The sequence below is a fragment of the Coffea arabica genome, chromosome 6e (genome assembly GCF_036785885.1).
Source record: "Coffea arabica cultivar ET-39 chromosome 6e, Coffea Arabica ET-39 HiFi, whole genome shotgun sequence".
NCBI lineage: Eukaryota > Viridiplantae > Streptophyta > Magnoliopsida > Gentianales > Rubiaceae > Coffea > Coffea arabica.
Window position 1 is genome coordinate 8,613,873 of NC_092321.1, and position 139,840 is coordinate 8,753,712.

The 139,840-nt window shown below is 36.9% G+C and overlaps 16 protein-coding genes, 1 long non-coding RNA gene and 1 pseudogene across 27 annotated transcripts; 11 read left to right on the top strand and 7 right to left on the bottom strand.

Annotated features, from left to right (window-relative positions):
• The first annotated feature begins 19,055 nt into the window (after positions 1-19,055).
• On the top strand, positions 19,056-21,346 carry LOC113695691 (protein DETOXIFICATION 51-like). The gene has a single exon (XM_027214825.2). It carries the CDS (start codon positions 19,336-19,338, stop codon positions 20,995-20,997), a length of 1,662 nt encoding a protein of 553 aa, XP_027070626.1. The 5' UTR covers positions 19,056-19,335; the 3' UTR covers positions 20,998-21,346.
• A 6,570-nt stretch (positions 21,347-27,916) lies between these two features.
• LOC113694714 (uncharacterized) lies at positions 27,917-29,263 on the bottom strand. Its single transcript, XR_003449463.2, has 2 exons — positions 29,123-29,263; positions 27,917-28,320 (listed from the first exon to the last, which is right to left on the bottom strand). It is a non-coding gene; the product is annotated as an uncharacterized lncRNA (long non-coding RNA).
• Positions 28,559-32,695, top strand: LOC113694200 (protein IQ-domain 26-like). 3 transcript variants are annotated; one of them, XM_027213065.2, is made up of 4 exons: positions 28,559-29,373; positions 30,777-31,314; positions 31,525-31,734; positions 31,813-32,695. In XM_027213065.2, exons 2-4 carry the CDS (start codon positions 30,886-30,888, stop codon positions 32,500-32,502), a joined length of 1,329 nt encoding a protein of 442 aa, XP_027068866.2. In that variant the 5' UTR covers positions 28,559-29,373; positions 30,777-30,885; the 3' UTR covers positions 32,503-32,695. The 3 variants fall into 3 exon arrangements, with proteins under 3 accessions (XP_027068866.2, XP_071911050.1, XP_027068867.2); XM_072054949.1 differs by lacking the exon at positions 28,559-29,373 and having other exon boundaries at positions 30,458-31,314; XM_027213066.2 differs by lacking the exon at positions 28,559-29,373 and having other exon boundaries at positions 30,463-31,314; positions 31,816-32,695.
• A 2,729-nt stretch (positions 32,696-35,424) lies between these two features.
• LOC113692356 (probable pectinesterase 53) lies at positions 35,425-39,543 on the bottom strand. Its single transcript, XM_027210751.2, has 5 exons — positions 38,819-39,543; positions 38,223-38,412; positions 37,915-38,121; positions 36,802-37,037; positions 35,425-35,691 (listed from the first exon to the last, which is right to left on the bottom strand). Exons 1-5 carry the CDS (start codon positions 39,181-39,183, stop codon positions 35,544-35,546), a joined length of 1,146 nt encoding a protein of 381 aa, XP_027066552.1. The 5' UTR covers positions 39,184-39,543; the 3' UTR covers positions 35,425-35,543.
• Positions 39,544-40,959: 1,416 nt separating this feature from the next.
• On the top strand, positions 40,960-49,093 carry LOC113695628 (probable glutamate carboxypeptidase LAMP1). Of its 5 annotated transcripts, XM_027214753.2 has the most exons (12): positions 40,968-42,274; positions 42,365-42,432; positions 42,683-42,764; positions 42,859-42,951; positions 43,109-43,261; positions 43,494-43,562; positions 43,898-43,985; positions 46,072-46,155; positions 48,001-48,089; positions 48,182-48,298; positions 48,383-48,526; positions 48,791-49,093. In XM_027214753.2, exons 1-12 carry the CDS (start codon positions 41,330-41,332, stop codon positions 48,971-48,973), a joined length of 2,115 nt encoding a protein of 704 aa, XP_027070554.1. In that variant the 5' UTR covers positions 40,968-41,329; the 3' UTR covers positions 48,974-49,093. The 5 variants fall into 5 exon arrangements, with proteins under 5 accessions (XP_071911055.1, XP_027070554.1, XP_071911054.1 ...); XM_072054954.1 differs by lacking the exon at positions 48,791-49,093 and having other exon boundaries at positions 40,960-42,274; positions 48,367-48,445; XM_072054952.1 differs by lacking the exon at positions 46,072-46,155 and having other exon boundaries at positions 40,969-42,274.
• A 598-nt stretch (positions 49,094-49,691) lies between these two features.
• Positions 49,692-61,759, bottom strand: LOC113695627 (serine/threonine-protein kinase VPS15-like). 2 transcript variants are annotated; one of them, XM_027214752.2, is made up of 11 exons: positions 61,218-61,759; positions 59,926-60,048; positions 59,804-59,849; positions 59,558-59,718; positions 57,377-57,456; positions 55,030-55,135; positions 54,632-54,808; positions 51,385-54,549; positions 50,693-50,940; positions 50,518-50,617; positions 49,692-50,074 (listed from the first exon to the last, which is right to left on the bottom strand). In XM_027214752.2, exons 1-11 carry the CDS (start codon positions 61,488-61,490, stop codon positions 49,898-49,900), a joined length of 4,656 nt encoding a protein of 1,551 aa, XP_027070553.1. In that variant the 5' UTR covers positions 61,491-61,759; the 3' UTR covers positions 49,692-49,897. The 2 variants fall into 2 exon arrangements, with proteins under 2 accessions (XP_027070553.1, XP_071911051.1); XM_072054950.1 differs by lacking the exons at positions 55,030-55,135; positions 59,558-59,718; positions 59,804-59,849; positions 59,926-60,048; positions 61,218-61,759 and having other exon boundaries at positions 57,377-57,454.
• A 5,439-nt stretch (positions 61,760-67,198) lies between these two features.
• Positions 67,199-76,214, top strand: LOC113696262 (arginine--tRNA ligase, cytoplasmic). 2 transcript variants are annotated; one of them, XM_027215690.2, is made up of 18 exons: positions 67,199-67,376; positions 68,152-68,223; positions 68,545-68,684; positions 68,875-68,950; positions 69,064-69,165; positions 69,336-69,551; positions 70,138-70,218; positions 70,573-70,656; positions 70,853-70,957; positions 71,714-71,892; positions 73,547-73,631; positions 73,741-73,927; positions 74,098-74,167; positions 74,268-74,337; positions 74,635-74,724; positions 75,509-75,577; positions 75,690-75,788; positions 75,946-76,214. In XM_027215690.2, exons 1-18 carry the CDS (start codon positions 67,266-67,268, stop codon positions 76,054-76,056), a joined length of 1,947 nt encoding a protein of 648 aa, XP_027071491.1. In that variant the 5' UTR covers positions 67,199-67,265; the 3' UTR covers positions 76,057-76,214. The 2 variants fall into 2 exon arrangements, with proteins under 2 accessions (XP_027071491.1, XP_027071490.1); XM_027215689.2 differs by having other exon boundaries at positions 67,230-67,376; positions 68,156-68,223.
• Positions 76,215-77,761: 1,547 nt separating this feature from the next.
• On the bottom strand, positions 77,762-78,660 carry LOC113695028 (uncharacterized). Its single transcript, XM_027213978.2, has 2 exons — positions 78,230-78,660; positions 77,762-78,113 (listed from the first exon to the last, which is right to left on the bottom strand). The coding sequence occupies exons 1-2, from the start codon at positions 78,508-78,510 to the stop codon at positions 77,828-77,830; spliced, it is 567 nt and encodes a 188-aa protein (XP_027069779.1). The 5' UTR covers positions 78,511-78,660; the 3' UTR covers positions 77,762-77,827.
• A 4,132-nt stretch (positions 78,661-82,792) lies between these two features.
• Positions 82,793-86,598, bottom strand: LOC113695392 (mitogen-activated protein kinase kinase 6). Its single transcript, XM_027214472.2, has 8 exons — positions 86,382-86,598; positions 86,140-86,230; positions 84,974-85,108; positions 84,281-84,505; positions 84,009-84,191; positions 83,608-83,831; positions 83,243-83,288; positions 82,793-83,149 (listed from the first exon to the last, which is right to left on the bottom strand). The coding sequence occupies exons 1-8, from the start codon at positions 86,453-86,455 to the stop codon at positions 83,057-83,059; spliced, it is 1,071 nt and encodes a 356-aa protein (XP_027070273.1). The 5' UTR covers positions 86,456-86,598; the 3' UTR covers positions 82,793-83,056.
• Positions 86,599-90,088: 3,490 nt separating this feature from the next.
• On the top strand, positions 90,089-95,304 carry LOC113697105 (glucan endo-1,3-beta-glucosidase 13). Its single transcript, XM_027216573.2, has 5 exons — positions 90,089-90,526; positions 90,710-91,003; positions 92,535-93,806; positions 94,755-94,785; positions 94,933-95,304. Exons 2-5 carry the CDS (start codon positions 90,949-90,951, stop codon positions 95,072-95,074), a joined length of 1,500 nt encoding a protein of 499 aa, XP_027072374.1. The 5' UTR covers positions 90,089-90,526; positions 90,710-90,948; the 3' UTR covers positions 95,075-95,304.
• A 910-nt stretch (positions 95,305-96,214) lies between these two features.
• On the bottom strand, positions 96,215-98,340 carry LOC113697199 (profilin-1). The gene is made up of 3 exons (XM_027216710.2): positions 98,082-98,340; positions 97,061-97,198; positions 96,215-96,732 (listed from the first exon to the last, which is right to left on the bottom strand). Exons 1-3 carry the CDS (start codon positions 98,205-98,207, stop codon positions 96,598-96,600), a joined length of 399 nt encoding a protein of 132 aa, XP_027072511.1. The 5' UTR covers positions 98,208-98,340; the 3' UTR covers positions 96,215-96,597.
• A 2,504-nt stretch (positions 98,341-100,844) lies between these two features.
• Positions 100,845-105,390, top strand: LOC113697587 (derlin-1-like). Its single transcript, XM_072054956.1, has 8 exons — positions 100,845-101,001; positions 101,825-101,960; positions 102,987-103,060; positions 103,545-103,638; positions 103,988-104,116; positions 104,248-104,408; positions 104,638-104,997; positions 105,082-105,390. Exons 1-7 carry the CDS (start codon positions 100,985-100,987, stop codon positions 104,744-104,746), a joined length of 720 nt encoding a protein of 239 aa, XP_071911057.1. The 5' UTR covers positions 100,845-100,984; the 3' UTR covers positions 104,747-104,997; positions 105,082-105,390.
• Positions 105,391-107,152: 1,762 nt separating this feature from the next.
• On the top strand, positions 107,153-109,084 carry LOC113695621 (profilin-2). Its single transcript, XM_027214747.2, has 3 exons — positions 107,153-107,615; positions 108,252-108,389; positions 108,639-109,084. The coding sequence occupies exons 1-3, from the start codon at positions 107,487-107,489 to the stop codon at positions 108,771-108,773; spliced, it is 402 nt and encodes a 133-aa protein (XP_027070548.2). The 5' UTR covers positions 107,153-107,486; the 3' UTR covers positions 108,774-109,084.
• Positions 109,085-116,828: 7,744 nt separating this feature from the next.
• LOC113695016 (uncharacterized) lies at positions 116,829-120,121 on the top strand. Its single transcript, XM_027213962.2, has 2 exons — positions 116,829-117,690; positions 118,979-120,121. Exons 1-2 carry the CDS (start codon positions 117,074-117,076, stop codon positions 119,637-119,639), a joined length of 1,278 nt encoding a protein of 425 aa, XP_027069763.1. The 5' UTR covers positions 116,829-117,073; the 3' UTR covers positions 119,640-120,121.
• A 1,674-nt stretch (positions 120,122-121,795) lies between these two features.
• LOC113694898 (heptahelical transmembrane protein 4-like) lies at positions 121,796-122,377 on the top strand (annotated as a pseudogene).
• A 267-nt stretch (positions 122,378-122,644) lies between these two features.
• LOC113695327 (acid phosphatase 1) lies at positions 122,645-125,683 on the top strand. 3 transcript variants are annotated; one of them, XM_027214371.2, is made up of 3 exons: positions 122,645-123,529; positions 124,733-124,954; positions 125,310-125,683. In XM_027214371.2, the coding sequence occupies exons 1-3, from the start codon at positions 123,108-123,110 to the stop codon at positions 125,485-125,487; spliced, it is 822 nt and encodes a 273-aa protein (XP_027070172.2). In that variant the 5' UTR covers positions 122,645-123,107; the 3' UTR covers positions 125,488-125,683. The 3 variants fall into 3 exon arrangements, with proteins under 3 accessions (XP_027070172.2, XP_027070173.2, XP_027070177.2); XM_027214372.2 differs by having other exon boundaries at positions 122,668-123,529; positions 124,745-124,954; XM_027214376.2 differs by having other exon boundaries at positions 123,093-123,529; positions 125,342-125,453.
• Positions 125,684-126,396: 713 nt separating this feature from the next.
• Positions 126,397-128,226, bottom strand: LOC113697593 (uncharacterized). Its single transcript, XM_027217274.2, has one exon. It carries the CDS (start codon positions 128,204-128,206, stop codon positions 126,668-126,670), a length of 1,539 nt encoding a protein of 512 aa, XP_027073075.2. The 5' UTR covers positions 128,207-128,226; the 3' UTR covers positions 126,397-126,667.
• A 4,648-nt stretch (positions 128,227-132,874) lies between these two features.
• On the top strand, positions 132,875-136,177 carry LOC113695726 (phosphatidylglycerophosphate phosphatase PTPMT2). The gene is made up of 6 exons (XM_027214861.2): positions 132,875-133,474; positions 133,974-134,096; positions 134,974-135,067; positions 135,156-135,238; positions 135,337-135,426; positions 135,589-136,177. Exons 1-6 carry the CDS (start codon positions 133,220-133,222, stop codon positions 135,841-135,843), a joined length of 900 nt encoding a protein of 299 aa, XP_027070662.1. The 5' UTR covers positions 132,875-133,219; the 3' UTR covers positions 135,844-136,177.
• The last annotated feature ends 3,663 nt before the right edge of the window (positions 136,178-139,840 follow it).

The following is a 139,840-nucleotide window of genomic DNA, read 5'->3' on the forward strand; positions in this document are numbered from 1 at the left end:
AAATTCTTCACCGTGCGCAAGCACGGTATATTTCTGCTAGTAATGCTTAATGGTTGAAATAGTTATCGCCAGCGAGTGTGAGGTTCATGGTCCTCTGTCCTCTGACTTCAGCATGGACGCGAGATTCGGCTGCAGTTGCAGCGGGGGAACTTCAACATTTAGGTTTGCGATGAGAGAAGAACGAAGGGAAAATACCGGTTTTCATCCCCAAACTTTGGGCACATGACACATTTCGTCCCTCATCTTTTGGGCATGACATATTTGGTGTCTGAATTAACAATTTTTGACCAAATGTCATCCTCAGACGGCAATTTAACCAACCTTTAACGGACCGTTAAGTAAATGTGGCTAACCGAAGCAAAATCAGGTGGAAAATGACGTTGTCTTCACTTCCTCTGCAAATTTCCAAGACTAAGCTCCTACTGCAAATTTCTCCAGAGTAAACCCCCTCTTCCAATTATAAATATATAATTATAATTATATAATACATATAAATATTACTTAAACTAATATTTTATATAATTATAATGTATATTAGATATTAAATTTAATTATTATATAACCTTATATTCATAATAATAAATATAATTATAATTATATAATTTATTGATATTATATACACATATATATTATAAGGGATAATTTCATAAACCTCCCCTAAATTAGCTTATGGAAAAATGGGAAAATGAATAATTTATGGAGAAAATCCATAAAGTGCTGGTGTTTTATTGGCGAACTGGTTTATTTTTATTTTATCCGATAAATAAATTTGTTTATGAAAAAATGGGTACTCTGTTCTTATAATAGAGGAAAGCCATAAAGAGCTGAAGTTTTATTGGAAAACGAGTTTATTTTATTTTATTCGATAAATAAATTTATTTATGAAAAAATGGGTACTCTGTTCTTATAATGGAGAAAAGCCCTAAAGAGCTAGTTTTTTATGGGAAAGCGATACTTTACAAAAAGTGACCGCGATTTGGTTTATGAAATTATCCAAAAAAATAATTTAGAATGAATTTGTTTATTTAATTAAATAATTATTATATATATTTATATAATGCATTATATAATTATACTAATATATTTTATGAGTATAAAGTATGTTATACATTAATTATAATTTTTAGTATATATTAGTATATTTATCATAATAAATATAAATATAATTATATAATATATTATTACTATATACACATATATATTAAAATATATGCACATATAATATATATTTATAAATATATATAAATATATTATTAGGGTATATACCCTAATAACTATAATATATTTAGGGTAATAACTATAATAACTATAATAACTATACCCTAATAACTCTAATATATTTAGGGTAATAACTATAATATATTTATATATATATATTTATAAATGTATATTATATGTGCATATATTTATAATATATATGTGCATATATTTATAATATATATGTGCATATAGTAATAATATATTATATAATTATAATTATATTTATATTTATTATTATAAATATACTAATATATACTAAAAATTATAATTAATATATAATATACTTTATAATCATATAATATATTAGTATAATTAATATTTATATATAATATAGTTATAATTATATATTTTATAATAATATTAGTATAATTATATAATGCATTATATAAATATATATATAATAATTATTTAATTAAATAAACAAATTCATTCTAATTTTTTTTTGGATAATTTCATAAACCAAATCGCGGTCACTTTTTATAAAGTATCACTTTTCTATAAAAGACTAGCTCTTTAGGATTTTCCTCCATTATAAGAACAGAGTACCCATTTTTCCATAAATATATTTATTTATCGAATAAAATAAAAATAAACTCGTTTTCCAATAAAACTTCAGCTCTTTATGGCTTTCCTCTATTATAAGAATAGGGTATCTATTTTTTCATAAACAAATTTATTTATCGGATAAAATAAAAATAAACCAGTTCTCCAATAAAACACCAGCTCGTTATGGCTTTTCTCCATAAATTATCCATTTTCCCATTTTTCCATAAGCTAATTTAGGGGAGGTTTCTGAAATTATCCCTTATAATATATATGTGTATATAATATTAATAAATTAGATAATTATAATTATATTTATTATTATGAATATAAGTTTATATAATGATTAGATTTAATATCTAATATACATTATAATTATATAAAATATTAGTATAAGTAATATTTATATGTATTATATATTTATAATTGGAAGAGGGGGTTTACTCTCAGAGAAATTTGCAGTAGGAGCTTAGTCTTGGAAATTTGCAGAGGAAGTTGTTGAAGTGAAAGAAAAAGGGAAAGTGAAGATAACGTCATTTTTCACCTGATTTTGCTTCAGATAGCCACATTTACTTAAAGGTTGGCTAAATTGCCGTCTGAGGATGACATTTGGTAAAAAATTGTTAATTCAGACACCAAATGTGTCATGCCCGAAAGATGAGGGACGAAATGTGTCTTGTGCCCAAAATTTGGGGATGAAAACCGGTATTTTTCCGAAGAAGGAAGGTCCCGACAAAAATGATTACCGAATGCCGCAGATGATCTCTCATGTGACGTATTTTTCCCTCCCGACCGGTTAACGGACCCGCCTTCGTCCTTTATTCTACAGTAAGCATTGCGATTGTACCATTTATGCCTTAAAAGTTGAATCCTTACCATTTCCACACACCAAAAAAAAAAAAAAAAAGGAAGTTGAATCCTTACATCTCCTCAATATTCCTAAATTTTGCACGTGGTATACGGGTGTGCTACAAGATTTTCAAGTGCGTGCAACGATTAGGCTAAGAAAAGCCTAATGTTGCATTATATGCAGAAAGATTCGTGATTAAAGAATTTACACACCAAAAGAAAAAAGGAATGTATCGCTTCGATATTCAGTTCCATGGTTCGTAGAATTAAGGATAATTATTGCTAAGTAGCTCGCTAATGTGTTATTAGTATGATTCCGAACACTCAAATCTAAATTCCACCAACAGTTCTGTATATCAGGAACGGAATAGAGTACATTCCATCAACAGCTTGTGAACTAGCAAGTGCCCAGAGATATTTTAACGACAAATTAGCCCATGAGATTTATCAGGTAAGGGATGCAGAAAAGAAAACACTCCTATAAGAGAATAAAGAGGGACACCTCATTGACAAAAAGACAACCCTCATCTCATCCTTTTCACCCTACTATGTAAGAACATTGCGTGGTGGTGTCCCTCATTTCAACCTCCAATTATATGTTACCATGATGACATTCTTACATCGCATTTGTCAAACATCACATATGTATTGGGCAGAAGTCACAACCTATACACATTTTCACACTGGCGACAAACTTCAATATGCAACTCCAATGGGGTCAATTTAGATGGCTTTGCTAATTTCTGTTTTCTTTGTTGATCATCAATAGATCGTTTTGCTGATTAATATATAATGTTCGACCTAATATCGGAAGTTTTGTTCCATCGAATCAACGTACTCGCCATCCATCTCTTTGATGCTACCTGTCCAAGCATTTCCGGTAAGGGTTTTTCCGAAAAAGTGGGAGGCAACTCTTTAGCACACGATTTTTTTGGTTCCGAGTAAAGCTACATCATGGTCGGGTTGAGAGAGAAAGCACTTGAGAGGGACTGATCAGTGCAATATATTCCTGCAGATGTATGGTGATTGACTCGTGAAACTTGACGGTCCAAGCTGCAGCCAAAGCCAATGCTCCCATCGGCTGCTTAGACAATACATCGACTTTACGCATGGAAGGACGGATAAGCACCAAGCAAAAAGAGGTCATTGAAAAGCTCAGGACATTGGAACAAACATGACCTAGCCAAACTTATCAGTGGCCTTTACGCATGGTTATGTAGATGATATGGGTCCGGTCATGGATAGGTGCCTAAAAAGCAATACCAAATTTCTGCAGGCAGTGATATCAAGCACGGAAATAGCTTTTACTGAGAACGGCATCAGTTGGCAAAACACTCCCACTCTAGATGAGGGTACCGCAGTTCCTTCACTTCGAATAAATTTACTGACATCCCCGACATTAGAGTTTCCGCCCAAACAATCAAGTGTCTGCAAATTTGCTTCACAAATTTAGGGAGCTTATAACAATAGTTAAAGAAAGACGAACAACAAAGCGTCTGCTATCCACTCAGTTCTGCACGAGTTGGGATTACAGGAACCAGGAAATTGCCAAATGGGGAATCAAAAATCCTGTAGTTGCCTGTGCAATGCTCTTGTTGTGCTTGGGCTACTGCAAAATTCTTAGCCTGTTGAATCTTCAGATTGTTTTTGCTAGTTTGAGCTATAGGGCCCTGCACATTAAGTGGAAATAACTGAATCTGGCTTAACACCCATAAAATAAGCATCAATGTGGATTTTATACAAAGTCCATACTGTCAATTTATCTATTAATGTCTTGGCAGAGTCATTGTCATCTTTTTGTGCAGAAGAAGTCCTGCAAGGGGAGAGCAAAGTTTTTGAATTTCCAAAACATGTTATACAAGAGTACAAGTTAGACAAGTCAGAGTAGCCATATCAAGCATGATCTACAAATAATACATCTAATCCAATCTTGCAGCGATTTAAACACGCTAGATTGTCTTAAAAACTATACGAGTGCTTCTGCTTCAGTAAAATAATCAAATCAACATACACTGGGGCCATTGATCGTTTCAGATATAGCTTTGTTTGAATTCAGCTCCCAAAATCAGATGACCCTATTGAGACACCGTCATTACCCACTAGAGACCATTTCATGATTCTATCATACTTTGCTTCCTAGACCCTTTCTACGTCCTCTAAAATGTTGGAAGATTTCAATGCCAACGAGTAGCATAGCACTCCTCGCCCTGATCATTAGCGTACATATGGATCCCGAAAGCAAAACCTGCAACAAGTCACTAATTTCTCGTCCTCCCAAAATTTTGAAATTATGAAGTTTAGAATTACTTTCTGTCCTGATTATAGACCATTTGTTGATCCTGAAAGTTACCCCAAAACCATCACCACCTCCCCGGCCTACATTGAACTGTTAAAATGATCAACTTTTAGGGAAGCAAGTTCAATCTCAGTAATAACTTTTCACAGAGCAGTTAGCATAAGCAGTCAAATTACTAGCTTAAAATCTGCAACAGCACTAATCAGATTCACGAATAACGAATTACATAAACCAGTCTAAGCAATTAAAAAAAAAAACAAACAAATGATTGAATCACACAAAACCCACCAACTTATGCCTACACCAAATTTTCAAACCCTCAACTACCTCTAAAACTATTTTAGTTTAGTTTACTACAGCAAGTTACAATCTCAACACGTTTATATAAGTACTGATTTTATCGTGCTCAGCTAGGCTTATTCCACCAAATTGAACGATTAATGGAGAATAAATTACCGGGGAGAAGGTGCAGCGTCTACTTTCCTCTTCTTCAATTCAGGCTGAGGTTTCATTTTTTGCAATGTTAACTTCTTCGTTTCTGAGAAAAGTATGTGCACCCCTTGTGCAGGAGAGGTTGATATTCCGGATTGAGGGCCCATAATAAATATACGCAGTTGGGTTATATCCAAATGGATTAGGCCCAAATACTTCTTTTGTAATTGGGTTCTTGGTTTTCCAAAGGTCTCATCATCCCATTCTTTTTGGATACATTGCTCGACCCCAAAAAAAATTGGATTGTACATTACATTATGGATCAAACATTTTGTCCTGCAGCCGAAGCACACATTTACGCAAGCCTCATGAGATTCACGAGCACGAGTTCTACGTACTCAAATCCACACACATTTTATATTCTTGGTCTGAATGCCTCGTTTGAGAGAGATGGTAATAACATAGAATTAATCTTTTATACATTAATCGTGTATATATTTTTCATTATTGAGTGCATGATACATAATTCGAATTTGAATTTAAAATTCAAATTTTGCACATGTGTCGTGCATTCAACTGTAATAATGTATACACTGTTAGTGTGTATAAGATTTACTCAATAAAATAAGTCATCTTAAGATTTCAGAATTCCTTCCAAAAAAAAAAAAAAAAAGTTTGAGAATAGCAGCAGCAACTAGTAGTGATATTCCCCACATCTTCATTTCCACATCTAGTACTAGACCCAACAACACTAAGGGAAAAATTGAAAAAGGTTTATTCCAAACAAGTGTGAAAAGAAAGGATAATTTATATTGACTACTTACACAAAGCAGGCCATTACGAATTCGATCGCACTGAGATTTGCATTTTATTTAGGTTGGAAAAAAAGGTAACATTGAAGATCAAAAGATGAACCACAAACTTAAGTTGGAAAAGTCCAAACAAAAATGGCATATCGTTCTATAAAGCATTGCTTCTAAAAACATTTTAACTCGAGCATAATGGATTTTTAAAATGTTATCCATAAAGAAGTTAGCACAACTTTCACTAACTCAAGGTTAAAAAAAGATGGGAAAAAACTAAAACAAAAATAAAAAGAAGCCACTTTGTTTGACAACTAACCAGTGCATGTTCGAAATTTTCTTCTTTTGCTTTTGGCCAAGCAAACTTTTGTTTTATAAAATTCTTTGGTCTCACCTAGTGAAACCCGTGCTGAAGAAAATTCTGGCCAAAGATATGAAATAGTAGTAGTATGTGATTGGGGATGTTATGTCCTTCCACGTTTCGTCTTTAGAAACGGTAACGAAATTATCAAGTCCTACAAAATCAATCACTACTTGTAGTTACTATTAAACTGATTGTGTAGATATAGAACAAGACCCCAAAATCTTATCCATCTTCTCAATCTCGATCGAGTATCTAGTTCGACCGGTCAATTCTTCCAGAGAGATCGAATTTGCAATCAATGACGGAGCCAAGGGGGCAGAGGGGGGCCATGGCCCCCCCTAAGTTTTGAGAATTTTAATTCATAATATGTAAATATGTGTGTAAAATAAAATTGGCCCCCCCTAAATTTTTTCAATTTTAGTTTATATTATGAGAGTTGATATATATATATATATATATATATATATATATATATATATATGAATTAGTCATCTTTGAATGGAATTTCAATTTTGGCCCCCCAAAAAAAAAATCCTGGCTCCGTCACTGTTTGCAATCATTGAATACAACCCAAGATCAACGTTTTAATTGTGTTCTTTGCAGTCATGTTTCTTTGTGGGAAACGGGCTATGGGGAGAAATTTTAATCACAACCTGCAATCAATCACGGAGGTGATTAAACTCGTTACTATTAGTAAGAGACTTTGACCTGGGGGGCAATGCAAAGACGATAATTGTAGCTTGACAAGGCGGACGTAGTGGAGACTTTTTCTTTTTTTTCGGTGGGATCTAATGTGTTCGATCGAATGATGTTGTACGGGACGTCGTAGCATTCTAAAAGCCAAGAAAATCCACCAACTTTTAGTACAATAAGATCCTTGAATCCAATATCCATATATCAATAATTTTCCTCCACATTAGCAGCTCTATTCTATGTAATCTGATCCCCAAATCCTCCCAAATCTAACACTAATCATTCTATAACTCTCTGATTTGATGGCAATAGTCAGAAAAATCACTTTCTAAATCACCACCATTTTGCTAACTGTCAACATAAGAATAAGTAATAGATTTCCAGCTAGCTTAATAGAGTAGTGGATGTTGTTGACTTGTTTCATTCTCAAGGGATAACTTCTCTATTTCACGATGCTCCTATATCCGCGGCCATCAACCCCAAAGCTAGCAATCTGCTAAGCTCAATGCCACCGCACAGGGTAAATTTTTTAGCTACATTTGGCTTAGAAGTGGGAAGGTTGGTAGGTTATCTTACCCTTCTTTTTGGGAGAAATGGAGTCTGCCCTTCATCCATCGCTCCGTGTACTTAACCATGGAATATTTTTTTTTCTGACATAAAAGAGTAAATATTTCATGAATTTTTTTTTTATTTTAAAGAGAGAGCGTTCTAGATACTCCCTCCGTCCCACTTTGATAGTCCTATTTTTCTTTTTCATCTGTCCCAAATTGTAGTCCACTTTCCAATTGAAGAAAGTAATTATCTTTTAATTTCTCTAAAATACCCTTATTTAATGTAAGTTGTTATTAATATAAACTACCTTATTTAATATAGATTATTAACCTACTCCATTTGATACATTTAGATTTTCCAAAATATATTGATACATGAAAAGCCAGCTTTGTTATTCTTTCAAGCCAAAATGTGAAATAATGTAAAATGAGGATTGATTCTTTTTTGATCGTCAATTCAAGTTTCCATGAATAATTAATATAAAGTTATACTCTATTTAATGTAAGGGTATTTAAAAAAAAATATCAACCTAAATTTATTGTTCCAATAAAATTAACTACTTTTTTTTTTAAACTTTGTGAAAAAAAACTAGAACTATCAAAATGGGACAGAGGGAGTACTTGTTAAGACGCGTGTTTCATTCTTACTAAAAAAATTAGCACTTGAAACAATCTTGTTAGCCAAACACATATTTCATTACACTTGTGTGTTTTGATATGAAAGTCAAAACTCTCAAAAAGTTTGTGCCAATCCTCATATGTCGATTAAACATCAATTGCATATCCTGTCATTGACACTTTGAATCCATCAACAAAATTTGACCAACAATAACTCTGTGGGCTAGCTACCAGAACGAATGAACTACAAATAAAGCGACTTTTACGAGAATGTGCATTAGATATCGAAAGCTGAAGAATTTGCTTCCAACTTTTCGATTCTGCATCAATTAAGGAATCATATCCCACCTGTCATATGTGTTTAACTTTGCGAAAGAACCATTTCAACTTTTTTGACCCGCATTAAATTACTACAAGATCAGCTGAACCGACCCCATGAACGCCTTTCTCATGTCACTGGAGAAATGGTGGGACAAGCAGGAGCACCTGGTGTGGTTTGGATGCCATATGATATTACAGTTTATGGGATCCCACAAATGTGCATTGCTGTCAAATTTTATTCTAACGACAAGAAAGGTTAACACCTTAATTTTAATTTCGTTGTGGGAATTACGTGCCGGAAATGCGAAGGAGAAGCCGACCGGACCAATTTAGTTGGCCATGTCGAAACCAGTCAGCAAACACTCAGAGGCGAACCTAGAAGGGCAAAAGGCTTTGGTGGTGGTGCTGTTTCTGAAATTGCCTAATTTGGTATCACAATTCCAACCATGTGCATAAAATGCCCCCCACGTCACGTGGAATATCTAATGCGTGTGGGTCTCATCTTCCAACTCTCCCAACTATTCATGTTTCTTCTCCTTTATTTCTTCTTTAATGGAGTCCATATTTTCCATCTCAGGACAAGGCAATTAAAGCCTAGCTAAAATGTTCCATCTAACCAAGTACTCCAATTAAGAAAGAAAGCGTCTGTGTGTGTGTGTGTGTGTATATATATATACTATAAAAAAGATTGGTCAGTCCCATACGTACACGAGGGAGACAGCATCAATCAATTTGAATCCTAGAAAATTGTAAATACACAAAATTTCAGGTGATGCCCTTTTTTTGGGAGTTTCTGCTTCTTGGTAAATGGCTGTAACATATGTAGACTGCTACAAGTAGTTTCCGTATCTTTCTTTGTTGTTATTGCGCTGGAGTCTGGAGCCGAGAAGCAGATGAGCTGTGCGTCAGGCAAGCAGCTGGACTTGGATAGGCATGCACATATGACATACCCTTCTGGCTTCTGCTACGCCTTCTCATCTTTCACATGCCTGATTTTTTATGCTATCATACTTCTGGTTGTGTTTGGACTGATATAGACCTTTGGTTTGCTTTAACATGGCACTTTTACCTCCCAAAATTGGAATACTTCCCTAATTTGGATTGGAAATGCTGCCTACTAAAGGTGCACTAGCACTCGGAAGATTCTTTGGCCTTTTTTTGATAATTACAACACAACTTTTACGCGACATGTAGTGTAAGATTCACAAATGTGTATCCTGGAGGCGATAAAGTTTTTAGGTTATCGATCGATTTGGGCCGTTGAGACCAAATTCTGCTCTTTTCTCTTATGGCTTTGCTTTTCTTTTCTTTTCTTTTTTGTGTTTAGTAGAGTCTCTTTTAGGCTCTTCAAAATTTACTCTCATAGGGTTTTCTATCTTTTCATAGGGTTATCTAGTGAGAAATTTCTGAAATTTTTAGTGAGAGTTTTTTTTTTTAGATTCTCTATTTCTTTTGTTAGGACGATTTTTATTTTTTTTTTAAATTTTGATTGTCCCTTAGGTCTATTTCATCAGATTTTACCGTAATATTTGAGATAGAAAAAGCGATTTGCAGATCTTGCGGTTAGAAATGTACACAAATGCCCTTGAGGAGGCTATAAGTGCTTTATCAATGTGACTCTTTATTACTCTCTCCTTCCCATCCTGATAGTTCTGTTTTTCTTTTTCGTCTTTTCCAAATTATAGTCCACTTTTCAATTGAAAAATATAGTTATCTTTTAATTTTTCTAAAATGCCCTTATTCAATGTAGGTTGTTATTAGTATAAACTACCTTATTGAATATAGATTGTTAATCTACCCCATTTAAGACATTTAGATTTTCCAAAACATATTGATATATGAAAAGCCAGTTTTGTTATTCTTTCAAGCCAAAATGTAAAATGAGGATTGATTCTTTCTTGATCATCAATTCAAGTTCTTATAAACTATCAGTTCAAGTTTCCATGAATATAAAGTTGTACTTTATTTAATGTAAGGGTATTTTAGAAAAATAACAATCTAAATTTATTTTTCTAACAAAGTTAACTACTTTTTCTTAAACTGTGTAGAAAAAAAAAACTAGAACTATCAAAATGGGACGGAGGGAGTAATTTGCTAAATCGGTAGTTACTGTTTTCATATCGGTTTTATTTTATTGTATATATCGCATATAATGTATGTTATTACTGCATATTTAATGCAATTATGATGTTTACAAAAAATCAGACTTCATTAGACTATAGGTTAACAAATTTTTATGCTTTTATAATCAGGGGAAATTTTGACTGTACAGACGGCGGTATTTATACAGCAAGACATGAGAGGACTTTGCCTGTGTAGCGAAATTTTTAGAGTTCCTCAATCTTAATCGTTCTTCGACTTAAAACCAGCCGTTTTCGAACAGAACAAATTAAAACTACGGACCGCTTCAAAGTTCAAACTCACTCTACTGACTAGTCTACTCCTTCACTTGAAGAAGCCCAGAAGACGGTTAATCGTTGGTTATTTATTTCCTTGAAACGAAAAAAAAAATAAATAAACTTTGATTGGTTTGAGAAAGCACTACTGTTTCTTGGAAGTCAAGAAAAATCCGAGTTGTACTTTGTTCTCCTCTTCCTCATTGGCTTGCATGACAATACAATCTGGAGAGATCTTAAAAGAAATAAATAAAGAGATTAACAAAAAAAATTTTTTAAAAAAAGAATAATTAAGAAGAAGATGAAGAAGAAGAAAAGCCAGAGATCAGATCCATTCTTCAAATTTCCCTTCAGGTTGCAGCACAGAGAAAGAAAAAAAAAAAAAAGAAAGAAAATACTGGCCATCATCTATGTATGATGTTGTTTCCTGCTAGATGCTAAAAGCAGTGGCTATTCCATGTGAAGCTACAAGAACAAAGTGCAATTCCAGATGATATTTTTGATAAATTGGCCAAAAGTCAAATGGAAATTATTTTTTAAAAAAATTTATTTATGTTATCTAGTACTACATTATGTTCCTAATAATTCAAAATAGGACCCCATACCTTACGGTTGCGAAACTAGGTTTTAATTGAGCCACATTCCATATTCCATATTTATGATGTTGATCAACATCATATAAATTTACAACGATTTTGATTGGTTGAGAAAAAAAAACATCAGACAACGTGGTTTTATAAATTTTAATTGATTGGTTTGTGAATTGGGATCCACAAATTCTAGTACTAAAGTTAGCAGATAGCTTATGGATTTCAAAATCCGCAACTAGATGGACTATACCCTACCCATTAAATATTTGCAAGCAAAAAGAAAAAGCGTGAGAGGTACAACAACCTGTTTACAATTTTAATTTTATCTTCAATGAAATATTTCATTGTCTTTGCATCTTGGAATTTCCTAATATTCAAGCTAATCTTCAGCTGTCTTTTTTTTTTATCTTGAATTTTTTTTTCTCATTATCTATTCAGTCAATTTTCTTAAAGCAGTCGGTGCAAATGGAACTCCACGTCAAGATTGACTTGCATAGTTTTACGGTCAAGTTTGGTTAGTGGTAAAGGACATTTAACACAAAGTCCCCCCCCCCCCCCCTCTCCAACCTCCCACTAAAAAACAAAAAAATAATAATAATTCCATCCATTTTGGCCCATGAATTTAGAGCAACGGGCAATTTCTTTTCTAGTGATTTTCCTCGATCATGTTTGTATTATTCTTGGATGTAACACTCGTGAATCATGTGGTCAATGTGGGAACTGGGTATAACTGGAGCTGTAAATAGAAATTTTATTTTAACTTTAAAAAAAAAAAAATCACGTTTAGGCTGAAAGAAGATGCAGCATAGAGAACATGCAAACCAAGTTGAAGGCAGAACCGGGCGTTTTCTGCTAAAAAAATCAGTAGTACTCCCCAGCCTCAGGTAGAGATATTAATATTTACACGTTAAAATCTAGACTAAACATAATGTGCTGCCAAGTTACTCGATCATTCATGCAACAAAATTTGGGTCTGTATTAAACAAAGGGATTAGTATTTGACAAACTGGAGTGAAGAGAAAATCCTGAAGATATCGACAGAAGCAAGTCACCAGTGATCATGTGCTTAGGCTAATTTTTCTATGCCGAGGCCGGCACACATGAGTTAATCATTTGCCCATGCACGACTTTCAACATTTTTGTAAAATGTTCGAGTTACTTTTAGAGGGCAAGCAGCTATCGAAAACTTTGGAACTATTACATATTGTTTGGATAACAAATTATACCAAATAATATTTTGCTTGCATCATAAACACAATTTTTTCAATTCATCTTTTTATATTGCTAAGTATTTTTTTATCTCATATTTATCACATCACAAAAAGTGTTACAGTAATTATTCTGAATAATATTTCAAATAATACTCTACCCAAACAAAAAGTGTTACGCTACCCAAACTGTTATTTTGCTACGTAACCAAAGGATAATTGAATTTGGAAGTCCATTGACTGTTTTCTTCTTCGAAGGCTTTCAGGTTTTCTTCTTTACTGGAAGCGTTGTACGCATTAACGTCATATTGCTCCACAGGTTATTAGTTAAACAGAAGAAACTGTAGATTTAAACCTTGAATATAATAAGGTCCGTAACGGAACTCATGAAACAAAGTACCGCTAAATTGAAAAGGCCAAAAAAAAAAAAAAAAGAACAGTGATAATGCTTTTCCCGTATCTCTTACGAATAAAAAGGAAACCCCAAAAAGAAAAGGAAAAAAAGGAATGTAGCCCAAAACACTGCTGTGGAAACGGATTCAATGTACGGAATGGTTTTACGAGATGCACGCAGCCCTAACTTACAGGAGCAAGTGTGTATCCGTAAGTTTGTTGCCCATTTACGTTCATTCAGAGAATCAGACATTTCCAATTTGGTGCCTTTCTAATACTACATGAATACTTAGTGTGAATATCCGTGCTATTACACACGGTATTAACATTATTGAAAAAAATTAAAAGCTGGGATGAATAAAAAAATTAAAAAAGGATAACACTTGCTAGAAGTTTCCCCAGTTCCCCTTACTTGATTGATCATTTATCTACTTACTTTAAATGTTTGAAATTTAGAAAACAGTCCCATCCTCATTTATATTTTTTTTGACTGCGAAATCTTCTTTTTTTTTTTTTTTGGTTTTTGGGTGCTTGACTGAGAAATCTTAACATTTAATATATTTTATTTTTTATGATATCTCATATAAAATTTAGGTGATAGCTTGCTCACAAAGTGATGGCTGAAAACCTATACCAGAATAATTAATTAAGGCTAAAGCTGAATGTCGATATGCCATATTAAATGAATGGATTTAAAGCTAATCAATTTCGTTTAATACATTTTACCAATACTAGCTCGAACTCCAATATTGAACTGTAACATTTCAACAGCTAAAAATGCTGCTGGATGCGTCCTAATAGCTTCTCTTAAATAGTCAAGTTCTTTTTATCATACTATTGATATGCGTCCTAATTAAGGCTTTTCAGTTTGCCTTTTTAAATGCAAATAAAGAAGACATATAATGAAACCTAATTAAACTTATTCGATATTTGGAGATTATAATTATAGAATTCTAGCTTTAGTCCCTTGCTAATCCTTTTGTGTTGAGAAAAGAAAAATTAGATTAACGAGTTGGATAAAGGAAGGCAATGGTAATAAATCAACTTGCTCTTTAAGATAATAAAAAAAAAAATTCATCTAACTGATACATCTGCATCAGATCGCGAACCTCAAAAATTTCATATCAAACTAGTAAAGGATAGAATGGTCATTTTTTATTTTATTACTATTGTAAGCCTACTTGTTTATACTCTGTCTAGATTTATTTACACTGTACTTTTACTTCTTTACACTTCAGAAACAAAACTGATTGGAATTGGAACTTGTGTGGTCTTGATCCCATCTACATCTCTTACTATAGCTCAGCCGGTGTTCCTCTGTTTTTTTTTTTTTTTTTTTGTATCTTATTGCGGAAGATGGAATCGATTCAACTGAATTTCTAAGAATGCATCTGCTAAATATCAAATTTCAAATGCTATTCATTTATGTAGAGTAAATTCGTCCACTCGGGACTATTGCTATCTTATTTTGGAATACGGGATATTATCTTTAATTTGTGCATTTATAAGTGGTGCTCCTTCTATGTCTAGACGACGGGGGAAAAACGCTTTGTCGACAAGTTGTAGTGAAATGAAAATAGCGGTTCAGCTATTGGGTTGTCGCTGGGCACTTGTTAAGAAAGTTCTCACATGTTAGTTCTTTGGAAAAATGTAGTAATTAACTCAGAACAGTGTTACTATTCAGAAGGTATAATAAATATAAATGTGTGTATTTTTATAATAACATAGGTATAATTTAAGTATCTTAATGAATAGTATAAGAATATATCTTAAATTATAAAAATAATAAAAGATTTATTTAAATTAGTATTTCAACCGATGGTTCAATCAGTGATATATATTTATATTTTTTGTTTGGTTTCACCGATTGAACTGTCGATTCGTTGACTATTTAATGAATTTCTTGTTAGAACTATCTTCTAAAAATTAATTAGTGACTCAATCCGATTCTATAATGGTTGATCGGTTTAACCGTGGAATGGGACCAGTTTTAAAATTGTGGTTATGAGGAAGAAGATGCTTCCTAGGGATGACAACGGGGTGGGGGACCCCTCCCCCATCCCCCGCCCCGCTGCCTACAAACTCCCCCCGCCCTGTCCCCGCCCCGCCCTGCTTCCCCCGCGGGACTAATAAAAATTTGTTATATAATTTTATTATGGTTAAATTTTAGTAAATAATTAAGTACTAAAATATTAACACATCATCAAATTATTATTCATTATAATTTTACAATTGAAACTTATAAAAACAATCAAACAAAAAATATTTGAATACAATCCAATATGATGAAATAAATATAACTAAAGTAGGCAAGTTTTCACTTTTGGCGCAAAAACAATCACTAATTCATTATTGTGCTTGTGCTTTTTTTAAGAAAAAAATATTATTGTATTAAGTGTAATTAGGGATTTAGTATAAATGTATTAGTAAATTTAGTATAATCAATTAATAATTTGTATTAGTAAACATATATAATTATTAGTATAATTAATAATATCAATTATATTATATATACTAATAGACATTATATAATACATATAACTAATAATATCACTATTATAAGTTTGTAACTAATTAAATTATATATTATATATATAATTATATATATTTTTTATATATTTATTTTTTTTAAAGCGGGTGGCGGGACGGGCCTGCGGGGCGGGTGATTGCCGTCGCTACTCGCTAATGCTTCCGCTGCTGCTGCTGACAAGTAAGACGTATGACGTGGGAGTAGGCCCTACACTTCGGCTAAAATTTCAGAGACCAATCAGATTATCGGAAGTGCGAGCTGGAAGACTTGCCCCAGATCGAAAAACCCCAAAATCCGACCCACACCGTAGAAAAGGCAGCCCACCGTCACGTCCGCCTTACGCCCCTTACCCTTAGCTCGAAAGGAAACTTTTCCATCTTCAGATGCTCTGCCAGTGGACAGAAATCAGAAAACATACGTACAGTACAGAAGAAAAAAACACAGGCGAATAAAAGATCCAAAGATGGTTAAGGCATTGCACGTGTGCCTCTCACGTGTTTTTCTTTCCCTCTTGTGCATACTTTTTCCCTCAGAATTCTTTCATTTCAAGTTTCAACCCAACGAAGGAAAGAAATTTTTTTTTAAAAAAAAAGGAAGAAAGAAAACAGATTGAGAGCAGAAAAGTATAAGATTCTACTCACATCATACTCAATCATAATTGATTGAAGAAGTACCTCTCCGGGAGAATACTCGCATTCACGTGGTTTCCTTTTCCTTGTTCATCCATTCATGCATCCCAATTCTGAAACTTGCAAGAATTTCAATCGTTGAACAGTTCTCAGAACTGCGAAAGGCGCTAATGCGTGAAATGGTCAGAACTTGCAAGTCTTTTCTTTCTTTCTTTCTTATTTTTTTTTCAAAAGATATATAAATTAGTCCTTTTCTTTCTTCCAATTTTTTTTTTTTTGTCGTGAATTTGGTTAATTATGACGAGTTTGACAATACGACCAAAACTCTCATTGTCACCGACTGATTGGTAATTGGTATGGTAAGTTTGTCACTTCGGTTCGTGGTTGTCCCTGCTTCCTGTCAGCACGACATACTCTTGCGCCAGAAGTACACAAGCAGTGTTGCTGTTTGGGAAGAGACATCTGCCAACCCCAGAAAACTAAACAGCTCCGCAATGGTTTGTTTGGATAGAGTATTATTTGAAATAATTACTGTAGCATTTTTTGTGATGTGATGTATGTGAGATAAAAAAATAATTGAAAATATAAAAAGATGGATTGGAAAATGTGTTTATGATACAAGCGAAATATCATTTGAGATATTTGTGCTATCCAAACACTCTATAATTTGCAACTTTATTTTTTTTTTGGGATAATTTATTTTAACACTTTTTCAATTGTGATATAGTATATGATATTTAAAAACTAATAAAAAATCTTGTTTAGCAAATAATATGGAAAAAAAATTCTTTTTGAATAAATTTTCAATTACTAGTTCCTTTTTTTTTTCTTCTTTTTAAATAAAAAAAAGCACCTTTTTTTTTTTGGAAAAATTGAGGATTTTGTTCCAGACTTATACTCGCTGACTCCTAATCTAGCCTTTTTGAAGTGAATTTATCAATTCCCAAAATTTCTGTACTGTTTCGTTTGCTAGGACTGGTGGAAGATGTTATCTACATCTTATGGAATTTCCCACCCAACTTTATTAAGCAATTTCAACAATTTAGTCGAAAATATGTTCTTCTTATCAAAAAAAAAAAAAAAAAAAAAGGATTGGTGGAAGGAGATGCTACCTACATCATACGTAAAACCCGTCCATGCGAGAGTTTGGTTGGAATCGTGAGTTCTTAATGCATGTGTTTTCATGGGTACATACAATACAATAAATGACGTAGTGCCTAAAACGGATTCCTTCGAGGATGATTTACCCGCATACAGTAACTATTAGACTCATCAGCGCGATGCGCAAGTGCAGTTTTCAAAGTGTTGCGTAAAAAAATCCCGATCACCATAAAAAACAAGAAATAAAAAATTAGGCCATAAAAAGGTAACTGTCGAGTACATAATTTTTTTTTTTTTATTGTTTGTTTAGAGGGCACTACAATTCTTATAATAAAGAGAAAAAAAGGAGAAGGAAGGAATTGAGAGGTGAACCTCATTGTTATCTTCTTCTAATTAATAAATAAATACTCCTATGAACAGTAACTGTTTCGTTGCCATCGTTGCAAGAGGAGCTTTCTAATGGCAATGGACCGGTTGTTTTTCTATCCGACAGCATATACAAGGCTAATATCGTCATCTTTTTGTCAAAATCTATTCTTCAAATATATGCTATATATGCTAATGCAATTAAAGCTAAACTTGGCGACAGAGTCCACGAATTTATTCCTCTCCTCCTATATTTTGATGCTTAAATTAATTAAAAAAAAAAATTTATGCCTTCTGTTACGAGGCCAGGCTTGACATTAAAAACTCTCTCGAAACGAATAAATTCAACAAAGATATGCCACCAATGTTATAGGTTTGACCACACGCTGAGTTTTCAATTCATCACCGTCTTCTTCCTTGCTTGCTGGAGCAATGTTACTCAACTCTTTTGTCCTCCCATTTTCATGATTACCGGTGCGGGGGAGCGGGTGCAAGCATGAAATAGCCCACAAAGTACAATCCTCACAGCATATCGTACACCTGTATAGTACCTCCAAATTCAAGTTGGTGTAGCTTTCAATTCTCTTGTTGGAGCCTCTGCCGTCCCGGGAAAATGCGCCGTACCTTATAATGATCAGTTCCCAAAAGAAGGGGCGTTCCAATCGCTGCTACATTGCCTCGCCACCACAGCCTGCTGATGATGGAGAATTCATCAAGAAATGCACCAACAACCAAAGTCCTCCCTCGTAAAAACACCCAGTTTACAGAGTATTACTACCTAAACTGCGTAAGTATCTATGAGAAAATTGGCGCCCTGTAACTGACAGTCCTGACATCCCTAAAAACTACATGCCCATAAAGTAAAGAGCCCGAACCTCCCAAAAGCAAAATGACTACTGCTCAGTACTCACAAGGGGCAGGCAACCAAAAGAATAAAATAAATGAAAAGAAGAAGAAGAAAAAAAAAAAGAGGATATCATCCCCTCCCCCACCACCCCCGCCCCCCCCAACCCCACCCACCATAAAGGGCTGCTATGAACTAAAAATAAAATTGAAAAGTCCGTTAAAATAAAAGACAAAGCCACCTTAACCCTTCTATTAATACCAGGCAAAGCGGGCGGATGAGGCGAGACACATAGTAGAGAGTAGAGAGGGGAGTGCTCTTCATGAGAGGATCTCCAGGGATAATTTGTCTTCTTCACACTTCATAGTTGGCTTGGTTAAAACCCAAAAGTACAAAAAAAAAAAAAAAAAAAAAAAAAACATGAAGAAGTAACAGCTGCACAACTCTTTTAAGTCCTATTACTACTACTGAGTAACCATATCTGTATATTTTCTTTCTCTTCCATCATCATATCATCTTCCAAGCTAGAGTACTACAAAACTCCAACGATGTGCAATCCAAACACTACCCCCAAACTCACCACCATCTCCGTGATTGATCATCAAAAGATTACCTCCTCCTCCACCTCCACAAGATCACCACGGCCACCATCTCAAACCCACTTTTATTTCGATCTGTTATCCCTCCCCACCCCCTTAAAAGTCCAGGAAAACCCCAAAGAAAACCAACAAAATCCACCCAAATTTGCCCTACCTTCACCCTCGGAGATCGTTCAAGAAACCAAAGCCCTCTTCAAGCTATCCTTCCCCATAGCAATCGCAGCCCTCATCCTCTATGCCCGCTCCATTCTCTCCATGCTCTTTTTAGGCCAACTCGGCGACATCCAGCTTGCCGCTGGCTCTCTAGCTATGGCCTTCGCCAACATAACCGGTTATTCCGTTCTTTCCGGTTTAGCACTAGGAATGGAGCCGCTCTGTTCTCAGGCTTTCGGAGCACAGCTTCCCAGGCTTCTTTCCCTAACGCTGCAAAGGTCCGTTATATTTCTTCTGGCTTGCTCCATCCCAATCACATTTCTTTGGATCAACATTTCCCATATTCTTCTTTATTTGCACCAAGACCCCATTATCACCCGATTGGCCCGCACCTACCTTGTTTTTTCACTCCCTGATCTTGTCACAAATTCTTTTATTCACCCCATACGTATTTACCTTCGGGCTCAAGGTATTACTTATCCGCTCACCTTGGCTTCTCTGGCTGGCACGGCTTTGCACTTGCCCATCAACTATGTTTTGGTCATCCAGCTCCGGCTCGGCGTGGCAGGCGTTGCTGCTGCGGCTGCCATCTCCAACCTGGTGGTCCTGGTGACGCTCGTCTTGTACTTGTGGGCTACCGGCTTGCACGCCGCAACATGGACGAAGGTGAGCGGAGAGTGCTTGACCGGCTGGGGTCCGCTCATGCGGCTAGCCGCGCCGAGCTGCGTCTCGGTTTGTCTGGAATGGTGGTGGTACGAGATCATGATAGTGCTGTGTGGCCTCTTGGTGGACCCTAAGGCCACTGTTGCATCCATGGGCGTCTTGATTCAAACGACGTCGCTGCTGTACATATTCCCGTCCTCGCTCAGCTTCGCGGTGTCCACGCGGGTCGGTAATGAGCTCGGAGCAAACCGGCCCGAAAGGGCTCGGGTCTCATCCGTGGTGTCGATCTTCATAGCGGGCCTGATGGGCTTATCAGCTATGGGCTTCGCAACATCCTTGAGGGACTTGTGGGGTCGGATGTTCATTGATGATGGCAACATCCTACGGTTGACATCAGCGGCGCTGCCGATTCTGGGACTGTGTGAGCTAGGCAACTGCCCACAGACCGTTGGATGTGGGGTTGTACGTGGGACCGCCCGCCCGTCCACAGCAGCTAACGTGAACCTTGGGGCATTCTATCTTGTGGGTATGCCAGTGGCAATTGGTCTGGTGTTTGGGCTTGGGGTTGGATTCTGTGGGCTTTGGCTGGGGCTTCTGTCGGCCCAGGTTTGTTGCGCGGGGCTGATGTTGTATGTTGTAGCCATCACAGACTGGCAGTTCGAAGCCAACAGAGCGCAATTTCTCACGTGCGAAGGAGGATGCGGTGGTGACAGCAAGACGACTCCTCCTCCATTGCCTGGTGAATGCGACAACGAAATAGAGCCGTTGATTTGTGTGACGGTGACGTCGTCGTGATGAGAATTTAACAAAATTAAGTAGACCCCAGTGATGAAATCTTTGGTTTACAATTTCTAAAATTTTTTTTTTTTTTTGGGTGGGGTGCTCAGCTCGGAGCTTAGCTCAGTCGGATTAAGTGATCTTGATTTGTGAAGACACTTATCTTTCTTTCTTTTTCTTTTTCTTTTTTTCCAAAAACTCGGGGGTGGTGGGGTTTGACCCCTTCAAAGGATTCAGCGAGGGTTTTTCCTTGTATCTTTTTCCGTTATTAATTTCGGGTCCCTCCGCCTATTTTTTTTTTTTTTTTTTTGGCAAGGATGCTGGCACTTTTTTAGTCTGCGATGTGAATATCGTTTGAGCTTTGTTTCACCTTTTCTTCTGGTGATAAATGACAATTAATGGACTAGGACATGATTCTTATTTTTGTTTGTCACTTAGTAGTTAGTGTGCATGGAGGTGGAAGGTTGTACGTATGTTGACGCTCATGTTATGGAAGTTGTATGAGGGGTATCCTTTAGGTATTATTCATCTTTGTTCTCTTGTTCTGCATTCGATCTCTTCTTCACTGATAGGAGTTCTAAAAAAACTTTTAATTTATTTCTTGTTCTTTCAATTATCAATTGTAAACTGACTGTCACCACTCAAACATTGCCATCCAATTTAGTCCGTAAAAATGGTGATAATGACATGGAAATGCTACTCCTTAATTCCATGGGGAAGACATGGCCTAAACAGCCTATACCTCCGCAGGTTCAGCCTTGGACCCTTGCTGAAGAGTGTCCTCTTGACCTTCAAGACTACAGATGCATGTCTCTTGATATCGGTCTCTAGTATCACTAAGGTGCATTGTCATGTTATTGTGCATATCCGATTGAGAAGGATGGCACATTGCAGCATTGTTGTCACATGTATATATATATATATATATATAGCTATATCCATCACGGAAATGGGTAGCAATACTAATGGTAGGAAATGAGGAAGCTAGTGCTGATGTAGTGGAAGATGTATTTGGTACCTCTCTTATCATTGAAGTATAAGCTGCAAGTCTGCTTTAACCAAGTCAAACTCTCTCTCTCTCTCTAAAAAAAAAAAAAAAGGAGAATAAGTTAAACGTACTCCTTCCCTTCCTTTCCATACTTCTTGTTTATTTAAGAGTAAAGTTTTTGATCTACTTGTGAAATAGCAGAATGTGTGGACAATGGTGAAGCTTCTTGGTGTCTCAATTCCCTCCTCGTACTGTGGACAGAAACGATACGAGAGAGGAGGCAAGGAAAAATGCAGGTAAAGGAAGAAAACAGCACAATATTAATTGTTCAAGGTTGCAGAAGGGAGAGACTAGTTGCGGAAGTATATAGGCTGCTGTCTGCATTTCCAGTGGCATGAACCTTTAAGAGGGGGCAGCATCACTCTTTTAAGTCTTTTAACTTATCAGCCATCAGGCCATCCATCTCTTTCAAGTAAATATTGTACTCCCAAATTTATGTTGTTGCTATCTTCTCAGGAACAGTAGTGCACAGTCAATTATATATCTCCCTTTCATCAATTTCCATTTCTGGTTTCAACTTGACGAGTTGGTGCTCCTGATTTCCACACAATACACCTTCTATCCTTTTCATGTTTGCCTATGAATAGACTGACTGTTGGACCTACTGCTTTTCCGTGGGCCTTAGCCATCAAATTCATCAAATAATTGATCAAATTCCCACACAACCTATTTTTTGACTACTGAGTAAATCTTATATAGAGTGACAGTGTATATCTTATTACTGTTGTATTCATGATATATATGTAAAAGTTAAATTTTAAATTCAAAATTTACATATTTATCATTCATCTAACGCCTATCAATGTAAGAAAGATTAATCCTTCTCGATTTGCCATTTTAACGGAATAGACATAAATCCATTGGAGTTGCGAACAAATACCGTCCTAGCTCTTACTCGATACATATTTTCACATTGCAGTACTTACTACAAACACCCCCGACCCCAAACCTTCTTCTTCTCCTTCTCCTCCTCTGACCTATACTACACTATTATCTACTTACTAAATTACAGTTACTTTTCTTTTTCTTTTTGGGTTCTTGCAGCAGACATGCAAGCCGCCTTTTCGGCAACGTAGAGGACCTGTTTGCCCACTCGACGAGGACTTCCCCTAAAAGTAAAACCAAGCCACATACGTCAAAGTATAAGGAACCTTCCCCATATGAAACGATCTTAATATAAGGAACTCCTGCATTTTGATACATATGAAACCATCTTAAGAGCTCTCCTGGTAAAACATTCCCCTCCCCGTAGGATAAGCACATACTTAGTTTCCTTTCTCATACATGTAGATCCAAGTGTCTGGGATAATCTAATTAAATGAGATAATAACTAACAAAAGACCTCTTTAAAAATGTGGTATCACTGACTTCAGAAGCCGTTCATATTTTCCTGATTCTGCATTCAACAATATTAATATTTACTATTTAGCTATTTTACAAGTTTCACTAATTATTTCTCATTTGCTCCTTCGATTTCGAATTCCTATCCTACTTATCAACAGATTTATATATAATCTGTGAAAGACTCTAATGAGGACACTTTTATCCTGCATTCCGGATCCTATTCGTGTTCTGAAGATTTTCAAAGGAATAACTAATTTGAAACATAGCTTCAGCATGAGTAGCATTGAGAATTTGAAATTACGGGTCCTCAGCAATTCCTAACTTGAGGCTAGCTGCAATCCTTTCACTCATCATTCGCTTATCAAGGACGTGAAATTACTTGTAGAAGGTTCGGTTTGAGATTATCCATAAATTTAAAGTTCTTGAAATCTATCCTCTTTCTACCCTAACCACTTCAGTCCATACGCACCATTTATTGAAACTTCCACTCTTCTAACCAAGTTAATAATCATCTAGTATTGAAGAACAGGGGCAGAGCTAAGTGTAGTTCCCCCACCCCCAACCCCAACAGAAAAAAAAAAAATCATTTTGAAAAAAATCATTTTGTAAGCCAAGAAAGTTTGAAAACTTTGCAAGTTACTCTCTGTCCCCCCCCCCCCCCCCAAAAAAAATTGAAATTCTTTTTTCTATTTACATTCTCCACCTGCTAAACAATGAAGAGACCCATAATTGTTACGCCTAAGAAGGGTCTTGATTTAAGGTTTAATATGGATGTTAGTACAAGAATAAAATCTTTTAACGTTTTTAAGCTCTTTACTGCCACATTATTGCACAATCAAGACTTAGAGTATAATAACATAGAAAAAAAAGATGCATGCTTAACTTTTGTGTCCTTTGAACTCTACTGATACTACTATTTATGTGGTGTCAGGGATTTACCCTGATCTTAGGATCCTGGCACCACTGAAAATGTATGTACTATAACTCTAATGAATTCATGCACGAGCCTGTTGCTCATCAGCAGGAAACCTTCCAGAAGTTGCTTATCAAAATTAGCAGAACACATGGAACTCTGATTACAAGAACTTCGCGGAAGATCCCGAAGTACAATAAATTCTGATTTTTGTCATTAGTAGGACTAGCATTTGACAGATAAGTTATAGTGCTCATTCACTTTAGTTTGCCAGGCCTAGCAGCAGCAGCAGCAGCAGCTAGCTGTTACAAATCCTACATATACAACAATGCATAATGGAGAGAGCCTTGGGAATAGATCTAGGCTCATAGTCCCCAGTCCCCACTCCACCCTCATTGGTTCGTTTCCAAGGAGATGACTGATGAGGAGGTCATGGCGGCCATCCTCTTCCAAATAAACTAGAAAGAATAAGAAGAAGATGATGAAAAAGAAAACTATAGCGACGTCATCCTAGGCCATCATGCTTTTCACATGGTCGCCCTAATATTATACTAGGCAGCAAATTTTGCATTAATCCCAGTTCTCTGTTTCCCTTTCTTGTCCCCTTACCTCAATATTCTTCTCCTCTTTTCATGACTAGTGAGTGGTTTCTCCATATCATTCGTTCCCATCTCTGATCTCCCGCTACCTTCCAAGTTCCAACACCACCACCATCATCCAAACCCACTCCATCATGCCTGTCTATACAACAAAAGAGCAGCAGCAGTACCTAGCTAGAATTTTCAATATCTGTTATGTCATCGATCAAACATTGGAAGTACTTAATTTGTCTATATCTATTCAAAAGCTTAGGAGAGTAGTATAACGATATAGCCCCTTGCTTTTGTCCACCTTATGAGCAACATTTTAGGCAATGGGGCTATAGACCTGCATGAGCAGTGTTTTGATGAGTTCCCATGATTTGCTCAACTTAGTATTTCTTTATTTCACCAATTGAATTAGCATGACATGTCTCCGCTGGAGGAGCTGATCTTTCTTACACATGACTCTGTATGGTACCATAGCATGTTATACAGGCTTCATTCATTTGACTCTAATCTCCCCTTCTGTATTACTACAATTGTATATTTTCCCTCTGGGCTCGACATATGGGGACCCACATCAGGAATGTGTGATGATGAATGATTGATGCCACAAGCATATTGTACGTTTGAAGGAATAAAAATATAAGAATATTGCATGCAGGCATGCCTTCTTGTTAGCTCTGTCTTCATGTACTTTCATATTGGCAACTTGTACTAAAAAGATCGGAAATGGGGCAGGAACGGTTGTCTCTGACAACCGTTCCTGCGAGTTCACGGCTGTGATTTTGGCCCAAAAATTTGTGCGGCTCAGATCACATGTGATAACTCGATTTTCACACCATGTATGGATCCCACAAAAAAGTGTTCTAAAATTACGCTATGTATAAAGAAAGTTACACCGTGTGCTATCGATGTTACGCGCAGTGCAAAATGCACACAATTGGTACAAACGGTTGCACTGCAACCGTTTGTACCCCTTGTCCAGAAAGATCTATTTTTAGATGGGGCAGTAGTTAATGATCAATTAATCCAGGGTTGTCTTCGCATGTATCATGGTCACAATGTCGTGACGACTGAGCCAGGGATTTGAGTGTTTGGTAACAGGCAAACTCACATGCAGGTTACAGATCTAGGGTTACACTGCTAAATTTTCAAAAAAGTTTATGTTCCGGGGAAGTAATTCTATTCTAACTGGTTTACCAGCGTGATCGTGCCCAACTTGTCGTGGCTCGATTAATAAGATCTTGACTTTGTATTACGAGCGATTACATTCAAATTCAGTAGTTAATCATGTATCTATCACTGTCTAATTTGTTGATCACACGTTTTCATCTCGAAATGGGATGAGCCTTCTCCCTCTAAATTGTTTTCTATTTCATCCAAAAAATCACCACCATATTTGTGGATATCCATGATGCCTGGAGAAAAAGGAAAAAAAAAAAGAAAGGGATGAATCATTAAAGCTTTCAACGAGGCCATTTGTCCATCCCTAGGGGCATCAGCCGCTAATGGATTGTGGGAAAAAGTAGTACTATTCTGGTTTGTTGCTTCATCAAGCTTTGGCAAATGTTCATCTCAAGTCTTTGAAGACTCTATACGATCAGGTTATGCAGCGTGGACCTTTGTCTCCAGGTCCTCTGCAGGTAGTTATTTTTCTAGTATAGTATGAACTATGAATTAGTAGTAGTAGGTGTTCATCAGCTTAAATCTTACAGCTTTTATGAGTATCAGTTTGAAGATCAAGCCACTCATAGACTTCCAAATAATTACGTACGGATCATCGCGGTGTTTTTTGGGTCTTAAAAGGCGGATTCATTATTGAGGACGGGAACAGAAAACGGGGTGATTTCCAGTTTCTCTGCGCTATATGAATCACTTTTACTGGTATTACTCTCGATTTTGTTAACATCTTAGACGCTAAGAAAATTATAATATCTGTGATGCAACTATTGTTATTTTCTAAGAAAACACCATTTGGGCGCAGTTGGCAAATTTCAAGTTTTAACCATAACTGGAGGGATGAAATATTTGAATGCTAAAAATGAGGGTCTAAAATGAATCAGAATGGTCCAAGATATCTAGGAACTAAAATGAATTAAAATTGCCAGTTAGAATTCCACATCCATGTGATGGATTGGACGATCCATTTGTGTTTTTGCAGGGATGTGGCTGACGACCAAGTTCTCTACGTAACGGGGCCCATTTCAGGAGGTCAGGATGAATTACGGCAGACCTATTTCAGTAGCTTCTTCCCCAATAATCCAAGAAGCCTGCCTAAGGGAATCTTTAAATGGGCCGTGCCTCGTGAACGATCAAAGCAGCACCATTGCAGAAGTAAAGTCGGCCTTTTAAGTTTTGCCAAACTCGGGGTCCTTAGGACTAGAGAGAAGCCCAAAGGTATAAGAAGCCGAATGGCACCAAACAACACAATGTATTTATTACTTGCCTCCCTATATCTCCTTCGAAAAAATTTTTTTTTTTTGCATGCCAAGATCTTGTTAATTCATGATAAAAACTTAACTCTATCTAAGGGGAAAAAAAAGGGGGGGAAGAGCAAACGTCGTAAACAGTCACCAAGCTATTTTTAATTGTATATTTTAGTCACCAAACTTTTTATTTACCCAAAATGGTCACTAAACTAATGAGTAAATAAGTACATTTTGGATTACTAAACTAACAAAAGTGCATTTTTTCGTCACTCATGTAAAGAAAATGCGTGCTTATCGGTCGCAAAATGCATGCTTTAAATAGTTAAATAAACTACTTTGGCTAAATAAAAAAAAGTTTAATGACCAAAATAAAGAAGGTTCAATAATCACTTTTATCATTTGGTCTTGAGAACCAAACTTGAAACTACCAACTCCTAGTCCTAACCTTTTTTCATAGGCCTTACCAGCAATAAAAAAAAAATTTTTTTGCCCTTTTTTGCGTAAGTCGCAGTAAGTTACTCAAAGTGTATTGCTTTGTTTTGAATGCGTGATTACTGATTAATTAGGCCAAATATCAAAAACTAAACACACTCATTCAGGTTAAAGATAGAAACCGGAATTCATGCACAACGGATCTTGTGTCCCACACTCTGTGCCACTCTCTGTCCCATTTTTTATTTTATTGTTATTTCTTCTATATAAACATCATGTTTTAGTTCTCATGTGATGTAGTAGTTGATCAACGATGAATGATCAATCTCAAGTCTCAACACCCCAAAAAAATAAATAAAAAATCTGTGAGTGCAGGCAAGTGGTCACCCACCCACCATAATGCCATATTCATATTTTGGATTCGACTTGGGCAAATAATTGTGCAACAAAAGCCCGGGCAAATAGGCAAGTAACAGTCGAGAGGACGATATTTTTTCAGAGTTGTTGGCATCATCTGATTCTTGAACAGCGACAGGAGCCTCCAAGCTCTTGTGGTACCGTCAAAATACTACTGCTCCGAAAGCACTGCATCTACCCAAAGATAAACGAGAGACAAAGTTACAACAGTCATGGGTCATTATCTCAGGCGACAGTGAGAAGAGAATTAAAACACAAGTTATCTAATGGATACGAACAAATGATGACACAAAGCGAATTTTAATACTTCATCCTCCTCGTTAATTGGTACAGGACAGGAGCCAGCAATACTATTATTATTATTGTCATCTACCCGTAGGCTTTGAAGCCTTCAGTGCATCGTACGTACTCAAGCTCAGTATATACTGTGCTAGTACCATTTCTGCACTAGAGGGGAAAGCGATCTCGATGTACTACTATCCATCATCCGTGCTCCTTGCACTAAACGCCGAGGGATGCTAATGCTAGAAAACTTGACTGGTGGTGAAAATCAGACTGCTGTTGTTTGCTTTTTCTTCTTCAAGAAAATAAATGATAATGGGTGATTTTTGCAAGCACTAAAAATGACAAAGAATATCTTTTTGCAAACTGTTATGCTACTACTACATCTATGGCGTATAGATAGAACAGTTGGAAAGAAAAAAGAGAGTAGTGTTAGGTGCAAAATTCTTGACTTTTCAGCACTTCACCAATTAATCATACAATTATATATTACGGAGTGCACAGGAGAATTCGAATTTCGAAATCTGGTAGTGGGTAATCTGCTTCCTTCCCCCCCCCGGTTTTCCCCATAAAATTCCCTTGCACTATTTAAGTCTCTGTTCATATATATAACAACTCGAGAACGAAGCGATGAAATTGCAGAATTTTGCCAAAGTGAAGTGAATGGAACAAGTTGACGACTGAAGAAGATTACCACCGATCGATGAAAAGAGAGACGAAGAGGAGAGAATATGGTTGACTGAAGCAGGGATTTTGCAAAGAAGGAAAGCTTGGATTCCTAAGAGATTTGCATATGTGCGTAAGCGGTCACGAGATTGTCAGAGATGCCTGCTGTGCTGTGCTGAGGAAGGAGATGGACTCTGGGTCTGGTCTGCTTCTGGTTGGTTGTGGAGGGACTTTGGACGCGCTCTAATGAATAGTAACGCCTTCCATTCCAAGCCTCAGGTCTCAGGCATCAATTCTATTCTATTCTATCTTACGTACGTTGTTGCATTGCATCTCTCTCTCTTTCTTTCTTCAATTCCTTCTTTAAGGACACGTCGCTCCACAAAGTAATCTTTTTTCTTCACCTTTTGCTTTTCTCTTTTTCCATTTTTACATCTTTTCAGAAAAGAGCCCCAAGTTGGACGAATCAAAATTCGAGGCCCCTTCCTCCCTCCGCCCTTTTTTTTTAGTATATACATATATATATGTATATCTTTGTTAGTTACTACTTTTGTATACACTATTGGCTATGTACATTACTTGTATGCTTTTTATACTAAAACTTTATAGTCATTCGAATATCTTATTTTAAGTGACTAGATTTTAAAGTTAAGGATTGGTCTTGTCTTTTGGGTTTGCGTGTCTACATACATACATACATACGCAATCCTCAGCCGCACCTTCTTGTCTGCTATGCTTCTTCTACGTAGTTTTCTGGGGGATCCTGTGTGGATATTTTCCATTTCTAGTAATTGGTCAATGTTCTACTAATAACTAATTAATAATGCTTGTCCATTACAACAATATATTCTTAAGCATAGGCTACAACAAACTCTACCATCTTTACTTTATTTCCCAAGCTTGATTAGTATGGTGAAAAGCAAGGGAAGAGCTAGCTCAGCTTCGTTAATTTGGACTACATTAGCCTGTAATGAAACAACGGACAAATTAATCTTAGGTTCCACTTTAATTTTTTGCTTGAAAATATTTGTTACCTAATACCCATGAAAAGATTATTGTCTTGTCTACGACACTTACAAGTTTTAGTTTAGAATCATAGATCAATGTATATGCAGAGGGGATCGGCTTGTGTAACATGATACGAGCATTGAACAAACAAATTTTATGATACATGAAAGAGTTCAAGGCTCCAAGCTCACATTTTTTCAACCTCGGAATTTCGTCTAGTACAAGATTTTCTCAGCCAGGGCAAAAAAAAAAAAAAAAAAAACAGTAAAAGAATGGCAGCAGTTAACCAAGAATTAGAGATTTCCCTCTTGTCTTTGTAACCAAGAATTTTGATTACAAATCAGCAGACTTCCTTCCAAATTTCCCTTTCATTTTCCATGTTCGTATGCACGATTTAGAGATGTTACTGTTGGACAACTTTCACAAAAAAGGAAGCACACCAGCTTTTTAGCTGTAAATTCTCAATAGTCCCTTAGCTTTTGACACCCCGTTTTCAAGTTCCCTTAATCTCTCCTTCCTTCACATCATCACATGTGCCTTCTTAACCCCATCTCTAAAGTAGCAGTAGTAACTTCTCAGAAGCCTAGGCCCTTCTTGAGCCCCCCCTTTCTCCCCCACCATCTTCTTTAGAGCGTTTTTACTTACCTTTTTCTCTTTGAAAATTATCATCCCAGATAATGAGCTGCGAAGATGGTGCTATTTTCAGTTACAACTTCAGGCCTAAGGTTTCTCCAGACTTAATTCTTTTGAAGTCTTGACAAGCTAAGCCACATTTTCAAGAAAATGGGCAGAGCAACAAGGTGGTTGAAGAGTTTGTTTGGGATAAAGAGGGATAAGGGCCAGAAGGAGATTAATCCAAATTCCGGTAGCCAGAGAGAAAACAAATGGACGGGAATGGGCCATTCGGGAAGAGACACTGCTGATGGGCTGTGTTCAAATCCAAACACCATTCCACCCAATATTACCCCGGCTGAGGCTGCATGGTTGAGATCTTTCTACGCTGACTCTGGTGACAAGGAGCAAAGCAAGCATGCCATAGCAGTTGCTGCAGCCACCGCCGCTGCCGCTGACGCCGCCGTTGCCGCTGCACAGGCTGCGGTGGCCGTGGTTAGGCTCACCAGTCAAGGCAGAGGAGGGACCATGTTTGGTGGTGGTGGTAGTCGTGAAAAGTGGGCCGTTACAAAAATTCAAAGTGTTTTCCGCGGATTCTTGGTAATTAATTACTACTACTACTACTTTTGCTTCGAAGGTGTATAACGTATATTTGACTGACAGACACGGTTTCTTAGTATCGTAGTCACATCCGTTTCCTTGTCTTCTTTCTTTTTTTTTGGTTGTCCCTTTTACCATTATGCATTAATTTTGGTTCGTTCTTACTAGAAAAATGGAAATTGCTAAACGGGTATGGTGTGAATTAATCAGGCAAGGAAGGCACTGAGGGCTTTGAAAGGACTTGTGAAACTACAAGCACTAGTGAGAGGTTATTTGGTGCGTAAACAGGCGTTCGCTACATTTCACAGCATGCAAGCTCTTATAAGAGCACAGGCCAATGTTCGTGCCCAAAAAGCTCGAGGCCTCCTCGATTCTACTGCTGCAAGTTCAAACCGGCAGTTTCATGCTGCAAATTCCGCGGTAAGAACTTGTCTCTGTGCATCTATTTTTGCAAGGAATTACATCTTAATTTAATTTGTATCCATCTTGGTTAATTAGCAGGAAAAGTTTGATGAGGGTAGAAGTAGGCAGAATTCATTTCATAACAGAAGGCTCTCTGCATCGTTTGATAGCATTAACTCAAATGCAATCGATGAAATCCCAAAGATTGTGGAGATAGATACTGGAAGGCCTAAATCAAGATCCAGAAGAAGCAGCGCCTGGGTATCAGATTCCATTTCCGGGGATGCCCAGACTCTATCCTCTTCGTGTCAATGCCGACATCCTCCGCCCCACCTATCGATCCCTGATTGCAGAAACTCTCAAGACTCCGACTGGGGACTGACTGGGGACGAATGCCGCTTCTCCACCCCTCAAAGCACTCCCAGATTCTCCAATTCTTGTGGGACAAATCCACCTGTCACGCCAGCCAAGAGTGTTTGCGTGGAAAGCTTATTCAGGAATTGCCCAAATTATATGGCTAATACGCAGTCATTTAAGGCCAAACTGAGGTCTTACAGCGCACCGAAGCAAAGGCCTGAACCGGGGTCCAAGAGGAGGCTATCGCTCAATGAAATGATGGAGTCCAGAAGTAGTCTAAGTGGGGTCCGAATGCAGAGGTCATGCTCTCAAGTCCAAGAAGTTTTGAGTTTCAGGAATGCTGTTGTCGGTAGGCTTGCAAGGTCTTCAGAATTCTCAAAAGAGCAATTATACAACAGGGATTCTTACTCGGAAGAATATTTTGAGTAGCGATCGAAAGAATGTGCTGCAACTATCAATTCGCAAGCGCAAACAGAGCATGTAATTGTCTAGAATCTAGATCATCCTAGAGACATAGGGCAAGATGTAATCTTTACTCCCGTTTTCATTGAAGAAGTGATCAAGGTCGGTTATACCAGTACTGACGAGGTTAATAATAATTGTGTGTCTAATTTTTCGTGTTGCTTAGGTGTGCCGTTATTACAACATTAACTCGACCTCTGCACAAAAATGTACCGTACATCCAGTACCACAAATGCTGAGAGCCAACAATTCCTTTCCTGGAATCATTTGAAATGACAGGGCTTAGCTAGTTTGGACGGCAATGCTATGATTCATTATTGCCTCCGTCCCCCTCTCTGTGTGGTTGCATTCTAAGTATTCAAATTTTTTTTTTCTTTCACCTTTAGGGGCAGTACCGTCATAATTTGTTACGAGTGCTACAATGTCAATAGGATGATGACTTCTGTTGTCATGTGCGGGTGTGAGGTTGATGTGCTGCTGTATCTAATTTGAAATGGAAGAGCTATCTGGTTTTCTAATCTGAAGAAATAATGGGAATCTCATATGTGACCCACTTCTCCATTATGTAAACAAAAGATCACCATAACTTGGGCTAGTAGCATCTGTAGTCTGGGACCTCTCTGATTCATTCCATTGGCACATTACTTGGGCACTCTCAACAAGCTTTGCAGCCTTTTCTTGTTTCTTGTTTTGGCAGATAGAAAACAACTTGGCAGCCGAAGCTTTTAGGGTCGCTGGCTCATTTCTGCTGCAGCAACAACAACAAACAGCTACTACGACTGGGTTTCTTGTTTCATCAGCAGGATGGTGGGTGGTTAAGCAGCAACATTATTGCTTCCTATGGCTCCTCCCTAACACCAACAGCAATAGGCCTTTTATTGGGCGCAAGATAGTACAATTTTCCATTCCGCCTACGTGCCGAATTGTCAATTGTTGTTTTCTTTTGAGTTTTAGTTTTGACAATGGGCGTCGCAGAAGGCTTGATTCCAGCCTTCCATTTTTTGCGTCTTTATCTTCTTCTTGTCTTGTTGGATTATAATATCTAGACTATAGATGCCAGGTAGACTGGTAGGCTTGGTCAAGGACTCGAGATTCAGGAAGAAGGGGAAAAAGAGTAGGAAAAACTTTGTGCAACTTTAAGGTGTCGTAATTGTATAGCTAAATTACACCCCCTTCATCTAACGTGAAGGTTTGGATTCATGATAAAGGAGTATGAATTTAGCCCTCACTTAAAAAGTATAATGTGTGTTTCTACATTTAAATTAATTTATATGGTGATTCGATCATATTCTCAAGTCACGTTCATCATCGTTGGACGGGGAAATAAGTGTTTCTTAGATTATTATTGAAAGAAATAATTTCCTAAAAAGACCACAGAATTTTGTTTATCTTATATTCCCATTATATATCAGTAGCACGTGCTCTGCTGGTGAGTTAAATTATGGGGTGTTACTATAACGTAATGTTGTTACAGAAGTTGGTGGAAAGATAGCTAGCAAGAAATATGCTATAAGGAGAAATCTTGTTTTTATATAATCTTGTTTCACACTCATGTGATGTGAAACTTTGGGCCAATTTGAGTGCATATTGGACACATTTATTTGTCGCCTCCGCCCATGGACCCAATTTAAGACTGATGAGTGAATGAGGGCAGGATGTTTTCCACGCCAAACCTTTGACATCTTGAACTCACGATTTTTCTCTTGGATAAATAGAGCCCAACCCAAAGATCTGAGCAACAATGAATGCAATATATAGATTTCGGATTGGGACCTAAAATGAGTTGTGTCCCTTCCAGCCGAAGATTGTGCTGTTGTTGAAATTGTGACTTTCTAGACTGTAATTGTTCAGTGCGTGCGTTAGCAAAGAGCAACAGATGTAAATACCAAAATAGTAAACTAGACACTAAAAGTAATAGAGTAAATCTTATATACACACTATCACTGACTGACAGTATACACACTATCACCGTTGGATTCATGACACATGTGTAAAAATTGAATTTCAAATTCAAATTTTGCATAGTTATCATTCATTCAACGCTGACAGTGTATACAATGTCAGTGTAGGAAATATTAATTCAAAGTAATAATATGAAAAATATAGCAAATTAAGTTTTATAGACGAGATTGATTGGGGTACACCACGAAAAATTTAACGAGCAATGTTTAAAATTTTTGTGCCACAATCAATCTCATCTATCCAAATTCAATTTTCTACAAATGCAGGCTATAAACTTCATCATTCAATTGCTCCGCTATTTGCATAATAATTGCAGTCCAGAACGTGAACTGCAACATAACAAAGATAACGTTTAATTTCGCGAAATGTTATTTGACCTTCCATTTTTGTTAATCACATTTCTACTATCATTTTAATTATATAATTTTTTATTTAGTAGACTATATGATAAAATAAACGATGAAAGTGCAAATAACAAAAAAATAGAGTGCAGACAACATTTCCCTTTAATTTCAGATAAATTTTCCTTTTTCCTGTGTGGGCCGGGTGGATGCGCAATTTTCAAGCAGGATGGACAACAAGTGGGTTTGGTGCTTTGGATTGTGGGCTTAGAATAGAGGGAACGCTCGAGAGAGATTGGACCGTCTTACTACTGCTTAAGCCTAGCTGTCCTCTTAATCTTGGGTACACACAATTATAGGATTTGCCAGATAATTATCCCCTAAAATAATGGGATTCATTCAACCATCTGAATTAGAATCAAATTGTAAATCTCAATCTGAACTATTGTTAATCGTGTCTTGATCACAAGATTTCGAAATGATGCTTACCTTCCTTAAAACACCCTGATTCTTTTTATATTGTGCCAAAATTCTTTCTTAGACGCCGGGGCCCAAAAATTTGCGAAAACTGAAGAAGCATCTGCGGTGCAAGAATGTCGAATTCATTTACTCAGTACTTATTACTGATTTACAATGTCGGCCCAAAAAGGGAACAAAAAAAGAAAAGCAGAAAAAAAAGAAGCTCGTGTATGTTTGTTATCTTGATCATATTTTGATCCATTCAGAACCATCGATGAAGGCAAGCGAAATAAAAGGCTTTGCTTCCTCATCTGTAAGTTCTCTGGACCATGAAACTCTTCCTGCAAAACTTGCCCCTGCTCCGCTGCACTTGTATTGTCCATAAAACACCGTCCTGTGCAGATATAAGAAAGAGAAAAACAGCGTGAAATTTTAATGGCCTCAAAATAGCTATATGACCCCCGCAGGTAGTCCGACGGGTTTTGTAGTCTGGTAGTTATTAGCACGTTCTGTGATTGACCCTTGTATGCTATCTCATTGTGTATTATTGGAGTAAGATTTTATACAGGCTTAAGAGATTAGTCTGGTTGAAAGGTTGGAATACCTCCAAATGAAAAAAAAAATGGGCTCATGGGCCGACTATCATATGATTTTGTTAATTGGGCAAGCTACTATAATTAAAATGGGTGAGCTATTACAATCTTTTTTTGTGGTAAATAAATGTACCGAGTTAAATGTACACTATCCCCAAATTAACCATTTGTACAGATTTCTTAATGACTGATATCCAGTATAGTGCAATACTTGTGGTTGTACACGTGCATTAGAGACTTGTACATTGTAATCAGGTGCAATAAACAGTAGCCACAAACTAAAATTGTGTTCACATCCAGGGCATTCAATAATTTGGACTCTTCTACTTCTAGGACGTATCCAAGTCTTCTAGTACATGGCGCTTTCTGAAAGTTGAATATTCCTCCATATAGGAGCCTTGTGAAAGTTAGGTAAAGTTTGTTTAGGACACTTTAATGGTTGATTATAAGTGGATTATAGTAGACAAGAAGAATAGACACAAACTAAATAAGGAGTGAGAGTAAGTCAAGGTTATTGTCCTTGCTAGCTAGCTCTATATATATAGTGGCAAACAAACAACTGTCGCTGTGGAGATGCTTGTAAAGTGGTTGTGAGTTGTGACTGAATACTTTAAACAAAGTTGATAATCATGGTGGAAGAACAGTGTGATGCATGCTGGTGCTATAATAAGGAAAAGATAAGTTTGGATATACATATATAGTTCGAAATTGGGGTGGCACCGTCCCAATACCACCATCAAATGCAATGCTTTTGATGTGATACAAACTGACCTATAATTGGGCACCAAATAGATAGGCTATAATTGAGCACCATATAGATACGGATGGCCATATGTTATGTATAGTGGAGGAAGATGATAAAGATTTTGTAATTTTGCAGGGAGGTGATGATGAGGAAGAGCACTACTTACATTTCTCGACTAGGGTCACCCCAGTTATGCCAGCCTTTTGGAATGATAATGTTGTCCATATATGTGTAAGCGAAGATTACCCTGGAAAAGGGTCCCCATGCCCGTCCTAGGTACAGGGCTCCTGAACCCGTGACCTTACAGTTTACAAAGGAGAACCCTGTGTCCTCCAACAGGCTGCTTCTCCCTTGTGCTGTGACTGCCCCCGTTAACTGTGCTATTGCATGCACGTGACAACCCTGCGTTTACATTTTAACCATTATGTATTCTGCCATCATCATTTCATGATTTGAGCATAACTAGGTGCATGCAGATGCAGTACATAATTGGTTATGTAATGTACATTCTTAATAGTGTTTCTGTTTCACTAACATACAATAGTACCCAGAGGATTCTTGATTAGGATCAATGTACTTTCTCTAAATGCATATATAATGGTAGAAATTAGTGTTTCTATTCTAAGTTTAAGTTCTAGAGTAATATATATAGTTCTCTGGATCGAAGCATAAATTGATATATACAGAATGCTCCCTCCTAATTAATTTGGTTGCCAATATAAAAGCCATATGTTTCTTGCAACAATTCTCTTGAACTATCAGCTATAACAGGCGAGCTCTATGTTTAGTGCAGTAGGATCATTAGCTGGCAAATTGAAAAAGGAAAACCAAACTGTAAATAGAACGGAAACCGAACAAACTCTCCTGATGTAAGTGAAGCATGTCCACTTTCATGTAACACAGTGTTGCTTTTAGAAAAGACACGACTTGTATCTACCTCCACATTTCACGTCATCCCACAATGAATTCAAGAACATACAATTTTCATAAAAGGACATGCGATCCAAATTTCATCAAGTTTTAGTACTTTTTTCTTTTTTAAGTTTTAGTACTTTGTTTGTCCAATGTATGTTTTTAGTCCACACAAAAGTGTTCAATTGAACGAATTCAATTTCAACAGGTGAGACCAAAACCATATGAACATGCTAACGTGGCTTTATTAAGAACGAGGAACATGAAACAAGATGCAAGCACTGTAAAGTTTTAACTAACCACTGATATGCAAAGACAATAATATTATTGTTTGTCGATTTCTCAAGGGATCAGTGGAGATAGTTACCTCAAACAAAGAGAGCCCGTTACCAAAGATGAAATCCACAGAGCCTTCGATGTAACAATCTTTGTAATAATGCCTGCCTACGTGGTCATACAGCGTATCCTGTGCACCCAAGAATCTGCAACCCACAAAAACTGCTGTATCTGCCGATATCCTAAATGCAACAGCTTGCTTTCCAATGGCTCCTGGGGGTGGTACTGGAGTTGTATTCTGCATGCATTTTTTTTTTTTTTGGCAAATATTACGTGATCATGAGATTAAAATGTTAATTATGACTAGCCAATAACAAAAGAAGGGGAAAATGATATTACCTTGAATGTGATGTTCTTGGCTATGAAATATGGAGAATTCACAGCAAATGTTGCAGAAGCAAATGTGCCAAGAGGCTGGCCTTTTGCTCCGGGTGTTTGTGCTGTATCTCCCCATTGAACTATAGTTTTATCTGCTCCCGCTCCCTGTATGGTTATGTATGACTTCAGCTGAGGTATTGTAACCTTTTCCCTGGAAAACTCGCATTTTTGGGGGGGTCAAAAAGAAATGATCATTTGATGGAGAGAGAGCAACATGAAAATAATACCAACTGTGAAAAATGAGGAAGGATGAAAGAAAAGACGCATTTCAAAAACCACATGCAAAGTAGGTACCTGTAGTCAGGAAACCAGTTTGTAGCATATTGATCAGAAGCTAAAGGACAACGTGCAACAAACCGACATATTTCTTTTTCAATGGTGGCGAAATATAACAAAAACTTGAGCATGACTACCTCTTAAATGTACCATATTATATAGTAATGCACTATTTTCTCTCTTTCTCTCTTCTTGGTGGTAAAATTATGCATTTACCAAGCCTTGACAGAAAATACCACAAAGAACAGAGAAATGTATTGAGTATATCCTAAAACACTTACGTGTAAACACCCGCATGAACCTTGATCAACACTCTAACTAGATTAACAGTAGGGAGAGAATCAATAGCCTGCTGAATTGTAGTAAAGTCACCGTAGTTTGGATTTTTGTCGACCGTAAGAGTGTAAGAAGGGAAGAGCTTATTCTTGGCGGTCTTGAACACAGAGTGATTGAGGCTGCCAACAAAGTTTACCCACTTCATGAATTGTTGTTCAGAGTATTGGACTTGGGTCATATTCACTGCAAATAGCTTCCCTGAAGCTGTTCTTTTTGGCCTAATGCCTTTGGTGTGGCATACTACTGTATTGCTTCCATAGCTCAGAAGAATGAAAATGATAGAATGTACAAGAAGTTTAGAAGTGGGCATATCGATTGATCTCTACAGAATGAGAATGAGATCGAGAAGAGGAGAAAAGAAAAAGAAGGAAAAAAGCCGTACTAAGGAATGTTGTTTTGGGGTTAGGAAGTGCATTAAGCTGGCTCGTAAATTGGTTGTGTATATATATATATATATCAGTACTACTTGGGAATTAGTGCTTAGTAGTAACTGCTGCTGCCTTTTCATTTTAGGTGGAAAAAGCGATGCTATATTTAGATGATCTTGACATGGAGTGAGAGGTCACGGGTGCCTCTAATTGAATCATTGTGGAATGTTGGGGAAGAACTAAGAAGGGGGAATGGTTGGGTTGGGGAGGGGGATCACAGGAAAACGATCTCAGACCACAAAGCGAGTCCTAGGGAGGCATGCACTTTTCGGCCTAACAAAAACGTTTCTTTCCGAGTTTTTAAAGCTCATTCAGAGTTGGTGGTGCCCGTGACTATCTCTATGTTTCCGTATGAAGCTGAACATATTCTGCTTTCAGAAATGACGTGTTTTTTGTGCAGCAGGGGAAATGTTTTTGGTACTCTATTTTTTTTTTTTTGTTATTTGCGCTCTTACCATTTGTTTTATCATATAATCTAATAAATAAAAAATTATATTATTAAAATGATAATGAGAGTGTGATAAGCAAAAAAAAGAAGTGTAAATAACATTTTTTGCACAGTAATTTCTAATTAGTTCTATTCAACATATAGTACAGGGAAGGGTGCTTGCTACTGTAGTTGCCAAACACTCGAGGAAATGTGGGTTTCTATCTTTGGTTTATATGCGTCACATGAATCACATATATTTGCTAACAAGTTCCAAAAGCCAATATCGTTGTAGAAGTTTGTCAGAGAAGAGGACTAGAAAGAAAGCTATTAGAACAAAAATTTTCTTTTACAGGAGGGATTTTAGATTCATGTAACATATACAAAAATCAAATTTTATATTTGAATAGAAATCATGCGTCATGTATCAACAAATGCTACTTTTGGAAATTTTTTTTAGATGGTGCAGAAAAAATTAATCTTAGAAATCTTTTTTCTTCTTCTAACCTTATTTGACACCCAATTGTTGTTCTTTTGGGCCAGGTTGATTTCACATTGTGCAAATTTATATCTCACCTTGTTGGCCCATGGACCCAATTCTAAAACCGTTGTGGCAATAGCAGGGTGTAGAAATACCTAATTCACTCTCTCCCACCCTCTCTCTCTCTTCTGGGTTTTTGAGTTTAGAGCCCAGAGGAAGGAAACCTTACATGTACACCTAATAGTGTGCCAAGTACATATTGTATTACAAATGATTATACACTCGTGCGTATAAATACATATAGGATGCGTATAAAGATGCATAAGTTAAGTATTATTTTCAGGAGTCACGGTCCTCGTCACCACGTTCTATTAACATTTGATAAGAATACACTTATCAATGCAACGTTGGGTTTTACACTCCAAATATTTCTTTTTTCGCTCACCCCTAAAATCATATTTCTTTGCACGGAAAAGACATTTATGGAGTATTTTATACACATAACCCAAGATGCTATTCTTTCTTGACTCGTACCATGCCAAACATGCCAATTAATAAACAAGTAGAGGCTGCAAATCTAGGTAATAATTGTACGATTATGGGCAAAAGTTAAAAACTTGGATAAATTCGATCTTGTAAATTTAGTGATTCAAATTTTATCAACTATTGAATATTTGAGCCGGAGAGATCGTATAGCAAATTTTAAACTACTAAATTTACATAGACCGAATCTATTCAAGTGTTTGTTCGGGCAAAATGCGACAAATTATATGAATTTAGCTTCATTGTCTATTTCTACATCAGTTGGCAAACAATCAAAGCTCTAAAAGCGACATAAATATATCAGGTTTTGGTTCGATGGGAACGGAATCAACATCAATTATTGAAAAGTTTACAAAAAACCGCATCTTACTCTTTGTCCTTCCTCTTCCTTGGAAATAACATCCATCACCCCACCCTCCCATCTGCCTTGCCCCACTTGGAAATAACCTTAAAAGGACCGAAAATAGTAGTAGTCTCAGAATATTTCTTGCAGACTAAACCCTGATTTCCATCTTAGGGAGAGCTCCCAAGAAGCATCTACTATTTCGTAAAATTTGTTCCGACCTCTAAAACTGTCATGAATACGAACGTGATCTCAAGCTTCATAGCCATAGCAACTTCCATCTCCTTCCTCCTCCTCTCACCCCCGTCAAAGTCCTTTTATCATTCCTTGTTCTTATCTGATTCCCTTTCATGCAATGAATCAATAGCAAACCACCTCTACATCCTAACCAAGCGGCCTCATGTTGCTGGGTCCGAAGCCAATGCCGAAGCAGCGGCTTATGTTCTATCCACCCTCACTTCCTATAAGGTTCGATCACATATAACAACCTATGAAGTTGCCTTGACTTACCCCATCTCACGTTCCTTGACCCTAAAACCTACTCCTCAAGACAGCCCCGTCAAGTTCGATCTCCACCAAGACATTTACGACGGTGATCCTCATGCCGACGTGGCAGACGAAGTCCTACCGACGTTCCACGCATATGCCAAGTCTGCCACTGTAGCTGGACCTGTAGTATATGCCAATTACGGGCGCGTACAGGACTATGCTGTATTGAAGCAAATGAAAGTAAATGTGTCAGGGAATGTTGTATTGGCAAAGTATGGAAAGATATACAGAGGGGACATTGTGGAAAATGCTTATGCAGAAGGTGCTATAGGTGTATTAATTTACACAGATAGGAAGGATTACGGTGGAGGAGGTGATGCAAAATGGTTTCCTGATGACAAGTGGATGCCTTCAAGTGGAGTCCAGGTGGGATCCGTGTACAATGGGGCCGGTGATCCCACTACACCTGGCTGGCCTAGTTCAGGGTTGTGCGAGAGACTATCAGATGATGATGCGGAGAAAGGAGGAGAAGTTCCATTGATACCATCATTACCTATTTCATGGGCTGATGGTGACAGAATCCTGAGGTCCATAGATGGACAAGTGGCAAATGACGATTGGCAGGGAGGGAAAGATGCTCCTGTCTACAAGGTTGGGCCAGGACCAGCAATTCTGAATCTTAGTTATACTGTAAGTCTCGAAAAACCAGCAAAATGTCGAATCTGTAGAGCTGAAACAGGCATGCAGTAACTAAGAAAGCCCATACCGTGAGTTTTGCAGGGAAAGCAAGTTATAACCACAATCCAAAATGTTATTGGAATCATTGAAGGTGTAGAAGAACCTGATAGGTAAGTTTGAATAATTCAAACATGCAATGTACAGCAAATTAATACGCATCTCTGAAACAATTCTGCATGATGAAATTGTCACGTAAGAAAACGACAAGCAAATTGTTATAGCAAGCCCTACAATAGAAATGATAGCCAAAATGAAATCATAATATTATTTTCCAAAAAACTGAGCCTGGATAAACAAAATCAAGCTTACCGAGTAACTTTCTAATGCTAGATTTTCCTCACACAGTTGAAAATTTTCTAGATATGTCATACTTGGGAATCACCGGGATGCATGGACATTTGGAGCTGTTGATCCAAATAGTGGTACAGCAGCCCTGCTTGAGGTATGTAAAATTTTGGTGCTTAAATCGTCTTAACATCCCTAGATTCAAATTCCAAGGAAAATAGCAGTTCAACTGATATTTTTGAGAGAGACAGGTTGCACACAGGATGTGGAAGCTCCAGGAAAAAGGTTGGAAACCTCGGCGAACAATTATATTTTGTAATTGGGATGCTGAAGAATATGGCCTGGTTTGTCTTTCGCTCCTCTCACTGTAGCACATTCACTCGTCCACATGCAGCCCTGGCTCCTTTCAAATAACCAAAGCCAGAAAGAGGCTGTGTGAGCTAATACAGGCAGAACATATTTGTTGTTTTAACTGAATTATAAGCAGTTCACCATCTTCAGATAGGATCAACAGAATGGGTTGAAGAGAACAGGGAAATGCTAGCATCAAGAGCTGTAGCCTATATGAATGTTGATATTGCAGTTCAAGGATTAGGATTTTATGCCTCTGCAACTCCACAGCTCGATGAGCTACTAATAAAAGCAACTAAGCAGGTACGAAACGAATCTCAAGGGTTGGGGCCACAGGGTTTTACAACATTGCCATATGCATTAACAATGATTGCATATGGTTAATCCACGTAGAAAGCAACAAGTTCAAAAATATATATATATAGAGGTGCAAATGTGGTTTAACAGCACAAGAATACCAGTCTGTCAAACTTCAAATGTCAATTTATGTTTTATCTTTCTATTCTCACTCAAATTAGATAAACTTCTGACTTAGGTCCAAGACCCGGATAACTCCTCGCAATCCATCTACCAATCCTGGATTCGCTCCAGTGAAAATCCTAAGGTAAGCATCTTAAGACAATTTAAATAAGAAAGAGAGTTGCATTAGAGTTCTTAAATGTGAACCTTGGGGTTGTGGGAGCAGGGTAAACATTACAAGCACTGAATAAATGGCCACGTCCTAGACCATTGTGCTACCACTTTGATTTATAATTTATCTTTACGAGATAACTCAATTGATGCTTTTCAACTAAGGCATTTAGCTACTTAGGTTTAAAATCAAACTGCCCCTGAATACCAAGAAATACTAAATCTAAAAGGTCAGCTTCTGGATTTCTGTGGCCTTGATAAGTGGCTTTTGGATTTCAATATTGACAAACTGACCAAAAGGTCTTTAAGATTGGAAGGTTAGGAGGAGGAGGATCAGATTATTCTGCCTTCGTTCAGCATGTTGGTGTTCCAGCTACTGATATCTCTTATGGAGAAGGTAAAATGAATATATTCTGGTAATCTTTTTCACAAAGCAAGAGATGCTTGCATCAATGGTTATTAGGCAGATATCCAATTAATTTCACCTTAATGTAATTTGCTCTGTCTTTTCATTAATTCCTTCACATAGTAAGCTCCTATGTCATCTCCAAAACAACCCCCGGCCCTCTTCCCAACCCCCCTGTCCTCTCCCCAGAAGGCAAAATAAATGAAAAAAAAAAGAGCAGAATCTAATAAGACCACTGAGCATTCAAAGCAAAACCTCGTACCATAAAGCATCCTAAATAAATATATCAGAGAAATAAATAGAAAAACAATGTAAAAGCTCAAAACTTAAAGCAATTTTTTTCTTTTTAAGCTATTCATGATTCTTCATGGTAAGAATCAATGAAGGGATTTACGGACCATGCAAGGAAAATTAATTTTTGTATAGTAGGACTAAGAAAGCAGTAGCTTCGACATACAAGCATTAAGAACCAAAAAAAAAAACTTCTAAAAGCAAAATAATCTTACCATCGTCTTTCCTCATAACAATTGGTCAGTGAGTGTGATGAAATTACATCAGCCAGTTCTCTAGCATCACTTACCATTTGTATGTATGTTCATTCTCCATAACGTTGTGTTATACCACTTGACTTTCATTACAAGAGAAATAATGACATTATACTCGTTAGGCTCTAAAGCAGTGTAGTATGACAAATCACAAATTTAGAAAAGCACAAAATCTCCATTTCTCTAAAAGAACACCCTACTAAGTATCATAGCTCTGGAGATATCGAGCATGTTAGCATATCTAGGCAAAAAACTTTATTTAGATCTGGTGCATATTATGTATAACACACTCGTATCAATCTAACCAGTATAGAAACAGTGCTAGATCAGGATCAACTCAGTACATTGAGTTTCTTACCTTGAACAATAACCTATAAAGAACATCTTTTTTAAAAAATGTCATAAAAACAAGGGGAAGACAGCAATAGAAAAAGAAAATTACAGGATGAGTTGAGAATAAGAGTCGGAGTAAATGGTACAGGGACATCAACCACAATGTATCAAACATTTAAGAGAAAACAATGGTGTAAGATCAAGTAGAAGAAGAAGAGACAGATTTTTTAACAGCCTCAAAACAAGGTTTGCTTACCCATTAATTACATACCTCCTGACTAATACACAGGCCATCCATCCACTCTCTGCTGCTAATTGACTAGGCTTAAAATTTTCATCTACAACCTGCACTAACTCTGAACAACATCAAATAGACACCACAGCCTAGAAATTAATCCAAAAGAATAGAGGGACCTGATGAAGATACAGATGCAAGATTGATAGGTCAAATGAGTACATTTTGCCAGATGTCTAGGACAAACTCTAATAGACACTAAGATCACCATGAATCAAGTTAGTTGTGAAGATCAATGTATTTCCCCACCCAATTACACTTCTAACGTTGCACAAAAGTCAAAACCTTGCCTCTCCCATGACACTCTTAGAGCATAAGAATCTTGAAAAAATATAATTTGCAGAAGAAAACAAAATAAAATCAGAATCAGACCAATACACTGAGAATTCTAGCGAATCATCCAAGGCACAATGTTCTATTCAGTTGTCTTGACAGGCATGCATTCAGACAGATTCTAGCCAACCCTTTAACATCACTAGCATACAAAGAACTGGTAATGACAGATGCATAATTATCATGGACTTAACTAGTTGCAATCGAGAAGCTTGTCTCCTTAAAAATGTGCATGAAACAAGAATTAACATTTTTATTGAGTACCATCATCTTTACTTACCACATTACAAACACGTGTTGAGGCTGTGCAATCAGAGTAGTTCATAGTACAAGAATTAATTCGTATAGACATGACCCAGTTGACCTTAAAAGTACATCATGTATAAATTTTTTTTTCCTTAAGAAACATAGACTTATTATTTCCAGCACTAGAGATTCTCTTCCAGCACAAAATATATCATACTAAGCAAAAACGCTAGGCATACTCCTTTTTAAGAATCGGTCCAATTCTTGAACTTTATGACTTCTAACGTTTTTCAACCATCACTTGACAAAATTTGGTGGCTTGTAGATTATCCAGTCTATCACTCAATGTATGATGACTTCATCTGGATGAAGAAATTTGGTGACCCAAAGTTTCACAGGCATGTAGCAGGTTAGTTATAATTTTCTGCTAGATAGTAGAATTTACTGCAATTGCATAGACATCTCAATGGCTTCTGAGATTAAAAGTTTCATCACATAATTGGGATGAGCTATTAATTAATCATCAGAAATGCCAATCTTACAGAATCGAAAGTCACAAAGCAACTCTTATGTTCAGTTTAAAACATAAATTAAGTTGATCCCGCTTTTGTAAATTCCCCACCATCCCCTTATTAGTAAATCAGTTAACATTTGGCAATGAAATCAAAAGTTGCAGGAATCACATGCATAATAAGACGGATAGTGTGCAGAGAAGTGCAAAAAATATATTATTTATTGGCCCTCTCCAAATGAAATTTCTTAGTTCAAGCGTCCATTTGGCTAAAAGAGTTCCTATAGAAGCAGGGTCTAAAATCAACATGGAAGAAAAACAACAAGACCAGGTTTCACTTATCAGGCATTCAAAAAATAATGCATATTAAATGGAAACACAACAAAATACTGAAAAACATTAAACATAGCAAAACACAGATTCATTTAACAGACAGTATTCAGCATAACTGACAGAAATACTATGTTGGAGAGATGTGTTAAAGGAGGAGGAAGAAAAAGAAAATTGCAAATAGGAAGAATTAAGATAAGGCGACGAAAAACTGACGGGCATAAAGGTTTCGAGCAGCAAGAAACAACAATAATTTATCCAATAGAGCCAAGAAACATCATAAGAACCTATGATTGTTTAGTTAGATGAACAATGTCAGAAATGACAACGAAAATATGACTTAATTCAAAAATTAAAAAAAAAAAATCAAATACAGAAGCTTACTGCTTGTGTCAGACACTACACACTTTCAAGGCACTGAAGGGAACTCAAAAGTTTCAAAAGAAACGAAAGATTACCTTAGACAAGTCATTGCATGCTCAAACACTTGCAGGACACATCTCACCAAATATTAAAATTGAGATAAATTTTCATGTATAAAGAAGAAACTTTTCATAAAAAATTTGGTAGCATGAGTAGTACACAGTAAAATTAGAATACGAACCTGTATCGAATATATCAAGTATCTGTTTCAGGCATTTGACAATCGACATGGATAGATACTGAATCAGACCCCTCTAATATGTTTTAAACCTAAAACAGACATCTTCTAACTCCATGTTATAGTAGATCATGCATATAGTGCTCCATGACACATGACTGCTCCACAACAAGTACCATTATTGTATGATTAAATTGTCACATTTCCTAATCTTCACGGAAGGATATAGGAGAAATAAGATGCTTTAAATCATGGTCTATATCGCATCAATGTCCATGAAAGATATTAAAATTTCAGTCAAACAAATATAGTCTCACAAAGATTAGCTGCATTCCGTATACATAGTTATTGCTCCATCATCACTAAATATACACATATTGTGATGCAAGAGCAAATTTAATATACAGATGTTGCTAGAGACGGATTTGTTATTCTATACCACTACTTCTATAAAAAAAATTCCTTCAATTGTGTTTTCATTCATGTTGTTTCCTATCATCCATTTTCACAAAAGAGACGAAAGTTCACTCAAACAATCTAAACCATTAGAAACATAGCTGCATTATGTACACAAATATTGCTTCATCATCAGTCACTGTTACAGTGGCTCATGTGATTCAACAGCAAACTTACATTGTTATAATGCTACAGGTAGATTTGTAGCTCCAGATATGTTATACTTAATATAAAAAAAATATACCCTTTAGTTGTGTTTTCAATCCTGTTGTTTTCTATCATCTATTTTGTCCAACACAATTCTACTTCAGCAGTTAAATCTTTTCATCAACTTGTTTCTTTTTGTGTACGAACAGTGACAAGTATTTGGGGTTTAGTAGCACTTCAGCTTGCTGATGAAGAATTTTTACCTTTTGATTATCTGTCCTATGCCAATGAGCTGCAGGTATGTTTCCTATAGTGGAGAAATGAGTATAATATACCTGCTTCTACAATTGAAAGTAATCTAATCTTTTGATTGTTTGATCCTGTAACTAGAGAAGTGTGGAAGACTTGAAAATTGAGTTGTCAGAAAAGGGCATAAAACTATTTCCCTTATTTAACTCTATCAAGGAACTGAGAATGGCAGCGACTAAAATTGCAAACGAGATAAAGGTACATCTCCAGCTCTATTAGTCAAAAACTTGGTAGAGATCTCTAAGTGTGCTAAATTTTATTGATAGAAGCACAATTCATTAGGTGCTACAAGACAGAAATGTTTGGGCTTCTGTATCAAAAAATGACCACTACAAAGTAAGAGAATTGAATGACAGACTAATGATGGCAGAGCGAGCATTCACTGACCGCGAAGGACTTCCTGGAAGGACATGGTACAAGCATTTGGTAAGCTTCTTTAAATCACCTGCAAGTGACCTTGTTGTAGCTAATTAAAAATTCAGTTAAGTGCTTGTTATTTCACCTTGATTGAAGGTTCTTATTTTTCTTCCATTACAAAGCACAAAAATGACATCTACTTAGACCAAAGAATTTCAGGAAAGAATAATCACAAAAGCATTTGGAACATCTAGCATACCAAAATGCGTGCAGCTGAAAATGACACTTTTGATAACTGAAACCAAATACTGACTGATGCTTTATATCATTCAGATATTTGCACCATCAAAGCACAATGATTATGGTTCTAAGTACTTCCCTGGAATAGATGATGCCATCGAAAAGGCCAAAAGCATTAACACCACAGACTTGTGGCTTGCAGTACAGCATGAAGTCTGGAGAGTATCTAGAGTGATTAAACATGCTTCACTGGTCCTCAGTGGTCAGTTAACATGACTACCGTCATCTTATACCCCTAAATTCCACGTGTGTATTTGCTATTAATACTAAAACAATTGGGTGACATCTGGTGGACTTGCTTTAGTTCAAGACTGAATCTGGGGATTTTATATTGCATTTTGTTTTTTTTCTTAGGTATACTATTGACTGTTCCTCATTTGACTCACTAATGGTTAGGAAAAAGAACTTGATGGTCACAAAGGGAGATAACCTGTAGTTAAGCTAAACATGCAAACGCCCAATCTGAGACCATTTCTAATAACCATGTAGTCCAAGTCCTAGCTGCATGATACAAAATTCCAACATAATTTCTCAGGGAAATGATTGGCAACTAAATATTTTACAGTTTATTCTTGATTTCTCAAATTTGGAAAATCAGTCTATTGGTGTGCTTCCATCTGAAGTGAAATTTTCAAGATCAATACCACAGACAGGCTCTCACAATGCCTCAAAAATTTCCATCCATCATTATTGCAGTTATCTCAAACGGGAGATAAATCCAATATTTAAAGAACTTCATAGTGGTTGAGCAAACAAAATACTACCTAATCCTGAGTCCAACAGCACTATAACAAATTCTTTTGACAGTTTCACAGTTGAGCCAGTAATGTGGCCTAGGCCAACAAATAAGAATTAAAGTTTCAAAATTAGAGGTCTAAATGGAGTACAACAGTTTCTGACATACTGCAGTACCAAGCTAAAGGAAAGTTGGATGTCAACACAAATGAAAGCATCATTTCCATTGCAAAAAGAAGATATACATGTCACAATATGCTCATTAAGCTGTACAACTAAAGCTAGGTTAGAAATGTAAAGCAGTTAGGAACACAAAAATCTGTATTTCAGATTTGGTAAATACTGTACAATTATTTCTACTGAACCTACAATATATACAATGAACAACAGTTATTTCCGAGTCCTCTACTTCCAAACCTTAATTGCACCATCCCTACTGCTCGAAATCAGAAGCCTCTGGTTCAGCTTCACAGAAGCCAAAGAGAGGACAGAATCACGGTGACATCCTGCAGAATCAGTGGCAGCACCAGCAAGGATAGTCTTTGTGGTCAATCTCATTGTCAAAGGTCGTCTTCTGCCCTCCTGTTTGTAAAAAAGATCAATATAAATTAGTAGGCCATCATCCCAGAACATAAGTGAGGGGCTATTTCTCGTCCAAATGCAGCTAGGTAAGTTTACAATCACAGGCAAAAAGAAGAAGCGATAGAGAACCATTGAACTAAAGAAAATCTTCAGTTTGAAAACGTACGACATTTGAATCCAACACTACCCCCCCCCCCCGGGGGGAAAAAAAAGCCCAACCATCAGTCCAGTTTTCTCCTTCCAGGCATGGCCCAGGATTTTAAACTAGTACCTTTACAATGAGAAGGGAAGAAACTTCTCAAGGATTGCCAAAAAAACATACAACTTAAGAGTCCCTAATAATTCTGAATAGAAGCCTACCCAAATTTTTGAGAACTTCATTAGAAACAATTCATGTCCCAAGTAAAAAAGAGAAACAAATCATGATGATGCCATTAACATACCTGCACAACTTGCACACCGTAGTAAGACTTTGTCTCAAAACTATCATCATTTCCAACTCCCTTTATAGATGGTCCACATACACAATAACTTCGATCAGGGCTGAAGCATAGATATGCAAGGGTCAATAGAATTGCAATGACTGCCCAAATGCATAAAGAAAATTAGAAAATGTACCTGGAATGGTCCCAGCGACGTATTTTCAAGTCAGTACCCCCTGTCAATAGATCCCCGCCTGGCAACGGAAGTAAAGCACGGATGCCAGGAAGACGTGGAGGTGGTTCATTCAACTCATCGATTCTATATTTCGAATTAGCACTTAGCCTGATATCTGATTTGGCATTCCCCTTGCTGGATGCTCTGGCTAATGCCCAAGGCGAGTCAGAAATTTCAGCATCCGTCTCATTATTTGCTACCCTCAACACCTGCAAAAAGCAGAATAAGTAGCACAAAAATCCACCAGTATAAAAGCACGAAATGTTATTGCAGTGATTGAACGACAGGTGCCAACTGCTCATTCCATTCATCAGTCTAACTACAATATCGGGGTTTCGTATATCTTATTCGAGTGAATTTCACATTTAAAATCTAATTGTCTGTGACTTCCAAAGTATCCCAGCACAACAAGTATATTCTCTCAAAAATTACTCCCCAGATGTACATTATACTTCCCCCTCCAATCCTTCTGTATCTCCATAACTAATCATCCCTCCCAAGCATGCATGTTTACCAGCAAGAACATCTATATGGATCATATTCTTTCTAAAATACAACATCACATCAATCAATTTAATCACATTCAGTCAAATTTCACTCTTTTGCTAGATTCTTTACTATTTTGTAAAAAGTACAAAGTGATCCAACTGTACCTGATGGCAGCTTCCATTTTCTGCATTCCAAAGAGAAACTTCATTACACCCTGCTGCAACATAAACAAGAGGTCTGGTAGATAGGGAGAAGGAGGTACTAGGAGGAGGAACAAAAAGGCTCATTTTCTCAATTGGGCATGCAAGAGAATACTGCCATGAATTGACAGGTATTCCAAACCTCAAATCCCAAAGGGTAAGCACGCCTCTTGATGACCCAGTGACAAACCAGTTCCCACAAGGATCTGCAACCAGAGAAGATACATAACCCTCCTCAGGGACCACTTTTGAATTCCAAACATTTGAACTTGTTCTTGTATCCCACAGATGAATTCCACAATTCTGGGTACTGTACAAAATCATTTTGCAAGCACCACCATCAGGGGAGTAGTTCAAAAGGTTTAATATAGCACCTTCTCCAACTCCGTTCTTTTTAACATCAGCTATGCCTGAATATTTCTCCACAACATTGCCCAGTCCCCCGGATATGTAATCAACAGAGAACATGTGTATAGCTCCATCACAAGCTCCAACAACAACTTGAGCAGAACCCTGGATCACAGCAACACACAGTGCTCGACTTCCATCTAAAGAATAAGTTAGGCGCGACCTGAATGAGATATCTTTTTCTAACCTTTTAGAATCCCAAATTTTAACAGTAGAATCTTCAGATGCACTTACGAAAAAGCTATGGTCAGTGGAAACAGCTATGTCATTAACAGCAGAGTGGTGATCCTGGAGATGCGCAACCAACACCCCACGAGGCCTCCACCCTGAATCTGGAATCGTCGATGTTCGCCCAAAAGATGGTACATCTGCACCCTCACTTGAAGCAGAATTACTTTCAATTGAAAGGGAACTCCCTTTTGTTGTACCAGACACTCCCATTTCCAGAAACTTGTTATTTACAAAGGCTGTTTGATCCATTTCCCTGTCTTCAACTTCATGTACAACCCTTCGCAATTGTGTGGAACCACCACCAATGCTGATTGAGCCTGAGATAAACTTAGGAGCTGGATCTGAATTGGCCAAGCTAAATGATTTACTAACTGGATCCATCCATGGCAAGGATGCAGAACCAAAACCTAAAGAACCACATGGTAATGATGAATCAGAGACTGTTGGAGAGCCTGCAGCTCGTTTGTTATCAACTTTAAAGTAATACAAAGGAATGCCTTGTGATGATTTCTCCATTAAACTGTTCATTCCACTAAGAGGTGGAGAGATAAAACCGGGCAACTGCAACTTTTCAGAATCCAGGAAGTCGCCAGAATCCATAGCCATAGGACTTTGCACTGAGTTGCCCACAACTTTTGAATTCTGGTCATTATCATTACAATCTGCAAGATCCAGAGGCAGATTTGCACGTTCAACAACTTTATTGCTCTGAAGATCTCTTTGTCGGTCAGACCAGCACATCATTGGATCCAGCTCCTTCACCCCTCTCTGAAGAAAATCCACTGTTTCCCAATTTTTAGCCTGTGAGTCACTGTTGTACCATATTTTTCGCTGTCTCTCCAGCATGTCTGAGCTCCTGGCACTTTCTAAAACACGATAGTATCTCTCTCTTGACACTGGCGGCTCTAGGCATGAAAAAAGAGCCTTTTCTGAAGCTAAAGATGCTGGTTGTCTACGCAGGAAGGTGCGTATAACAGGCACAAGGAAAACATATGAATCTACTGCACCTAAACTCTCACTGCTAGCTGCAATGAATGTGACATCGGCCCTCCTGACCCATTGACTAGGATAACACAACAGTGGAAAAGCGTGTTCTATCATCTCAAGCAAGATTCTCTTCCTTAGAAATCCACTTTTGCATAAAATAGCTAGGCATTCCAGTGCATTCACAATTACAGCCTCAGTTACATCGCTTAAAGCCTGCTCAATGTATGGCAAAAGATATTCCTCGACACTCCTTTGTCCCACGAAAAAGCAGACATATATGATCTGTCCATAAAACACTGCCCTGAGTTGCTCATCTCGGTCATTTAGGAAAGCAGGGAGGATGGGCAACAAGAAATCATTACTCTGCCTCTGGCCAAAAAACCAGCAAAGATTGCCAATGTCATGCAGGAGTGCTCTCCTGATATTTGGTGTTTGCTTTGGGCCCATCACAAGTTCTTGAATGACATCCGCAATAGACTTCCTTAATTGCACAAGCTGTGCATCACTATTTGGACTGTATCTCCTTCCAGATGTATCAGAGGATGTAGAGAGTGACTTCTGTGGCGAACTTGATTCACTGAGAACTCCTGCCTCACTCAAACTTATAGAGTGAATCAAAAACCCATAAGCAGTAAGTGCCAGCTTAGATATATTGCTTGCATAACATATCCTTACACTTTCCTCTGGATCATCAGGGAGCATGGAGAGCATTGGAAGAATATACTCGGGAAAAATTTTAGCATCACTGGGTGGAAAATCTCTGACTAAGGGAAGAATGTCACATAAAGTCTCTAGGGCAGCACAACGCACAATTGCAGCTGGATCTGAGAGCATTGCAATAACATATGGAAGCACACGCTGCAATCGATCTTCATCATCAATGTATAAGGAACACGACTTCAATAGAAGCACAGCTCCTCTCCTCATGAATGGCAGTTTGACATTTCTTATGCAAGAACAGAGCAATGAGGCAATCAGAACCATACCTTCACAGCTCATGATATCTTGAGGTAATGGTAGAAAAGGCATACCAAAAGTGTCTGACTGGTTGTCATAATCCGACATTAATGAGTTCAAATCACTTGTTGTTATCTTTCTTAAGAAGGGATGGTGACTTCTGTTAAATATATTAGAGATACTCTGAATCAGCTCATCAGGAGATTGCACATCACACTGCTTTCTGTTTTGAGAATATGCAGATCTAGCCACACCTTCCAGCAACGGTTTCATGCTATGAAATCGATTATTTTCCTTCACATCCCTGAGTAGATTACCAACATCACCAAGAAGATCAAACCTATCATGAATCGAGCCCTTATCCACCTTTTCTCTTTTGCTACTGGTGTCCTTCTCCACATTTGTATTATGTTGTGCATCTGTCCCATGCAGAGATTGATGCATAGCATCTAAAGAAAGCGCCTCCCCAGAAACAGTCTCCTTGACTACACTACTGCTCATCATTTGTCTAAGAATCTCTTGAAAAGACGTCTGGCATATTAAAACCTACACCAAGGAACTTTCTAAATAAGCTTGAGCACAGCGTAATTATCACCAAGATAAAGATCAAGCACCAAAAATGCCTTACCCTTGCATCAGAATTAAGGGGATTCAACAAGGAATAGAAATTGTGGAGAAATGGAGAGAAGTAGCCAGGAAACACAATGCCAGAGAAGTTCTGCAGATAGCTTTCAGCAGAAAAACGTGCCTCCGGATCCAATTGAATCATATGAAGAATCATCTTGCGGATTCCTGAATCTGGAATCTTTATGCAAACAAGATAAAGACCAAAAATAAAAGTTAATTTAGAGATTCAATAAACACTCTAAGTGGACTAGTAGGCAAACACTTCAACCTATATAGTGAAGTCAATGTTCCATGAAATTTCTTGAAAGAGATTAATTGGGAAAATATGATGACACAAGAAGAAGCAGAGAAAGGTCCTTTGGTTAGAGCCAAGTTAAAATGGCATTGACTAGATCTTACTTTTTCTAGATGTTGGCTAGGATCATATTGTCCTCTACGATAAGCAAGCAGTTGAGACAACTCAAACAATGGCTGACCCTCGAGGAATAGCTCAGCTATTACACACCTGAAGCAAGAACATGAAATTGAAGAAAAGTGTAAATCCATTGTATCACAAGGCAAGAGCTTATTGCCATATAGATAAAGACATCCTCATCAAAGATTTGTGCCTCAACCATAAAAGCAACCATCCAAAGCCAAAAAAGTCAAGAAAATTAGTTTGTGAACTGCTTTGTATAACGTAAAAAGAGAACCTCTTGACCCAACCAATATGTATATACCAATAAAATGTAGCAACTAAAGCAAACAAAACTTAAAATGATAGACCACAACTGGATTGCTTGGATGAAATATGTAGAAATGATAGTAATTAATTTGATTGTGCTCTAACATGAACGCTCACTTGAGGGCTGTACATGATTATGCAAGCCCAATTAATCTCCTATACACTAGCAGTGTCTGTCAGGCCTGGATGCATGACAACTAATTTTAATTTCAATTTGAAATCCAAGTTTTACATGGCAAGCACCCAAGGCCAACAGTGCATTCATTGTCGGTGCATATAAGATTAATCCATAGACAAGAGCTAAAACAAATGCTGTTGATCTAGAACCCTAATCTCTTTTTCAGAAATACCAATTTGATTACCACATGATATAGAAGTATAAGTTATTGCAAAGAACTTTGGTTGTTTATGGACTCCTGCAAAAGCAACTGATGTGAAGCGCATCACATTCCTTGAATGGGTTTGGGGCAATTTCATTGCTGTTGTTGAGGAATAAATCATTGATCTACTTGTAGGATTTGATACAAAAGGTAAAAGAATCTTTACCCAATTTTATTAAAGATCTATTGTCACCAATGTACTGTATTAAACAAAGAATCTCACAGATCAACATAGTCCTACTACTTTCACATACTTCATCCATGTGGGCCAATTATAAGTCCCAACCACACTTTAGTCAGCCCCCACAAAAAAGAACACATTTTTTTCTCCATGTTTTGACTTACTTAGTAAGGTGACAATGTTATTTGGCTATTTGCACAACAGCAAGATCGTCAAAACAAAAGATGAACTTGCACAGCAAGCTAAAAGCTACAAGATGTGAGTTCAAGGAAATAACCTGTTCGAGCTTGCCAGATCAAGTCATTCAAAGTAACAGGCAGAAAGAGGGTAGAAAATGATACTGTTCATATATAGCGCAAAGTCCAGGATGCCAGAGAGATACTATCATCTATGTCCAATAAGAAACAATGATTCCCACTCACACAAACGATTTCAGACAAGTTTCTGACACATATCAAGCTCAGATCCAGAATTCCATCAAAAGATGAAATGACTATTGTTTTAAAAATGTAAAGCAAGACACAAAAGTAGAAATTTTATCATATAATAAAGAAAGACAAACATGTGATACTATCATCTATTTAATAAAATATCAATAAGACAAGCAATGTTCCTTAGATGGAAAAACAAATCCTGGATCAAGAAACATCTTATTGTTAAGTTAACATAATCAGATACTTTACTTCCAAGTTCAGGTTCTTATAAAACATCAGTGATATTTATGCTCAAGCAGCATATGCAGGTATAAGTAAATTAAAATTTCAGGGCAAACAAAGACTTGCACAAGGAAAAAATTATTCTTTCAAAATGGGAAAGAAGGTCTCATCATATCTTCAATTCAGTAAATTGCAATCTAGTGTGTGCATTTGTGTATTTCAATTCGCATAAATAATTTTAAAAGCATGTATAAGTTTAGTTAATGCCACTTCTCATGTACTGGGAAAAGCATATTTACCACCTTTAGGCATCACATTAGATTTCTCAAGCACCACTGCCCATGCTTTTACAAGACAACAACCCTCTTGGCAATAAAACAAAAGCAGTGCAAGGGGCTAATATAGAACAATTTGCAGCAGAAGGGGCACTAAACTTGTTAGTGATATAGGCTGAAGCCAAAGAGAAAATCTGGAACTTAAACAATAACCGGGAAGTAAAGGATTCTGGGTCAATTGATAAAAAATTAGCATAGGCAGCAACAATTGTCTTTTGATAGTATTGCAAAAGAAAAGACCCACATTGACCAAAAAATCAACTGTCACAATACATGTTGCCACTTTCAACACAATTTCCACTTATCTGCACACTGACGTAAACATGATTCTACTACTATGGAGCATTTAAGAAGCAAATGCTCCTTGAATACCAAAACTTCAAGAACCAAAGCGATAAATTATTTCCAGTGTATTTTTTAATAAAGTAATCTTCAATTCCAAATTATCAGCTCAAATGCAGAAAACTTACCCTACAGCAAAGATGTCCATTGATGGTTTTAATGGTGCATCTTGAGCAACTTGCGTTTCACCTCCATGCCCATAAAATCTCTGAAAAATGAAAGCAACTTCTATTAGTGAGTATAGACAAAAGGCAACTGTCACATTCACTAAATGCAATTCTCTCTCTCTCTCTCTCTCTCTCTCTCTCTTCATTCATTTTCTTTGTAGAAAAGAACTTCTAATATTTCACAGTCTAGTTAACCATGCTATAAATAACCAATTTTCCATTTGAAAGAGGAAAAGAATCAATCAATACTTGGTAACAATTTGATGATCATGTGTCATGAATGGTCAACATAGGATCAAAATTAATCTCCAGTCCGAATTAGTCTTACAGGGGATGATAATTTCGCTGATTGTGACCATTCAGGTGATCCATACTTCAGGTATTGGATTCTTCTACAAGACTTTTGTTTTTGCCTTTTATTTTCTACACTTCCTAATGCATTTTGCTTCCCATCATCATTAGCATAATGTTTATGTCCTTTCTGCACTAGAAGAAACCTAAACATATGTTGTTGTACCTAACAGACAAGGAGAAAAGAAAGTCCATTTATTTGTCTTCTTATATCCATCCATAACCTTATCACAACTGTGATCATGAATCCAATAAAGCTTACAAAGGCAGCTGCACAAACTAAACATAAATGGTCAGGGCTACCAAGAAAGTTGTGAAAATTGAAAAACAATATTTATCGACCAAAAAGTTCGAGAAGAGTTTCCTTGTTTTACCTTAATTGGACAAAGGGAGAACTCTGAAGTAAGAGATCTAGATGTCAAAAAAGCAATTAATATGAAATGTCTGTAGTAATGAATTTCAATTTTGTCAAGGGGGCGAAAAAACACACAGTTACGTAATTGCACATAGATTCAGCAAGGGTGTCATTTAGTAATTGTCATGGTAAGTGCTGTTTCCTTAAACATAAATAAGCCGTCTGCCTTGCACTAATAGGGGAAATTACGAATGTTTAGAAAGTTCATCTTCAAAAGGACAAGGAGGAGGAAGCAATATTTGGTTGTTACTAGTTGTCAGGCAAATTAAGAAAACCACTCCATCGAACTAAAAGAATCACCAATAAAGCTGATCAAGATAGTCAAGTACTTTTATTGTGAGTTAAGCTAGTGTCTTTGAAAAGAAATACAACCAAAAACTCATTCTAGCACTATGTATACAGACAACCAAAATTAACTTTTCATCTGAAATTGGATCTCACCAGCACAAACGAATAGGAAGCAGACAACATTCTCCAGAATACACCAAAAAGGTCATTCTTCTAGGGCACTTCTTACAGAAAATAAGAAGTTACTTCCATTAGTCACCAAAAGGAAAGAAGTTGACTCATATTAGGCAGGCCCTTTTAAAAAATGAGAAATATATGTTGTTAACTGCATAGTGTTTCCCCCTATCTTTATGTTTTATGACACCAGCCAACTGAAAGGTTGAAAGTCAGCCACTCTAATCAAACAAGCAATCCATTAACAATATGAAAAATCATGACAAGAAGTTCATATATCTAGCAAAACTTCTCTGCCAAGCAATTTTATACGTCCTCCCAGACCTGAATAATGAAAAGCATTGTTTGGATTGAGATGATTTCAGATAAAATAATTTGCTTCACAAATTCCAATTACCTTTTTATCTTCCCAGTCACCTTTTTATCTCACATACATCACATCATAAAAAGCGCTACAGTAATTATCTCAAATAAATCATCCAAATAAACTCCTATCCAAACAAACCCTCATAACTAGAATCCAAATTTATTTCATTAAGCAAAAACCAGAAAGGTACAATCATAAAGCAATGCGCCAATGAAAAAATTAGCAATTCAAAGTAACAGAAGATCTAAGCAATTTTATGATCATCTCAACTGTATCACATTCTAGGCAGGATATTGCCAAAATCCCAAGGCTTATGAGATGCTTTAAATTTGTATTAGCATTAACCCCTATAGTACTAGGACGAAAAGTTTAATTTGAAGTCAAGAACTAGAAAAGCTCAAACTAAAATATTATTTCCCATCCTGCATATGTTAACATAGATTTTCACATAAATATTAGATGAATTACAAAATTAAATTAAATTAAGCTTATCTTGCTAAATCTCTGGTTGGGAAAAAAAAAAGATTAACTAGAATAAGAAACCAACCTCAGGAGCAAGGTAACACCGCCTTCTTCCACCAGTGTCAAAGAAAAACGAAAAATCAGAAGGATCATCATGTGGAATATACGTCGGTTTGAATGATGCAAAATCAGCAAGATAAAGCCAGTTCCAGGAAGTAACCAGAACATTCTCACACTTAATATCACCTGCATCAGATTAAATTAAGTTACTTCTTCCTAAGAATCAATATAATGTTGCTAACAGAGGAGATTAAATTTACACTTATCTTACCATGACAAACTCCATTTTCATGGCTCTGTTTTGCAGCATAAAGCAGCTGCAAGACCAAAAATTTCATTAAGCCCTAACTGCAACTAAAAGACTAACACTGCAATGAGAAGAAAGAAAGAAACCTGAAAAGCCAGCCATTTCTTCTCAACAAGACTGAGGAAAGGTCGAGTGCTCAACCGATCATGAAGATTATTAAAAAAGTATTGCCTCAACAAGTAGGCAGCTTTGTCAGTTTCAAGCCAAAACTGCAGCATACAACATTTGCAAAATAAGACCATTTTAAGCCACCAAAAAAGCAAGAAAACAAAACAATCATAAAGTCTTAAACTCCTTAAAGCGACTAAAAACCACAATTATTCAATCATTCAGAAGGATTCATCAGTCAATGAGACAATTAAACATCTAAATGTAGATAAAGTAAAAGCCCTCCTTTTGGTGTCAAAAATTACTGTCAGTTTATGTCACACCAAAACTGCCCTTTAGAGTTAGTATTAAAACTACTCAAATCTACTTTCATTTTACATCATGATCTCAAAAACAGTAGCTTCATTTATTAAGAAAAAGAAAAGGGCAATATAACCATCTTTCCAGCAAGCACAGGCATAGGATATGCCATATACACTAGTCTCCAGAAGTTATTTCTGCCTTTCTTCATTTTCAGTCGAAACTTCAGGGAATTCGAAACCTAAATTTATGGTCATCACCTAAACACATTCCTACCAAATGTAAAAGGAAGAGAAAAAAAAAAGAATGCAAAGTATTTCCATCAAAGTATCAGCCTCGTGGTGCCCCCAAATTCCAATGAAAAAAACAATTTCAGACTGACATGAATGATTTACAAATTTGTCTTTATAAACCTTCAATTGGTAGCATAAACTAAATTATTTTAAATAAATACTACTTTACAAACACTATTTTTCCCTGAGCTCCACTTTCTCCTAATACCCATATTGGTAAACCATAATTCTACCTAGCTTGTAACAAAGTAACCGGGAGAAATTCAAATAGCAGCATCACTTTGATAAAGCATTAATCTGATGCAACTCATTTCCGCCACTGATGTCCATTGCTTTTGGCAATCCCAAAAGGAACACTAGTTCCCAGAGCTCGACTATGAACACGAGCTTAATATTTACTTCTGGCCCTTTGCTTACTACATATTACGCTCTCATTTAACTGCTTTATAAGATGCTGCAACCAAAAATTAAAATGCATCCCTTTTATTAAATATGCTTCACACTACAATTTCTCTTCCACGTTCTTCTAAGGAATGAAGTACTAATCTCGGCAAGGGTGATACCAATTTTAGCCCTATCCTCAAACTAAAATACAATTAAAATCAATTCACAAATATCAGTGCGAAGGTGCATTTATGTACAAATAAATGTACTTCAGAGTAAAAGTAGAGGCAGACCTGGAAGGGCCAGACATGAGGGTGATCGAGGCCAGTGAATACACCGCGAATTTGGGAGAGGCGGCGCTCGTAGTCGCGTAAGTCAATGGAGTCCCCTCTTTTGAAATAAACCTTGACTAGCACAAGTCCTTCGTCGTGCTTGCACAGGATCGATTTCAGGAATCGTCCTCGGCCCAAGACTTCTTTCAATACTAAATTATAAGAAGACGGTAAATCGTGCAGGTAATACTCCGTCGCCGAAGCTTGCGTTGTTCGCGCGATTTTATTCCCCATTCTGAGCTTGTGTTGTTTTCCCTCCAAGCGTTTGAATTAGCTAGGGTTTTGTTTTCTGTTTTGCTTTTAATTGTTTCTTTCACATTGCGCAGGTCCGGTTTAACGGTGACCGAAGCGCGGCAGAGAGGGGGATCGGAGGCGGAGGTGGTGATGGGAAGGGACGGAAAAGGGGGGAGCTGCGGTTGCGTGGGACTGTGTGGCGGAAGCAAGGTAATGCTACTGCAGCGGATCGTTAATTTTCCAGTGGTTTATTGCCATGTCATCAACGATTTGTTTTCACGTCTTGCACAAGATTGTGAAAAAGCGTGGACGTAAACTATTCAATGGAAATTGCATTTTCTCACGCTTTTCACCACTCCACTTTTTTTCTTTTTTTTTTATAAAAAAAAAACCAGTCAATGCTCTTTGCGGATAAATTTTGGCTTCTCCTTTTGTTGTGAATTCTTGTGCTTTGTGTTATAAGTAAGTTATTAAAAATCAAATGTCATAATTCGGTCAATCATTAGAAATTAAACATTAATGGTGTAATATATCGTATTGTTTTTCATAATTTATACCAAAATCCTACTATTAAGCAATAAATTGCCTTCCATATATTAACAAATCATCCAAAATCCTAGTATCGGGTATTTCTACTAAAACAAGTTTTTTAAATATAATGTTACAGTATTACACAATAACTCAAAAAATATTTTATCCATACAATATATCAAATATTTCAAAAAAAAATTATATACACTGTTACAGTAACATTTTTCAAAAACATTCCAAAAAACAACTAATCCAAACGGAACTAATAAGGGTGCCTTTGGGAGTTGAGGGTTTGGACTGAAAAGAAAGGGAGAGAAGAGAAAATCTGATTTTCCTTTGTTTGTGAGTTTTTAGTAAGAAGGAAAAGAAAAAAATGGGAGGATGAATAGTAGATAAAATTTTTCCTCCCAAATTGAAAAGAAATGAAGAGAAAGTTAGAGGAACCTTATAAAATTTTTTTAAAATACTTATTTTATCCTTAAAAATGTCTTGAACAAATATAATGACTTTCATATCCAAAATCATTCCACTAATTCTCAAAACTCCCAAATAACATAACAATCCCTTCTCTCCTCTCGTAACTTAAGTTCTCCCTTCTTCACTTTTCTATCCTAAACTCCCAAACTTAGCCTAAGTGTGTATTTATATCCTTTTTTGTTCTTTTGAAGGTGGCTAGCATTCTCGATAAAACATAAGAAGTTCTCCGATGCAATTAGGAGGAGGTACTTGCAAATAAAACAATAGCTTCCCCCAATCAAACTATTAAAGTTCAAGCCAAGTCGTGCAAGCACAATTAGCGCAAATCTTCAACGTTACGTGTTAGATACTTGGATATATCTGTGAAATGTTTTTTCGTGGAATTAAACTTCTGCAAATATGAATCAATTATTAAATAAAAGAAATAAATTGATTTCCTTTTTGTGCCCTTATCGCCATCATATTTACCTATTCCCTGTAATTTGCTAGGCTTGATTAGATTTAGAAGCAAGTAAAACAACGTTCTCAATCGCGAGGAAGAAACCATTCGATCATCAAAAAGAGTACGCCCATAAGAATTCCACACAGTATGGATTCACAGATCGGACAACTCAAGGAACAGAAGAACGCACAAGAATTTATTTAATATGGTAAATCACAGATCACCATAGATTCATATATCTAGGTATAATCAAAGGCGTATTTACATTTCCAAGTTCATAAAAAACAAAGAAATCAGAAGATCAACATTTGATAATCACAGCCGATGACGATGACGATGATATTTATGATCTTCAGTCTTCGTTCTTAATAGGATCTTCATAGTTGGGATCATTTACGTCGAGAGCTTCTTTGTGGATCCGTCCTAGCTCAGCATCGGAGTAACCGTCACCGGACCACGTGAACTTGCCGCCATGGCCACCTTTCTTCGGCGATCCATTCATGCCTGTAGCCGATTTCCTGTCTCTCCTGATCTCCTGACCGTTGCCGGCCTTCACATTTGTCTTGGAGCTTTTGCCGGAATTCTTCATCTGTCTCTCTCCACTCGTGGCTCTTCTGTATCTACTCTATCAATTGAAGCGAGTGAGAACAGGAAACCCAGGTTGGCAGAATTTATAGGAAGCTCGGGGGTTTGTACATTGGGAGCGGTATTTTAATCGCGACCTTGTGGGCTGATCATGTAACATGACAGCGACTGTAACAAATGGATAAGAACGGACTATTCTGTCATTTTTTTATTTTATTTTTTTGGGTATGGGAACAAACTCCGGTTTTCTTTACCAGCCAAATCAATGATCATACACTCACATTAGCACATTTGAGCATTGGGCAGTGGTTGTTGGAATTTAACATTTTTAAAAAAAATTTGAAATTCTCATTACTTGATTAAAATTTGTAAATTTTAAAAAGAAATGCTGTATATAGCTACACCTTGCCATTGATTTATTTTTTGTTCAATAGAAAGGGTTTTGACTCATTTCTTTTGTATTCCTGCACATCATTACTCAACTATAGCATTCTAGCTTTAATGTAAACCCTTTGGCTTTGGTACAAATAAACTAGGTCAATTAGAACTCCACCATAGCCCAGAGAGAAGGGTCTTCACACTCACACGCTTTGACCAGGACAAGAAGCTGGATATACAAAACGGAATTGATACTTAACGTAAATTTGCAATGATTATCAATGACAGTACCAGTGCCTAAAGCATTTTACGAATTTTTTTTGTGAAAAAAAAAGAATAACAAAAAACTTATCCCACCAGTTTTTTTTAGTTATTAATGTACATATTTAATGCATTTCCTTCATAGATGAAGATGACATGACATTGATGTTAGACCAAATTGTTATTCTTGACTTGTACCCAAAGACACTCACAATAAGACAAGTCCAGATATTGGAACTTCTTATATATTTGAAAAAAGAAAAACTTTAGGAAAACAATATAATTGTTTGCTTAACTTCTGCTATGCAAATGAATCGTGATACTGCAACTAATTTACTATTTTCGACAAACATTCCCTTAACTTCTTGTACCAGTTTGCTGGTTAATTATTTCACTCAAAACCCTGCTCCAGAGATTGTTAAACTCAAAATGACTGAGGGCCTCGGACAGCATGCAAACCAATTGCAGTATAATTAATGGAGTTCAGAAATAATACCTATTTAATGGAGTTTGTTTGGATAGGAAGATATGCAAAAAAAATTAAAATTAAAATTTATTATATTTACATCATAAATACAATTTTCAATTATCTTTTTATCTCACATGCATCACATCACAAAAAAAGTGTTACAATAATTATTTCAAATAACCTCCTATCTCAGCATGTATCTCAGTCGCTTTCAATTTGATTCGCGATTATAGTATTGAAATAACGTGGCACGAATTGGAAGGAAGAAAATGAGAATTGTCCTATTTTCAATCATTATTCACTCTCTTTTTCTTCCCCGTCGCCCTTAAATTTTGTCACGAGGAGCAGAGGTGGAGCCAAGTATAACTGAGGGTAGGCAATTACCCCATCTTCCCTCCCCCTTTCCCGGGCAACAAACCCCCTCTTCAATTTTGAGATATTTTCTTTTCAGGCTTAGAATTTTTGAAAAATTTTAAGTTGTTCCTTATTTGAACCCCTTGAATTTTTTCAATTTTTCAATTTTATCTACTTTGCCCCAATATTTTTATAAAAATCTCTTTCTTATCTATATTGTCTGCCTAAAGAACTTTAAATATTTATTTTTCATTTACATTGACTGCTCTTAATAAATTAAAAATTAAAAATTTTTACGCTTCACAAGAAGTTGGATATAATTAAAATTAGTTATTCATGTAAATTTAACAATAAACTCTTTTAACGTTTCCAAACTACCACTACATTGTAGTACAATTTAGATATCAAAATATAATTGACATAATGAATAAAAATGTATGCTTAACATAAATGCCTTTTAGTTATAAATTTACTATAACTACAATTGATGTGGCGTCAAAAATTGAAATCTCAAATCCTAGGGCCCTAATTCCACCACTGATGAGCAAGGTGGGACTTCAAATCTTCTGTCCCTAAAGTATTCTCTGTACCCTCTGTCCCTTATTTGTACAGCTGTCACGTGTTTCTAACCTTTTGTTAACCCAAACTCAAATAAACCGATAATAATCAGTTTATAAGTTTACTTAAAATCAATTAAAACAGATAACTCAAAATTTTTTTAAATTTTTTTTTAACAAAAAAGAGTCTTGTTGATCATAAACATAGAAACCAACTAAAACTCTTCTTTATTTTTTACCCCAAATCAACAAGACTATTTTTTGTTAAAAAGAAAATTAAAAAAAGTTTTGAGTTATATGTTTTAATTGATTTTGAGTAAACTTGTAAACCGATTATTATCGATTTATTTGAGTTTGGATTAATAAAAGGTTAGAGACACGTGGCAGCTGTACAAATAAGGGACATAGGGGACAAAAACTACTCTGGGGACAAAAACTACTTTGGGGACAGAGGATTCGAAGCCGCAAGGTGGCTTTCCCGTGATCCTTCAATTGTTCCATAAGAAATAGTTATGCTCTTTGCATGTTTTATAATAGCTATACAATAACTATACATCTATACAACATATAATGCCTAAGTCACAGTTGTTGGTGTAAAATGACTTTTGTCATCTTTTAAACTTTCTATTTTATCCTTATAAAGATTAATCTATACGATACAATATATAATGCTTGAGTAATGATAACTGGTGAAAATTTTTTGTTGTCTTTTAAACTTTCAAATTTGTCCTTATAAAAATTAAATTTTATTCTAATCACCTAATTACATTTTGCTAATATAACTCCTCATAACCACCATAAAATATTGTAACTACCAAATTATTGTAATCGTATAAACCAAAACTTTTTTTCATGAAAATTTTATGCAAAGTTTTTGTATGTAACAAACAAAAATTTATACAAAATTGATCTATTTTAATTATTCCCTAATTCCGCACACATGAGGTGTGCCCTTAATGCGAGTTTATGATAATTGCAACTCCACTGTCTATCATATTTATTACATTTGCCAGAAAATTCTTCTGGTGATAAGAAAAAAGTTCTTTAAAAGTGACAGCAACGAGTTAAGAGTGATATGTTTCACTAGGTGCCTAATTAAACAGGGAATAAATAGATTTTTGGAAGATAATTGGTTGACATCAATGAATTCAATATCCAAGAAGCTTATTCCTGATATGTGGGCTAGCAACTGTTAATGTGGTCCTCAATATATTCTGTTTATTTGTTTATTTTCGTTATTTTTGGGAAATATTTATTATTGATTTGCTTCTTATCATGGACTAAAGTTTTGGTTCATTTAGATCCATGGACTAATTGAAACTAGTCAAGCACCTAGTTAAACTGCAAAATCAAGGACTAAAACTAATTCATTCTACATCCCTATTTACCCAAAGCCAATAAAAAAAAACCCATTTACTTAATTTTTTTGGGTATAATTTAACAAAAATAAAATTTTCTGGGTTAATTAGTTATTAACGACTTAACGTGCCAAAATCCGGTCCAACGATCCAAGACACCCGTAAACTATTGAACCCGGTTGATTGGCTGACATGGCCAATCGTGATTGGAGGTAACTCCCACGCAACAGCACCTCTCCCGACCACTCGCAAAACCCTACTGTTCGTCGAATGGTAAAAGGGGGAATAAAAATAGAAATTTCCAAAACCTCTCAACAAATACAAAGGAGAAAGCCGAGGAAAGTATAATGACCGCTGCATTGTATGCCTACTTATTTCCGACGGCGGCCTCTCCCTCCCAATTTGCTCCTCCCAAGCTTCTCTTCTCTTCAAAATTCTCTCAAATTCCTCCTCATTTCTCCCACCTTTCAACCCGTGAGTCTCTCTTCTTCTCTCTAAACGTTTTGCATCAGCTCTTACACTTATTTTTATCTCGTATGACTATTGTTTTGCTATTTAAGCTAATTGTTTTGTTTTAGTTGTTTAATTATCCTAAAATATAAGATAATTTAGTCAGTTACATGTAATTATTGAAATACCAATGCTTTTTATCTGCTAGGAAGACGTGTACTTTTACTACTCCAATTTAGTAGTTTAGAAAGAGCTGCTACTTTTAGTTTTATGTTGGATTAGATTCAAGAGTTACTGATGCAAATTTGGGTAGTATGGCGTGTGCAATGTACTTGATTTTCGCTACGTCATACAGCTGCAATTCTATGGCTTAATTATTGGTGTTTTGGTGGGTGCATTGGTTTGTTGGAGAGAGTTGTGTCTTTCTAAAATGAGGTCGTGTGTTCTTGGGCAGCAGCTCTTTTTTATTACGTTTATGTTTCCTTTCTTTTTCAAATATCTTCGAAACTGAAACCTTTTAGATGTTTTTAGTTTTCGAGGGAAAAATGAAAATTAGCATTGTTGAAGTGGTTTTAAAATAATGGTGGGGGGCTAATATGTTGATGAAATCAACATATAATAGACGCTTGACAGGTTTGTGGTTATTTGTCAGTCACTTGAAGATAATATGTTGATGAATTGAGAATTTTTGAGTCCATTGTTTTCTTTTTGAATGATTTAGACATTAATTTTTGTGGGATGTTTGATATCGTTACTTGTTCTTTAACCTGTTATTTTGGTGTGGTTATTATGAAACTAGACAGGTATTCTGAGAACAGCTAGTAGGCCTTTCTCTGTGGCAAAACTGCAATCCGTATCATCCATGGCAGAGGTAATTTTTCATTAGTATGTGCAACGTAAATGACTAGACAGTCACAGAAAAGACTGCATATATTGATAGGTGTTTGCTTTTGGAGAATGTGACATTTAATATGACAGTTCACTGAGCTGGGTAGGAAAATTGGGGATTTTTGATCAACAATTTGGAGAACTTAAGGTAGTGGTTGGTAGCCTGTATGATTTAGATGTAATCCATATGCACACTTACTGAATGGAGGCTAGTCCAAAAAAGATTGGCTTATACCCATCTCTGCACCTTGATATGTGTTTCCTTCGGGGGATTTGACGTTCAGCATTATACTTCACTGTGCAGGTTATGGAGAGAGTAGGGAGTGTTAAGCAACAATTACAGAGACTATTTGGAGAAGCCCTCAGAGATAAATTTCCTGATGAGTTAGATATAGTTCCTATTATTACTCCTTGCAAAGATCTAAGACACGGCGATTATCAATGGTATGCAAAAGCTTCTCATATTCACAAATGGTATATTAGATTGTCTATGGATGCTAATTAATTGGTTTTGCATTGAAATGTTGGTCTGTTGTGTGTGAAGTAAAAATTACAACATTTCCATGCCTAGAATCTTTTTGCATAGCATTTGTTCCCTGCAATGCTGATTGAGGAAACTATTCTTTTGGTCCAGCAATAATGCAATGAGCTTATTTGCGAAAATTAAAGGCAGAGTTCCTGAATTCAAGAAACCCCAGGCTGTGGGACAGGTATTCATAGTTTCATTTTAGTATCATCCAAATCTAGAATGACTATTGTGACATAAAAGTTAGGTCCTTTTTATTAAAGCATGAAGATTCAGTTGTTCTCATTCCATTTGTAGGCAATCATGGACAGTCTTCCTGATTCAGAAATGATTAGGGGGTGCACAATAGCAGGACCTGGCTATGTAAACGTTACATTGTCAACAGAATGGATGGCAAAGGTATTTAGCCTTTCTTAATTTCACCAAGTGTTGTCAGTAGTTTTATGTTTCATATGGATACTAAATGTTCCCAAATTTGGATTGCTGTGTAATTATTGCTGGATGGGTAGAAACAATAATAAGTGATAATATTGGCAATGATGATAATAATGTTATCATTCTTCCTGCAGAGAATTCATAAAATGCTTATTGATGGTGTTGAAACATGGGCGCCAGAACCTCCAGTCCAAAGGGCAATAGCTGATTTTTCCTCACCTAACATAGCAAAAGAGATGCATGTTGGGCACTTGAGATCTACCATTATTGGAGACACACTGGCCCGTATGCTGGAGTTTCAAAATGTTGAAGTTCTTAGGAGAAACCATGTTGGTGACTGGGGAACACAGGTTATGGCAATTTTGGCTACATATCTAATTTTCCACTTGGTTCTTTTACTTTTGCCTTGTGGCCAATGTGATTTTCGGCATCTTTTGATTTGTTTACATCTATTAGTTTTGCTTCTTATTTGCTCTACCTTCAAAGTATTAATTGTGGAAAATCTAGAGATCTGTTTTTTGGTTGTTCGGATTGGAGATGTCCATGGATCGTAGTCTCCTTGGTATTATTTGTTTGTCATTTTGCTACCTATTGGATTTATTCATACCTTTTTAGATGGTTTCCACCCAATCTATTTTCCCATCTTTTACCTTATAGGAACGGTGTAAAAGTAGGCAGATTGCGCAAGGGGGTTTCACTTGTCACAAGCGGTCTGATAGGCTTGGTTATTTGTTTATATTATCTGTTATCCACGAACCTAACTTGTCACATTAGTTTGTATTAATATAGCTCTGTAAGTGACTTCACAAATTAAGTTCCATCTCCTGTCCTGCATGATGTATTTCTACTGATGTGACAATCATGTGTGATCGATTGTGACCAACTCTTTGGTTACCCCATTTATTTGAATCCTATTTTTTATTATTTGTTTTGCAGTTTGGCATGCTGATAGAATATCTATTTGAAGAAAATCCTAACTGGGAGGCTGCTCCAACTGAAGCCATTGGAGATCTACAAGTGAGTGCAAGATAAAATATGACTATTCATGATTTTTTACTTGTTTCATATTATTCTGTTGAGAGGTGGTAAATATTTTCAAGGAATGGCTTGCTTTTATAATGCATTTGGGTACACAGGTCTTATTGAATTCATTTTTTAATAAAAGAATTTATCTGGGAAAATATTCAACTTCTACTATTTATGTTGTTTCCTACTCAGGACAGTAGGTGGGTACTATGATGCAGATAGAAATTCACGTTATTTTAAATGCACTTGTTTAGCAGATTCCTGTTGGTTCATGAGAGTCTTTGTAGCTGTTCAATTTTACTAGACATGATCATCTGATGTCTATTAAATTGTTACCATTTTCAGGGATTTTATAAAGAATCAAAGAAGAAATTTGATGCCGATTCTGATTTTAAAGAGAGGGCCCAGAAAGCAGTAGTCAGTCTTCAGGTGAATCACCTCAATTTTGTAGTTGAAGCTTCACTAGTGCGTGATTTGGATGTTCATAAATCCATTCATGCTAAAGGTTTTTGTATTCTTTTGTTTGTTTGTTTGAGGATTCAGGTTATCAATATATTGAAGTTGATTTAGTGGTTGTCCTTGTTGGCAATTCTATTGTCATGTTGTAAGTTAATTTTTGTAACAGGGAGGAGAAGAGAAGTATCGGAAGGCATGGGCACAGATCTGTGAAACTAGTCGAAGGGAATTTGATAAAGTTTATCTGCGGCTAGGTATTAAGTTGGAGGAGAAGGTATGGAATGGAATGTTAGCAGTTTTGTAGCTTTACATGATGAAACGAACACTAAATAAGCAATGTATGTCTTGCATTCCAGTTGAGTGTTTGAGAAGTCTCTTTCCACTGGCCTTTGACTGCCTAGGTTTGATCATTTTCTAATGCAATTTGGTCTCTACAACTTATGGGTTCTGTACTTTTTGTGATTCAACTAGGTGTTTTTAAATTGGGACACATGTATAATATATTGACAATGACAAATGGTCGTCTAGGATGAATACACTTTGTGACCTGGTTTTCACAAAAGCCACTCTTTATCTGTATGTATTGGTAATCATTTTTCTATCTTCCATCATAATGACAAAAAACATGAGGGAGTACTCGAGTCCTGGAATATGCAGGAGGACAAATATGCAGTTTTAGTTATATTGGCTTGTAAATGCCAATGGAGAGGAAAGGGAGGAAAACTGTGGGTGCTTGTCTCGAATATGGGAGACATCTTTGTCTCCCATATTTGATCTTTTTAAAAAAATTTTTTGTATGCTTTAGTTAATAGTTGATGACTAAGCCAGAACGCATTATACTTGGTATTTCGTTTAAATTCAAATGATTGTGCCTTCGGAATTATGTACACAATAGCTTAAAAATGCATTAGTTTTTAAATTGGGAAGTTTTGCATATGTCTTAGACTCGTAGTGTGTAGGGACTAGTGTAGTCTTTGTTCTTGACTGTGCACATGCCCAGGTTTATTTATCTCTTCTCTCTTCTTATTAGGGGGAAAGCTTTTATAATCCATATATCCCAAAGGCTTTAGAGCTATTGAGTAAAGAGAACTTAATTGAAGAAAGTGAAGGTGCACGTGTTATCTATGTTGGCGGGATCACAAGACCTCTTATTGTTGTGAAGAAGGATGGTGGTTACAACTATGCTTCAACTGATCTTGCTGCTTTGTGGTTTGTTTTCACTTTTTGGATGTGTTTGTTAATGGGATTAACATTCACTGTCTACTTTTCTTTTAATAGTATTGTAGATCAACTGTTTTATGCATTGCATGTGGCTGAACTTTAAAAAAAAAAATTGTGTTATACATATAACTACTTATATAGATTTTTTGACAGAGTATAATATGGATTAAATTATCTTGTATGATTATTTTGTTATTGATTTGTGAGTTTGTCACATTGCCCATATTAGATGACTTTTGCTGCTCGTCATTGTCTTGCAATTTCGTCTGTGTTCTTATAGGCATAGACTTGAGAGGTTTATTTTTCCAAAAAGTGAAAGAAGTATGAGGGTCAAATTTGAAAAACTAGTTAATCAATCCTGGATACCTTATCCTTGTAAGTTCTTGGAATCTCTGTAGGTGAATACATGCCGGTCAAGCATTAGTTTAAAACCACAGATGATTCAGTCTGTAGCTAAATCTGGAAGTCTTGAAAGAGTAGCCGTGGCTACGAGCTCAAAATACCTGCTTTACATGACTGAAATATGCCACCATTCTATATATATTTGTCACATAAGAGAATCTAGACAAGATTACTTCGAATGCATTTTTAATCAACCTTTGCGTGCACTGTTTGGTTGCTTCTGCCTCAATTATCAAGCAACTATGTTAAACCGGACTCGAGTCAGCCCTGCTGTACCTGTGTCCTACTCTTCATTTTGCACTAGAGTAGCTGTTTTGGGGGGGGGGACACCATACCCAAGTCCAGTAACATAGTCAAGCTAGCTAACATATTCGATAGTGGCTAGTATGCGATTTGCCTGATAGTGCACTTAGTGTGAACAATGATTTTCGGCCTGTTCATAAGATGTTGCAATTTATTATCATTGGTGCATGAGAACGTGATTAAGAAAGGAGTGTTCTGTGTCATCCTACCTAGCCCTAGACCCCTGATGAGGAAATTATTAAGATGAGGAGAAAGTTCATAAGCTCCTATTTAGTTGGCATCTTTCAAACAAATGATGCACGTATTAACTTCAAAGTTAATCTCTTGTGAAATGTTACCTTTACAAGGTTTTGTATACTAAATGTTAGGGGATTCATCCCTTTATAACGGAAATTTGCCTAAAATTGCATTGATTCTTCTTCCTGCTATCTTTCCTCTATGATTTGGCATGCCATGCTCCTAACCAGAGTTGCCACCTGCTTACAATTTTAACTAATGATGTCAAGAGCAGTTCCAGAACTATCATTTGGGCAAGGTTGGGGTTTTGTCAGGGGTGGTGTAAGGAGGGGTGGAGGCCCAGGTGCTAGGTCCTGCTGCATATTTCTTATGTGTCTTTTTATGCTGTGATGTTTCATAGCCCAAGAGAAGCAGGTTAAATGCAAATTGTTTGCCATTATAATGGAGTTAAGCTTTTGCTTCAAGTGTCAAAAGGCATGATAGTGAGGGTAGGTTATTTGAGAGTTAAAAAAAGCGAATTTGGCTTGTACCATGCCCTATAGATTATAACTCAGAAAGACTGTTTTCTCTAACATTTATTTGATGACTACCTATAAAGAGATAGGCATTGAAATTTTATATTGGTGTCTTAATTTACATGTGACTTTTAGTAGTAGGAATATTTGTCTAATTATTGAGGTTTTCTGCCTGCAATTTGTAGGTATCGGCTCAATGAAGAAAAAGCAGAATGGATCATATATGTAACTGATGTTGGCCAGAGGGAGCACTTTGAAATGTTTTTTGCTGTAAGTAATTCATATCCCGATAGATGCTGCATCCCACCCCCTAACCCTGGAAAGGAAAAATTTTATTTGTTTGATCGGTTGATCTTTGTGCAATTATCTTCTATTCTAGGCTGCCAGACAGGCAGGTTGGCTTCCAGCTGAAGAAGATAAGTATCCCAAAGTCAGCCATGTGGGTTTTGGTCTTGTTTTAGGAGAAGATGGAAAGAGATTCCGTACGCGAGCTACTGAAGTTGTTAAACTAGTTGATTTACTTGATGAAGCTAAGAATCGGTGTAAAGCAGCTCTGATTGAAAGAGGTAGGATGTTATCTATGAACTGTTTTTCTTAATATGTGACCTCTCAGTCTCCTTTTTGCACATATCATGCTCGAGTTTTCATTGTCTCCTTTCTACTCCACTTTCACCCTGTAAGTATCTGAATAACCTTTAACTCCTTGAACCATGATAAATGTTTGAATATTGATCAGGCAAAGCTGAGAAATGGACTGGGGAGGAGCTTGAGCAAACTGCTGAAGCTATTGGATATGGGGCTGTAAAGTAAGTTCCTATTGCTTGTTCACTTGTTTGTTTGCACTTTCTTGAAGTTTCCCCACTTCTAAGTTTTATCTTAATAGTGATTTTGTTGGATGTTAATCAGGTATGCTGACCTAAAGAACAACAGGTTAACCAACTACACGTTCAATTTCGATCAGATGCTTAATGACAAGGTGCGGCGCTTGATTTCTTCTCTTATGCAACCAGTATTCATGTTTTTCTTTATAATGCATTTCTCCTTATTCTTCCAAAGTTCTGCATTCTTTGTTCATTACATCAAGCAAGAAATAGTTGGCTCCTCACCAATATAATTTCTGAATTGCATATTGTCACTTGAAGTCTTCATGACTATGCCTATCAATCTAATTACCCATCTTGTTTCTACAAGCCTCTGATGCTTTTTTTTTTTTTAAATAAATCTTCTACCCTGTTACTATACATATAGTATTGCTTGTTTTTATATTGAACAGGGAAATACTGCTGTCTATTTGCTGTATGCACATGCTCGAATTTGTTCAATCATCAGGAGATCTGGTAGAGATGTAGAGGAGTTGAAAAAGGTAGAGGTTCTTCTTCTTCTTCATGCTTACAACAGTAGAGTATTTGAATTATAATGGTGAATTTTCCAATGTATTCTTCTATATTCAAGAACCTTGATCACGAAGTCAACTTTGGTGATTAGCCAGTATGGTTTTTTTGGATTACAAAGTGGAAGAAGTGGTTTCCAATGATTTTACTCAATAGTAAACACCCCATCTGCAATTCGTGTTTTGTGTGTTGTACACGTGTTCTGCACACGTCTCTGCCTTGTCTGATGAACGACTTGGTCTAATGTACACAAATTTTTTTGGATTGAAGAGTAAAGTTCAGTCCTTAACTTAGAGGAAGAAGTCTAGAAGTTAAGAATCAAGTAATAAATTCAGAGCCTTTGGAGTAGAAGTTTCAGATTAGAGCTTTATGGTGATAATCTGCGACTTAAAACTCATATGCTTTCTGCTCTTACTCTGTTATCAGATGAATTGACTATCCATTTGGATTTTTATTTGTTGCTCTTTTTCTCTTCTTATGAAAAAGTGCTTATGATGTATTACAAGAATGACAATCTTTTTTGGATTTATTCAAAAGCCTAACCCTACTCTGTTTTGGATAAAGCAATGCAGCTTCTTTGAAATTTTCAGTATTTACTGAAAGTTGAACCTAGCCTTGGATGACAGTCTTCTGTCTATAAAAAATCAACTAGGAGCCTGCCCGAGTATTTTTTCAGGGAATGGTGGCTCGATGCTGAGAAATATGCTTTGCCTGGAACGCTGGCTTCTTACATCATACTTCATCTGTTTTGGGCAGGTTGGAACAGTTGATTTGGCTCATCCAGATGAACGGGTTTTGGGCCTTCATTTGCTACAGTTCCCAGAGGTATGCTTCAAGAGTCAAGACTACAGATTTTGCAAAAATCTATCTGATTGATATTACTTTTGTCACTTAAACATGTTGCATCTTGTTAATGTGTTCCTTTTTCACATTGCAGGTGGTTGAAGAGGCATGTACAAATATGTTGCCAAACATTTTGTGTGAATACCTGTACAATTTGTCTGAAGACTTCACAAAATTTTATACGAACTGTCAGGTATGGAGCCCATATAATTGATGAGATGAAGAGGATAAAATTGGAAGATAATGCTTGTCTTAATCTCAAATGGCTTCAATGAGTACCTTGCATGTTTTATGGTTTCTAAGTTGTTACAGGCGTTTGATTTGAATTTGTCCTGGTGAAAAATCTGTAGGTGGTTGGGTCACCACAGGAGATCAGTAGACTCTTGCTTTGTGAGGCAACTGCAGTTGTCATGCGAAAGTGCTTTTTTCTGCTGGGAATTACACCTGTCTATAAAATTTGATACCTTGAGAGATACATTTGCCGACCTCTAATTTGTGGATGTTATACAAAGTTTGTACCTCACCTTGGCATTTTTTTTCACGTGATGATTATATTCTAGGATAAGACGAGCCTTTTGCTCCTATCTAATGAAAGCAGTTTTAAAATTTTTTGGATTGATTTCTACGAGTTACGGTCTGTAAAATTTATACCTTGTGTTCCAATAAGCTTGTGCAATTTGTCGCATTGCTGTTTGTCACTGCGGTTGCTTAATACGGAAGTGAGTTTGAGATCTGGTACGTAAATGTCGAAGTAAACTAGGGCTTCCCATATGGGGGTGGTCTAGGGGCTTCATTAGCATATGTAGATTGGAGTAAACCAAAGAAGGTAAATATATCGAGCATTATGAGTAGGCAATTTTGCATATGATTCTGAAAAGCATAATAGTTAAGACTCTTGGTGGCCTTAGCTGTTGGGGTTGGAGGATATTGAACGCCCGGGAATAAATTCTCAAAAAGGCAAAAAAGGAAGAAGAGGTGGGGGGCCGGGGAAGGGTGAGTGGGTTTTGATTATTCTCCTTGAAGGCAACGGAGGCACGAGGTGGAAAAGGGGTGGCGCGGTTTGATACGAAACTGATTGAGAAGCTGGCAAACGAAAAAAATTGAGAAGCTGTCCAGGCCCCCTTGTCCGTTCTAGAGGGCCCCTAGGCCTGAGCTATCTGTTCCATCGCTGAAGTCCTTCTGAGCAGGGCACTAAACAGAATTAGCAATTCCGTAGCAACTTTTGCTATGGATTTTCTGAAAGATGTATACTTTCTATTTTGTAAACAAGGCAGTAAAACAAAGTTAATGATATCATAGCAACGTTTGCTGTAGATTTTAGGATGTAAAGTTGGAGCGATTTTTTCATCCTGTGGATCAAATATGCGCCACAGGGAACGAATTGGGCAGTTACGCGATCACCGTACTTGATTCAAAAGGGGGTTTATGTGGACGGGCAAAGTTATTTTGAGTAGCTTCACAGTGCTCAAATTTCACTTTTATCAGGCAATACGCAGGCCGCCAGACCATTGTACCTGCTTCTCTTTTTTTTTATTTCTTTTTTTTGGGGGGGGGGGGGGTGTTTGATCCACATTTTAACGGCAGAGCAAGGGAATACTTAGTTAAAAATGCTAGGGTTCAAAATTTTTTGTTTAAGTTTTTATGTTAACTTTTATAGTACTTAGTTCAAATTGTTATATTCTTATTGTTCAATTAGTAAATAGTATGTAATTTTGCTACATAGAGTACGGATGGCAAAAAATTGGTAATTATGCTTATTGAACATTATAAGTAAATATTTAAAATTAATGATGGGTACAAAGGGTGATATAAATTGATAATTTAGTTTTTCAAAAATGAATCTAAATGAGTTTACAAAAAATTAAAATAAATAAATAATTAAATTATCCAATTCATTTTTTGACTTACCCATTTATACCCATATAATTAAATAAGTATAAATAGATTGACTCACTTATATCATTACCTACTTTACCCAACCCAAATCCGTCCAAATCACCCATTTTGACACCTCTAATCTCTAGATTTCTGCTATTTATGTATTGTTTACTATTTCGATGGGGTTGGTATAGAGAGGCGGAAATAAAAACCTGTTCGCTTCATTCTACACATATATGACCTCGACTCGTTTATCTTACACGGTTTGAAATTTGAAGAAAATTTCAATGGAGAAATATTAGAAAGCTTGCAATAAAAATACATGCAAGCCTCTTAAATTAAGTGATTTACAGATTAACAATCTTTGTGCAGGGGAATGGGATGCCGACAACTGCCAACAAAACTCGCTCTACTGCCAAAAGAAGATAGAAATGATGATCCCATTCCCCTGGAAGAAGACTTCTTGGCTATGACAGCCCTTGGACCAATCTTTTGACCAACTAAACCTGCATAGCTCTTACATGGCTTCATCCTCTGACCATAAGGACTAACTTTCTTTGCAAGATCTTCGAGGCTCTTCACATTTGCCAAAGATGTAAAAGACTGAGACTTTCCTTGATAATGTTCTGAGAGACCTCTCCTGAACGAACAAAATTCATACACCATTACTTGAATGAAGTACCTAAAGATTAATATATTGAACAGTTCCAAGTCTAACTCTTCGTTTGGTACATCACAAATATATCGAATGCTTACTTGATAGGCAGCTGGTTCGTAAGCTCCGACAACTCGTACAACGGCCCATGTGAAGGTGATGTAGATGGTGACGATGTTGGAGAAGAGGATGCATCCTCTGCTAAGTCTGATGAAGAAGATGATGCTGCGGAGTTATTCCCCGAGTCTTCACCGATGGATTCAGAATCACAGGAAGTGTCATCCTCAGCTTCCGTGATCACCCACTGAACATGCCTTGGATCAAGGCCGGCAAAGGTATTCTTGAAGGTCATTTCTTGATAAACCTGATTTGCTCCACCCATTGCAGATCACAATCTTGGAATGAACGAATAAGGAGAACAGCAGAGCAAATGAAGGATGAAAACTTGATGATGTACTATTGTTTCAGGCTTCAGCAGGGGTTGAAACTCGCATGAGCTAATTATGTATATATACGTACATATATTACAGGGTGGCTTGGTTAGCCAGAAGTTGATTTTACAAATAGGATGTTATTGAAGCATTAACTTTTTAAGTTTTACGACAGGGGCGTTACATTAACATACATGAGCTACGCGTTTTTTTTTTTTTTGCTTTGTTTAATTGATGATATGTTGCTTTATCCTCAGGTTTGTAGTCATCTGTCACTGTCAAAATTCATATGGCTTGAATTTCTTCCTTTTCCCATTCTACAAGGAAAGGGGATAAGGTTATGGTCCAAACGCTTCGAAGACATCCGTATCCGAGTCACCAATGACCAACCCATCATATTATCCTCAAATTTCTATATTGGGAAAAAATAATAATAATATATAATCTTTGGCATCCTCTGCACTTTTTGCCCCAATAAAGTTACGACATAACTGTTTTATCCGTTTCTTTTTGACATTTTAAGGCATCCACAGTTTAGGGATAACGCCAAAGAGGAATCTCTAAATTAAAGAAGAAACCTTGGCGTGATGACAACAGAACATTATTATAATAGAAGACAACAAATGGTGGAAAGTGGAGAAAGGGATAAGCCATGATCTTTTCCACTTATGATTGTTTGGTAAAATTCCAAGAAAAAAAGAAATCAAAAGATTTTTGAGACCTGTTCTCGGTGAGCATTGAACACCCAATTAATTACCTCTTACAATTATTATATATTTTCCATTCTCAATTATGGTAGGATCAACTTATCTCTACGCTAATCATCAAAAGCTTTATTGAGATATGTAATTAATTTGAGCATATATAGTTGCAGCCAAAAAAAAAAAAATCTGAAGATTAATTTTTTCTTCTTAAAACGTTGAAAGCTTTCAAGTATATTTTTTACTTGTTGGGTTGCCATTTTTCTCACAAAATTTTTTTTTACATTTTTCGCAAACACATTTCTGAATTATTTTTTTACTTCACATATATCAAATGGCTAAAGTATATTTTTCAATAAAAACTCTACAAAATAGCAATCTAGACGGGGGCACCAAAGCGGCTTTAGAAATTATATAGTATACCTTAGATTATATATATGCGTATAAAGTTGGCCGTCAAGGCAAATGTTTTGAATCCATCCATCCTTCCAGGGGAATTCGTTACTCAGCTATTGACATTTTGATAGGATAATTTCAAAAACCTCCCTGAGGAGTTTTGTGACAATATCACTTAGCATCTCTAAACTTTGAAAAATATCATTTGCCTCTCTTATTTTTAACTTTTTATTAGATAGATAATATATTTTCAATTCAACATTACCCTTTTCTTGTAAACCATTTTAGTTTCATAACAAATTTAATTAATATCTTAGCTTTTGAAAACTCAGCCAATATAATTTTTTTAATTAGGAATTACAATTGTTAAACCTCGAGAGAGGTTTCTCAAATTATCCCCCAATTTGATTGTAGACATAGAAACAAATGCCTTGATATGTGCTGTTATTATTATACTCCTATAGTCTATTGTCAATGTAACTCCCTGTGCATGTGCAATGATCCTAAGTATTATTTTATAGAGTATTATTTAAAATAATTATTATAGCACTTTTTATGATGTGATGTATTAAAATAAATAGGTAATTAAAAATATAAAAAAATATATTTATTATGCAAACGAAATATTATTTGAGACAATTTACTATCCGAACAATGCCAGTTGTTTAGTCTTTTTTTTTTTTTGTCGACACAGGGGTGTCCGGGTCAATCCTTGCCCGACTAATCCCCTGCGGCCCGGGCCCGACGCCCCAACCCGACCCGAACACGTTAAGTGCGCGGAGGAATCCAGCGGAGCAGAGACTCGAACTTGTGATCTCAAAGTTCATTGGTGAGAGACGCTGCCACTGGACCATTCACGCGGGGCGCCAGTTGTTTAGTCAGCTTGCCCATTTGTGACCATTAATTCCTCATCCACGCGTAACAGTAACAATTTAATGGCTTCTTTAATGGATGTTCAATAGGCATTTGTTAACACATTTAAATCTTAACACCTACATTATCTTTTCTTGATGTGATGCAATTTTTTTAAATAAGATCTAACGCACGATGATATTCATAATTTAATTGAAGATGTCACGATCGAGAAACATCATTGTCATTAATAGAATATCGTGAAGCCTAATTACTACATCATCCGGTGAGATCCAATCAATCAATAATAATTAACGCCAAGCGAGTGACTGTTTATAAAGGAGGGAAAGAAGTCGGCATCGAAATGGTAGCTTTTGGATCGAGGCTTCCGTGGCATCAGAGGATTGAATTTAAGGGGCCTTGGGAGTTAATGACCGGGGAGAAAGGGAACAGGATAAGGAAGCTGACTGTAGCATTAGTCATGAAATGAAAGCTTGAGCTGCTTTGGGATTGGGTGCTTCTCTCTGGCACCACACAAGTCGTTGTTGTATGGTTTCTGCCTCTTACCCATGATTAAATTCCCTGTTCCACGGTCCGTAGCCCACAGCTTCAGCCTTTGCCAGCTCCCTCCCTTTAATGATATGATATGATCGTTTTGCATTTCAAAATAGGAAAATCACTTAAAACAGAAATAAATTGAAAGATGATCCATTTTTTTTAAATTTAGGAATTTTCGAAATTTTTAATTGCTTTTTATAAATGAACTCTTCAATGAAGGAAAATATAGAGACCCTAAAAAGAGAAAATGGTGGATCAAGTTGTAGTTTTCAAGTGCTTCTCTAAAGCACATAAATAAATAAAGTTGAAGTTTCAAATGGCTTGACTGACACCGAATACTGGCTCTGTAACTGATTCAACTACAAGTCTGATTTAACACATCAAGTTGTTTGAAGTTTTGAATCTTGTTGGCTTGTAAAAGTCCATTGATTTTTGCGAGTATATGCTTCTTCTTCACGTTTTAATTTAATCTATAATGCACTTTTTTTTTCTTTATTTCACGTGTACTCTTATGCAAGCACAAGCGGAACCAGAATTTGAGATTTTAAGAGAGCAAAATTAGTAAAGATGCAGACGCAGGAGGGCGCATATACAATTTTGTAAAAAAAATTGGAGGACAAGGTCCAATATTTACAATCAAATTGCTTGGTTTGCACCTTATTTACAATCAAATGATATGAGTGAAACTTTTAAATACTTTATGGGGGTCAAAATGATTTATAAACTTTTGGAAGGGCAGAGTCTAATTTTTATGAAGGTATATTAGGACAAAAATAAAAAAATAAAAAAATAAAAAAGAGAGAGAGAGAGAGAGAGAGGGAAACATTTAACTATTACGGGAACATAGACCAATTTCTAAAATCTTGGGGGACAGCTGCTCCACTTACGTCCGCTGATGTAAACGTCTGTTGTAAATGCTCATCCTTTATTTGTGTCATAGTACCGGAAGCATTAGAAAAAGACAACAACGATTTAACTCCACACGCTACAATGAAAGCCTCCAAGCTTCTTGACTTAGCAGAAGCAAAGATGGTCTTATTTGACGGGAATATTCGGTCCACTTATCCAAGAAATCAAGCCGAGTTGTAACGTGCAAAATAAGTATATCCTGGATCAAATGGCTCCATCACTTGAAACAAATAGACAGAACGGGGGAAGGGAAAAAAAAATCAAGTTCTACGATCTGATGTTAATTTAATTTTACTGACGCAGTAATTTATTTCTCCTCAACTTCTTGAGAAAGAATAGACATACGGATGGAGGATTTAGGGCCATAATGGTACAAGTGAATGTGACTTAAAAACTTATACAGCCTAGATCATGCAATTTTTGATGTATGCTTTATGCCCTCACTCCAAGGCCCAAATTAAATCGCCCATGGTGCAGTCTGTATATGAAAAACTTAAAAACCGGATACACCTGTTTTTGCCTTCGACAGAACGCTGAAAGCTCCAACCCAAGGCTAAGGGATATCGTGCAAACCACAAACCAATAAGCATTGATGTCCTGCTGCTGTAAACCTACTGTGACAAGGTTAGTATTAGCTACCCCAGAAGAGCAGCCTAAAATTAAATTTATAAACTCGCACAAGTCCGCTGGCTGCTTAAAAGAATTTTGGCTGCTGCTGCTAAACTATGAAGTTTTAACTTGCACAGACTAAGTAGTGCTAAAGTTATAGAAGCAACATCATCTGCTCTCATTCCACTACAAGCTAAACGCCTTCAAATGGTCTATGATCACCTTAAATGCCATTCTGCGCTTGAGAAAACGTGTAGAGGTGTATGACAGTATCAGACTTTTACATATCATGTTTTATCAGACTTTTACAATATCAGACTTCTACGTATCATGTCTGATAAGTTTGCAACCAATAAAATTTTGGGAAAATTTAGAAGAATTAAACAATGTGTAGTTGTAATCTTCGAGCATGGCTTGCGGCTAAAGCATATGGGGAAAAATATTGTACTCTGAAGTCATTACAAGAAAATGATCATCTAGGAAAACTTATGGGAGGTTCCAAGCTAGCTACCAGAATGCCAAGATCAATGTCCTTGTCTTCAAACTTCTTAAGAAAAGGATGGTTCTGGAAGCAATGGAGCAAATCAAGCAGTCAGCATTTGCATATTGGAGCACGGTGACCAAAAGAAAGACTAAAAGAAGTGGGTAGTTAACTAACCAAAAGGTCCAGAGATGAGGATCTGTCCCTCGGATCCTTCTGTATGCTGAAAAAGCAAGCCACAATGACAAAGCAGAGCATCATTAGGAGAGAAGGTAGGGGCAACAACATGGATACATTGAGAAACCCACAGCTACGTCACTGATCCAACATAGAACTATAAGAAAGTATCCTCTGATGCTAAAAACTCGCACTTTTTTTTAGAATAATTGCAACAGGTTTCAACCAAAAGTCTTAAGAATTTAAGGTCAACTTAAAGACAGAGTAATGGAATAGTCAAACGCATTCAGTCGAAGGACCATAAAGAAGTAGATAAGAGTGTTTACTGCATATGTGCAACATAAACGAATCTTCTTAGACCTTACCAGGCAGAGATAAATGAACAAAACTCTGGGGAGAATTGATCTGGTGGAGCAGAAGGTGGAGAGCCTCCCACAATTGCTTCTAAAAGCTCATAAAAGCTTGGCCAATCTTGCTGGTCTTCAGATTGTATGTAAGGGAAACGTCCAATAGCACACTCAAGGGTAACCATGCCCAGACTCCAGATATCACTCTTGTAGTCATAGGTGCTCCCACTAATTCTTTCAGGCTAAATATGAGATGAGAAAGGAGAAACAAGTCACCAAACCAGAATTAGGCCTCTAGATTTTCCACTCAAAACATTTTGCTGTTGCACATCAGATGTTTAGTATGTTCTACAGAATGTGTACCAATAGCCACTGTAAAAATTAATGGATTAATTTTTCATGATCATATCTCCACTCACCGCCATGTAATTATAGGTACCAACAAATGTGTCTCTTTGACCCATAGAGCTGGCCAGCATTGCGCTCACACCAAAATCTGTAATTTTGACCTCCCCTTTGTGGTTCACTAGCAGATTGGATGGCTTTATATCTCTATGGATAACATGTCTCTCATGGTGCAAGTACACGAGACCTTGCAAAACCTGAACATATTAAAATTTCACATATCCATGGTGAGCAAAAGTTAAGCTTATATACTTTCAGAAGAATCTCATGTTTCAGTTTTTCCTACCTGCTTACACAGGACTGCAAGATACGGTTCAAGAACTGTCTTCACTTGTCTGAGTACATCAGCTAAAGAGCCACGGTCCATATACTCCAGTACAAGCGAGATAGCCCCATTGTGGTAGAAAGAATGGTAGCAAACCACAACATGGGGACACTGTGAGCCTTGATTAATTTTAAGCTCCTGCACAATTTGTTTCCGAATATCTTCTTGTATATTCATCTGGATGACCTGTGCTTAGACATGCACTCTGGAGTTAGAATATCTAAAGCATCATCAGTACAGAGCTAATGTGTCAAGAGACATGACAACAAAAAGCCAGTAGCTAATGCCAGTCATTTTAGGAAGAGCTCAAAGCTTCCATGTTCAGTATCAGGGTCCTTCAAAACTATTCAAATGTTAGATATCTTAAGCAAGATTGACCAAAATCACCTTCACAACTCCCTAATAAAGCAACTCTAGTAAAAGTTTCTAATCATTGATTTATTCAATTAGCAAATAATCCACTAATTTCATAAGATCAGTATCAAACACTGTGCTGTCACATTCGATATGCATAACATGCAAGACTAATTATTCATTAATTGCACAAGTGCGTAAAAAGATGACTAAAGTTGTGCACTTAGAGAAGTGATCTCCTGAAACAATCAACGTGCTCAAGGATAACAAATTAGCAGGAAACTGAAGTTGTATGCTGACCTTCAAGGCAAATAACGTTCCAACCCATTTATGACGAACAAGTTGAACCACACCACCACTTCCCTTTCCAATCACTTTGATGGTCTCAAGATCTTCCAGTGAAAATTGAAGATCAAATTCCTTACTTTCTGCAGGCTGCCCACACAAATATTCAATTTGTCACATCTTCGGCTTCCTTTTCCTTGTTCTTTTTCATTCAAAAGAGAAGCATACTATGACGTGCAAACAATAGGTTCCCTATACTACCTAAAATGTTTCATGAGTTTTAAGTGATGCAAAGTTAAGGAGATGCTTCAGAGAATGATACATCCTCCATTAGTCAAGTTGCAAACCTTTTGCTGTTCTAGTCTTTTTTTTTTTTCCTTCTCTTTCTTGGAAGTTGTGTAGCAAATAATGGAAATGGCACAAACTACTGAACTTTCAAATGAAAGCAAAACAGAAGTCCTAAAACAGTTCGTATCATATTCTGAGGGCAATAGTCATCTGAAATCCACCAAAACAAGCTATTTGAGATGGATTTGGGACATGAAAACACGAAAAAACAAAAATTAATATAAAATATAAAGCAATGTATGTGCTGCACCTATAACTGAAATATTTGTGGAACGTGTTTGACTTGCCAATGTAGTATTAATGAGTGTCATATTTGATGTGATTGTCCTGTTTCATTTATTTTTCGGTAGCTATGGCCAAGCCTTTATGTAAAAAGGCAAAACTAGGTTCAAATTTAAGAATTCTACGTATACAAACTTTTAAGTCTGTTTTGAGATGTAATCCACATATTCAAAATTATAAGAACTGAAGTGAAATCAGATACATTATACGAAATCTATAATGCATTGTTCTCTTTTATATCTTGTTTTTCCAGTTCCGTTCCATCTATCAACTGAACTGGAAACAGCGTCATAATGGAATTCACATCAATTAAGCATTTCTTCAGATCTTCAATTTTTGACTCAATTGAAGCTTCTTCCCTCGCAAAATAAATGAGAGTGTTCAATCCACGGATAAAACAACCGCGTGTATCAGCCACTTCTTAATTAGTACGCTTCTAATTACGTCCAATTTCAATCTTCCATTAAGTCCTCAAAACTAGAGCATTTTATCTGAAGCTCTATGATACCCGATCACACCAAATCGAAATCGAAATGCCGAAAAATTATTACCTGAGGAGGAGAATCATTGTCATCGGAGATAAGGCGCAAACCTTTCTGGTTTAACAGTAAATCGCCGTCGTGAAAGGTTCCGCTCGCGGTCCTACCATGTTTAACAACACATCATTTGACAAATTCCATCACTTTCATGAATTTTCCCCCCAAAAAAAAACTAGCGTAATAAACTAGATAAATTTTAATTAATTTAGAATTGTCAGCGTACAAAGATTAAAGGAAGAGATAATGGAGCGTACAAGAAGCTGGAGACGGAGGTATCTTGAACCGGAACAGAGAGCTTGAGTTCCTTCACTGGCTTCTTTAGCTTCATGATTCCTGCTTCTATAATTAAAGCTAGGGTTTGGACTGAAAAAGTATTTGGAGAGAAGGGAAAGTAGGGAATCAATGGGGGAGGAATTGGGTGTGGAGCAGAGGGAAGGGGTGACAAAACCCACCGACCGAATTTGGGGAAGAGAGGATTCAAACTGGGAAGAGCGCCAAAAGCCGTGTTGCTGTTACCAATTTATTGTGACGCACGATATATTCTATTCGAGGTAGAAACTAAAATAGACGGAAATTATACTAAAATTATTAAATAGGTACTTATTTTAAATTTTGAAAATATTAATATACTTAAATTTGTTTTAACAAAGACAAATAGATACTTTTTTTTTTTTTTGCAAAAAGTGAGATGCTTAAAAATTAGTAATCCTTCCAATAGATAGTCCAAATCAAATAATAAAAGATTAATTGAATTGGGCAATGAAATACTAACACTTGGGTGTGGCCTTGTTTGGCAAACAAGTTTTTTGCCAAGTTTATCTGTTACAAATTTTTTAACAATTTAACTACAGTAATCTCAAAAAATTTCTCAAAATTTTTAAACTATACATTTCAAAATATTTAAAAGTTTACACACTTCAAAAATTTTTTCTACAATTTCTACAGTAAACTACAGTAAAATTTTAAATAAACAACCAAAAAACTCACTTGCGAAACAACCCACAATTTGAAAGTTCTAAATTTCTAATGTCCAAGCATTACAAGTTGTGTTTGGAACCTTGAAGTACCATAAACTTCGTTCTACAATGCGCAATTATCCTTGTGAGCTTTGACCGACTAGTAGTTTCTACCATAAACCTTCAATACTTTTTTCCCTTTTTTATAGTAGTTTGAATATTTGGGTGCAAAGCATACACATGTTCCTTTATCCTATTTCCTTTTATAGCAAATTACCCCGCAATCCACCAAATTTTTTGAATAATAGAGCCTTGGCCACTCAAATTTTAAGAGTATATATTTATCCATTAAACTATCAAAAATATAAAATTTGAATCATTTTATGTATTTCTATCATTAAGTTTGCCAAATCTAAAGACTTGTACAATAGTTTAGTGGTTAAATATATACTCACACTATAGTTTACTGGGTTATTACATACTCGCACTATTTTTTGGTGGATAAATATATTATGTGTTTCCTAAATTGCTCCTTGATTATGTCACGTAACTCGTGCGATACTTTATATATGTTAGATTCAATAGTGAAAATAGACAAAATGGCTCAAAATTTATACTTTTAATAGCTTAGTAGATAACTGTATACTTTTAAAAGTTGAATGACCAAAACTCTACTTTTTTTTTTCAAAAATATTAGTGGGTAGCCAAGTAATTTACACTCTTTCTTTTATGGATTGCGTTGTAGCACCTTCGCATGTGAGAGATTGCTCCGTGCTCTAAAATATACATTCGTTACTGCAATTAACTTGCTTGTTGATTAAGAGTAACTTATAACCAGTGCTACCCCATACGTAGGTCCTATTCTCGAATGATTTTGATTGTGTAAAAATTGATTATAAAAAAATCAGAATAAAAAATAAAGAATATAATTTAAATTTTCTTTAAGGTAAAAAATTAAATTTTTGGATATAAAAAATATAGTTGAGAACAAGCCGAATTTTTTTTTTTTTTTTTTCAAAATCAGGATTTAAAATCAAGTCTTGAACATGAGTTAAGAACTAGGTGGTAACATAGAAAAGATAAAGAGAACTAAATTTGAGTTTTGGACAATTTCATTGGTGTTTGAAATTATTCATTTGGATATATCTAAGTTGTTAAATATTTGACGGGCATTGCTGATTCACAAAGAGTTTTCAAATGTGTTTAGATAGGAGATTTTTTGAAATATTATCTGCAATAATTATTATAATATATTTTTAAGATGTAATGTATTTGAGATAGAAATATAATTAAAATATATACAAAATTGATTGATAATTATATTTATGATGTAAATAAAGTATTATTTGAAATAATTTTGCTATCCAAACACACTTTTTGGTTACTACAAGAATTAAACTTGTGATTTGAGCAGTCGGGCTCGCCAAGAAAAAGACAAATATTCATTCGTAGATAAATGATAAATCAATGAACGTGAGTGCACTCTTTTATTTTGTTTGGCAAAGCCCTCCTGTTTTCTATAGCCCTTGTGAAAATTTCAAAAAGGGTTGCGACTTACAACCAAGCCCATATGATCCAACTTCGTCTGTTGTCCTTAGGGCCATACTCTTGCTGTAGGAGTTAATTGGTATAATTCCGGCTCTGGCCTAATAAAAGGATGTTCTTTCATACTCAAATCATGGATTTGTTAAACCTTCATGAAGTGCCACTACATATGCATGAAGGGGTTCTGATTAAGCTGTGGAAGCTTAAGGCGGCCTCGTTTCAATTAAAGTTTTCGAAAGAAAATATTTTATGTTTTCCGTGATATTTCATAATTATCTTTTAACCTCACGTACATAAAATTGATATAATATAATATATTATTCTATATAAACTCCAAAAAATAGCAATTCAAACGCATAAAAACATGTTTTTAGTTTTCAGAAAACAGGATAAAATGCATCTTCTAATTTTTTTTTTTAATATCACATACAAGATACACTCATATATGTTTATAGTATGATTTTGCTTAAAAATATGGGATGATTTTAGAAAACCTCCTCTAAGATCTTTATCAATTACATCTACCTTTTATAAGATTTGATAAATCATATTTACTTCCTTTGATGCTATGAAAAAACTACGAAAGCGTTCAAAATATGGCTTAACTTTTCCTGCAAAAAATTGACTTAAAATTTTCACATAATAAATAATGGTGATAGACTGATAGTTACCTTTTTAGCATTTAATTTGTTTTACATATTAGAGAGGGGTAATATTGAATATTCAGTGATTTTTTTCTTTTTTTAAACTTACATCATTAATGTTTCATCAAGACATACTTTTAGGTAGGGATGTAATCGAACCGAACTGCTCGCGAGTAGCTTGACTCGAACTCGGTCAAACCGAGTTCGAGTCGAGTTTCGAGCAGCTCGATAAGGTTATCGAGTCGAGTTCGAGCATTCAAAAGTGATGTTCGAAGACTTGACGAGGCTTATCGAGTATTTTAATTTTAATTATTTAATATTTTAATTTTAATTATTTAATATATTATTATTATAAAATTACCCTTATACCCAAAAGAATTGTCGAATTTACGAAATATTTCAAGTCATATAAAAATTTTAAAAGGGTAATAATATCTTTTCGCTCAAAAATTATCAAAAAAATGAAATTTAATAACTCGAACTCGAGCGAGCTCGATAAGACTCGAATGGACTCGAGCCCATACGAGTCAAGCTCGAGTATTGCGAGCAAGCTTCGAGTTCGAGCTCGAGCTTCAATAATACTACTCGCTCGAGCTCGAGCACCCTATCCGTGATACTCGAGTTCGACTCGACTCGATTACAGCCCTACTTTTAAGGAATGTTATATAATTTTTCAAACCTTAGAAGAGGAGGTTGTTGCAATTGTCAAAAACCTCAAGGGACGTTTTTGAAATTATCCCTGAAGATGTTAAGGTTCGTGAACGGTGCTGGGTAGCTGCCGTGAGAAAAGCCGACCCATAATTCAACGTTTCAACTACTCTATACTTTGAGGTCTTCCGTCTCGCGTCTTTCGGGAGCTTGCAGGGGGATATGGTTCCCGAGTCCTGACCGTCGATCCCACCAGCAGCTTGGAGTCATATGGTTCGTAGCGGTCGATCCCACCAGTTCCATCGGAGATGAGGCTGATGGAACAGGTGCTAAAAGTGGTGGGGACTATTCTAAATTCTAAATCCTAAATCCGAGCCTGAAGGTGGAAACTGGAAACAGTTGTTGTACACTACTACACTCGCAGAGAAGTAGAGAAGAACAGGACATCCCATTTTGCCAAGAAATAGAACCTTGCTAACAGGGAGCACCTGCTAGTAGCATTACCTTATGAAAGTAAAGCAAAATAAAAAAAAAAAATGATGCTTTGGGAAAATAGCTGCGGAATCGAGGCATTTTCCTAAATTATATTCCATAAGATATTCTGAGGTCCGCTTTACACTTACAGACATTACTCCTAGTCCTACACTCCTACTTAGACATTTGCTGACGCACACTGTCCAACACACACACACGCAGCCACCCAGTCAGCCAGTCCTCTCGCTCTCTCTCTCTCTTCACTCTCCTCTCTCTTTCTTTCTGTCTTCTTACGGTTTTGTTGGTTTGTCACAGGGACACTCCACTCGCTGCTGCTCCAGAGAGAGAGCGCTCCCAATGTCCTCTTTCTCCAGCCCGGCAAGAGAAACAAACAGATAATCGTTTGGAGTAGTCTCTTCTCTTGTCCAGGTGAACGTTGGTTGTCTTCTGGACAGACTCACAAGCGAAAAAGCCAGTAAATAAGGCTTCCTTTCTCTTCTCCTCTTCTTTCTAATAGACCGAAAAAGGTGAAGGAAAACCAAGAAAGATAGGTGATGGGGAGGAGCTTCATACTCGTACTTGTTACTTCCCTTCTACTAATGCTCATTGGTAATGTGCCTATTTTAGTGTTCCGTCTTTTTTGATGTTTTCATTTCCCTTTTTTGGCTCATTGTGCGGTCCTCCTCTTCTTTTGATCAACTGCTAGCAGTAGTATTTGTTTTCAGCACCGACATCTTGAATAGTTCTTTGGTCAAGGTGACTTGTTTTTTGGGGCTATGCACCCAACCCACTTAATCATTTACTAAAACTTTTCCTGTGGGGGATTTCTTTTTCTATAGCTCTGGGGTATTTTTTTTTTTTAACCAATTTTGCGCTATCCCTATTGTCTGTTTTATGTGTATTGTTTCTCAATCACTTTGCACTGTCAGTTCTGCATCTTTGTTACAACATGCGCAACAATGCAGGGGAAAGTTGTTTGTTTCGTTTGAGCCTTGTCATTTTGGCCTATTTACTGTTAATGGTTTTTTTTCTTTCGAGTAATGCAAAACTTTGCTTCATTAGCTGCATAATTGGTATAGATATAACTTGAAGGAATATGAAGTGTGTTTGTTTGCCTATTTTTTAAGTTCCATTAGGATTTAGACTAGATAAGTGTTTAAGATGATTACATGTTGGATCCAGCTCCATCTATACCCAAGTACACAAGGGAGGCTTGATGAAGCTACAAGTTCCTCAATCTCTTTGTTAACACAATGTCAGAATGTGAGTCTTGGCGGTTTCTTGGACTTTAAATGAACAAGGAAGTCAATATTTTCCCCATCCCTCCTTGCTTGCTTGTGGTTCGTGTCTTCCTAATTCCAATTGTAGATTTAAGGAACATTTTTCTGATGTTTGGGCTATAATTATGTTGTTGATATGGTCCTGTCTGTGATGTGAGTTTATTATCTAAAGCAATATGTAATGACCTTGTGACAGAGTTGCATGCAGTTATTCTTTAGTACTGTTTTGCATCTTGCATATGCGTGCGTCTTTTTATATACTCTTCCGCGTCTTTTTATATACTCTTACGTTGTTGCCATAGATAAACTATTTTAGGTGGAATTTGTCGTCTTCCATCGTTTTATTTTCTATGACAAGAGCAATATAAAACACTTCTATAGTTTCTTTTGGTGTTATTTAATTGCCTTAGTAGTCCTTTCGTGTGTGGTACCACCTGAATTCCTGAATTCTGTACTTAGAGTAGTTGATGTGCCTAGATGATGGGCGAAACTAATGTTCACCTTTGAACAAATGCAGTGTAAGAGACTATTCAGATGCAAACAATGATTATTGGATATTGGTGTATGCAATGTCTTGTATCGGTCCATGCATTTGTCAGTAGATCACAGTCACTACCTCAATAACACTTAGTCTTAAAGCAGTTTACTGGAGCTTGGCTTCAAAGCACATGCTGTGATGCCGATGCAAATTTCTGATTGTTAAGATGCATGGAAAGCACACGAATGATTGTGGACTCCTTTTTTTACTTTTTCTTTCTTTGCCTGCTCCAATATTCTCCTCACTATCTACTACAAGAAGTTAGTCAGATTAAATGTTATTTTTCTTTTTCTACTGAGACTTCACAAACAAAATTTGACAGGAGTGTGCCAAGGGAGCAAAGTTGGAGTTTGCTATGGAAGAAATGCTGATGATCTTCCCACACCAGATAAAGCTGTACAATTGATTCGAAATCATAACATTAAGTATGTGAGGATTTATGACTCTAACATCCAAGTTCTGAAGGCCTTTGCAAATAGTGGAATTGAGCTGGTGATTGGTATTCCAAATTCAGACTTGTTGCCATTCTCACAATTTCAATCTAATGCTGATACTTGGTTAAGAAACAACATTCTTCCATATTATCCAGCCACAAAGATCACATACATAACAGTTGGTGCTGAAGCCACTGAGGTTCCCAATAATGTCTCTGCGATGGTAGTACCTGCTATGCAGAATGTTTTCACTGCTCTGAGAAAGGCTGGTCTTCACAAGAAAATCAAAGTTTCCACTACTCATTCTTTGGGTGTTTTGTCCCGGTCATATCCACCTTCAGCAGGGGCTTTCAATAGTAGCTATGCATTCTTTCTGAGACCCTTGCTGGAATTTCTTGCTGAGAATCAGTCACCTTTCATGGTTGATACATACCCTTACTATGCCTACAGGGATTCCTCTAGCAACGTTTCCCTGGACTATGCTCTATTTGAGTCATCGTCTGAAGTAATCGACCCAAATACTGGTTTACTTTACACAAATATGTTTGATGCCCAGATTGATGCTATTTACTTTGCTTTGATGGCTCTCAATTTCAGAACCATTAAAATAATGGTGACCGAGACAGGCTGGCCATCCAAAGGATCTCCTAAAGAAACAGCTGCAACTGCAGACAATGCCCAAACTTACAACACAAATCTGATTCGCCATGTCATCAATGACACTGGCACTCCAGCAAAGCCAGGACAGGAGCTAGATGTATACATCTTTTCCTTGTTCAATGAGAACAGGAAACCAGGGTTAGAATCTGAGAGAAACTGGGGCTTATTTTTCCCGGACCAGACAAGTGTATACAACCTTGACTTCACTGGCAGGGGTACAGTGGATATCACAACAGGTGCCAACATCACTAGTTCAAATGAAACATGGTGTGTTGCAGCATCTAATGCTTCTGATGCTGACCTTCAGAATGCCCTCGATTGGGCTTGTGGATCTGGGAATGTGGATTGTTCTGCTATTCAGCCAAGTCAGCCTTGTTTTGAGCCAGATAACCTCGTATCTCATGCATCATATGCTTTTAACAGTTATTACCAACAGAATGGGGCTACTGATATTGCTTGCAGCTTTGGAGGAAATGGGCTTAGAACGAATAAGAACCCAAGTATGTTAAAAAAGTTCGTTCAACTTCAACTGTTTATTCAACTTTGTGCCTTTTACATTATTCTGCTCTATGCAACACAAAAACCATTTAACCATTCATTTCAGCCTATTAATGGGGTGGTGGAGGCAAAACATATTTAATTGAGTTGCGATGGATTCTGTTAGTTGACTGTTTAATTGAATTGCATAACATGAAATGCATGTTTAGCACTGATGCAAGTTACTTGTTTGCTTTTGATACAGCTGCATTCATAATGGGGAGGCTTTGATAAGACATTCTTCTCTCTCTCATGAGTGTCAGATTATAATACCGTAATTAATCAAAATACTTGAGTTAACTTTGCTGGCTCATCACTTAAAGTAATACCTGTGTTTCTGGCTGTTGTATTTATGTTTGTTTGTTTGCTCATTAAAACAGATTTGGACTTCTATTTATTTATTTACTTATTTTAGGCAATATGGGCTTCTATTTAAGTAATCATTGTCAGTTTCTGGACCGAGTAGATTAATCTTTGACATAATTTTTGAGTCCTCAGTCCTCAGAAGCAGTTCAAAATCTGAAGGCTTTTGGATTGTGGTTCCAGTGCACCTAAATTGTTGTGGCAGTTCCTGAAATGGAGAGGATATGCCTAATTTTTAGATATTCGGTATTCAGATTTAGGAGAGTATATCTAATATTTTTGCGTAGATGGAATTCGGATGTTGATTCTTCAATTTATGGATGTTTCTAAAAGGATATAGTGTGTCTTGATGGTAATTTGTTTTCTAGGGCCTCTTTCTCCAACATCCAAAAAGCAAAATTGACATCATACTTCGATGATTTTGATGAAAATCATCCCATGGCTCCCATGGCTCAAAAGAATTTTAATTCCTGTTGTATGCTTGGATGATTATCTGCTTTGGGGACTTTTTCATAGTTTGGCTGACACATGATCATATATTTGTGCAGGCTACGACAACTGCATTTATGCAACCGTTGGGTATGTTTCCCTTTTATATTATTATAACCATTCATCATCTATAAGTTTTGGTTTCTTTCAGTTAAGGTTCCGCAAGGTTTTATGATTGTTTCCTTGTCTGGTATGTAACGTGCTCCTACTGAGTTGGTTTGTGCAAACATTCCACAGGAGCCGGAAAACTGCTGCGAGTAATGCAACAGCTGCAAGTGCTTCAAAATCTGCATCATCTGTTGGAAAAGTTTCTATCCATGTCCCTGGTTGCCTGCTTATGGGTTTCTTGAGTATCCTTTTAACTGTGGTAATTTCTTGAAAAGAACTTTTGATTTTGGCGAGCATGGCTGCCGTGTCTCAGGGATAAGCACGGTGGCCTCCGGAAATGTGCTTTACTAGATTTGGTAAAAAGGTTATAGGACGAATCTTCCCTCGAATTTTGCATGTAACTGTAGGTACTCAACTTGGGGGGGACGGATGGATGGTTGGTATGTCAAAAGCAAAGCCATTAATGAGAGAGAATTAGATCTGCTTTTCTTTTGTGTTTTTTTTGTTGATGTCTGTTGGGTAATATCCCTCCCACGAGGATTCCTGTTTTGTAATTGTGCATCAACTATTCTCATGACGAGTCCCCTTTTTATAAGCACGAGGCTCAATTCACTGCGAGGATATAGATATTCCCTTCCTTGAAGACTTTTTTAGTTCTCACCTGTGGTTCGACGAGGGCGTTTTCGGAGAAAAATGTCTGCGCTGATTCAAGGCTTCAAGCATGAATTTATGCGGTCAGTTTACGTGCGGTCTCTGTTCCCGTTACGAGTTTTAAGGATAAAAGTGTCCCAATGATCCAAGAGATAAAACGTGTTTACGTGCAGTCTCTCTATCCACGTTACGGGTTCAAGGATAAAAGTGTCCCAATGATTCGAGAGATAAAACGGGTTTTGCAAGATCTTGAAACGCGCAATACTTGAAATCAGATACCAATCAACCGAAGAAAATTCTCAGAACAATGCTCCGACTAAAAACATGTCTGCTGTATAATTTGGATTGTTGAATTATTTCACGTAATATTTTATGGATTAATCTTTCCTACACTGACAGTGTATACACTATCAGTATTGGATGAATAATATCTGTGCAAAATTTGAATTTGAAAATTAATTTTTGCACACATGTCGTGATTCTAACGATGATAATGTACACACTGTCAGTGTAGAAAAGATTTACTCATATTTTATTTGTATCATAAATATTTTTATTTGTATCATAAATAGGTATCTCATCTCATTTGTATTGAAGGAAATAGGCGAGAATGAAAAGCCACCCACCATATAACCCTGAACAGGGTTGCTTTGTGGATCCTCTTTAGATTGTCCTTTGGACCGTTTTTTGGTGTTAACTTCTTGAGCGTTAATCTAACTAGGTGTGTGTGTTTATGTCTTTGTTCGGGAAAAAAAAAATATATCCGCCCAAATATCAATTAAATAAAGTAAGCATCGTCCCCAGTAATTACAAAAGCCAAGTGTCAAATGTAAACCAAATGGGTATAAAAAAAATTCAAAATCAGAAAAAAAAAAAAGATCAATTCCTCGCTTGAAATCATCATAGTACCACTTTTCATAAAGGTAGAATACAAAGAAAACCCTGTCAAATCCAGAAACAGACGATGATATCTCTACTTCTCACGCGCCGATGAAGCATTACTTCAAATCTGATTTCCCAATCAATCTTAGTACAAGGATTTCGCTGCAATCATTTCATTGGCGGACAATCTAGATGCAAAGCTTGTAAAGGATCCAAAGAAATTCTGTAAGCGGTACTACCACTTACGAAGAATATATATAGTTAAAGACCCTGGTCAATAAGATAATCTCCAAGCCTTTCAACAACCATGTTGCACTGGCTTGCAGTCAGTGGCTCATCATAGGTGCCAATAATTAAGGCCTGGCCGGTCCTCTTAATGGTAGCACCTGCAGATCCCTGATTAATAGCAAGTCAAATAAAATATTAGAAGACATTCGTGAGAGCTGACAGGTGAGTATGATGCATCTGATACAAGCTGGGGATCCACCATACAACATTACTCAGATCGCCATTTTTATTTTCCCAAAAAATGAGAAACAAGTTTTCAAGTCAATCTGCACAAAACCCTTGCATGATGCAACCTGTCATCTTCTCATATTTCATCAACAGGAGCATTAACTACCAATTTAAACTCCACATCCAACACAAGACCCAAAAAATTGCACCCCAATCATGCAGCAGGAACACATTTTCGCCTCCAAGTAAAATAAGACAAATTCAATACCTTTTTGCCTCGAATGGCAGCACCTGGTTCACCTTGAATTACCATGTATTTTGTGCCAGCAAGGAACAGGCCAGTTGGTGCAAGAGAGCCAGGTTCGGCAAAGTCATTCATGATTCCACTCACTTCCTCGGCCTTGAGCTGTAACAACAGCTCGAGTGAAAAAGTACACGTTAACAACCCTTTCATTCCACCCCAATACAGATGCCTTCCTAATAAAAGTAGCAGCGAACATGTCCAAGAAAACAGAAACCAGCTAGAAGAACAGCATTAGCAGTTCTTTCAAATAAAATCTCTAATTCACAAAACACCTGTTCCTACAATTCCCTATTTTGAGTGCTTTGATATGGCAAATCATTAGTTATGGTCTGTGATTACCCATATACTCTTGTAACAACATGGGAATTGTAAGCGAGGTATTAAAAAGCAAGTGCTTATTTAATTGTTTTACACAAACTGGCTGCTAACGACAGCTTTCCAGCTCTTAAAGCATAAAAGCAAACCCCAGATGCACCTTAAGTACTTTTATTATTATTATTATTATTTTTAACGTACATTGATTTCAATTAACCGCGTCTATAACTTATATCCAAACTGGAAAATTTATGTGCAGCGGCTGTTTAACTGACCAAATTAGAGGTGTGATCAATCACCGGAATAAAAAAACTTTTCTTAAAACTATAAAGAGAAAAAAAATGAGCAATCATCTTTTGGATCAGAACCAAGTCATCCAACTTCACAGGTAACTCAAAGTCAATGGAAGAACTCCCAAAATCGACATTCCATTTGTGTATTGGATCAGAACTATAGCATCCTCGTCATAGCGGAAAAAAACATCATGCCCAGATCACAGATTAACCAAGTACCAAAGAGTCAACACTCCGAAAGAACGTACTAGTGCAACATTGTACGCATTAATTTTCAGATCTCCAAAGGGAAACGCACGAAGTACACAATTTCTATCAGCTGCAACAAAAAGTAATTCAAATAAGAAAACTAAATGTTGAATTTCTTTTTAGAAGACCTGAGGGAAGGAGGCGCTCTGGGCCCAGACGCTGCCATCGTGGCCGATGATGGCAGCGGCGGTGAGGGTATTACCATCCCCGACGTCGCACATAAGGTGGTCGTTGACGTACGCCTGCCACGACATCTTTCGATCTTCCGACACTGCTGAACTGAGAGAACGATGAATTCGGGAGGAAAACCACTTGACAGTGGAGTAGCTGAACCTAAATACCAATGCCAAAGCTAGAGAAATTTATAGTACAACCCCTTATAGTCGTTGTTTGGGGGGGGGGGGGGTGGTTTATAATGGCCTGGCGTGCGGATTCTGAGGAGGAGGAAATTGTCGCTAATGCCCCTTATAAAACGTCGTACAAGTGGTATAGCATAACTTTTCTTTCCATGTGCCTCCGGCACGTCGTTGTTGGCACCGCGCGATGTTCCTGACCCAAAATGTGGTTAGCATCATGATTTAGACAAGTATCAAGGAGCAATTTTTTCTTGGTAACAAGTGGATGAAAAGCATATTAAAGGAGTCATAGAGCTTAATCACTTTTTTTGGGGGCTCTATAAATTTGTGTGTGTATCTTTTATTTTAATTTTCCCTTGAAGACATGAAGATCCTTGACTCATTGACGATTGGCTCTTTTGCTATTCAAACGTAAATTAGGGCATTTTGTTTACCTCAAACTTTTCTATTTGTCACGATTTAGTTTTGATCACTTGAACATGTTGGAATTTTTGGAACTGACTAACGTGTCTACTCCACAAATGTGCAGACTAACTCTCGATAATACCAATGATACCACTGATAGAATTCATCTGAGACTGACCATTCATTTTTGAGGCGTCAATTGGTTTTTAACAAGTTTAGACTCATTCACAAATTATATGGATTTTTGGATTTCGGGTTCAAATTGAAATGCTCAAATTTAGCTCACAGTATTATAGAAGTTTTAAGTTTAAATCAGATTCGGTCCAAACTCCTACTTAAATACATAATTATTATAATATATATTTTTCAATTATGAATTACTATAAATTTATATATAAATTATTAGCATTTTATGTCACTATATGTATAACTACAAGTTATAGATATTATTATTATATATATAATTATATAAGTGTCGAACCTTAATCGAACTTTAATTTAGTATAGTCCAATCTTGACTCACATTTAGTTTGGGTCTAATATTTGGTCTATTTAAAATTTAGACTCAACAAGTTTTTTAGAGTCGAATGGGTTAGGTTTGAGCTGAACTGGTCTCATTGATAGCCCTAATTTATTTTGTCAACAACTTGACTGGTCATTTACCTGTCAAGCTCTTGTATCAGCAAAATTAGACAAGGCTCAATATCTTTTATTGGAGGCACATCTTAGGGAATGTCGTTGCAAGTTTGCAAGTAAATTTTCTTTTAAACTCATGAACAAATGCCCAAATTAGCTTGAGATTTCGCCACGTGGCAAGTGCGTGGAGTAAATTGCAGAAACTCAAAAGTTCAAGGCAATAGAATGCTACAAACAATAGTTTAAAGGGCAAAATGCTAATTAGCAATAGTTCGATAGGTTAAATGCAATTAGCCCTTGTATAAATAATTTAAACTCGTCTTTTTCTTAAAGCCTAAGTATGAGGAAGATCTCGAATCTGGAACAGCTTACTTGCGATCCTTCCCGTGGCATCCAATCTTCTCCTAATTTAAACTTGTTTGAAATGTAAACATTTGAAAAAAAAAAGAAAAAAAAAAGAAATGTAAACATTTAATGAGAATATCAACCTTCACATTTACATAAATCAACTTTAATTTGCATCGTTGGAATTCTACAGTTCCATACGAGAATGACATAAGCTGCCTAAATAATTGGGTTTGTTTGGACAGTGGGTTATTTCCCCAAATATATTTGCTTATATCACCATTACAATTTCTAATACAACTTTTTATCTTCCCAATTACCTTTTTATCTCACATACATCACATCACAAAAAGTACAACAGTAAAAATATCTCAAATAATTTACAATCCAAAATTTCTAGTCTATTATTTGTATTCTTCTTCGTTCCATCGGCGGTTTCAATTTTTCCAGTCGAGAGAGATAAAATGAATGTTTTTCTTAGGATAATATACGAAAACATTTGACTTGTCTATTATTGGAATTGCTTAGGATTTTAATTACGTCCTGAGGGGGAGTACTTTTTGCAGTAGTTTTTGTTGTGCTTTTGCTCTGTATTAATATGTCGAGAAGTAGCCAAGTAGGGTAGAAACCATGTTAGTTTGCACTTTATATGATTTTTTAAAAGTTTTGATAGAAAATAAAAAGTGATCATTCTTCATATGAGAAGGGCCAAGTTTAATGAACACAATTTTCATGGGATTTATTATAATAAACATGATCTTTTTCCCCCCCCCCCTTCCATTATTCGAAGAAAGGCAGCAAAAAGTAATCAAAATTTTAGGATTCTACCCTTTTATTTTTTTTTCCCACATAATTTTTTTATTGGTTCAAAAAATTGAGTGAATCCGATCTTTAAAGATCTAATGATCCAGTCATTGAATTTTTGGAATCTACCTAAATGTGAGCCCTTATATTCCTTAGGAGTCCTTTCAATGGACTGGGTTGGATCCATCAATCCATGTGATTTGTCTTCAAGTAAAAAAAAAAAGAAAAAGAAAAGAAAGGCCCATTTTGAAAAAGTTATCTGGAATAGTCCCACTCCATCGCACAATTAGCCCACCAGGACGTCCACGTGGAAGGACGATGACGCAACTTCTGCAGACTACTGAGTTTTGATTCGCCCAAACAACTCAAAGCATCTCAACAACCAAATCACAAATCCTTATATTTCCTCTATTCTCCTTTTTTTCCCCCACAATAAATCCGACAATTACACAATACACGGAGATCTTGGTCTCACGTTCAAAAAAATGTCTTCTCCTGCTGAGTAATTTTTCTTTCTCTCGCTATTTTGATAATATGCAGTTCATTTTTTTAATGCATTTATGAGTATAAATGCTTTGTGATTAATTCTTACTCAATACACGATCAGATACTACTGCTACTAGTATTTAGTTAATTTTTGTTGGCATTGTTGGAAGTTTGGCTTGCTCATTTGTTTGCTAATTTGTATTTTAAGTTTGATTAAATCGCTTGATTGAAGTATATGAAAACTGTTGTGGAGGTCTTCTTTGTGGGAATTAGAGCTAAGTACATGGCTGCCTGCGTTCGGTTTTCCGAGAAAGAAGAGTAGAATGCGCTAAAACGCGAAGTGTACTTGGGGGGGGGGGATACATGCTGGGAATTATGTCCAATTGTGCAGTAGTCAGTGGTTAAAAGGCAAGGCTTGGACCTTGTATTTTTGGCCGTCCGATGATCTGTTCACATGTAGTAAATTATACAATCTGAAGAGCTCAATTATAGAAGAGGAGGCAGTAATTCAGTAAGTAGTGCTTTAACTTTGGTAAGGGGAGAGAGTGTTAGTAATTTTTGCTTTCACTTTGGGTGTGCCTGGTCGGTCGGGCCCGGGGAGGAGGGGATGGAGGAGACGTTCAACTATTCGAGGCAAAATCAAAGGGGATTAAAATGTCCCAAGTGTTGAAACTCGTCTCTTATTGTGCGTTTGTGGCATGTAGTGATACCTTAGGTGTAAAACAGTTAGCTCTGAGAAGATTCGAGACATGTATTTTGTTTCTCTCAATCCTCGTCTTTTGGAGGATGTTTGCACTATCGATGCTTGGATGACACCTTATACTCTTCTGTTGTTCCAGATGGTACAAGTCACTTCCCCCAGTTACCAAGATCTATGGGACAGCATGTTTAGTTTGTACCGTCGCCTGTCAGATTGGCCTATTGACTCCTTTTGACTTTGCATACATTCCTCGGCTAGTCTTCTTTAACTTTCAGGTAAACATTATTGCTTGTAGACTGTGAATTTCCGCGTCCATGATTTCCATTCATTCTCGTTGTGCTAGGCCTTGTTCGTGAGACACTGGACGTGAGACACTGGAAATATCTATCTTATATCCATGTTGATAATGTTTATAGATTTGAAATATGAGAGATTAAAAGTTAGTTGCACTTTCTCTTTGAGGAAGCCTTGTTCATTTACATATGGTTTTGCTATGATAATCATTGCATCGCCACTGCATGAAGCTGAAGTGAACGACTTTGACGTATTTTCAATATAAAAATAGTAGTCCAACTGATTTTCATTTAACATGCTTTTTAAATACTGAAAGTGAAAACTGGTCTTTGTTGTAATGTGATAAGAGAGACCCATACTTTGTATACAACTATGTGTTTGCTGTCAGATTTTGATGATATTTATGTTAACCTTTGCTGCATTGATTTAGCGGCCAGCAAATGCATGTGTACTTTGATAATTGCTTCAATGTTTTTCTGGTAAACCCAATTTATATATCTGGACGACATATAGGTCCCATATGGCTGCTTGACCACAAACTCTTAAAATCCTGTACGGTTCTGTTTACATTAAGTGATTGTTTTCCTGATTATGTCTATTCCTCCTGCTTATAGATTTGCCTGTCCTCTATTTGCAGCTTGGTTAGCATATGTTGCTGTATCTTAGCAATATGAATGATGGAATGAGAAAATATGATTGTTTTCAAGAACTGGATGCTTTTAGTGCTATACAACCCTGACTAACTCTATTGAGATTCTCTCTTTTTTTTCTAATTTTTGATCCCTCCTTTCTTTATCCAACTTAAAGCATTTGAAATTTATTTAGTTGGTGGCATGTATAATTTGGTTAATTCCAATGAAAGACAGCTCATCTGAATGTTCTCTTTCTGCATGTAATGTACACGATTGTATTTTCTAAAGCATTTTTCAATGGAATGGACCAATTCCAATTTGACTTACTGAGATTCTTTATTCATTTTGTGTTGCTGTTCTGTGTTGCTTTTTTAGGTCCATAAGCTTTTTACGACGCTTTTTTTCCTCGGAAAATTCTCTATCAACTTTGGGATTCGCCTCTTAATGATGTAAGTATTGGAACTTCTATTCAGTAGATCACATAAATAGCTAATTAGTTATTTCTAAACATCCAAACTGCTAGTTGAGGTTGCACCGGAAGGTTATTTATTTTCTTAATTACACACCTCTAGATTTTGTCAAATCTCAAGGTTCTCCACTGAGTTTTTTCTGATTTTATACTATCCTCCTCTAAAAAATTTTCCTGTCGATTTGTGAAATATTAGGTCACAATGACCTTCCTTCTTCAAAGTTTAACTGCTTACTGAGAAATGATGTTTGTTGGCAACTCTTAACAAGGGAGGTTTATAAGATGTGATTAAAAAATCTCGGGGTAGGTTACTGCTTACTAGAGTTTTTAAAATTTATGCGAGAGCTACATAACTATGACAAAAATGAGTAAGAGGTTATGTTTTACCCTTGAGCAGTTAACTGCTCGTATGATTTTTGAGATTTAATGGATTAATTTTCTGCTGTTTCTTTTTGAAATTATAGAGCTAGATATGGTGTACAACTGGAGAGCGGACCTTTTCAGGGTCGTACAGCTGATTTCTTGTGGATGATGATATTTGGAGCATTTTCCCTATTGGTATGTGAGACTTAGTTCCATCTTTTACCCTCTCTTTCTCTCTCTCTCAGACTCAGCCACACAAACATATACAACGTACTTGCCCTCAAGAGATTAATATCAGTTGCCTTACTGGGATACTTGATTGGCTGGTTCATACTAGCATATCTGTTTAGGGAAGCATATTTTCTTCCTTTTTACTTTTCCTTGCTCCTATCTGCTTCGCTACCTGCTGGACTCTAGATTTGCATCTTTTTATGTTTGGAGCGGAGAAGTCTGATAATTCATCTTTTTCAGATATCTATTGTTGAATATTGATGTGAATTGAGAATGATCTCATTTAACACTATTGGATTTGTGTGTGCACTAGGTTTTAGCTGCCATTCCTCCTCTCCAGTCTCCTTTCCTGGGGATATCTTTGGTCTTCATGCTTCTCTATGTGTGGAGTAGGGAGTTTCCCAATGCCAGTATCAACATATATGGCCTTGTCAATCTTAAGGTGTGTTGCTTTCTTTCTTTCTCTCTTTTCTTCTTCTCTTTGTTAGGTTCTACCTGAAACCGTTGCTCTTTTTGGATTTTTAATACGTTTGTCAGTTTTTACTGATGCATGGCATTGTCTTTCATTTACAGGCATTTTATTTGCCATGGGCCATGCTATGTCTGGATGTTATATTCGGTTCGCCAATCATACCAGATCTTTTAGGCATTGTAGCTGGACATCTGTTTTACTTCTTGACAGTGTTGCATCCGCTTGCCACTGGGAGAAACATATTGAAGACACCACAGTGGGTGTATCCTTTTGTTTGTTCTGTGGAGCAGCTAGATATAAGCTGTTTTTATATATGTATATATATACCTCTCTCTCTCTTTCTCTCTCTGCATGCAGGCATGTCCATGCACATTCTCTCACACCGTTGCCCCTTGAAATGGTTGAATCCTCCTCAGTAATAGGATGCTTAATAAGTCTCTGCACATTCCCTCTGTTTCTTTCTTTGCAGTTGTCCTTTAACTGTTCCACAGACATAAACTGGTGCAGTGCACTAGATATTTCAATCCAGTGCAAAATTCTGCTCGGGCTGACAGGACAGATCCAGTTTTCAGGGGTAGATCTTATCGTCTTGGTGGTTGACATGGATTTCTTCTCACATATATAGAAATTGCAAAATTTTGTAAACATCAGCACTCGACATAGTGAAATGTGGATAATGCTGGTGTGAAGAGTAATCCAAGTTGCTTAAACTGGCTCTACTAACTTCAAACAGAATAGGAGTGCCTCAATGACTGAGGCAGCAATTTTTTGCTTTTGGGATCTTCATCGATATAGGATACTTATAGGTTCTTGGAGGAAGTAATCATTGGAAAACTTGCATCTCAAAAAAGGTGATTGATGAGCATGGGAATGGTTTATTTTATTTGACATTTTACTCTTTTTTTTTTTTTAATTTTTTTTAGTGTTGGTTGAAGGATGGATAAAGGGCATGAGCTGCTGGGTGGGGGAATGGGGGAGAGTGGTTGATTTATTCGCTTCTGCAAACCTAAGCCTGAAAGTTTGAGAGTTATTATAATCGCTCATCTACGGGCAAGCAATCAAATCTTAAGCTCATCATAGAGCTGAAGCATTGGTTTTGAAGTGATGGAATCTGAAGTCTCCAAGATATGTTGCCATTTATCTGCGTGTATGTGGATTCTTTCTGTGATGTTGTTATTGGGCTTGCAAATGTTGGAATTTTTCTCTGTTAGAGATAAATTTTGAATGTGTTGCCATTGAATTTAGTTCTCTTATCTAGGAGGATTACCTCCGCAGGCTGTTTTGCATCTTCAGTTGACTCTCATTGGTACACGGACGTTGACGGCAATGTGATTAATTTGCAAATCTGTCCATAGAACTTGAGCAGGTTTCTATCTCCATGATATTGTAATGTGATACTTCTCCATGACAGGAAGTTTGCGAACCCATCCATAGAACTCGAGAAGATTTCTGTCTCCATGACAGCAACCTTCTTTTCTCGCATGTAATAACTTCCATTGCAGCCTGCAAGTGTTTTTGCATACTCGTGGGATTATTTGAGTCCGAGTTAGATTACATTGACAGGGATGGTAGGCGTGCACGATCCACGAGTTATCTTTGAGAGATATTCTAGCACGGATGATCTCGTACCTAAATTGACTAGCGATGCAAGGGAAGTAATGAAAAAAAAGCCTGCTATGAACTCTGCATGGAGTGCATGGCAACGGCTTCATGGGGTTTGGAAGTTCTGCGTATATTCCTCATAGCGTACACGTTCGTGAAGATTTACCAGTTAATCTGGTAGATGAGGATTTCTGCTCTTCAGTGTATTCTGCGTCAAAGACAAACCATTTGTGTCATTACTTGGGACGAAGGGAAATATGAAATTACCATATTATTTTGGGGAACTTCTTGTATGAAGAGAAGCATTTCTCTAGTTCAATGAAAGGAGCGGTCCGAGCGGAGCTGGTCCTCATAGCTAATGAAAGGAGTGGATGTCGGTCCTCAAAGTCAATGCCCACGATTCTCTCGTTGCTTTTCTTTCTTTTTTTTTTTTGATGGCAATTTAGCAAATTAAATAGTTGAAGTACATACGACATATTCAGTATTCCTTTGATAAAATTGAAATTTGAAATCTGAATCTATTAAATTATTGAATTATTAAATATTAAATCTAATACATTTGAGGGTATATCACATTCAGTGATAAGTGAATAGTTTATCACTTAATTTTAGAAACAAGTTTTGCCTAAAAAAATTCAGTGCCATTTAATTAATTCAAATGTTTAATTTTTTATTATCAAACGGTCTGAACATGTTAAGATCTGAATCCATTAAGTTTAAGTGTTGAATTGGGTTATCAAATAGGGTATCAGATAGTTAAAGGAAAACAGAACGACAGATATGGTTCTATGGGTACACATTAGCTATAGAAAACATAAAATAAATATGTTGGTGTGAGAGAGTAATTGAAGAAGACGTTGTCCTCGAACTATGGCACAGGGATGGTAGTACGCTGCTAGAATCACAAAGGTGCAGGTGTGATAGTTATGTGGATGTAATTAGGTCGTAGCCATTCATTAAGCAACAAGTAAAATGAGGAGGAGAAATTGTATGTCGGGCTTGTGGGTGTGTCCGATTACTCGCAGCGCTACTAATTGGGCATTTCCATATCTACTAAAAAATGAACAAAAATCTCAAGATAAAATTTTCGTTCAAGACGGATCAATGAAAACTCCAAATTTTGTATTATAGTATTATCTTCAACCGGTCTAAAATATCAAAAGGTCGCTTATACCAGTCTTGTTAGCCCAATTAGTAATAACATGATATGTTTAATCCCTCAAAGCCACGCACGAGCTTTGGACAGGTTTGAGTTTCGATTTTCATTTTTTTTTTTTGAAATAAAGAAAAATGAAAAGCCAAATAAAAGCAGAGAGCAAAACTACTCTTGCTAGGGAGGAGGATTATGGTTATGGCCTTATGGGGGAAGGCTGATGGAAAAGGGCAAATGGACAGTGAGGTGGCCGCCAAATGGTAGTTGATTAGTTTCCTTAAATAAAGGCGGAAACTGAACGGTGATAATAAATCCACAGCTCACTGGCTCCGAGACGATCATGCACGTCCTCATTATTCCTTCCTTCCCTAATATTTTCCCTTCTTCTTAATACGCCTACTTAATCACTCACATCACTCTGCTTTTGCATTCCAACCTCCCCAAAATTAAAGGAAAAAAAAGGGTTATCTGTTCAAGCTCCACGGGATCATTACCATAACCGGAGTGCTTTGAAACTGCCTGCTACATCCAAATTTCGTTGTTCTTGAAAGAAGTTGTCGTTCTTCAAAGCCCAGAAAAAAAAAAATGTCGTGGCAAACTTACGTGGATGATCATTTGATGTGTGACATTGAAGGCACAGGCCATCACCTCACTGCTGCTGCCATTCTCGGCCACGACGGCGCCGTTTGGGCCCAGAGCTCCAACTTCCCTCAGGTCACATTTCATCTACACGATCCCTTTAAATGTGGACTCATTTTTTTTTTCTTTTTATCACCAAAAAATTGGGAGCAATATTTAGTTTATTTTTTTTAGAGCTAAGTGTTGCATTGTTCACCAGACAAGGAAAAGAAAAAGAAGAAAAGGCATTGTTCATGCAGACCACATCTTATAATAGAACCATTAATAACATAAAAGTGTATATTGTTCATAGTAATTGTCACTTACAATCATATTTGGTTTTTTTTTTTTTTTTTAAAATCATCTCTGTTGTCGAATAGTAACGGGAGTGCTATCATTTGCACATGTACTTTGGAGTTCTTTTATTGACTTTTCCCAATTTTAGGGCCTCATGACAGTCCTAACATTGGAGCAAATCATTCAGCTGAAATTTATTCGCCTTTTTGTTTTTGTCTACTGAATCTTTCTTAGTTCTTGAACCATTTTCGGTGTGAAGAGTTTTGCATACGAACATGATTTCCTCCTCTATGCAAAATTGTTGATCTGGAATTGTAGACTTTCCAAGCCAATGACCGGCGTTGTGCCTTTTGTACTGTTAGTATGGTGCCTGTTTAAAGCTATCAAGTTCTGAAGTGTCTCCACCATTGGTTTATGAACTCTGTTTCTTTACAGATTAAGCCTGATGAGATCAAGGGTATCATGACTGATTTCGATGAGCCAGGACATCTTGCCCCTACAGGTTTACACCTCGGAGGAACGAAATACATGGTCATCCAAGGCGAGCCTGGTGCTGTTATTCGTGGAAAGAAGGTCATAATAATGATTTTATGCTGCTGCATTTTACTCCGTCTATCCAGTGTTGTTTTCTGCCTAGATGAATTGCATCCTTTCTGATAAAGTTACTAAATGATTTTCACCAAGTGGTCGATATATTTTCTCTGATATTACTGTCAAAAAAAGTGGATGGTTCATTTCCTCCTGTCTGTGGCTTTACTTGAAACGCAATATGTTCCATATTATACACGTGTTTTTATAAAGTTACTTGATTGGTTTGGACAGGGGCCAGGAGGTGTTACTATCAAGAAAACTGGCCAAGCTCTAGTCTTTGGGATCTATGAGGAGCCGGTGACCCCCGGACAATGCAACCTGGTTGTTGAGAGGCTGGGAGATTATCTCACTGAGCAGGGCCTGTAGGCTGGCTCATTCTGGATGATTCTTGCCTCTTCTGCTTCTCTAAGATCGAGTCGTCATTTGAAACATAAACATTGCGTGGAGTTTGCGCAGACAATAACCATGCGAGAGGGCATCTAAGTGTTTGTTGTAGGTTTTTCTAGTTATATTGTTTTTTTTTGTAATTGATAATCACAGATATGGGTGTTAATGTCTATCTGGATTAATTTTGGAAGTCAGAAACCTGTTGTTTCAATAATTCTGTTTTGATTTACCACGGAGTGTGAAATTTATTCCACTTTCAGGTACGATTGATTTATTTATCTGTCGGTAGTATTCACCATTTTGTGCTGGAAAGTTGAGATTCTACATTTTCTTCAGTTCTCCTATCAACTCTTTGTATAACAAGAAATTGAAATAGATCGTAGTTCTTCCCTGCCTGGAAATTGATGCGGAACTTTTACTTCACAGACACACATATAATTCTTCTTCTAAATCCCAACCCGAGAAGACAAGGAGATGTCAAAACGGACCATAACCACAGTAAGTAGAAACAACAAGGGAATAGAGCTGCCACTTCTTACAAGTTACTTGACTTGCAGAAGATTAGAATATTGCTTCAACAAAAACTCAGGCCCATTGATGCAGGACTTCAAATTTATCAGCTTCTCTCGAGATTTCGTTCTTCTTTCTCAGACCAATAGATACTGATTTGTAGCGTGATGTCTCTTGCTATGTGGATATTCTCAAGTGGTCTTAGGATCGATGGTATTTTTCAACTCATTATTGAACTGCTGGATTGGAAATCAAAACATTCCCTGACACTCAAGTCCAGATAAGCCCGACACCGACACTTCGCAAGCAACCCGTAAATGAATGCTGTACGTCGGAGACTCAAAACTTCCGGCCCAGCAAATCCCACAAGAAAACAAATACAAAGAAATTACATGACAACTAATTAGGGGGGTGCGAGGCCATGGCAACTTAAGTTAATTACCGTTTGCTCTGACAAGCAACAAGTGAAAAAGAAATGAAAAAGAAATGGCTCGTTGGGTTAAGGCTGTAATCCTCAACGTCCCAAATCTCCTTGATTAGATAAGAGAGTCTATCAATAAATCTTTTCTTTTAGTTAGGGATAAGACACTGTTGGCTTCGTTAGTTAGCATCAATCAACAATAAACATCATATGTTTCTCCTAATAAATTAAATCATCATTCCATAGCGTGCTCCTCTTTTAACAACAATCATGCAATTCGCTTAACTGCTGCCATGAATATGGCCATGAACATGAGAGTCTGCTCCAATCGCTAAATGCATCAAAGTCAGTGCAAATGAATGGTCATCATTAGTGTTGTTATGATATTAGTTCAACAGAGTGATCCAAGGCAGGAAATTAATATCCATCTGATGAGATGCAAACTGATCAACTACCCTGATGATCTGTTCGACAGTAATAGTCTAATTTGTTACCAAACTCCAGATACGATATATATATGCTGTGCTGTTCTCATCATTCTGGCATTGCCTCCCTGGATTCACGTAGGAATCTGAAGACCCCAAGTTTGGTGGAAAAGTGCATCACCATACCCCTTTGTAGCCCCCAAGACAGCCAACAACCCTCTCCTATCCTATGAGCTATATAACAACCCCAGCCCTTCAATTATTACGGGCCCTATCATATTATTATTATTTCTCTGCAGATAAAATTGATGGGGAGGAAGAAAAGCATGCATATGTATTGTTCAAGACCGTTTATGTTGTTTGTGCATTGTCAAGGCATACTTTTGTCAGATTGGTAACAAACAAACATACTCCTGCTTATGATCTCTTGTCCTTGGATAAAATATAACGGTAAAGGACATAGTGTGTTGCAGCAATCTGATTTTGACAATATACGTTGGACTGGAAAGCACAAACACCTAATGTGGGATGTAGGATTTATGCTGAAGAAACTCCAAGGTGGTGTCCTAATAAATTATATGATCCTGATATCATTATGACAATCTGTCAGGAGTATTTCTTGGGGGGGTCTGTACATTCATTCCCCTACTCCTTTGCAAATTAATTAAATTTGTCTCGGTAGAGTTTGTTTAAAGGACAAGCTGTACTATCAAGTGCTTAATTGAAATTTCGTGAGGCTACTACTATTTCAATGTGCTTGATAATTATTGGTTGTCAGAATTTGTTTAGTTTCTTCTGCCAAGTCATCATTGATCGTTCGCTTGGAAACGCTAAGGTCTTGTTTGGATTGCAATTTTTTAAAGTTTTTATAGAAAATGTACTATAGTGATTTGATATATGTGAAGTAAAATGATGATTGAAAAATATGTTCACGGAAAACGTAAAATTTTTTGATAAAAACTGGCTTTCCAAACAAGGCCTAAATTAATCACACAAAAAGTTTTCGAGTTTTTGAAAATACTTCTTTTTGGCAATTTTCCAAGCTTCCTAATCGCGAGGATTAATAATGCTTAACTCACATACAAAGACGTGATCATAGGCCAAGAACTACTCATCTTTTTAAGTAAATTAAGCAAAATAGTAAAGAAAAGAATGCCAAGAAATGACACATATAGCAAATAGTGTAAATGCACGAGTATATATGTGAATACTACGTTAGGTAACGTATCAATGCAACAACCATAATGTTGCGATTGCGATGGCAAAGCGAAGTGGTCTCCTGCGATGCGAGCCTTGCTCTGCGGGGCACCACAGTCCCAAAAAGCTGATTTTTCATCCAAGACTTCGCCAAGAAATAGAAGAGGTCCTCCTGACTGCTAGCGCTTTTAGTCTGTTAGGGGAAACGGGGCTGGGGTCCTAACACTTTAGGGACAACAAAGAGGAAAAAAAGTGGTCCTAAATGACCCAGAGCTTGAATTACTCGTTCATGTCAACTTCAAAAGTTACTTGATCAGTATCGAAAAGGACAAGGATAGGAAGAAAATGAAAAAGTTGATGATACAACAAAGAAGTTCTTTTTTGCACTTTATGCTTTAGTAGTATGTTCTAAATCAAATGGGGTACAAAAGTTTCTTGAGATTTTATCTTGTTCTTATTCTAGTGTCATTGATGCATTAAATAAAAGAAAGAATCGCACTATCCATGTCATGGTTAGAAAGATGCCAATTTGTTACAGATGAAAATGGCTGATGGTGCTTCAATAGTAGCTTATGTTATAATCTTTTTTTTTTTTTTTTTGTCGCAGCAGCAATAATATTTGTACAATCTACTCTAGTTTAATCTAAAAAAATAGGGAGCCGACGAGCAATCCCATCAGAAAAAGCCACTTGAAAATGATAATTACAATTAAATGACAAGATAGGAGGCAAAAATTAAACCCTTAACCTCCCATCCCATCAAAACTTAAATCTCAACAGCCTCTTGGACTGTTGGCCGTAGCTTATGTTATAATCAGATGAGTGTAAAAATTTCTCGACGCTGTTTGCATCTGGTTGGACATAATAAAGTTGAAAACAACGTTCGTCTAGAACAATCTTTTAGGCAAGAGTTTAGCCAAAAATCGCTCCCTCTGATATACACATTTGTTGCTAGAATTCAGGAAATATCGGCTGTCCAATGCACACATAATTTATAACATTAAGATAAATAATAATGTATTTACTAATCATGTTTACGTTTGGGGACAACAAGCTTTTTTGTCGCTCCATAATTTTGACGAGGCCCAACAAAGATTACTGAAATGCCGGAGGACCATTATTCCACCAGCATACCACATGATTTATTTTTGTCATTTTATTATAGGGATAATTCTAGAAACTTCACTTAAGGTTTATACCTTAATATCACCTGGCACCCTCAATTTTTAGAGATCTCACTTACCTCCCATAGCAGAATGATATGACCACGTATCGAGCGATGAAATGACGATGCTACTCCTAAGGCTTTCTACTTCCGAAGGAGGAAAAGAAAAAAAACTTCGTTTCAGGTAAAAAAAAATCATATAAGCCTTGTTTGGATTGCATTTTCTTGGATTTTTTTTGTAGAAAAATTACTGTAGCGATTTGTTGTATGTGAGGAAAAAAGATAATAGGGAAATGTGATCACGGAAAACGACGCAATTTTTCGACGGAAAATGGCTGTCCAAACAGGGCCAAATTGGGCGTATCTTCAAAACACAAAAATGCATCCACAATATCGATCCTTTATGCTAAATGACATTAGAGAGTTAATATCAATCCTCCAATGAAAGAGTTTTTCATATTGCTAAACTAACCAATCTCTTAAGAATCTCCTTTTTTTTTATTTTTGCTTAGGTGAGAGGATTTGAATCTTTTACTTATAATTTCTCTCACCTTACCGCTTAACCCAACCTTCTTCTCCTTGAGAATCTGCTCTTGAATTTTTTTCTTTGCTACAAATTTTTTTGTACTCATTTTCTACCCCTTTTATAGTATTCAAGCAGCTACACAAGTTACCATTCTGAGCATCGGTCTCCTGATTGCTAAGTTATGTTGCAACAGTACCTATTGCACTTACATCCCCTCAACTTAAAAGTTTAATATATTCCTGTATTATTGGCCTTTTTCTTTTCATGTTCTCAAATTCATAAATCATATTGCAAAAGGGCCAAAAGATTAAAAGTGGAAGGATAATCTAATCTCTCTCCTCCAACGTATTTTTTAATACTACTTTTTATACATAAGGGCTTATCTTATGTATAAAATTGGGGGCTGCTAAGTGATCTTAAGGTAAATTTGAGGGGAAGTTTCCCAAATTATCCCTTTATTAAATTGTTATCAGAAACTTCGAGATTTATAAACCTTCAGAGTTGAATGAATTTTAAGGCCGTCCACACCTTGGGTGGGGAGATGCGACAAGAGTTTTACTTCTTTAATTTGAAGCATTGAGACATTAATCATGTGAATTGTTTCTAGCTATGAGATAGCTCTAAAATTTTGCAGAAACAACAAATTTTCCACAACAGACACAGATGTACGTACACATGGATTACGAAATTTTCCTCAACACAGAAACAACATATAACAAATTTGTTTTCTGTCAAAATTCAAATTTTACTTCTTAACACCACCACACTGGCCGCATAATTGGTATAGATCTCTAATTTCAGGCTACATCTAACACATAGAAGATAATAGCATTCAAGAAGTGGTATTTTTTTGAACCAGCCAATTAGCTTTGAAGAGTTCAGATTGGAATCTCGCCGCTTCAAATTCTTTGTCACAATAGAAACCAGCTAGAAATGAACAAGAGGCGAAAACGTCTTAAGGAAAACACAAAACATTTGCCACTAGCCATCTTCACACTCAAGTTTTTACAAACAAATATATTTTACATGATTACAACCTTTAGATAATGACAATTAACACACCTCGTATTAGAAACCCTATTTTACTTTTACCTTCCACCTTTTTCCTATTCTTTGGCTTGGCAGCCAGTCATGTTAGAAATTATAGGTCTTGCGTTCTAATCCTTTGTTTCCTTCTTACTTCTTAAATTCCACTCTTCTCTCATTAGAAAAAAAAATTTTCAAAAAAAAAAGAAAAAAGAAAAAGTCACGGCATTTTAGAATCGATCCCGTCATTTAGCAAGTGGACATGAAGTTAGAAAGACTCTTCTTTAGCTGTAAAATGCAAGGTGAGATAATAATGTTTTAACACGAGTCACTTTGGAAATGAAAAACATAGGTTGTGTTTGGATTGCATTTTCCGTCATTTTTCATGAAAAAATTACTGTAGCGATTTGATATATGTGAGGGAAAAAGGTAATAGGGAAATGTGATCACGAAAACGACAATATTTTCCGACGAAAACAAGCAATCCAAACGTGACCTAATAAGTAGGATGTGGAGATTATATGATGTCGAAAGTTATGTAGGAGCATAACACCTAGGGTGGAAACGTCATTTAGCAACTCCATAGCACCATAGAGTGGCTGTTCAAGATTTTGATTTCTCATCAAAATTAAATAAATAAGATCAACTTCGCGCACATATCACTTTTAATTGGACGCAATGAGAATATAATCGTTACATAAAGAAATAGTACTGAAAAAGTATGATATACAATCGAAGATACAAATTTCAGATCTGTAATATATCAAAACCAAATTTGTAAACTCTAGTGTCGATTTAAACAACTAGGAAAGGAGATAATTCAAGAAACATTTTGGCACATAAATAATTAGCTTAAATGTTAACGGGCATGGTCGTTTGGCGTTAGTGCCACTAAGCGACGCTAATGTCATTATCTTTGTGCCTTGGACAACACACCCGAAAATAATAATGTGGCTGACTGGATAATTCGATCGATTGGGGAGTTCAAAATCCTAGCTGGCCTGGGCTATCAATCCACAACGTGCTGACAGCAATAATTTTGCTGTTTTGGACCCTTATGTAATCCCATATTAGGGACCCAGGTGGACAAATATACTGCATTTTTTACTCGTTCTGTTGCCAAACCATTAACGTTAATAATTACTATCTAGATTTTAGTCACCGTAATAATATCTCAAATTTGTCTGGATGACCTGTTTTTGAAAAATAAAAATTATTTAAAACAGTAGTATGTATAAATATACTACTTTAAAACACTCATAAATTCTAAAAAAAAATGTATTAAATAGGTTTCAGTGATGAAAGTTATCAATGAAAGATGTAGGGTGGTGAGGGACGAGAGAAGGGTAAAAGGGATGTTTTGGAAGAATACGTGTGTTTTAAGTGTTCAAGAAAAACATTAAAAATTTTGTAAACCAAGAACAGTAAATTATGGTAAAATTAGATAAATAGCTACAAGAACCGAATACATCACCCAGAAAGAACCCACTATTCAATAGAATCAATACCCCTTATTTTGCACCTAGCTGTATATTTTAAAGGACAATCATGGTTAGATATGAAATTCTTCACTTATGAAATTAATGTTCATGTAAAGTATTTTTGTAACATGATTACCATTAGTTATTTAGCGCATTCCGACGCCAAATATTTTTCAGTAACATTTAATAGGTTGATAGTAGTAAATTTTGCGTGTGTACTGTACCATTTCATGTTAAGTTCTGTTTCGATATAGCTTAGGAGTAGAGCTGGCAATTTGTCCCAAGTCCCAATGGGCTACCCATGCCCAAAGGAACTTTGGGCGGGATGGGTATTATAATTTGGTATTGGGTTTAAGTTGGGACACATCCCAACTATACCCATTAATGAATGGGAAAGGATGGGAAATACTTGGGTACCCATTGGGCTCAAATGGCAAGGGCTCCGTTTGGATTAGCTGTTTTTGGGGGGTGTTTTTGAAATATTTTATTGTAGCAGTGTATATGAAAAATTTTTACTATAAAATTTTTTTGAAATATTTGATATACTAATATGGATGGGATGTTTCTTGAGTTATTGTATATTACTGTAACATTGTATTTGAAAAACTTATTTTTTGAAAAAATAGTCAATCCAAACGGAGTCTTAGATTCAAAAATTATCTTTAACAATTTTTATAGTCATACCAGCGAATATAATCTAGTAGTCTCCCTAGTCATTATCCACAAGAATTTCCAACATTTCATTTAGTTTAGACCTGTCATCCTTGGACAATGATGAGGATAAATATTCAACATCCTAAGGACCTTGGCCATCTTGATATATGTTGGAATATGGTTGTATATCTATCTTTTCCTTTATTTGTTAATCCAATTTTTGGTGGGAATCTTGAATATAAAGCACTTGCATGTTTATTTAATAAAACTAAAAGAAATTTAATAAATCAAAAATATTAAAATTATATAAAAAATAAAAAATGAATTAAAGGAAAAAAAAAATATGTAGAAAATGGATTTGGGTATTGGGCGGGATCAATCTAAACACATCCCAAAATGATCCCGCCCAAGTTAGTCCCAAAACACATATGGGTAAGGTTGGGCCCAAACTCATATGACTCGGTTCCATCTCAAACCCAAGCAAATCCCGCCCATCCCGCCCATTTTGCCACCTCTACTTAGGAGCACAGCCGGTACGAGGAAAAAGACAAAAGTAATCGTGAAAAGAAAACCAAAAACTACAGAAAACAGCAGTTAGTTAACCCGCCTTGCTTTGTGAGCCGACATTTATTCATCCAGTTCAGCAATACTACAGCTTCATCCAAGTACTTACTACGACTCTATCCCTCATCATCTTCTCTATTCTAGCTACTCTTCTCTCTCTAAGACTCTAACATCAACTCAATCCATCAATTCCGTCTCTCCCTCCCCAAGTCTGGAAACACAATCCCATAACGAAATTCCCCGCAGGCATTTTTATTTCTAGACTCTCTGCCCTGCATTGCATACTTTTGCATTGCTGCATTGGATGAGAAATGGATCCCTGTCCATTTGTCCGTCTCATCATCGAATCCTTAGCCCTCAAACTCCCTTCTTCCCCGACTAAGCCCGCCGGTCCAGGCGTTCACCCTTCCGCAACTCCCTGCTACGCCAAGCTCAAGCTCACCAACTTCCCTTCCCAAACCGCCCTTATCCCTCTCTGCACCTCCGACCCCTCGTCCTCGTCTTCTCCGGACTCCTCCACCTCCTCCGCCGGCTTCCACCTCGACCCCTCCACCCTCCGTCGCCTCTCCTCCAAGCCCCTCCTCACTCTCAAGGTCTCCGTCTTCACCGGCCGCATGGGCCGCACTTGTGGCGTCCCCTGCGGCAAACTACTCGGCTCCGTTAAGATGTCCATCAACGTTGGCGGGGCCGGGGCTCAGTCCAAGCCGTCCGTCTACTATAATGGGTGGATGAAGCTGGCCGGCTCTGCTGGACCGGACAAGCCGGTTGCTAAATTGCACGCAGTCGTACGGTCCGAACCCGATCCCCGGTTTGTTTTCCAGTTCGGAGGCGAACCAGAATGCAGCCCGGTGGTTTTCCAGATCCAGGAGAATATACGGCAGCCGGTTTTCAGCTGCAAGTTCAGTGCCGATCGCAACAACCGGTCACGGTGAGTGAGTGAGTAGTGTCAGGCTAGTCAGGGATTCGTGTCCTTCGGCGCACTTTAGCACTTCATTTCCAATTTTCGTTAAAGTGTACTTCTGTGGTGGCCCACGCCAGTTGTTCCTTCTCCCCCTTGCTCCTTACTACTCGTTGTTCTTCTTTGTTCTGTCCCCCTTGCTCCCTGCTACTCGCTGTTTCTGTCTCCGAAATTCTGCTTCATGGTCAGCTATCTCGTTCTTTTCATTTTTCCGGACTTCCCTAATAGCATCTTGTTTCATTCTTTTTTTTTACTTCTTTCTTTTACCATTGTTACTTATTGCAAGATTAAATTTGTTGGCTAGCATAATGTAGTGGGTAATGGGACGGATCCATAGGAGGTCTTTTTCCAAATCTGAGGCACATCAGATGGGAGCTGCTCAATTTCTTGAGTTCGTCACCACCCTCATTGGCATTAAATTGGACAATGAAGAGTGCCAGGGAAAATTAAAAAAGGGAACATTAATGGTGTTACAAAACTAATTACATGCTGCTTTTACTAAATTTGATTATCAGTTCTATTTTTGGGTTAAGGTGAAAATTAATGTAAAAAAACAAGTGATGAGATAGTTTTATGATGTAATTTTCCAACAGTAACCAGTGTGGCTCAGTGTTACAGATCCAATTAATAGGTAATTTTTTTTTTATTTAACCAGCATATGCTTGGTAGGGTCCTAATTGTCGGACTAATTCACTGTTAATAGGGTTATGTGCTTCAGGAGTTTTGATTTTACTGATTGAATTCTTGGTAGGGCTCATCATTGAGCCCGCTAAATGATGGATTAGACGATTATCTTTTGATGCAAATCTCGACAACTAGCTATATCTATTTCTCTTACTTGTCCAACTGCTGCTAACCACCACATTAACAAGAAATTAAACTAAACAAGTTGTATCATGTACGCTGTCATGGCCTACTATTCTTCCATCCCTTGTCTCATTATATGCCATAAATTTAATGGAGTAATTCTTAATAAGATTTGATGATCTTCGCCTTTGGTCAAACAGACACTATTTAGTCTTGTAGTACACTACTGTTAACTTAAATTGATTCCCCTTTAATCCCATGTGCAAAGATTTAGTTCTATTGCATGATTATGTTCTCGGTTATATAGTACATTAATAATTCTCTTTGACCAAAATGTGCTTCAATATTACAACTATATATATATATATATTTTTTGGTTACTGTTGCTTAAAAGATTACTTTATGGTATGAATTATACTGATCATTGTACTTCTGTTTTGTTGGCTATCAGATCTCTACCTTCAGATTTTACCATGGGTGGTAATAAAGGGTGGGTGAGAACCTTCTCCGGTGAAAGAGAAAAGTCTGGGAGAGAGCGCAAGGGGTGGATGATAATGATCCATGATCTCTCAGGCTCAGCTGTTGCAGCTGCCTCGATGATCACTCCCTTTGTTCCGTCCCCCGGTTCTGATCGAGTTTCTCGATCAAATCCCGGGGCATGGCTCATCCTCCGGCCTAATGGACCCTCCGTTAGTAGCTGGAAACCTTGGGGCCGTCTTGAGGCTTGGCGAGAGAGAGGGCCAGTTGATGGTTTAGGCTATAGATTTGCGCTCGTTACTGACTCCGGCCTAACAAGCGGAGTGCCTATTGCTGAAGGTACAATGAGTGTGAAAAGGGGGGGACAATTTTGCATTGACAATGCAAGGAAAGATTCAGTTCTGAGTTTAGTGTTGCCAGTTCGAGGATTTGTCATGGGATCAAGCGTAGAAGCTGAAGGGAAAGTGAGCAAACCAATGGTTCAAGTAGGGGTACGACACGTAACCTGCATGGCCGATGCAGCCTTATTTGTTGCACTTTCAGCTGCCATTGACCTCAGTATGGATGCTTGTCGCCTTTTTTCACGCAAGCTCAGGAAAGAGCTTTGCCCGGATGAACAAGACTCACTCTCATAACAACTTTCCTCACACCAAATTCAACACTTCTTTTTTCCTCTTTCTTCTCATGCAGATGATAACCCTTGGTTTCTGCCTGCCAGACCTTGGTTTGAGCACGGAAGATGCCTCTTTTTGGCCGCCTTTTCCAATAAAACCAAAAGACTATTTTTCTTACTCAATCCTCACATTTCTTGAGAAAAACAAAACACCATTTTGCTCTTTCTTTGTGAGACTGACTCTGGTTGTTTGGCTGTGTCGAAGAAGCAATCTTGCTCACTTCTAAGTGATATTTAACTCCCTTCAAAGATGAAGTATATCTTTGTTTATTTTCACGGTTTGGTCCACTTAATTTTGTATCTCTACATTACAATAGCTGAGTGTTGTCTCTCGTTACAGAACCTGAGTATTTTGCGTGCGTTGCAGATTGACACTGTAAAAAGAAAAGAGTTACCATATGTTTGATACAGTAATCATATTTATTGATTCTTTCCATTGCCGTACATGTTTCTTCAATTACAAGGTAGCCTGTTGCATCAACTGTTCTTTAAGTGCTACTTGTCGCCTGAATGGGCCGTTCTTTTTGTCAGTCATCATTTGTCTTGTTCTCGAGTTTCTACTCGATTTAATTTTTCTGCCAAGTTTTTCTCGATATATTTCCTCTTATATCTTAATTCTTTTTTTCTTTTTTTTTTTATAATTCTTAAACGATGCTCTTGTTCAAGGATATGCTCTTGTTCAATGATTTACAGGCGGATCGGGTTAATTTTGCTGAATCACATGGCCTAACACGTATGGTACGAATGCCTCTTGTGGCAATTGATCCAATCAGCTGGCACGGTCCAAAACTACTCACAACCGAGCCCTAGATCTATCAGGGTTGATATTTAATTACTCCGTCCAATAATACCTACTGGGGTTTATCAAGTGGATAGGAGAGAGAACTCTTAAAATTCTTTCGCCTATTAAATTCAGGGTTTGAATAGTGGGCCTTATAGTTGGAGGCATGCATCGGGGTGGGAGGTATAAAAAAAAAACTCCATATAATAACAATTAAATCACTAAAAATATCAACAAATGAAAATTCCTTCCTTCTTAGTTTTGATTGGATACTTTATTATTTATTGAGAAAGCTTGTTATTTAGTTGAGAACATGAGAAACGCTGGAAAAAAAATTACTGACAAATTCGACATTTGTTCTTTTTTTTTAGATGGAAACAAAAAGATTTGAAGCCTCACATCCTTTACTAAAAACAAAAAATCACACCCTCTATTAGAAAGAAAAAGTAAAACACAAAAAGGAATTTAATGGCTTTCGAAATAAAGTATTCTATTTGTAAATCAGGAGTGGAGCCGCCATATGATGATTGCCCCCATCAACTTTAAAAAATTAATAACTTTTAATTTGTCAAAAAGGATTTAATTTAGTAGTTAAGGTTGAAATTCCAAAAAATAGACATTCTAAATTTGAATCCCTCTCCCCCCCCCCCCACCTTTCCTGCATGAATTTCACTCCTCCCTAAAAAAAATTAATTTTTATTTATTTGCCTTGCATTGGTACCATAATTCTCTATAACTCCTTTTACCTTTCTACATTGACCCTACTAAATTTTCTGAAACTTCTTTCATTCTTTACGTTCGTAGGATCGAGCCTATTGACTATTGAAGTCTTCAATCTAAAGTTTCAAAATATTTCAATCATAATTTTTTTTAGACAAAATTTGATGTACAAATAAAAAAATCCAAGGTTTTTGGGGGGATTTATTAATTTCTATAACTCAATGGGAGTAAAAACTAAAATTTCAAAATATGGGGTTAGCCACTTGGTGTTTAAGCATTCGTCGTGGGATCGAATCTAAGGCTGCAAATCAATTGAGCCGATCGCGAGTAGTTTGAATCAAAACTCGACTTAAACTCGATTAACATCGAGTTCAAAGATATTCAGTTCATTAACTTACTAGTCGACTCGATTATATATATAATTTTTTATTTTAATAGTAAAATTACCTATATTATTCTAATATTTTATTATTTGTTAAGAAAATTTCTTATTTTATTTACTTTTTTAAAAATAAAATAATTATTTTTTATTTTTTTAAATTCGAGTTTAAACTTTACATTAAAAACTCGTCGAATTTGAATTCGACTCGATTTGTTTCCGACCGCAGTTGAGCCTATTGACTATTGAAGTTCGTGCTATGTTTTGCTTGCTGGCAAGCAGCACCTGCCATTTGCTCTTATGCCACTCAGAGCGTTTATCATACATCATGCTCAGGCTTGATTATGCCGGGATTGCAGCTCTAATCTCGACCTCCTCCTATCCTCCTGTTTACTATTCCTTCATGTGCTATCCAGTCTTTTGCAACTTGTACCTGGGATTCATTACTATTCTGGGAATTGGTACCATATTGGTTTCCCTTCTACCAGTATTCCAAACTCCAGAATATCGTACTATGCGGGCATCCCTCTTCTTTGTGATGGGGCTGTGAGGTGCGGCGCCAATTCTGCGTAAGCTAATTCTAGTTTGGAATCGGCCTGAGGTACTTCATACAACTGGGTATGAACTTCTAATGGGAGCTTTTTATGGCATTGGAGCACTGGTCTACGCCATGAGAGTTCCTGAAAGATGGATGCCTGGAAAGTTCGATATTGCTGGGCACAGTCACCAACTCTTCCATGTGCTTGTAGTTGCAGGGGCTTATACCCATTATCGTGCAGGGCTAGTTTATCTAAAGTGGCGGGACCTGCAGGGTTGCTGAATTTCTTGTGATTAAATGGCTATCCGGTGATATTGTACTGTTGGGTGTAGGTTAAGGGATCAAAATCCTTGGCCTGCATTCTAAATTCAAGATTTCTTGGAACATTTCCTCGATGGGTGCATAGGCATCGGTCTATACCGACGGTGGTTCAGTTCTTCGACTTCCTCCGAACTTTTTGGGCACCAGTTTGAACCAGCGGTGATTCAGTTCCCCAAGTTTCCCTTGATCCTTTTGGATTTCTTTTTACCCTAGTATAGAGTAGGAGTAGGTCCTTGACTCCATTGAGTCCCCTTTCTCCTAATATGGAGTAGGAGTAGGTCCCCAACTCCGCTGGATCCCTCCTTCCCCAACTCTTTTGGGCATCGATCTGGATCGATGGTGGTTCAGTTCTCCGAATTTCGCTCGATTTCTTTGAGTCCTCCTTCCCCTAGTATAGTATAGGGTAGGAGTAGGTCCCAACCCCTTTGGATCCTCCTCATCCTAATATAGAGTAAGAGTAGGTCTCCAACTTCTTTGGATCCCCTCCTTCTAATATAGAGCAGGAATAGGTATACAATAGAATTTATCATATCCAATATAGAGCAGGAATAGGTATACAATAGAATTTATCATATCCAGAAAAAAAACAGAAAAGACTATTGAAGTGTCAATTGTCATCGAGGTCAGAACTTTCCCAAACAAGAAAGCAACTTTTGATTCGACAGCGCTTTCTTGTATCAAGAGTGGGGACATGAAGCGCTCGTCGTGGGGTTTCGGCCAAATCGTCCTCCTCTCCCTCCACGTCTCCCTAACTACTGCCTTCTCCGACTCGATCCTCCAAATCCTGCCCGAAAATTCAGGATCTTCCCCCCACCACCGCCACCGCCACCGGAAGATTCCGAGGGACGATAATCTCTACTGTGACAGCTGGAGATTCGTCGTGGAAGCAAATGACGTCGGTCCCTGGGCTCGCATCCCATCCAGATGCGTTGCATTCGTGCAGGACTACGTCACCAATGATCGGTATCGGGCGGACTCAGAGGCCGTAGCTGACGCGTCCCTGGAGTTCGCGAAGACGGTGAAGGTTTCCGGCAACGGGAAGGACGCTTGGGTCTTCGACATTGATGAAACTCTGCTTTCCAACGTCCCTTATTATGCGGTCCATGGGTTCGGGTGAGTCAAACGAATCTTTGCTAATCCTGGTTTCAGCTGCATCTGATTGTAATCATTGTCACTGCTATGAAATGCTCCCGCTGAAAATACTAATTAGCAACAGTAGTCAACTAAGTACTTGCTTGCAAGTAATTAGGTAATGCTAATATGTTGTCGAAATAGGAATTTGTGGACTCTAGCTAGCTATGGTGGTTGTCCTAAATACATCCCATACCTTCCAATTCGCAGCCGCAGGGCGTAAGGATGCCAATTCAGTAGAATGGTATATCTATGAATTTTCCATAAATAACACGCTCTTTTGTTTGCTGGTCCTTAAATTAACTAGTAATTGGTGTTTTTGCTACAGACCATTCTTTTCCGAAGTTAATGGTATTCTTCAACAATGCTTGTGGCTTGTGCATTCTAATTTTCTGACGGTGTCAACTTGTGGACCTCAGAAATCACTTTAAGAATGCGTGCATTTGCATCAGTGATTGATTACTGAGGCTTGTGGTTTTCTGAATGATCTGTACGAGCTCTTTTAGTTACATGTCTATAGTTGCCATGTGATAGCCAATTGCCTTTACAGGAGGCCACATTGTTATCATCATAACATGGTAGTGCTAAAATTTTGCAAAATTGGATGCTAGGGGGACCTTTACCATTCAGTTGTAACGGGACAGTGAAATATGCATTGTTGCAGAGCTCTCAAACTCAAACTCAAACTCAAACTGAAATTGTGGATCTTTATACGTCTAAAGTGTAGCCCACCAACCCAAATTAGACCATTCATCTTTACAATGGCTTCAAAATCTTGGCCGTTAGTTTCACTTAAAATCACTTTCTGGTCGTGAAGCCCCTGCTTTTGAGCGAAATCATGCATCATACTTCATCACCATCCTGTTCCAGAACAAGTTTCAATTTATGCTGTCCATTTTTTATATGAATTTATCATGCACGTACTATTTGCATTCGGTTGTCATATCTGAGCAAAAATACAGAATAGCACTTGTTGATGCACAAACCTTCGTTTCGTTTTTTCACTTTCCTATTAAACCAAAACGAACAAACAAACAAACTGATATGCTGATCATTGGCTAGCTGCACGGTAAAAAAAAATTTTTTTTTGGGGGGAGCCTGCATGGTAATTTTTGATTGCTTGGCTGATGCTTTTCTTTACCATCTTCCTTCATTTGTTCTTGATAATTGATCAAACTCTGTTAGTTGTGGACACAGATCAGAGACTTTTGATGAAAATTCATTTGATGAGTGGGTTGACTTGGCTGAGGCCCCTGCATTGCCAGCAAGTTTGAGGCTGTATAAAGAGCTGGAGCAGCTGGGCTTTAAGATATCTTTGTTGACTGGTAGAACTGAATTTCAAAGGAGTGCCACAAGCAAAAATCTAGATTACGCTGGATACAGCAACTGGGAAAGGCTTATCTTGAGGTAAGTCGTAGTGTGAATGAGTAACGTATATCAATCCATATCATAACTGAACAAAGTACTAATTGTAAACATGTTTCAATCCGTATGATAACCCAGATGAGTAGGATTATCCTCAGCTATCGAGTCTTTCGAAGCTTTCATATACGTGCACTGCTTTGTGTGCTCATGAAATATCAAAAGTAAATACCCATTATTTGGAATGTTTTATTATTTATTAGTATGACACCATAGTAGTTTTGGTGAAGTGATGTATGTGTTGCTGAAAAGATTATAGATGTTAATGAATTATCCAAACACTCCCAGTAGTATTCCAGTAATCTGTTGACTGAGGAGATCTAATTCCTGGATGCCACAGGGGGCCTTCCGATCATGGTAAACCTGCCACAGTCTACAAATCTGAGAGGAGGAAGGAGTTAGAAGATGAAGGTTATGTTATTCATGGGAGCTCAGGTGATCAGTGGAGCGACTTGAATGGTTTCGCAGTTGCCGAACGGTCCTTCAAACTCCCAAATCCACTGTATTATATTGCCTAATGGAACAGGTGGTGGATAATTGGACATTTGCTCCTCTGTAACAACATTAATCTGATTCATTTTTTTTTTTTTTACCTTTGACCGCCGCCATGAGCGTGGACTTCTTGAGTTATTCCTCAATTAATGTGTACTAAAATCCTTAAATTAACTTTGCACATGCCGAATGGCCCACCATAAAAGGAAAATGTACAAAAGAGTCAATTGGTTTCTTTTTTTTTTTTTTATCTATAACATTTGTATAATCTGCTTAATGTTAGTTTAGAGGGAGGGAATCTAACTGACGGATTTCCATTAGACGAAGTCACTAGAAAGTGATAGTCACAATTAAATAGAAAGTATATGATGACAAGTATATGATCGGATTTTCGTTGGACGAAGCCGTGATAGTCACAATTAAATGGAAAGTATATGATGGAAGGCAGGTCGAACCATTTTGTCAACAGGCTATTGGCTGTTGGCATCAATTGGTTTCGTAAACGTATGAAATGGTGGAAAGGCACGCACAATTAAGCAGAAATTAGAGGGGAAGGGACAATGCGAAATTTCACGCACTGCTACTTTTGTGCCACCAGTTGGCAGAATAGAATAATGCTCACTTTTTCTTTATCCGGAAGAAAAAATGGGCACCAGAAATAGCAAAGCGAACGAAAGAGCCTACAATTATTGCGTCGTGTCACGTGAAAGTTCTGAATCTTCATCCTCATTGATCATGAACAAGATAGAAGTTGACAACATAATTGTAACTGTTAAGCTGCAATTGGTGGGGCAAATCTTCGTTCCGTTCGGGCATGAACTGGGATCAAATACGGCATGAAAAAAGAAAAACAGATCGTACTCAAGGTTGGCAATAAAGGAGTCAAGGCATAATTTGACCAAAAAAAAAAAAAAGAAGAAGAGGAAGTCAAGGCATAATTAAAGAATTCCAACATATATTATATGACCCAATAATTAATAATATTACTAGTATATGTTACTAGTAGTACAGTCGAATATCTCTCACAGTCTAATCGAAACAATTGCCTGTGAAAAACTTGTAGCAGCAGCGCAAGTAAATTCATCTTCAATTGGAGCTAGAAATAAATAAATTTGGAAGCTCTGGTCATAACTTCACTGAAGAGTTAATGAGTGACAGCCCACACTAGGCTAAAAGCTAGCCTGTTTTGTGCCCCTCATTCTTCACTCATTGATGTGACGGGCTTGGAGTTGGACTTGTCGGAGTCTTTCGATCCCCAAACAGTGTACCACAAACGAGAGGCTTTGCTGCAGGAATTCTAAGGCAACTCAATCCACCTCCGGGAACTGCCGAGCACTCTGGCTGAGGCCTCTGCATAACCACTCCAGGAATGCAATTTAACGAAAAATCAAACCCAATGCTCAGTTTTGAGCAATCCTGGTTGAATCCAGAAAAAAAATTGTAGGCGACAGTCAAATTCAGCAAGTTTCTCAGTGCACAGACCATGTCCGGCAACTCCCCTGAAAGCTTGTTGTGTGCAAAGTTGAGAACTTCAATACCGCTTAGGCAAGAAATGGAGTCTGGCAAGTGCCCCATTAGCGAGTTAAAACTTACGTCAAGAACTTGCAAATCCGTCCACGTGCCAACTCCTTCAGGGATGCAACCAGTTAGTTGGTTGTTGAGGAACAAAATCTCCTTTATTCCAGCGTAGCCGAAGCTGAATGGAATGTTGCCACTCAACCTGTTGTTAGCTAAATTTACAACGGACGCCGGAGAGTTTCCCAGATTTTCAGGAAGATCACCGTCGAACTGGTTGTTGTTGAGAAAAATTGCGTCGAGTTTCTTGTTGAAGAGATCCTCAGGAATGGGACCTGAGAAGCTGTTAAATCTGAGGTCTAAGTAGAGCAAGTTGGGAATGAGAAGAATTGTGGTGGGAAAAGGTCCAGAAAACTGGTTGTTACTGAGGTCTAGCTCTGTTAAAGACGAGAGATCTTTGAAAGAATCGGGGATTCTGCCACCGAACATGTTACTGTTCAGGTGAAGGAGTGACAAGTCTGTGAGTAAAGAAAGTGCTTCAACGAGCGTGCCCCGAAGATTTGCATGGTTAAGATCTATACCTGCGACGACAGGACCCATTGGATTGCCCATGTAATCCTGGGAATCTGAACAAAAAACCCCTTTGTAAGAACACACATTTGAGCCAACCCAAGTACTTAAAATCCCCAGTGGATCATCTGTGATTGCTGATTTCCAAGCCTGGAGAGCAGCGTATGCCGCGGTTAGCCTCGAGTCAGCAGGACCAGCTGATGGAATTGGATTCTTGAACCCTGCTCCACCTCCACCTCCACCAAGCCAAACACCACCACCTCCAACTCCGCCACCAACACTGCCTACACCAACGCCAATGCCAACACCTACACCTACACCTACACCTACACCGCCACCAACTGAGAATGCAGCTCCTGTAGCATTTAGCATATAAAGCAAAAAAGCCAAGAGCAGAGTTGTTTTCTCCATTTTGAGGTGAGCAGTCAAATTTCCTATATGATGGGCTTTCTTGTGAGCTTGGAAAAATGAGGTAGCTGGCTGCACGGATGACTGAAAGAAGTTGGTGGGGTTTATTGGTCTTGAAATGAATGAAATACATTTATTGCATATACGTAGTTGTCTTTGTTTACGATTCTGGGGCCAAGACAAGAGCGTATTAGTATGTTGGCTGGTTAAAGTAAAACTTTTTCTGGTTCGGATATCAAACCAGTCAAGCATCCCGCCCCACAACACAATGCATGCGAATCAAAAAGAAAAAAAGGAGTAACTCTGAACATGGAGTTTGGTCAAAGGTGAAATTTTGGGCAGCCTATTGCTCCTTCCATTAATAATAAGTATGATGAAACAGAGGAGGATTACTTTACGTGATTCGATGTCACATTCTTCGTAATTACGAGAAAGCGACAGAAGTTCTTATCCCAAAGAACAGAACACGGAGAGAACCAAGAATGCGAAGCGTTAATACTCAAAAAAAAAATCTTGTCAATGGAAATCTGGAGATGGTAAAGTTCATGTTTGCATTTTACCATCATCAGCAGCTAATGGCTTGTGCCTGAAATTTATCTGCACTCGAATGATTGCTGATTGGTTCCCTGTCTCTGCACTCCCATTTTTTGGGCATGCCATTGGCCAAGTAACGTGCAATTCAGTAAAATATTTCCTTGTGCCAATGATTTCCCCAACTAAAGCAAAAACGCGTGCAAAAACTCCAAACATTTTCAAGTTGTATATAAAAGCGAGGGTGGCTACCGGCCATAATTGAGTAATGTTTGTCTTATACTGTCTACTCCACTGTACCAGTTTATAATTATTTCTTTACAAACATTTTTCTTCTCTTGCCAAATAAATAGTACGGCTACATAATCATCTGTAAAACTTCCACTTAGATTTTTTTTTTTGTGGTAGCAAGAGCAAGCCCGTCTTAACTTCCACTGTACCGGCCATGGCATCCACGCATTGATTCCATGATCGAGAAGGTCTACGATAGAGTATTGCATGCAGCCTCCTTTGGGTTCTTATGTAACAGACTGTTGCTTTGTGGGCATATGTTGGGCCTGACAACTAATTTAAGGACTGAGCCCATTCTGTAGAGGCCGCTATATTGGTTAGGTACTGGAAAAGGTTGATAAATTTTCTAGTTTTGCCTTGGGCCCATCAGCATTCTAGATGACCTAGATCACTGATTTTTCTTCACTTTCCCACACTTGCGCGCTAAGGAAGCTCATACGGGAGGAAAAATAACTAACTTTTCTTCACTTTCTCGCACTTTTCCCTGCAAACAAACACCATCGATCTAAGGGGAGGAATCGCATATAAATGTGCCAGACCTGATAATTAGGTTTGTAACATGTTTGAAATTATAAGTGAAAGGATGCTCTCAACATTATGGAATAATCAATACTCCCTTTGTCCCAATTATGTAGTCATGTTTGGGGAATCCGACTTTTTAAAAGTAGTTGTTTGATTGTGATGTTTGTGCTTTTCTTTTCAATTTTACTCTCACAAATTCAAATTTTGAAATTGAATAGTAACATGCATATGATTAGAAAGAATGATTATATTGGAAAGAGAGACTAAAATGTGCTTTTACTTTGTCAACATGACAAATATTTTGAGACATCGAAAAGTAAAGAGCACGGCACTTTCAATGCTGAATAGCATGGAAAGCAGTGGATGTGGCGGCGGAGAAATTGATTTGTTTATAGTAACCATTGGCATGCATAAGAGATTTTAAACCTAGCTGCCAGTCGCGCCTTCTGGTCTTACTACCGACAGTTCGGAGACAGCACTAAACTCCATGACTAAGACTAAACAATTCGCCTCAAAGAAAAGACGAGAAATGTAAAAAATGACATGTCTGATGGAGTTGCATACAATTTATGTATGGATAAGATTTGCATCGTTCTGGCGTGATCAAAATCTAAAGCAACTTGATTGACTATGAACTTCGATCTTTGATTGATGATAGAACTGCCATGGAAAAAATAGTGACGAGAAATTGTCATGAAAACACGGCACAGGGGCACAGGCTGAAAAATTAACCATGTCGTAAATTTGTTCAAGTTTTTTTGAAGAAAGATACTATTACATTTCAACAAATTAAGAATAAAGAACCGTGTGGAATTAAGAAATAAGAAATTTCCCCTCGGTTTATTGAAAGCTATCATCATGCGCTCAACTAAGGATAATTTCTCACATGATCAGGATACACCATATTTTGTCTCCAACGAGCTTTGGCTCAGTGAGTGCTACTATATATAATTGTCTCCAAGATTGAGAAATTTGTGTTCGAACCCTTTTTTTGAGTGAACCCAAAAGAAAAGGAAAAAAAAAAAAGAAGAAATCAATGGCAACTTGTTCCTTGACTAATGGTTGCCGTCAAATGATTCCTAATTAATTAGTAGTAGTACGGGTTCCCATTAGGCTTTCTAATAGATGCTTTGGCTTTGGGTTTAGCAGAGTGCTTCGTCACGTCCACCGTCATATTCGCTTGACGGGGAGGGAGGAGGGGTCGGCGGGCATACATGGTACATACATGAACGAAAAATAATGGTGAATGGGATTTCTATTTGCCTGGTGATGGGAATCATGAAGTCTGACCTCCATCCAATGCGTGTGAACGCAATCCCCGTATACACATATTGACCATCTTGTCACTGATGTGGCTTCCCTTACATTCACACGAATAGATGCATAGTGCATCCCATGATTTGATGGTAATTCAGTTTTTATCGATTTTCTTTAACTCAATTGAATTATCTCTTTAAGATAAGTTATAGTAGAAGTAGATAGTGACGATTGATTAAAAAAAAGTGGTATACACAAACCAATTGTTTGTTCAGACGTGTTTGAATTTGCAAAAAGTTGCTTGAACTGATATTATAATATTTTTTATAATGTGACGTATATATGAAATAAAAAAAGTGATCGAAATTTGTGAACATAATGTAAATAAAATAATATTTGAATTTTTTTTTTTAAAAATTATGGTATACAAATGGACCCATTACTTCTCCAGTAAGCATTAATTAATGACCCCGGAAACCAATTTGGTTAGATAGCAGAAGTGACGTTTGTGAAAACGTAGCAATTGCGTTCGATTGCCATTAGCTAAGCATGAATAAAATGCGAATACAGACGAAAATGCTGCTCTCACTCCCAGTTGAAACCTGTACTTTCCAGCTTTGAATTAAAGCCATTGTTGTCGGGAGGGGCGGTTTATGCTGGAAAATACTTCCTCCATCCCATTTTGATAGTCCTGTATTCCTTTTTCATCTGTCCCAAATTGGTAGTCCACTTTTCAATTGAAAAATGTAGTTGTATTTTAATTTTTCTAAAATATTGTTTGGATTGCATTTTCCATGATTTTTCATGGAAAAATTACTGTAGCGATTTGATGTATGTGAGGGAAAAAAGGTAATAGGGAAATGTGATCACGGAAAACGACGTAATTTCCCGACGAAAAATCGCAATCCAAACAAGGCCGAATGTAAGTAGTTGTTACTATAAACCTACCCCATTTAATGAGAGTTGATTCTTTTTTTACCATCAATTCAAGTTCCCATAAAGTTGTATCATATTTAATGTGAGGGTATTTTAGAAAAATAGCAATCTAAATTTATTTTTCCAACAAAGTTAACTACTTTTTCTTAAACTGTGTGAAAAAAGAAACAAAACTATCAAAGTGGAACGGAGGGAGTAATATACACGAAGAAGGAAGAAAAAAGAGACAAGCGTTTTGCTTTAAAAATTGGGTTCGTCTATTTGTGTCCCAAATAAAATGTATGTCGGTTCTATGAAAATATAGGGGCTAGATGATAATTTTAAAACATTAATAATTGATCTATCTTCTTTTTTTTTAGTGAGATTATTGTGTGTTCTTAGTGTACCGAATAATAATAATAATAATAAAAACTTCAAAGATTTGAAGAAATAAAATAAAGAATTTGTAGTCATTTTAAAAGATCTTAGATGACTTGGTACAATACGCTTGAAATCGCTGGTTACTTGTAATTTGCAAGAATCCATACTTTATTTCTTTTTTTTTTTTTGACTTTTTATTTTTCAAAAAATAAAATAAAAACTAACAAGTGATTCAATTTTTTTCTTTTCCTCCTTCGCTTAGCATATTTTCCCATTCTCCCTTATTTTGAAGAGCCTCTCTCAATTCTATAATTCTTGCTCTTAAATGAATTTTTTTTTGTTTCTACTCTATTGGATGTATATATGAGGGTTTATTTGTGCCTAACAGGCTATCATTCAAAGGCGTATTAGTATTAGGTATTGTTTTAGCTTTTTTGGAAAAACAAAATTAAATTTGGAAGGTGCGTAAAATGCAAGTATAGTAGAGCCGTCTATGCCTTTGTTTACATATAAATGGTGAATTAGGAATAATAATAATAAGAAGGGGGCGTTAGACGCTACTAAATAGAATATCAATATATGCTGCCTCTACAATGGGAATTTTCCATTTTTGATGACCTAAAACATAATAGAATTAATTATGTTGCTTTTTCTAGTCATCCAGAATTTATATAAAAAGGAAAAAACCTCACTCCTCACGAGTCACCATAAACATGGCTCTGTTTGGATCTCCTGTTTTTTGAGTGTTTTTCAAATACAATAAAAGTTACAACAAAGTACTCTAAAAGATAATTTAAAAATTAGTTTAAATTTTTTTAAAATTTTACCAAATATCTCAAAATAAAGTGCCAATAAAAAATATTTCAAAATATTTTCTAAAAATATTTTAAAATATACTCTAAAAACTCTGCTACAACAAAGTTTTTCAAAAACACTCTCAAAAACAGCTAATTCCATATTTTTTTACTAGTAGAAAAATATTCTCAGCGGGTTTTCTGTAAATAGTCCGTAACCCGAAGCCCCAAATTCTATTCCCTTCACCCCTCTCCTCCAAGAGTTTGACTCTCAACCCTTCCTTCCACTCGATTGCTTTTGCTTTGATCAAGTTTTCTTCCTTCCTTCTTCAATTCAGCACCACTTTTTACTCTTCCATTTTCGATAATCTCACAACCCGACACTGCATGCTACCGGTCCGCCTGTTTTTTTCCCTTTTTTTTTTTTTACCGCTTCAAATGGGATTTCTAAACCCCTGTACCTAATTCATAGTTTTCATCAATTTTATCTGTATTCCCTGAGTTCAATTTTTATTGTTTTTCAAAAGAGTAGCACAACTGTCGACTAATTTAAAGTAAACTAGGGCTTAAAAAGATGAAGATAGAGGATTTGGATGAGATAGAGAACGAGTCAGAGACTGCGATTGTGGGTGGATTTGATTGCGATTATGATTATTATGGCAATCATAGGAATTCCAATCAGGATCGCAGGATGATTGCCCGGGTCGACGCCAAGAGAGCTCTTGTTGGAGCTGGTGCGCGGATCCTATTTTATCCGACCCTTTTGTATAATGTTTTCCGTAACAAAATGAACCAAGCTGAGTTCAGATGGTGGGATCAAATTGATCAGGTCCAACTTTAATTGTACTGTCTGCGCAGTTGTTCCTTTTTTTTAATTAATTTTTTCCTTTGTGAAATTGGATTTTTGTAGAATGTTATTTTTACTTTTGCTGCTACTTTATTTATTTATTTATTTTTTTGGTGGAGTTGGATTTTTGTAGAATTTATTTTTTTACTTTTGCTGCTACTTTAAAACTTCAATTTGGGGGTTTTAGCTGTTTTATTGTTTTTATGCATATGGTGAAGGAGAATTCTTGTATATGTGGACGTTGGTTTAAGTCTGTTGAGTTGACAAATGGAAATTCTGAACTGTTCCCGAAATATATTTTACTAGTTGTGCTATGTTCGGGATTTATGAGATTGTCATCTCAGACTTGTTATTTCTTTCAAATTATTTGGGTTTTCAACGTAGCTGTCTAAATACTCTGCGGATGAGGTTATATGGTCAATCAGTTCTAGTCTAGTAGATTTATTAACCTTTCATTTCGTTCTTGTCTTGATTTTTTCAGTTTTTGCTCTTGGGAGCAGTTCCATTTCCCAAGGATGTTCCTCGGTTGAAGCAGCTCGGTGTTGGTGGTGTTATTACCCTGAATGAATCGTATGAAACTCTGGTTCCAACATCATTATACCGCGTGAGTATCTTGGCACATAGAATCTGGCTTTGAGGTTAGATGTTGAAGTTGATAATTTGTTGGAAATATTGGGTTATGCATTCTATCATAGAGTTCTATAACTCTCTATGCTGTCTGCTGCGGATTGATCATATGCTTGCTTTATTGACATTTGTTGACTTGTGTTTGCTGCTATAGGGGGTCCTAACCTTTTCTTCATAATTGGTGGTTGGTGGATTATCTTTCTGCCTGAAGCTTGCCATCAACTTCTGTTTCCTCCAGTAACATGTTTTTAATTCTCCAGGGCTTTTCTCGAGATATGTACTCTAAATTTTAGGGGCATCCCCTTTATGGTAGGGTGGTAAGAATTCTGTTTTTCCTAGGAATTGTTTAGGCAGTTTTGGTACTAAACTTCTAGCTTCTTTGTTTGACTCGTAAATTATGTCAAGCTGCATTCTACGCTGAAGAACTGTGGTGCAAATTTCTTTTTCTAGTCAAGAAGTTTAGACGGAAGACCATACGGCCTTCAGCATTTTGGCATGAACTAGTGGAATATCATCTTCCATCTCATCATACTCAGTGCAACTCTATTGATGTGATAATAACAGAGCTGGAAATTGAGTAGATGAGACACAAAAGAGCCTAATTTTTCGTTATATTGATTCTGATTTCTCCCCATTTTTGGTGTTTTTTGTCTACAAATTCTTAATGAAGATTTCTCATTTCCTAGGACACTAGGAGATGAAATTTGTATCTTGAACTTTGAAAGAAAGGACTTTGATCTGGTGCAGAAATTGCTGATAACACGATATTTAAATTAATTGAGAGGCATTGTATTTTTTTTTCTGGTCAATATTGTCTAATATATGTTCACCAAATTTTTATGTTTGGTTTGCAGGCTCATGCGATTGCCCATCTGGTTATTCCAACTCGGGATTATCTCTTTGCTCCATCATTTTTTGATATCAATCGTGCTGTTGAATTTATCCATGGTAAGTGTATTCTTTTTTTTTTTTCCTGTTCTATTTGGCTTCGTTTGGTTTTTAAGCTATGAGGTGACATGTCTTCTTTTGGTGGCAGAGAACGCATCTGTTGGTCTAACGACGTACGTACACTGCAAAGCTGGGCGGGGAAGGAGCACTACAATTGTTCTCTGCTATTTGGTATGGTTTCAGGATTTATGGTATTGTCTTTCCAAATTTTTAAATGTAGCACCAGTATTCACATTAACTATTCACATTTGTTATTTGATTTCTCGCAGGTGGAGTACAAGAACATGACTCCAGCTTCTGCACTAGAGTATGTTCGTTCTAGGAGACCTAGGGTGCTGTTAGCTCCTTGTCAATGGAAGGTAATGAGCAATATCCAACTGATGCATATTCGAATTTCAATCAGAGTTTAACATTTGATTCTTTCTTCTGATTGTTCTTATTTTAAAGGAAATATGACCCTATGTTCTACAGTGCTTACTCATTTCTCATCTTCCATGACAAATCATTTGTCTAACGAGCAGGCTGTACAAGAATTCAAGGAGTGGCGGTTGGCTTGTGTAGGACAGTCTCCGTCTGTAGATGCTGTGTTGATAACAAAAGCAGATTTGGAGGGCTACCAGAGTTCTGGCGATGATACGTCCAAGGAGCTGGTGATTGTACCCAAAATGAGGAGTAGGCCCATGATAGCAAGGTTGTCCTGTCTCTTTGCGTCTTTGAGAGTTTCGGGTGGGTGTGTCCCTGTTACTAGGCAACTAACTGAGGCGCGGGCATGCTAGTTTCTGTCCTTTGGGTCCGCTGCTTGCTTGTACAGAGGAGCATTGGCAAGTAGGTCGTTGTATCATCAGTAGTCTTGTCGTAGGAAGAAATACGAGGGAGGAATAATCAAAGACAGAAGAGCAAACTACTGATCCCTTAAATGTGGCTGTATACCATGGGGTTAGGTCCTGCGTCAATCCATTTGTAAATATTTGCTTCAGTTTTTGGATATATTCTAATGTAGGGCGGAAAATCTGGCAAATTATGATAACAGGCCCTTTTTCGTCCTTCGCACCGTGGTTAGGCATCTGTTTCTTTCATGAATTTTGAAAAAGGTGCCTTTTGACCGTTCAATACGTTGTAGATGCTTCTCAGAGAAAATTGATAAAAAGCAGTGCAGTTGTGGTTTGGTGCTCAACACCTGGGCATGACAAATGTTTCATGACCGGAGTAGACGACGTGGTTTCTTGAAGTAAATTGAAGGCTGTTGTAGTGCGCACAATTTTCATTATTATTTGGAAAGCTTGTCTAAAAGGTGGCAATAAGTATAGCTCCATATGCCTGAGAAACATCTGGTTCGGTCATCCTCCAACACCAATAAGAATTCAAGTACCTTCAAATCATATACCCCTTTAACGTGGGCAGGAAGCGTGTTTGTGCTATCAATCCTGGCCATCATATTCCTTGCCCTTTGGGTCGAATTGACTTCATTTCTTTTTCTACTCTCGGATACAGTTAGCATTTGAAAGATAATTGAGGTTTGTACCACCACGGTCTCTGGCTGCCAAAAGCTTTAAGCGAGCGAGACGCACAAGGTTTAACTAGGCTTGAATTTCCATGGAAGACTTTCTAACTAGTATTCCATTCAGTCTCTCGCCAAATTTTCTTCATCTTAGAGAAAGGTGGGTGGGTTAGGCGGAGGGGGCTGTTTTGGTTTCTGCACCAAAGTACATACGAAGAGTGGGACAAAAAGAAAAGCCAAAAGACGAAGAAAGAGTAGCTAGGGAGGGGTGATTAATTGACAATCATTTCTAGCGCTATTATGAACTCGCTTTGTAAATACTTCAGTACTAAATATTTTGATTCTTTTATGGAATACTTTCGTCTTGAAACGAAATTGGAATTGGAGCTACATGAAAATGAAAGTTCTATATTTACTGTCCTATTGTCACCATCTACTGCACAATTTTAGGTCCGTCATCCCTGGTTTTATTGCTATTTTTGAGTTTTATATATCAAAATTGAACTGTAGTGATTTAATACACATGAGAGATAAAAAGGTGATTGACAAATGTGTTCACAGAAGAAAACGTAAAAGTTTTTGGATGAAAAATTACAATCTAAACTCACCTCCCAAGCAAAAAAAAAAAAAATGTTTACATTTAATCGTATCCATTATGTTGTCCATTGTGTTACGAAGGAACTATTTCTTGCTTCTTTCTTGATCCTTTTTTTTTTTTTTTTTGTTCAATAAAGAAATTGTACCTAAGGTGAGAAAATTTCATGGATCAATGTGAAGAATGAAATCTCCAGTGCTGAGCTTTTAATTGCTTAACTACAAGATCAATACCGCTGCCATATGACATTAATTTTTGCTTCAACATTTGCCCGTCGTTCCTGGTACTGTTTACCATAGGCTCTTTGATATCATGAACCGTTAGATATTAGAGAGCAGCTATATAAGCTCAAGACAGAAACATGCATAATATTTCTGTAAAATGCAGCTCAGTAAACTGTTTGAATTCCATGTGGTCTTGTAAGGTGCAAGACCTTACTTCGCACCGTGGTTACCAAATATGCAGTGGAAAGATAATTCTCCAGAAAATTTTACCGAAAAAGTGGGGATGGTAACAAGAGGGGATGGTTACCAAATATGCGCTAATATCACAGTTAGTATCTGATAGTAACAAGAGGGGATGGTAGCTAAATATTTCCGAAAAAGTTGCATTTAAATATATATATATATATGGCCCTGCGGTGTTTACTTACTTACTTATAGGTTGTTTGTGAAGATTTTGCTGTATCTAAATTTTGGAGTTTTGAGTATCATATCATCAGCCTCACTTTCACCGTTGGGATTGAAGGAAATGAAGGGAATAGAAAGTAAAAACACGGGTGGAAAACAAAGGAAAGAATAAAAGTGTTTTATCCATCTTGCTGGAAAAGAATGGAAGTAATCAGTAGTGTCTTTGTTTTTTTTTTTATTGAGGAAAAACAAAGAAGTGTAATCCTTTTTTTTTTTTTTTTGTGTCCCCTAACGGCCGTATAATGAGTATTCTTTAACACATCTAAATCATATTTAACTTATCACGTGGATACACATACTAAAAATTGTTACTCTACCTTGCATTTATACAATTTTTCTGATTGATTTTATTTTTTAAAAATTTTAAATACCTAAACAACATTTTAACGAGTGCCGGTTACTACATCTTAGACGGTACTCATTAGAAAGGCACAAGAAAGGAAGGAAAGAAAAAAGATCCAAGCATAAGTTGATTGGAAAGGAAGGAAAAAAAAAATTGTCTTTTCAGAAAATTTAAATTATTTCATTAAATTTGATTACTTCTCCTTTTGTTTCCTCAACTTTTGATGAGAAATCAAGTCTAGACAAAATAACTAGTCCTTTTTCCTTTTTTTTTTTTTAATTAACTTCTCTGTAATGTCCTTTCACTGCTCAGAAATCATTCCTAACAACACAATATATATATATATACACACACACATACACACACCTCTCCAAGCAATCCCTCCCATCGCCTCAGTCCAAACAGTGGCACATAATACCATTTAGTACAAACATGGCGGTTACCTAAACCCAACCCCCCTCCCCCAGACACACAACAACGGCCCCAAAAAAATCCCCAATAGAAAAAAAAAGAAGGTCGCTACCCCACCAGAGCCAAGATATCAAACCACCACCACCAACCAAATACGCTGCTCTGCCTGCCAGTGCCAGGAGATGCCTCCGTCGTAAACTAACTTTTAGTAGTAATATCTATCTTCAAGATAGGCACAGGCGTACATTCATCACATGGCCGTGAAATGCTAATATTTGGAGAAATTGCTGATTCCAATGTAGAATTAGTATTTGTTTTGGACGAAGAAAATACTAGTAAGAAAAAGAAGGAATGTACCACTAGTATTGTTAAATACAAGAAACAGAAAAGAAAAATTTGAACCAACGGGTCTGTGACCTGGTGTTGTTTATGTACGTAGAATATGGAAAATTATCTACATTTTTTTTGGGGTAAGTGAAAATTATCTACTTGTCAAAGTCTAAAGTATGCAGATATCTCCAAGCGTAGTTGATTTTACCTGCAATATTATATGGGCTTAGCTCCTTTTTTTTTGTTGCCCTTTGCGCTTTTGGATAATCCAAAGGGTTAAATGCAGAAAACCCCATGAACTTTTATAGCCGTCGCACAATACACCCCGAAATATGTTTATAGGCACTTTACACCCAAGCTCCACTAAAAAGTAACGAATCTTTACACACCGTTTACTTTATCACACAAATGACAACTTTATCCTCAGATAATAATTGAACGGACAAAAGCACCCTTCGTTAGTGTTGCTCATTAACTAGTTGGAAAGAGGGCAATTCTGCTCCGCAAATCGAGATCTCTACATAATTCATACCATACATGCGCACCAACTTTCCACAATAACACTGAAAAATCTTTTTGAAGTGGGCAGCACTAAGTTTATCCCTCTCATCAGGTCCATACAACCATCGTGCAATTGGCAAAGCAGAATTTTGTTTCTTCAAACTTCTTCCATCCTCACTATAGCTGCTTGATGGAGATTCACAAAAAGAAGGTCAAGAATCATAAATCCTTTTGACTAACTCTGGCGCAACTTTTTGCCCATTGATAGGCTCAACTCCATCACTTTTGTCAACTGTATCAACTTCTTTCTCTTCAAAAATCTCCGTCACTTCCTTCATGTTCAGAGGCTGCTTCCTCATCAGATGATCTTGCTCCCTTGTCACATATATTAGAACTTCTGGTACGT

Bases quoted from the DNA above. Each gene is read 5' to 3' on its own strand.
- LOC113695628 (XM_027214753.2), top strand. From the start codon at position 41,330: ATGAATACGAACGTGATCTCAAGCTTCATAGCCATAGCAACTTCCATC. The intron at 43,563-43,897 runs GTAAGCATCTTA...AAGGTCTTTAAG, and splicing joins GCTCCAGTGAAAATCCTAAG to ATTGGAAGGTTAGGAGGAGG. The intron at 48,299-48,382 runs GTACATCTCCAG...ACAATTCATTAG, and splicing joins AAATTGCAAACGAGATAAAG to GTGCTACAAGACAGAAATGT.
- LOC113695016 (XM_027213962.2), top strand. From the start codon at position 117,074: ATGGATCCCTGTCCATTTGTCCGTCTCATCATCGAATCCTTAGCCCTC. The intron at 117,691-118,978 runs GTGAGTGAGTGA...GTTGGCTATCAG, and splicing joins GATCGCAACAACCGGTCACG to ATCTCTACCTTCAGATTTTA.
- LOC113697587 (XM_072054956.1), top strand. The intron at 101,961-102,986 runs GTAAACATTATT...TTGCTTTTTTAG, and splicing joins TAGTCTTCTTTAACTTTCAG to GTCCATAAGCTTTTTACGAC. The intron at 104,409-104,637 runs GTATCCTTTTGT...ACTGTTCCACAG, and splicing joins TTGAAGACACCACAGTGGGT to ACATAAACTGGTGCAGTGCA.
- LOC113694200 (XM_027213065.2), top strand. From the start codon at position 30,886: ATGGGCAGAGCAACAAGGTGGTTGAAGAGTTTGTTTGGGATAAAGAGG. The intron at 31,315-31,524 runs GTAATTAATTAC...TGAATTAATCAG, and splicing joins GTGTTTTCCGCGGATTCTTG to GCAAGGAAGGCACTGAGGGC. The intron at 31,735-31,812 runs GTAAGAACTTGT...TTGGTTAATTAG, and splicing joins TTCATGCTGCAAATTCCGCG to CAGGAAAAGTTTGATGAGGG.
- LOC113695392 (XM_027214472.2), bottom strand. From the start codon at position 86,455: ATGAAGCTAAAGAAGCCAGTGAAGGAACTCAAGCTCTCTGTTCCGGTT. The intron at 84,506-84,973 runs GTCAGCATACAA...GTCTAAGCACAG, and splicing joins GAACGTTATTTGCCTTGAAG to GTCATCCAGATGAATATACA. The intron at 83,150-83,242 runs GTTAGTTAACTA...CATTGCTTCCAG, and splicing joins CCTCATCTCTGGACCTTTTG to AACCATCCTTTTCTTAAGAA.
- LOC113697199 (XM_027216710.2), bottom strand. From the start codon at position 98,207: ATGTCGTGGCAGGCGTACGTCAACGACCACCTTATGTGCGACGTCGGG. The intron at 97,199-98,081 runs GTCTTCTAAAAA...CTGTTGTTACAG, and splicing joins AGAGCGCCTCCTTCCCTCAG to CTCAAGGCCGAGGAAGTGAG. The intron at 96,733-97,060 runs GTATTGAATTTG...GCTATTAATCAG, and splicing joins CTGCCATTCGAGGCAAAAAG to GGATCTGCAGGTGCTACCAT.
- LOC113697105 (XM_027216573.2), top strand. From the start codon at position 90,949: ATGGGGAGGAGCTTCATACTCGTACTTGTTACTTCCCTTCTACTAATG. The intron at 91,004-92,534 runs GTAATGTGCCTA...AAAATTTGACAG, and splicing joins CCTTCTACTAATGCTCATTG to GAGTGTGCCAAGGGAGCAAA. The intron at 93,807-94,754 runs GTATGTTAAAAA...ATATTTGTGCAG, and splicing joins TAGAACGAATAAGAACCCAA to GCTACGACAACTGCATTTAT.
- LOC113695028 (XM_027213978.2), bottom strand. From the start codon at position 78,510: ATGGGTGGAGCAAATCAGGTTTATCAAGAAATGACCTTCAAGAATACC. The intron at 78,114-78,229 runs GTAAGCATTCGA...TTGTTCGTTCAG, and splicing joins ACGAACCAGCTGCCTATCAA to GAGAGGTCTCTCAGAACATT.
- LOC113695327 (XM_027214371.2), top strand. From the start codon at position 123,108: ATGAAGCGCTCGTCGTGGGGTTTCGGCCAAATCGTCCTCCTCTCCCTC. The intron at 123,530-124,732 runs GTGAGTCAAACG...AAACTCTGTTAG, and splicing joins TATGCGGTCCATGGGTTCGG to TTGTGGACACAGATCAGAGA. The intron at 124,955-125,309 runs GTAAGTCGTAGT...TGGATGCCACAG, and splicing joins TGGGAAAGGCTTATCTTGAG to GGGGCCTTCCGATCATGGTA.
- LOC113695726 (XM_027214861.2), top strand. From the start codon at position 133,220: ATGAAGATAGAGGATTTGGATGAGATAGAGAACGAGTCAGAGACTGCG. The intron at 134,097-134,973 runs GTGAGTATCTTG...TTTGGTTTGCAG, and splicing joins TTCCAACATCATTATACCGC to GCTCATGCGATTGCCCATCT. The intron at 135,068-135,155 runs GTAAGTGTATTC...TTTTGGTGGCAG, and splicing joins TGCTGTTGAATTTATCCATG to AGAACGCATCTGTTGGTCTA.
- LOC113696262 (XM_027215689.2), top strand. From the start codon at position 67,250: ATGACCGCTGCATTGTATGCCTACTTATTTCCGACGGCGGCCTCTCCC. The intron at 70,657-70,852 runs GTGAATCACCTC...TTTTTGTAACAG, and splicing joins AAGCAGTAGTCAGTCTTCAG to GGAGGAGAAGAGAAGTATCG. The intron at 74,338-74,634 runs GTGCGGCGCTTG...TATATTGAACAG, and splicing joins ATCAGATGCTTAATGACAAG to GGAAATACTGCTGTCTATTT.
- LOC113692356 (XM_027210751.2), bottom strand. From the start codon at position 39,183: ATGCCCACTTCTAAACTTCTTGTACATTCTATCATTTTCATTCTTCTG. The intron at 37,038-37,914 runs GTAACTATCTCC...ATGTAAACGCAG, and splicing joins ACGGGCTCTCTTTGTTTGAG to GGTTGTCACGTGCATGCAAT. The intron at 35,692-36,801 runs GTAAGTAGTGCT...ATATCTGCACAG, and splicing joins GGTGACCCTAGTCGAGAAAT to GACGGTGTTTTATGGACAAT.
- LOC113695627 (XM_027214752.2), bottom strand. From the start codon at position 61,490: ATGGGGAATAAAATCGCGCGAACAACGCAAGCTTCGGCGACGGAGTAT. The intron at 54,550-54,631 runs GTAAGGCATTTT...TCCTTGGTGTAG, and splicing joins CCCTTAATTCTGATGCAAGG to GTTTTAATATGCCAGACGTC. The intron at 50,075-50,517 runs GTATGTTAATGG...TTTTACAAACAG, and splicing joins ACGGTGTGCAAGTTGTGCAG to GAGGGCAGAAGACGACCTTT.
- LOC113695621 (XM_027214747.2), top strand. From the start codon at position 107,487: ATGTCGTGGCAAACTTACGTGGATGATCATTTGATGTGTGACATTGAA. The intron at 107,616-108,251 runs GTCACATTTCAT...GTTTCTTTACAG, and splicing joins AGAGCTCCAACTTCCCTCAG to ATTAAGCCTGATGAGATCAA. The intron at 108,390-108,638 runs GTCATAATAATG...TGGTTTGGACAG, and splicing joins CTGTTATTCGTGGAAAGAAG to GGGCCAGGAGGTGTTACTAT.
- LOC113697593 (XM_027217274.2), bottom strand. From the start codon at position 128,206: ATGCTTGACTGGTTTGATATCCGAACCAGAAAAAGTTTTACTTTAACC.
- LOC113695691 (XM_027214825.2), top strand. From the start codon at position 19,336: ATGTGCAATCCAAACACTACCCCCAAACTCACCACCATCTCCGTGATT.